The 144,179-nt window shown below is 33.4% G+C and overlaps 12 protein-coding genes and 2 long non-coding RNA genes across 15 annotated transcripts; 6 read left to right on the forward strand and 8 right to left on the reverse strand.

Moving 5' to 3' along the window:
• The first annotated feature begins 12,291 nt into the window (after window positions 1-12,291).
• On the forward strand, window positions 12,292-15,972 carry LOC130896566 (uncharacterized). The gene is made up of 2 exons (XM_057804746.1): window positions 12,292-13,524; window positions 15,628-15,972. The coding sequence occupies exons 1-2, from the start codon at window positions 12,292-12,294 to the stop codon at window positions 15,970-15,972; spliced, it is 1,578 nt and encodes a 525-aa protein (XP_057660729.1).
• A 1,878-nt stretch (window positions 15,973-17,850) lies between these two features.
• Window positions 17,851-23,110, forward strand: LOC130896567 (uncharacterized). Its single transcript, XM_057804747.1, has 7 exons — window positions 17,851-18,167; window positions 20,231-20,389; window positions 20,473-20,735; window positions 21,308-21,698; window positions 21,774-21,984; window positions 22,062-22,287; window positions 22,749-23,110. The coding sequence occupies exons 1-7, from the start codon at window positions 17,851-17,853 to the stop codon at window positions 23,108-23,110; spliced, it is 1,929 nt and encodes a 642-aa protein (XP_057660730.1).
• Window positions 23,111-25,813: 2,703 nt separating this feature from the next.
• Window positions 25,814-28,179, reverse strand: LOC130896460 (uncharacterized). The gene is made up of 2 exons (XM_057804600.1): window positions 26,275-28,179; window positions 25,814-26,191 (listed from the first exon to the last, which is right to left on the reverse strand). The coding sequence occupies exons 1-2, from the start codon at window positions 27,623-27,625 to the stop codon at window positions 26,103-26,105; spliced, it is 1,440 nt and encodes a 479-aa protein (XP_057660583.1). The 5' UTR covers window positions 27,626-28,179; the 3' UTR covers window positions 25,814-26,102.
• A 4,987-nt stretch (window positions 28,180-33,166) lies between these two features.
• LOC130896461 (uncharacterized) lies at window positions 33,167-36,268 on the reverse strand. The gene is made up of 3 exons (XR_009059570.1): window positions 36,064-36,268; window positions 35,707-35,889; window positions 33,167-33,622 (listed from the first exon to the last, which is right to left on the reverse strand). It is a non-coding gene; the product is annotated as an uncharacterized LOC130896461 (long non-coding RNA).
• A 6,967-nt stretch (window positions 36,269-43,235) lies between these two features.
• Window positions 43,236-48,176, forward strand: LOC130896223 (uncharacterized). 2 transcript variants are annotated; one of them, XR_009059546.1, is made up of 5 exons: window positions 43,236-43,345; window positions 44,023-44,209; window positions 44,274-44,389; window positions 45,643-45,792; window positions 48,056-48,176. It is a non-coding gene; the product is annotated as an uncharacterized LOC130896223 (long non-coding RNA). The 2 variants fall into 2 exon arrangements; XR_009059547.1 differs by lacking the exon at window positions 44,274-44,389.
• An 8,940-nt stretch (window positions 48,177-57,116) lies between these two features.
• On the forward strand, window positions 57,117-63,341 carry LOC130896568 (putative nuclease HARBI1). The gene is made up of 3 exons (XM_057804749.1): window positions 57,117-62,008; window positions 62,064-62,276; window positions 62,958-63,341. The coding sequence occupies exons 1-3, from the start codon at window positions 61,766-61,768 to the stop codon at window positions 63,339-63,341; spliced, it is 840 nt and encodes a 279-aa protein (XP_057660732.1). The 5' UTR covers window positions 57,117-61,765.
• On the forward strand, window positions 63,305-65,718 carry LOC130896400 (putative nuclease HARBI1). The gene is made up of 2 exons (XM_057804453.1): window positions 63,305-63,911; window positions 64,662-65,718. Exons 1-2 carry the CDS (start codon window positions 63,498-63,500, stop codon window positions 65,385-65,387), a joined length of 1,140 nt encoding a protein of 379 aa, XP_057660436.1. The 5' UTR covers window positions 63,305-63,497; the 3' UTR covers window positions 65,388-65,718.
• On the reverse strand, window positions 63,935-66,849 carry LOC130896401 (uncharacterized). The gene is made up of 4 exons (XM_057804455.1): window positions 66,412-66,849; window positions 65,738-65,982; window positions 65,482-65,614; window positions 63,935-64,507 (listed from the first exon to the last, which is right to left on the reverse strand). The coding sequence occupies exons 2-4, from the start codon at window positions 65,980-65,982 to the stop codon at window positions 63,992-63,994; spliced, it is 894 nt and encodes a 297-aa protein (XP_057660438.1). The 5' UTR covers window positions 66,412-66,849; the 3' UTR covers window positions 63,935-63,991.
• A 1,687-nt stretch (window positions 66,850-68,536) lies between these two features.
• On the reverse strand, window positions 68,537-69,888 carry LOC130896569 (uncharacterized). Its single transcript, XM_057804750.1, has 4 exons — window positions 69,232-69,888; window positions 68,900-69,174; window positions 68,646-68,827; window positions 68,537-68,595 (listed from the first exon to the last, which is right to left on the reverse strand). Exons 1-4 carry the CDS (start codon window positions 69,886-69,888, stop codon window positions 68,537-68,539), a joined length of 1,173 nt encoding a protein of 390 aa, XP_057660733.1.
• An 11,083-nt stretch (window positions 69,889-80,971) lies between these two features.
• On the forward strand, window positions 80,972-83,137 carry LOC130896570 (uncharacterized). The gene is made up of 5 exons (XM_057804751.1): window positions 80,972-81,295; window positions 81,633-81,765; window positions 81,824-81,982; window positions 82,041-82,668; window positions 82,721-83,137. Exons 2-5 carry the CDS (start codon window positions 81,653-81,655, stop codon window positions 83,135-83,137), a joined length of 1,317 nt encoding a protein of 438 aa, XP_057660734.1. The 5' UTR covers window positions 80,972-81,295; window positions 81,633-81,652.
• Window positions 83,138-84,017: 880 nt separating this feature from the next.
• LOC130896571 (uncharacterized) lies at window positions 84,018-88,249 on the reverse strand. The gene is made up of 3 exons (XM_057804752.1): window positions 87,269-88,249; window positions 84,710-84,853; window positions 84,018-84,647 (listed from the first exon to the last, which is right to left on the reverse strand). Exons 1-3 carry the CDS (start codon window positions 88,247-88,249, stop codon window positions 84,018-84,020), a joined length of 1,755 nt encoding a protein of 584 aa, XP_057660735.1.
• A 21,831-nt stretch (window positions 88,250-110,080) lies between these two features.
• Window positions 110,081-114,223, reverse strand: LOC130896246 (52 kDa repressor of the inhibitor of the protein kinase-like). The gene is made up of 3 exons (XM_057804195.1): window positions 113,979-114,223; window positions 113,517-113,712; window positions 110,081-113,375 (listed from the first exon to the last, which is right to left on the reverse strand). Exons 1-3 carry the CDS (start codon window positions 114,057-114,059, stop codon window positions 113,122-113,124), a joined length of 531 nt encoding a protein of 176 aa, XP_057660178.1. The 5' UTR covers window positions 114,060-114,223; the 3' UTR covers window positions 110,081-113,121.
• A 4,515-nt stretch (window positions 114,224-118,738) lies between these two features.
• LOC130896572 (uncharacterized) lies at window positions 118,739-119,825 on the reverse strand. Its single transcript, XM_057804753.1, has 2 exons — window positions 118,986-119,825; window positions 118,739-118,930 (listed from the first exon to the last, which is right to left on the reverse strand). Exons 1-2 carry the CDS (start codon window positions 119,823-119,825, stop codon window positions 118,739-118,741), a joined length of 1,032 nt encoding a protein of 343 aa, XP_057660736.1.
• Window positions 119,826-129,108: 9,283 nt separating this feature from the next.
• LOC130896573 (uncharacterized) lies at window positions 129,109-136,257 on the reverse strand. The gene is made up of 5 exons (XM_057804754.1): window positions 136,173-136,257; window positions 133,183-134,144; window positions 132,184-133,012; window positions 130,551-132,064; window positions 129,109-130,242 (listed from the first exon to the last, which is right to left on the reverse strand). The coding sequence occupies exons 1-5, from the start codon at window positions 136,255-136,257 to the stop codon at window positions 129,109-129,111; spliced, it is 4,524 nt and encodes a 1,507-aa protein (XP_057660737.1).
• Between the last annotated feature and the right edge of the window lie 7,922 nt (window positions 136,258-144,179).

Below are 144,179 nucleotides of genomic sequence, written 5' to 3' on the forward strand. Positions count from 1 at the left end.
AAAGTATATCTAAGATTATTCTTACAAACGAAGAAGCATGATATGATAGGCATTTACTTTAAATGTATGAGAATGCAACTGTTGTGGCTAGGTTATAAATGCATCTTAATCAGGCAAAATTTGTAAATTATTCATTTTATAATTTTTGGTATTTAATTACGCCCTTTGGCGGTGGACCTACAACTCTAAATAATTTCCAGGTTTTTCTCGAGGTCACTTTTGTTATAAAATTTTTTTCCTATAAACGGATCCCGAGATATGGCCGAGAGCCATTCTTACTGGGACACCCGGTACATAAAAACTCACAGTTACTTTTGTGGTCACTTATGCTCACAACGAACCTTCCAAATTAGATGCTGTTAAAATAAACCGATGACAATGCAAAAAAATATTGGACACCCGACTGTCAATAACAAATATGAAAACAGGTACTCAAACTGCTGAGAGTCTAACCCTAACGCATTGTATGACACTAAAGAATAAATGTGATACGACTAACTGCAAAAGAGAGCCAAAATTACAACTAATTATTAAGACCAATTTAGTCGCAAATTTGCGTAAAGGGATTGAAGAAAAAAATTTAGATTGAAGTGGCGCAAAAGTATCGCAACAACTACATAGACTTCAAATTAATTGAGCATGTAAGTTATTCTTCAAATTTGGCCACTAGCGATTACCAGCTATTTCCAAAACTTAAGGAGCACTTGCGTTGTAATCAATTTTTTTAGATAATGTTATATGTGTCACGGATTAGTGGTTTTAAGAAGATGGAGGTGCATAAATGGAATGTATACGACAATCTTAACAGAGAGAATATTTAAAAACAAAAATTATAGGGAAAATAAAAAATGGAACAATAAAGCAGTGTAGAAAAAGGAATATAATATGACGAAGGATATAAAAAATAAGGAAAGAAATATAATCACAGAGGAAGATGGAGAAGAAGTAGTAATGGAGAGATGGAGGAAATATTTCGAAGAACTTACAAATGGAGATATAGAGGATGAGATGATAGAAATGAGCAGAAATGAAGTTTTTAAAAAAAAGTAAAGAAGGAGTAGGAGTAGTAGAACCAATTAAAACATTCAAACTAGGGAGAGCGCCGGAAAGAGACAATATAACTGTGGAAATTATTGAATATTTGATTGAAAAGGGAATTTATGAATCAACAGGTTTACTAAACGAGATTATGTAGCAGAAATAATATGTGAAGATTGGAATCCAAGAATTATACTACCCATACATAGAAGTGGCTATGAAAGGAATTGTAAAAACTACAGAGGTATGAACAAACATACCAGCAAAATAATGAATAAAGTAATATAGAAATAAATGAGAAATTAGATCGAAGACACTTTAAATTGGAAAAAGCACAAACGACTTTATATTCACAATTAACAAAAAAGAAAAATCTAAATTTAATTTCTTTGTACAGAATAAATAATTTTTTCTGTATTAAATTCACTTAACAGTTTTCTTATGCTCTCTCATGTTTAGTTCTAGGTAGGCTTTATCCAGTCTAAGGGGGAATTTAACCCTTTGAATATGTCTGGTTATATAAAAATTATTGTATGATAATTTTTCAGTAATATTCACATGAAATTTTTGTTAATTATAAAATTTAAATTGCATGAAATTGCGGAGTGTTAGACCCTTCGAATAGGTCTGGCCTTTTGAATAATGACTTAGAATGGTCATTTGAACACTCTGTGTAAATTTCAGCTTTTATAATTTAACATGAGAGAGCTCAGCACCTTGATTACCTGATACCTACCGAAGGCACCGTTACTCAAGGTTTGTAACCCCTAAATATTGTATTGTATTGATATCAAGTAAAATATATTTATGTTATATTCATCCACGTATATAAAGATATGACCTCAAATTACGGCACACATATTCATAAATATTGCATATCATTCATTATAGCTAGATAGGGGGTGAATGGATGAATACTTGATACATTTTTAAATGAAGAGGCTCATTACGTTTATGTAATATCAATAGCCATACTTTAAGGAATGCGTCTGAATGACTTCATTAATTTATCACTATTATATTTTGAAAATAGTTCAAAAGCTTCTTTTCTATTTTCAATATTTCAACTGTTGGGTTTGATTCTATAAAAAAATATTTTTGTTGAACTTTTTTTTCGAAAATAAAACTGAAATATTCAGAAGCTTGAAATTAATGTTTCTCAAAATAAATTCAAAATAATGAATCAAATAAAGACTGGTGTTTTAGAAAACATCTTATGTAACAGATTTATGGCAAAATTTAACTGAATTATGCTCTCTAAACTTGAAAGTTGATCAGGTAAAGAAAGAATCACATCAAGTATCTATAATTCGCATTCAATACAAAAGTTTCTAGACTAAACGGAAAAAACACAGTATCCATATAATCAAATGAGGTACACTCACCACTTCTACTGGTCTCTATAAATAAATAATCATTTGTTGGCACACTTCTTAATGAATGTTGAAGAAAGGCAGACTTTAAGCAAACTTCTTTCTTAGTATTTGCATTTTAATGGAAATAACATCTTATGTGGGGAATTGGTTTTCAGTTAGTACTTCCACCTGAAAATGAGAAATATTTTATCACTTCTTCAGTTAAGTGACACAAAAAGTATCTTTGCTTATTACTGTGTATTGTGATTAATCCAGCTATATGATGTAAAAACCAGACAGAAGTTACTTATGCGGCTTATCAAGAAAACTTAGAAGCGCAGCAGAAACATTGTACATTCTCAGAAATTCGCGCTGCATTTCCTAAACTGAAAAATAAAAACTATCAAATCGATTTTATACTATATGATTTTTAAAATTATTTTGATGAAATTCTCGGTATTAAAGATTTAATAGGTATCAATATAAATATTGATCTAGCTAATCGAGAACTATTAGGACCTCACCTAAGATTACCTTTTAAGTATAGAAAAATAAAGAATATTGAGTTTTCTTTTTCAATAGATCCCGGAGAAAAAAAGATAAAAAATTAGCCGTAAATATAGATAATGGGATTATTATTGTGGACGCTAGAAAAATAGAAAATATAAAAATTCCACAAATTTAATCTACAGCGAAAAACGGTTTCGCACCAATAGAAATTTAAAATCACACCAATAATTCAATAACGATAACATTACGAAAACCAATTCAAGTTACTCCATTTAAATATTCACAACATGAACTTTTTAAATTTTAAAGCTTTGCTAACGATTTTGATGAAAATAATTTTATAAAACCTAATGACAACATTACTAAATTAATTTGTACAAATCATATGAATAAAGAAGAAAAACAAAAAATTATTTCGTTATGTAAAAAATATTCTGATTTATTTTTAAAACCAGTGGATAAATTGACTTTCACTTCAAATGTTAAACATATTATAAGAACCAAAGACGAGGTACCGGTTCACACTAAATCTTACAGATATCCCTACGTCCACAAAGAGGAAATTAAGAGATAAATTCCAGAGATGTTAGATAAAAGCATAATTAGACCGTCCTGTTCCCCGATATGAATTGTTAAAAAGAAAATGGACGCATCAAATAACCAAAAAAGTGGACTAGTAGTTGATTACCGAAAAATTAATAAAAAGACATTTGATGATACCCGCTTCCCAATATATCCGATATGAATTAAGTCCTAAAGATATTCAAAACAAAATATGCATGGTATACATGGATGACATTATCATATTCAGTACTAGCCTTCAAGAGCACATACAAAATTTAAAATTAGTATTTTCAAAATTACGCCACGCAGAGCTTAAGATACTCTTGGGGGATTGTAATGAACTAGTTGGATGAAGTGGACTGTCGTGTTTGTCGTTCACTACAGCACCCAAGTAGATGTGTTGTTTTCTTCGACGAGGTTGTGGAATGAAGGACCAGTCGTAATTTTAAGTAACGTTTAATAAAAACACTTAAATACGACAATATTACACGTAAATCGATGTACAAAATAAGCAACAAGATAAATCAACAAGAATGTCCACAGTGATATATAGTTGGTTACAAAAGATAGCGAAGTTTATATGTATATTTTTCCGGTTATTCTTGAACGAAGTAACAGAAAATTGCACGTTTTATGTTGCGTCGTAACGCGAGAGATATTTTGATTATTCAGGTAAATCGTAATTTTGCCCGTTTGTAAGGTTAAGATTTTTTATGAGTTGATAAGTGAGAGAGAATCGTTAAGTTGATTTAGATATAGTTCGTTAGTTTTAACGCGCACTGTATGTTTAGTTTCTGTTTACTGTGGATTCTTTTTTCTCACTGTTCTGTACTGTGTTACTTTCTGCTCTCTTACTGTCTCGTGCATGAATGTTAAATTTTATTTATATGGGCTAAAATGGGGGTTAAAAGTATCCCAATATCGTGGTAATATTTTGTGTTAATTGCCGTGAAGCAATAAAAAGAATCTATATTTTTCAAACAGATTTTTTTGAAATTTCTCTTTTGTTTGTATAAGGGTTAACCAGATGAACTTGGAATAGTTTGTAAAAGTATAATGAAGGTTTTCAAAAGTTTTCAATAGTAATTGCTTTTGTGTTTATTTGAGAGAAAGTTATTAGTGACACTTTAGAAATTTAACGATTGGTCTCTTGCGGAGAGAGAGTTATTTATTAGGGGTTTAAAGGTACAAAGGACATTCGACATTTGTCATTGTCTGAAAATTCATAAAATTGTGAAAGTCTTACGATTATGGTATTTACAGTATGTTGAATCGCAACATTCTCCCGCCGGAAATGAAGTCTCTGCTTCATTTAAGAAAGAAAGCGCGATAGCGGGAAAAATAGGACAAGAAAGATAGAAACTTTTTAATTATAGATAAGGGTAAAATTAAACTAAAGTTATTTTAACCTATTATTACAACTAACAAAGTCGCAACTGCTAATTGAGGTGGAACGTTTTCTTCCTTCAAAAGGACGAGATCATTTGTTTGTAGATTCTCATAAGTTTTAAGCCATTTTGGTCTATTCTGCAGTCTATTCAAATAGTCCACAGACCACCTTTTCCAAAACAGTTGCTGAGTTTTCGCACATTGCTGCCAAAATTTAAGTCTGTTTTCTGGTGCATGTGTTAAATCCTTCTCTGGGTAGGCTGTTAGACTTGATCCGATCAGGAAATCACCAGGAGTGAGATATTGAAAATCTGAGGGATCGTTAGATAAGGCACTCAACGGCCGCGAGTTTAATATTGCTTCGATTTGACTAAGAATAGTTGAGAATTGTTCGAATGTTAGTTTTGTTAAGCCGATGAGTCTTGCGATGTGATACTTGGCGCTTTTAATAGCAGCCTCCCAAATTCCTCCCCAATGTGGAGATCTTGGTGGAATAAATTTCCATTGTGTCTCGTTTTGAGTCAGATAATTTTATATAGCATCGCTGAATTCGTTCTTCTGAAAGTGTTTATAAAGTTCTCTCAACTGATTTCTAGCTCCAAGAAAGTTTGTTGCGTTGTCTGAGTATATGACAGTGGGGTTGCCCCGTCTTGCTCCGAAGCGTTTTAAAGCGGCTATAAATGCGTCCGTAGTGAGGTTGGATACTAGTTCAATATGCACGGCTTTGGTCGCCATGCATACGAAAATTGCTATGTAACATTTTGTTACGGGAGCTTTGCGTAGGGTAGAAGATTTTATGAAGAAAGGGCCTCCAAAATCGACACCAACCTTTTGAAAAGGACGCGAGTATGTGACCCTATCTTTCGGAAGGTCGGCCATTATCTGTCGAGCTGTCTGCGCATTCAAGCGGTAGCAAACCTTGCAATCTCTAATTATTTGTTTGATTTGCCTTAAACCATTAAGAGGCCAGTAGCGCAATCGCACATTAGATAAGACGTTTTGTCCGCCAGCATGCCCTAAACGAACGTGCTGTTGTTTGAGGATAAGGGAAGTTATATGATTTTTTGAAGGTAATAAGATAGGGTGTTTTTGGTCAAAGGATATTTCAGCGTTTTCCAGTCTACCTCCGACACGGAGATAGCCGGATGTATCTAGAAGTGACACTTTAGAAATTTAACGATTGGTCTCTTGCGGAGAGAGAGTTATTTATTAGGGGTTTAAAGGTACAAAGGACATTCGACATTTGTCATTGTCTGAAAATTCATAAAATTGTGAAAGTCTTAACGATTATGGTATTTACAGTATGTTGAATCGCAACAGATACAACGAGACAAGTGCGTGTTTCTTCGCAAGGAAGCAGATTATCTGGGTCATGTTGTAACTCCTCAAGGGATAAAACCTAATCCGAATAAAATCAAAGCAATTCAATTTTTCCTTATCCCAAAAACCGCTAAAGGTATTAAATCTTTTTTAGGACTAGTAGGTTACTATAGAAAGTACTATAAAAATTTTGCTCAAATTACGAAGCCAATGACGATAGGTCTAAAGAAAGATCACATAATTAAACACACAGAAGAATTTATTAATTGCTTCTATACTTGTAAAAACATTTTAATTTCAGAACCAGTCCTTGCGTATCCCGATTTCAGTAAGCCTTTCGAATTAACAACTGACGCTTCTAAATATGCCATAGGTGCTATTCTATCTCAGAATAATCATCCTATTTGTTATGCTAGTAGAACACTTAATTCCGCAGAAATAAATTATTCTACAATCGAGAAAGAGTTACTTTCGATAGTCTGGTCGTGTAAATATTTTCGACCGTATTTATTTGTTCAAAAATTCACAATTTTTTCAGATTATAAACCATTGCAATGGTTCATGTCATTAAAAGAGCCCAACTCACGCCTCGTACGTTGGCGCCTTAAACTTGAGGAATTTGAGTACGATATAAAATATTTGAAAGGTAAAAGTAACAAAGCAGCTGATGCATTATCTCCATATCCTGATATAAATGCATTAGAAACTGCGTCCATGGATGTCAATTTAAGTGAGATCGATGAAATAATGAATGAAGAATTTGAAAGAATTGATTCCAGTACTCTCCCAAATATAGATAATTTAGATCTTACAAATATCTTAGATTTAAATAAATCTAACCAAAACGATTCAAATATAGGAAATCTCGTAAGCAATGATTTACCAATAATACTTATAATAGAAGAACCCAATCCTAACAATAACGAAGACGTTGAAACAGTACATACATCTGTTGTAAACCCTATTCTATCAATTCCAATTACCGTAAAACCATTAAATATGTATAAAAATCAATTATATCTTACTAATGGTCAAATAAATACTTTTAAGGTAAAAAGAGACAAAGTATTCGAAAATATTCGTCTATACATTACATTACCGGTAATTGACATTGACAAATAATATAATAACCTTCATATTCATCAGAGAATATATTGACCCCAGAAAAAATTATGCACTTAATTTCCAGAACGAACCCTTATCGAGAATATTTATTGTAACTGCACAAAATATGTTTAAGAATTCTGCATTTAAATTTACAATGTGTATCAAATCATTAATAGATATTCAAACAAATGAAGAGCAATTACAAAAAGTTAAAAATTAAATATCATCATATATATATATATATATATATATATATATATATATATATATATATATATATATATATATATATATATCAGGTCATAGGGTCATAAACGAAGTTAAATCATCTCTTAGTTGTAGATATTACTGGCCAAAAATGATCGAAGATATAGAAAATTTTATCAATAACTGTGATACATGCTTAAAACATAAATACGATACATATGAATGTTTTTAAAATTGCAAATAAAATAAAATTTATTTAACAGTAATTAATTCTTTTTCGCGTTATGGACAAGCTTACCTCATAGTAAATGTTACAGGATTTTCCACAGTAGACTCTTTACTAAATTTCATAACTCACCATGGACTACCTCAAAAAATAATAACAGATAGTAGTTCTGAATTTAAGAATTTCGATTTAGAAGACTTTTGCAAATTTCACCATATAGAATTGCATCATACCTCAGCGAAAAATAGCAATTCCAATTCGCCAGTGGAACGATTTCATTAAAGTATTTTAGATTCAGAGGTTCTTAACCTATGGGTCGCGAAGCATATTTCTTGGGTCGCGCTGAGTCGAACCAAAAAAGTTAGTAATACACCAAATAATAAGTAATATCAAAACCGCCTAGAAGAGTTATTCCCTAATACAATGTTTCGGTTTTACCGCTCTTCGCGAATGGCCTTCCGGAAGTGAGGCTTTCTCTCCTAGGAGGTGTTGGTAATACGCACGCCATTGCTTTGCGTGCGCGCAGACTCAGTAAGCTCTCTGTCAAAAACTCGTTTCTGCGTATTGTGCTGTGAATAACACTGAAACTTTTAATAACAGTGAAACGTCAATACAAGTATTTTAGAAACAAATTTTGTCTTATTAATAGTGATCAAGATGTAAGAATTGTAAAATTGTAATCACCCTAATATTGGCAAAACGTCAATACAAGGAAGCATTTTTAGAATTAGGTTTTACAGTGCAGTTGTGCAGTGAAATATTAAGTAATTAATCGATCAAACTGAACAAACAATGAAAAAAAGACATTTTGATGCAAAACATAAAAATTTTTCCTTTGAGGGAAAAGATCGTACTTTCTTCGAAAGAAAAGAAGCCCATTTAAAACGACAGCGTTTGGATGCACCAAGTAGTAATGGTTTTATAAATACTGCCAAACAAGCTACACTTGCTTCTTTTTATATGGCTTGGCATATTGCAAGACAAAAGAAACCCCATAATATTGCTGAATAACTTATAAAACCTGCTGCCATTGACATGGCACGTATCATGTGCGGAGATGAAAGTCAAACAAATTACAAAAGATACCATTATCAAATGATACAATTCGTTTACGAATTAATGATACGTCATTTGAAATTAATAATCTACTTATGTCTGCTATAAAAATTGTTGGTTTATATAGTATTCAACTGAAGGTAACGACAGATGTAAGTAAAGATGGATAGAAAATAAACAGAAGTCGAATTTTTTTTGAGAGAAAAGAAACACCCATTAGCTTCTAAATTCTCCGAGTTGAAGTGGATTACTCAAGTTGCTTATTTGTCGGATATTTTATTTGAAATAAATAATCTAAATACGTCTATGCAAGACTATTATTTTAAAAATAAACTCAAATTATTGAGAAATAAGGTTGAAGTAAAGAAACTTGCTTCATTCCCGAATCTTAATTTACTTGTTGAAGACAATAATATTGATATCACAGATTTTGAAATAAAGAAAATTATTATTAATCATTTAGAAAAATTAATAGCAGACTTTGATCGATATTTCCCTGCAGACGATGTCAAATATAATTCGGTTCGAATGCCATTTAATTTTGATGTGCTTTGCACAATGAATTTGTTAATATTCATCAATTTCAAGAACAATTAATAGAAATACAAAGTGACCAAGTACTTCGATACAATTTCTACAAAAACACTGAATCTTTATGTGCTTTCTGGTTAAAATTTAAAACCGAAAAGCCAATAATTGTTAAAGAAGCCCTAAAAGTATTATTGCCCTTTTCAACAACATATATGTGTGAGGCTGGTTTTGCGGCTCTGTGTGTAATCAAAAACAATTACCGGAACAAGTTATAGATATGCTCCTTGACAAGCATTCAAACGAGTTATAAATATATTTTAATTTGGTCAATAAAAATTATTAAAAACACTTGATTATTAAGTTAAAAAAAATCATCATCATAGAATTGAAGATTTTTGAAAAATACGATCTAAAATAAAACAATGAAAAAATTTTGACTTTTTTTTGGGTCGCGGCATGAACATATTTCTCAAATTTGGGTCACGGCTTAAAAAGATTAAGAACCACTATTGTAGAACATTATCGATGTATACAGGAAGATAATAAAAATTTTATACCGGATCAAATAATGAAACACACGTTCTTAGTTATAACAATTCAATTTATACTGTAACAAAACTCAAGCCTTTCGAAATTATAAAAGGTCATAAAAACAATCATGACCCGTTTGACCTGAATAATCATTTAGTTATATCTCAATACGTTAAGAATCATAAAGAAATCAGTAAACGCTTATACGAAATCGAACTTTTAGTATATTCAAAACAAAAAACCGACTGCGTAAAAACCAGGGCCGCCCACAGGGGGGGACAGATGGGGCACTTTGGCCCGGGCCCCCCATGCTGAGGGGCCCCCGAATCAAAGGAAAAATTATTATTATTTTTTTTTAATCAATTTATTGGATGTTTATAATATAAATTTAAATTCTCTATTGTTTAAAAGCTGATGATGCAAATTTGAAGTTAATATTTAAAATTACAATACTTTATATGTGGAGTGATAGAAAACTAATATTTTGTTGAATAACATTATATTATGTTCTGTTATAACGTATTTGTTGCTTTCACTCATCGTGACAAACTAGAGAAAATTTCGAAGATAAAGTAAAAAGGCTTAGGAGGTAATCATAACTCGGAAAATGAATGAAAACATTCTAGGAAAAATGCCAATTATAGGGAAGGGGCCTAGTTCGATTTATTGAAGGTTCTCTCCCCATCTAATTACGATAATCATATGAAGTTATTGAAAGTATCAAACACGGCATTTTTTCGATTTACCAAAGCTACCAGATGAAGACATTGATTTATCAAAAATTTCAAATTATCGAAGTTTGAGTTATTGAGAGTCGGCTTTAACATAAAGAGCCTTTGGCTTCGGATTTTCACGAAACTTAGTTTCCGGTTTTCTGCATCCAGGTATCGAGCTCTCAGAATTTTATACAAAATAGCCGGTTAATAACATCCCCACTTTAAACACTCAGTAAACATTAAACAAATACTAGTCAGTAGTACCAGGCAGTTTGTGTAGTGTGCAGTGTTTAATCCTCAGCTGACGGGAATTTATTGTGCGAGTACTTACCTATACGTATTATAATTTCAGATGAGTGAATTTCTCTTTCAATTTCAATTAGATTTAATATTTTGTGTATAGTTACCGGAACGTATTTTACTTGCGAAAAGATGGTTTGAGACTAATATTATAAATTATAATTAATCATATTTTACTTGGATCCAGTCAAACTGTCACAGTTTATTCATTTTGCGAAATGATTTTTTTTCTTTCAACCGTTTATTTTTTTGTTTTTTTAAGCCTACAAAAGGTACAGCTTAGTTTCTAAATGTTCGCCCTACAAAGAAAAGTGAATATTGCGTCTTTAAACCGTCTTCTCAACTTGTTTTTTCTAGTCAAATTTCTCAAAGAAAACAAATTTTAATCTAAATTAATTGAATGTTATGTAAATTCAAATAAAAATGTTTAATTCCATTTATTTATAATTGATGTCCTTGTTGGTTAATAGGTCTCTGCATAATGCCGTCCAATTGATCGATTCCTGGATTTTGCGTATTTGTTTCCCATACTATCATAGATTATTTGGATTTTTTTCAATGTCTTTAAGAAACCAATTGTTCATTATTAAAGATCTTGACCAAACCTCTTTTTGAGCATCGTCACACTAGCTTTTTCTTCTCAATCATTTAGAATAAGCGATGTTTTACTGTATTCTGGTTTTGACTAAATTTATTAGAATCGGTATTACTTTCGAAAGGTAATTGATTGAAACTCTGCCTTTTGTTTCCACACTTTTTTTTATTATTAATTTTTTTAATTATTTATAGACTTCTTTAGTAGAGCCTGGCTCCCTGGCTTTCAGTTATATCTTTTATATCCTATTATCAGCACTCACGTATTACTTGGCCACAAGTTGCTCACAAACTGGTGTTATTCATTTTTAGGTGCTAATCTTTAAAATGAAGCGAAATTACCCTTCTGGTGCCGAAAAGAGGAAAAAAATTATTGCGAAGAAAGCTGCAGAAGAACGAGGGAAAAGAACGCTTGACTGTTTTTTACTACCGAATGCAAATCTGTTGACTGACCGACTAGGGGACCCATCTCCATCCACTTCTCAATGTTTAGTGCCGGATCTGTATAATCGTGGAGAAGCTGAGACGATTCTAGTACCCAAAATGAATTGTTGAAAGTCTGTGGGGATAAAGTGAAATCAAGTATTATCCGGGAAGTTCAAGAATCACTATACTTTAGTATAATTGTTGATGGAACACCCGATATTTCCCACAAAGAACAACTAGTTTTCGTGATAAGATACATCAGTCGAAACGACGGTTTATGGGGTGTTTATAGATTTCTCCAGCTGTCTCACTTTGATCAAAAACAGGAGAGGCCATAGCGAACAAGATCAAGATTGTTTTGAAAGATTCTCATTTAGATCTTCAGTTATGCAGAGGCCAAGCCTACGACAATGCCTCGAACATGTCAGGAAAGTTTAAGGGGGTCAAAACGAGAATCCTTAATGATAACCCTCACGCCTACTTTTCTCCATGTGGCGCACACTCCTTAAATCTCTGTGGCGTTCACGCTATGGAAGTGAGCACAGAAGTTAAGTCATATTTCGGCAACGTTCAAAAGTTGTACAAAACTTTTTCAATGAGTCCTAGTAGATGGAAGATTTTGCAAACAACTACCGGAGTGTCCCTCCATTCAGTTTCAACCACAAGGTGGAGTGCTAGAGTTGATGCGATTCGTCCCCTCACTAAAAGGTATCAAGACATTATTCATGCTTTGGTCAGCATATCAGATGAAACGAACTTACCACCAGAAACGCAGGCTGACGTTGATGCCTTGATTACATGGATGAACTCGTTTGAATTTGTTTTATTTACCAAAATTTGGTATAAAACTTTGAAAGTGATTGATGAAAGGAATAAAGTCTTACAAAATTCAAAGATTACCGTAAAGGACTCTGCAAAAATAATGGAAGGCTTAATTTCGGACATTGCAACTATAAGGAGTAGTTGGGATAAGTTTTTGGAAGAGTCCAAGTCAATTGCGTCGACCTTCCTAATATCGCCTGAATTTAAGCCGACAAGAGGGAGAAAAAAGAAAACGTTTTTTGATGATTCGGAGGTACCTGACCATAGCTTCAACGTGACAGATCGGTTCAAAGTGGAAGTTTTTTTGCCGTCCATAGATTTGCTCTCTTTGGAAATAAAATCAATAACTGAGAAGATGAAAGAATTGTCTGATGTATTCACACCGATCATATCTCCTACCGAAAACACGTTACAACTTAATCAACTCTATGTTGATGGTGTAGCAGAAGATCTGGTCAACGGATACCCACGAGATCTTACAAAGGATGAGTTAGCAAATGAATTGACCATTTACTTTAAGCTACTTAAAGATGGCGTGATCAACTCAGGAGAAGGAAACTTGAACTGTGCAGTTGATATTTTGAACAACATTTACCAAAAAGGCCTTGAACACATATTACCGCAAATTTGCACCTGCTTACGATTACTAGCTGTAATACCAGTTTCAGTTTCTGGTGAGAGAGCCTTCAGCAAAATGTCGCTCATAAAAAACAGGCTGAGATCTGCAATGGGAGAAGATAGACTTAACCACTTAATGATATTAAGTATTGAACATGACATAGTAAGAAAAATAAGTTTTGATGAAGTGATAGAGGATTTTGCCAGATTAAAGGCAAGAAAAGTCAAATTATAGATAAATGCAGTGTATATTAATTTGAATTTGTTTTGCTTCTTTTATCATTATTTTTGCTGTAAATAAAATTCTACTTTAAACTTATATGTATTATGTTATTCACCCTTTGAATTTTTAATCAAATCTAAAAATTTATATTTTAATTAAAATATATTTAAATATTATATATTATATTTAATATCGGCAATTCCCGGTTCTGGCACTAACTTTTCCACTAATTTTTTCAATTTATTAATATATTTGTATAGATTTAATCTAGAATAAAAAATAACACCAATAATTAAAAATTTATGTTTTGGTCTGTATATGTTTCTTTGAAAATAAGCAGCTTTTAAATATTTACAGACCTTAAAATTTTGTGGTTGTTCTTCTCTAAGTTGTACTTTGCAATCTTTTAATAATTAAATTAAACATTGTTTTCCGTATATATTTCGAACGCTGATTGTGACCTCATCAGGGGATGTTTTCGATTTCTCATTTAGAAGATATATATATATATATATATATATATATATATATATATATATATATATATATATATATATATATCAATAGAGTTGCTTTCTCAATGAAATGAAATAATTCTAGTCAGCGCTCGAGATATATAGAGACAAAAATGTAAATTTCAATGAAAACCTAGTAACTAATAAAGTACAAAAAAATAGGTGCTTATTAATAGCAACCTTTAAGTTAAAACATTATTTGAAATATGTTCGATTTTGATTATGATTCATTGGAGTAATGAAATTTCGATAATTATGCGACTAAAAAAATAAAAAATCAATTGGCAAAAAAATTTCTTTTTCGCAGAATGATCCCCACCCCCTCCCCAGCACTATCAGACCCAAATGTAAACAGGGCCCACCGAGAGTCTCGGAGAGCCCGGGGCAAAAGCTGTCTCGGTCCGAGACAGCTTTTGCCCCGGGCCCCAGAAATCCTCCGGGCGGGACTGGTAAAAACTAAATTAAGAAATAAGAAACTCCCGAAATTTAAACAAACTAAAATAATCAAAGATAAAGGTATTCTGGTTAAAATCGATAAAGGTAAGTATCATAAAAATATTGTCCGAAAACTAAGAAGTAATGGTCGGAAATTGTTACAGGATGTCGACGAGGACGCGAATCCTGATGCTTTACCTGATTCTTCGCGTCTTTCAAGCGACCTGTGGTGTAGAAGAAATACAGGTTACGAAAATTCAAAACTTTCTTCTTCTTATCCAATTAGGAAACGCTAGATTAGTGCAGAGCTTCTTAAACTGTGGGTCGCGACCCCCAGGGGGGTCGCGAGACTACTGAAAAAGGGTCGCAAAGATTTGATACTTATAAATAAAATTTTAAAATTAGTATACACACTACGTACAAATATAAATACAAATAAAAATCATACAAAATACTTTTGTAGTTTTATTATAACTATTTTTTGAAAAAAGTGGCAATGAAAAACTGTTAGGTAGTGCCTATAAATGAAAATATGGAAGTAGCATTTAAAAGATTTTCAACTGAACGTTCGACATTGATGTCTGGCCGCCGGCGTCAGTGTTTGCAAGATAACTTAGTGATTATAAGTACCCAGACGCCGCGTCGCCTTACAGCTTACACATACAATACGGAAGCATAATCAAGCTAGGCTAGGCGAATCGGCATATTATTTTTATAAAAGAATAATAAAAAAAATTAAATGAAAGCTTCTTTTTCGGCGTCTTTGTGATACGGTGCCTTTGTGCGCTGCACACTTTGAACACGCCATGCGTCGGGGTTGATCTGATCATAATTTGTTGTCATTGCACTGGTAAAGATTCGTGTGTAGTTATTTTTCTGTTTGTACTTCAGTTTGGACTCAGCTTTGTCTTCGTAGTGACATGTGTGTATTTACTGTGTAATTTTCAGTTGGTGTTTTTAATTATTACGTTAAAGTTCAACTACATTTTGTTTAATTATTTGTTATTATTTAACCATCATCGATAAATGGCTAATTAAAATTCCAACTAATAAGTCTGCCACGCCGTCACAACCAAGTTTCAGTGCTTCAAATCCGACTTCTAGCAAAACAAAAAAAAGAAAATATGACGAATCATATTTGCAGTATGGCTTCAATTGCTCTTTTCACACCAATGAAGAACAACCAGTGCGCTTAATTTGCAAAGAAGTTTTGGCTGCAGAAAGCATGAAACCGTCAAAACTGCAACGACATTTGAATACTAAACATGCAACGTTATTAAAAAAGCCAATAGAATATTTTGAGCGTCTTTTGCAAACATCAAATAAAGAAAAGAACACTTTGGAGAAGTATGTTACTTTGAATGATAAATATCTATTGGCAGTTTCGTATTTGATAGCAAAAACGAAAAAGCCTTTTACTACTGGAGAGCAACTTTTACTACCTGCAGCTATAAGAATGTCTGAAATTGTTCATGGAAACCAGTGCTGAAATTAGTAAAATTCCATTATCAAATGACACTGTGTCCAAAAGAATTTCAGACATTAGCAATGATCAATTTCAACAACTTCTTGTGAGGCTTAAAGACAGCTCAAAGTTTGCAATACAACTGGACGAGTCGACAGACATTTCAAAAATGGCACAGTTGTTACTTTTTGTAAGATATATTTATGAGGGAAGCATTCATGAAGATATACTGTTTTGTCGTCCTCTGGAAGGTCATACTCGTGGAAAAGATATATATATATAAAAGTAAATGAGTTTTTTGAAAAAGAAGGATTAAATTGGAAAAATTGTGTTGGTGTGTGCACAGACGGTGCTGCAGCAATGACCGGACAAGATCTTGGTTTTACAGCATTTGTTAAAGCTGGAAATGATCATATTACATTTACACATTGTATGATTCACCGAGAGGCACTTGTTAAAAAAATTGCACCAGAATTAAACACTGTGTTTTTTGATGCAGTCAAAATAATTAACTTTATTAAAAGTCGAGTACTTAATAGTCGATTGTTTAAAAATTTGTGCATTGATATGGATTCGGATTATACAAGTTTATTGCTACATGCTGAAGTTAGGTGGCTATCAAAAGGTCGAAGTTTGAAACGATTATTAACTTTAAAAGATGAAGTTCTTATATTTCTAACAGAGCAAAATTCTAATTTGGCCGATTATTTTCACGATAATTTATGGCTTCTCAAGCTATGCTATTTGGCAGATATTTTTGATAAAATCAATGATATGAATTTATCAATGCAGGGAGTATGCGTTAATATGTTTATGTTAAAAAATAAACTTGAGGCCTTTGTTAAAAAAATTCTTATATGGAAGAACAGAGTGGAAAGTGTATCGCTCGAAATGTTTCCATTTACTGACGAGTATATAATTAGTAACAATATTTCAAAAAAAGATACTCCTATAACAAAAATTATAGTTAATCATTTGAAGGATATGGAAGTTTACATGCATAGGTATTTTCGCAATGATATCGATACACAACAATGGATTTGCAATCCATTTTCAATTGAAATAGAAGAAATTAATTTTTTGAACTTAAAAGCACAAGAAGAATTTGCCGAATTAACAAGAGATACTACCTTGCGACTCAGATTTTCTCAAGTGCCTGTGCATGAATTTTGCATAGAAATCATATCAGAATATCCCCTACTATCGGAAATGGCAATGAAAAAATTACTGCCATTTTGTACAACATATTTATGTGAATCAGCCCTTTCCACATTAACTTACATAAAATCAAAATACCGTTCAACTTTAATAAACGTTGAAAATTTATTACGATCTGCACTAACTCAAATTGAGCCTAGATTTAATTATTTGTGTAAAAATAAACAATCACATCCGTCACATTAATATTGTTTGATGTTAATATGTTTTTATTAAAAAAATTGTTACAAAAGTTTATTTTTTCTTCTCATAAAAAAATTGTTACAAAAGTTTTTTCTATTGAATAAATATATATATAGTTTTATGTCATTCTATTTATTGTGTTTTATTACGACCGATATCCCGTCAACGTTTCCAATTATATATATGTGAAATGAATGGGTACGTATTCTTTAATCCTTATTTTATTTACATTGTAAAATAGTGCGATATTACATCTACATCTACGGTTAATATATATTTCATTATATGCAGGAGGGGGTCGTTTAAAATTTCCTAAGCTTGAAGGGGGTCGTTATATAAAAAAGTTTAAGAAGCCCTGGATTAGTGTATAGTAAACATAGATTTAAGCTAACTTATTAAGAAAATAGATAGTCTAGTTACGCATTTCAATTACATAAAAAATAGTATATTACAACTGTAACCACTACAAACACTATATCCTATCACGCTTTAGCACAAAACATGTTAATAAGAACCGGATATTTGAGCAACATTATAAAGAAAAAATTCGAAAATTTGAATCCTCATATCAGAAATCGAAGAGGCTTACTAAATGGCGTTAGTAAAATATACAAATGGCTATTTGGAAACCTCGATTCAGATGACGAAATAAAATACGATAACGCAATTACTTTATTACAACAAAATCAAAAGAACATTATCCATGAAACTAGCCTTCAAATTTCTCTTTATAAGAAACTCATAAATAAAATAAAAACTTTAAATAAAAATCAAGCAAACTTTAATAATGATTTGCAACTATTATCTAACGTTTCAATGTATGTTGTATCAGATTGATTTAGACTGTAAGTCAACAATAACGTTTATAGATAATATTGAGCATGCAGTTGTATTTTCGAAACTTAATTCTGTACATACGTCTATAATTTCTAGTTACGAGATACTAGACATAATTCAACATTTAGGAAAACTATATTCAGAAAAACAAATTCCTAAATTATCTAACATTTTAACATCTTATCAATTTCTTGGAACTCAAGTATCAATCAATGATTCGAAATTAGTCTTTGCTATCTACGTACCTATCTCTCTCAGAAACATTTGAATTCTACCTCCTTTTTCCCATAATCCAAAATAATAAAATGTACACTCCTAAATTCCCTTACCTGGCACGAACGCAAAATGAAACCCAACCAGAAAAAGAAGAATGTCCACCACTCGAAGATACCTACTATTGACGTCAAAATTTTGTTCAAAAGGGATAATTGCACCCCTAGTCTACTTGAAGGGACAATCTCAATGATTGCCAAATTCTAGAAGTCAATATCGAAGAAACAATCATTCAAAGAGCAAAAGAAGTCTTGATATCGCCGATTCAACAAGAAAAAATACTTTCAAAATGTCAATCCGATCAATACCTTGAAATAGAAGAACCATCACTTGTCAAAATCCCAAAAAATTGTGAACTATGTATCAATAATCAACGATACATCAGTGACGACAAAATCAGTTACGGTAAACCAATTGTCCTGCCTAAATTAGAAACAAACAAATTGTCAACTTCAAAACACTACGAAAAATATAACAAATCTCAATTTCGATTATCTTTTCCAAATCAACGAATTGTCAAGAAAATTGAAGCCGATTCAAGAAATTTCCAATACACAGAGTCATACAACAACAATCGAAAGCCTTTTAGCGATAATATTCATTATTTTAATAGCAGATGTCTTGTTCAAATTCAAATAAAAAATTTTAGTATGTAGAAAACCCACAAAAGAAAAAAGTCGAGGAAACCTGGAAAGGGCCCAAAAATCGAAAAGTCAATCCATACTTTTCGAGACTTAAGGAGGGAGGAGTTACGTACGCGGCTTATCAAGAAAACTTAAAAGCGCAGCAGAAACATTATACTTTCGGAGAAATTGTTACTTAACAATATATGTAGATAAATCTTACTTTCTTGTAAATTCATTTTATATAATTCATTCTCTGTTCAGAACTCTAACAATAAACTTGTAATTGCTTTAATAAATATATTTTTCAAAAACGAATTTTTCGTTAAGAAAAATAAAATTCAGATAAATGGATACTACCTTTTATAACTTGTCTCATTTGTGAATCATTTCAAAACATACTTGAAGATGTGGATTTTTAGAGTTAAAAAATGTTTGAAAATAACGAAATATTTCATGAGGATAATTTGTTTTCTGGAATTGATTAAAAGACATTCTGGGTTTGAGTCGAGTGATTTGGATTCTAATTATTATTTATCTAATCAATGGTTGATTATAAGTATCTACCAGGAAAGAAAAAATTGGTAAAGTCAAGTTCTTAGGTTAAAATGAAAACTTAGTCTAAAACGCAAAAGGTGAATATAATTTCTTGTTCAAAAACTTACTATTAATGACATATTTGATTCTGTTGAAATTTAGCGTCCTCATAATCTCGTTCACCTCTACTTATATCCCCTTTTCAAATATGTTTCTAGGACAGTGGTCGCCAACCTGTCGATCGCGAGCTACCGGTAGCTCGCCTAGGCAATTCTAATAGCTCTCACAACGATTTTAATTCCACAAAAAAATCTAATTGTCATAATATTAAACACAAACAGCGGCAACGTTGCGGTGCAGAGCCGGATTAAGCTAGGGGCTTGAGGGGTTATAGCCCCGGGCCCCAGGTCCAAGAGGGTTCGATACCACAAATCTAACGTATTGATATTATTTTTAAAATTTTGTTTTACAAAAAAAATGGATTCCATCTAACTTTTTAGCCTATGCACCCTAACTCTTGATCGTATCTAATATAATCTTTATCATAAAAAAAAACAAATAAGCAATCATATGCGAAAACTGTATTTGTTTTTGAAACGTGTAATTCGCAGGAGAGCGTGCGCGCCGCCTATGGAAGCACCCGCACGGCGGCGTCGCGCGTGCAGGTCCCGGCATTTGTTCTCGTTTCGCGGAAAAACAAAAGCTTGCACTCACGTGCTCGTGCGTACTCAACACAGCGGAGATGTCAGTTGTGAGTTGTTCATCTCCCTGTAAGCGTTCGACATGCAATATTTTCTTGTGTTGTGTGAAGTTGATAGATAGAATTACCAAAGATAAATAATTATTTTTCAAGCGAATTAGACCAACAAAAAGAAAATAATGAGAATGACGAACAATTGCAAAATGAAAATGCTGGAGCAAGTTATTCTTCAGATAATCTTGAAGAAAATGTGTCAGTGCCAGTGACGACAGATAATGTTTTGTGTGATATAACAAATGACAATACTCTAAATTATGCTCCTCACAGCGGGCACGATAATAAAGATTTAACAGTTGAACATGATGAAAAAAATCAAAGGCTTGAATTACAAGAAGTAAAAAATGAAATATTGTTAGGTACATTGTTAAATTATTCCTTAATAATTATGATTACTATAAATGTCAATCTTCAATATCTATAATTGTACACAAGGTCATGAGGCTTTGAAGATTGTTCCTAATTTTGAATGAGTAAATGTAATGAGAGAAACTATTGCAATTGTTGTTTTTTTTCTAGATGAAGCCGTCGTACACAAGGATCCTGCTTTGTGGCCAATTTTTTTCACTAATAGGGATCGTCAGAATTATATAGACAAAGGATACATTTTTTTTCAAAATAAAAATGAAGAATATCTTGCATCGAAGCGAGATTATGCTCAACAAATTAGATATTTTTCTTCCAAACATTTTTTTATGACTCTCGAAAATGGAGAAAAGGTATAACGAAAGTGGATTATGTACTCCGAATCGACTGGTACAATATTTTATTATGTGTGCAAGTTATTTGCTAATAAGTCTAATCGCACTAATGTGTTTGTGAAGTTTGGATTTTGCAACTGGAAGAAAACTGCGGAAACCATAGAGTCATGAAAACAGCAAAGAGCATAGACATTGCATGAATGAATATCTTCAATATATGCAAAAAAAAGAACACGTCGATAAAAATATGATAAATGCAATGCAACAAGAGGTAAAATATTGGGCAGAAGTTTTGAGAAGAGTCGTAGCAACTATTCGTTTTCTTGGCGAAAGAGGTCTTGGTTTCCGCGGTACGGATGAACATTTTGATTCGCCTCACAACGGAAACTATCTTGGAGCTTTAGAATTGATTGCTCAGTTCGATCTTTTTTTACGCCTGCATATAGAAAATTATGGTAATAAAGGCAAAGGGAATGTTTCTTATCTTTCGAAAACTGTTTGTGATGAGTTTATTACTTTGATGGGTGATGTTTTATTAGAACGCATAAAAAGTGAAATGAAAGATGCTAAATACTGGGGATTGATTGTAGACTCAACACCTGATGTTTCGCATGTAGACCAGTTATCAGTTATATTTCGCTATTATTTAAATTCTCATGTGTTCGAAAGGTTTTTTTGTTTTATTCCTATTCACAGCCATACGGGTATATCTTTGAAACATGAATTACTGAGTTTATTTAGAAAACACGACTTGTTAATAAATGATTGTAGAGCTCAATCATACGATAATGCTCGGAATATGTCAAGAAAATACCAAGGATTACAAGCTCATATAAAAGAATTGAACGCGCTAGCTTTCTACGTTCCGTGTATCGGACATTCTCTCAATTTAGTTGGTGAATGTAGTGTAGAGGAATGTATTCAAGCCATAATTTTTTTGGCTTACTTCAAAGATTTTATACTTTTTTCACTTGTTCTACGCAGCGATGGGAAATTCTAATGGCAGTGTGTAAGGCTCATTTGCAAAGCTTGTCTACGACTCGGTGGTCACGTCGTAGCGACGCTGCAAAAGATTTGAAACAAAACTATAAAGGTATTTATCAAGCACTTGTCACCATAAGTGAAGATGAATCACAAAAGGCTGATGTGCGCCAAGAAGCCCGTTCACTAGCAAAAAAAATCGACGGTGTTGGAAAATGCCTTTATGACTGTATTTTGGAATTCTGTTCTAAATAGATTTGATAGTGTCAGCAAATATATCCAAAAAGTAGAGTTAGACTTGTGCACGGCAAATAATATGCTTCTATCTCTGGCAGATTTTGTAAAAGATTTACGTAATAATTTTTTAAATTTTAAAGAGGAAGCAAAAAACCTTGGTGATTTTGTGATTGCAGAATATGCAGACGCCAAAAAAAGAAAAATAACGAAGGAGCTACCCGATGGATCCACCACAATTGAAACTTTAACAGGGGCTGATAAATTTCGTATTCATACGTATGTTCTCATTGACAAACTCACTGTTGAATTAGAGAAGAGGAATGAAGCTTATTCGCATATAGTAAATACGTTTGAGTTTCTTTTAAAGCTGCATCTGATGAAAGATGATATTATCGATGAGAAGGAAATTTTTAGTGAAAACTTATTCGAGTGACTTGAACGATAATTTTTCAGATGAGCTTAAACAATTTATTCCTCTAGTAAAAAGAAGCAGCGATCCACTTTACACCAAAGAAAACACAAGTCTAAATCCTGTGAAAATTTTAAATTGGATGGTAAAATTCAATATGATTGATGTATTTCCCAATACCTCTATAGCTTATCGTATATATGTTACAATACCTATCGGTAACTGTGAAGCAGAGCGATCATTTTCAACTTTAAAAAGAGTTAAAGATCTTCATCGCGCAAACATGGCAGATGGAATATTGTCAGCACTGGCTAGATTGAAAAAAGAAAGTGAATTGTTTAGAACAATAGATTTTGAAGAACTCATTCAAAATTTCATAGCTCAAAAGTGCAGAAAAAAATTCTAATAACTTTTTCATGCAGTACTCAAAAGAGCATATAAATGTATACTCGAATATTTATATATATATATATATATATATATATATATATATATATATATATATATATATATATATATATATATATATATATATATATATATATATATTTATGGAAATTGATATCCAACTTGTGTTACGCAGAACTTTGGCGAAGACATCGCTGCAACAAAAATGGAAGTAATTGAGTTTCAAAATGATTTAGTCTTAAAATCGTTAGTCTCAAGTACCAAATGTATCTGGCCTTTTGTAAGTAAAGACAAATATTCAGTTCTATGCCGTGTTGCCTCGAAAGTGAAAGCGTTATTCAGTTCAACCTATTTTTGTGAATCTTCTTTTTTCAAGATGAAGTTTATTAAGAACAAATATCGCAATCGACTGACAGATGAACATTTGGATAATGGTATTCGAATGGCTGCATCAAATTATACTGCAAACATTAAAAAAATTATCGATGAGTCTGAGTGTCAGCCTTCTCATTGAACATGCATTTTTATTTTTCAATTAAATAATAAAATAAATACATATAATGATAAATTAACTGTGGATTATTTAATTTACGTTGCGTTACGTGGCTTCCGAGTGGGTAGCTCGCAGTTTATTCCAAAATTATCAAAATAGCTCAACACATTGAGAGGTTGGCGACGACTGTTCTAGGACTTTGGCTAGCAGACTACAACGGACTTTTATAATTTCAAGGAGTTTCAAGAAAACCTTAAAAAACAACATCTTGAATAAGAAATTATATTAATATTACGTCGCTTGAATATATATATATATATATATATATATATATATATATATATATATATATATATATATATATATATATATATATATAATTTGGTCTCAAATGAAGGCATTAGTTTACAAAAAAAAATTAAAAAATTACTTCTCCTCCACAACTGCGATAAGGATTATTTGATATTAGGAGATCTTTACGAAAGCGGATCATAAAGTGCATTGAAGTAAATGGTGGGCATTTTGAGCATTTGCTTTAAGTTTTTTATTTTTGTTTACAAATTTGATATTGTTACATATTTAAGGAATAATAAATTTTTCTTATGAAAAAATTAGAATTTATTGAACTTTTTAGAAGTAAATAACTCGATAACCGATTGAGTTACACGAATCAAAGAAGAGTAAATTTTTTTGTAGAATTGAACGCTTGTAAGTTGTAAGTTTAGCCCAAAAAAAGTTTACTTTGATTTTGTAATGTATCCCACATTAAATATTAAATTTGTTCCAATAAGCATAGGCAACCCTTATTACTTCTTAATACGATATTTCGAATATTTAACGCAGACGTTTAAGAGTTATTTTTTATTGTATGCATGTACGGTTTCCTTATTGTAGTAGGAGTTCGCCTCTCTCTTCTTTTCGAATCGTTGAACTGTTAACATCGAATACACGGTTGTCAGATTGAACACATTGTAATATTAATTTCGAATTGTTTCTTTTTTAATTAATAAAGTTAGTGAGTTTTCACTCGTGGTACTTTTTCTCAACTCTAATAAGACATTACAGTTGGCGACGAGGTAAAACGGAAACGCGTATATTATTTTTTTTTTTTTTTTGGTTGAGAAATTGTCCAGAAGTAAGGCCACTTAGCCAATATTTGCCAGAAAAAACTTAAGAGGGGTAATTATTTTTTAGATAATAATAATTCTGATTTATCATCTGATGGTGAAAACAGTAAGTTTGATCACATTTTTAATTTATCTGCTTCAAATGATAAAATCACAATTGAAATAACAATAAACAAGCAACTGTTTACTTTTCAATTGGACACAGGGGCCTGGGTCTCTGTAATTTCTAAACAATTTAGAGAAAAACATTTGCATAAGTTCATTGTTTATCGAACCAGCAAAACTTTGGCAAGTTATGATGGTTCAAGTATTCATCCTTTGGGATTTATTGAGGTAGAAGTGACTTTTAATTTAAAAACAGAAACAATACGGTTGTATATAATTTCTAATGGGGGCCCTCCGTTATATTACTCTTAATCCTGTATTGTTAATTGATAAATACCCATTGCCCCGTATTGAGGAATTATTTTCTAAACTACAAGGCGGAGTTTTCAAAAATTGATCTTTCTCAAGCATATCAGCAGATTGAGTTAGACAATGAGTCAAAGAAATGAACAAATATTAATACTCCAAAGGGGTTATTTAGTTATAATCGTTTAACTTTTGGTATAGTCTAAGAGCCAGTGAATACATACAGGTAGCCTGTATGTATTTGACCAAACCTGATTTTGGTGTATTGAGGCCCCTATACCTACCCTACATGGAATGGGGACTCACTAAGCCTAAAGTGGTGGACGCGGCTAGTGCGCAGGTAACACAGGTATTAATTTTTAACCAATTTTGAATCCATTTGACCACGTCTGCCGTTTTGAAATTATAAAATATATTATTATTATTATCGGAAAATAACATTGGCAGACTATTATCACGCCGATTTCTTTGTGGCAGACAATTTTGAAATTTCAAAAAAAAGTCAAATTTTGAAAGTATTTGACCAGATCTGCTATTGATGTATTTTATTAATTACAGTCTAAAAAACTTATATATATCACGGCAGACGTCTACATCGCGTATAAATCTCAATAATTAACAAAATCCCAGCGACAGCCCGGTCAGATGTATATGTATTATATTCGTTAATTTACATCAATATAATTAACTTTTGAGTCACTTTATGAGAGTATTTGGAAAAATTAAAATTTTTTTTTATTATATATATTATATTTCATTATTTAAATGATAAAAAGTATATATTTAAGGATGAACAATAAATAATAAGGTAAAATGGTAATAAAAAAAATGATAAAATGTCTCATTTCAATTTTTTCATTTCATTTCGTCAACATAAATACAAAATTGTTAAAAAAGTTTAAAAATAAATCATGCATACTTTAAAATATATATTGATATAAGTATATACATCTTAATCATCATTCATCATCATCGTCGTTATCATCATCGTCATCGGAGTCATGTTGGTCGTTAGGTAGCTCGTCCTCATCATCTAATGCGTCAGACTCTGCAAAAATAAAACGTTAGTCGTAAAATATAAATAAATTGATCGGAAAATATTCTAGAAAGGATATATTTTTATAAACTTACCAGAAACTTTGGTGATTAAGTCACCCACAAAAGATGGAAGTTGGTCACCTTCGAACCATTTGAAGGTATATGCGTTGTCTTGCTCATCCCAACCATACTTCAATGGGTCTAAAGTTGTCGGTTGTAATTTGGAAGCATTTCTCCACAGAGAAGAAATGTAGTGGGCCCTCAAAAATTGTTGGTAAAGCTCAGTCTTACATGGTGGTATTGAGCTTGCGTCAAAATTTTGAATTTTCTTCTGAAAATTTTCATTGATGTCTGAGGCTTTATAGTTTCTAACAAACATCTGAAACCTGGCATCGTCTACATCAGTAGATTTTTTGGCATTGTATAGCTGGCAGGTGAACTCTTGAATAGTGTTAAATAGCTGTTGTAGTTGATTTTCTGTTAAATTATCTTCACCAAGTGTAGCAAATGCTTGTTGAAATCCAGAATTTTTCTTCAGTAAAGTAAAGGGTCTTCTTTTCCCTTTGTTAAAGAATGCTGGATTAAAGTCGCATCCAGTAAATGCATGGAAACCGATTAAACTTTTAGCTAATAGTTCACCAAGTTCTCTATAAATTTTTTTGATGTCAATGTATCTTTCATTATTTCCTGTTCCACTGAGCATCCAAATATTAGAATGAGGGTTCTTTAAATGTGACATATTACCAATCATTAGAATTAAAATGTCGGTATCTGAGGCCCTAATGACAATGTTTGTCTGCTCTGCGATATAAGAAGCATGATAGATAATTTTTGTATCAGCTTCTTCATGTGAAGTACAACATAAATCTTCCACAACACTCGATTCTACTGTATCATCAACAACTTGATACAATTGACAATTCCGAAAATTTAAATAAATCTGTCGGTTACCCAAAAATGATTTTACTTCCTCAGTAGACCAATGCTTTATAAAAAATTCAACAATAGCTTCCTTAAAATTGGTGTTTTTCAATTCTTTTGAAAAATCTGATGGTCGCACCTGATCAGGCCCAGAAATTGTGTAGTCAATCAAAGATGCTTCATGCCGTAGAAATCTTTCACTATCTTTTATTGATGGATAAAAATATTGGTCGAAGATAACATCAATACGTCGGGCAGAATATTTTGTTATCATTTGAAGAAATTTTTTTGAAATACTCCCGAATGTTTTAGGAACTTCTTTCATTGAATGAAGAATGAAAAATCCACCAATTATAAACACATCTGTATTGCGTGGTGGTTCTTGATCAACATTTGGTACAAGACATTTTACAAGTACAGATTTGTCAGTCTTACAAAAACCACCATCTAGATGACATAGAGCAAGAGGTACAGGAGTTATGGGATACGATAAAACTCTTAAAACATCAATTTGATGGTCCATAGAAATTCCCAACAAACGCCCAAATAAATCTCGCTGTAGCTTGATCTCTTGATGCTTACCTCCAATTTTTACCGACTTCTTTCCCAGAACCTATATTAAATAATTGATCGGGTGATAAATCTAAGCTAAACTTATCAAGTTGTTGACAACTTTTCTTGATATTATGTGGCTGCAACTCTACTGAAATATCTTGCTTCTTGGTTATTCCCAACTCTTCTAACACGTGTGTGATTATAGTTGAGCGGATGTCGTGACTTCTCGCCCACCGTTGACGAGCTGAAATGGAATTAGTCAGATGTGAGATACCAGTAAGTGTTCTTGCAGCATCTGCATTGATGGTCTGTTCTAATGTAAGATCAATGGGCTGCCTTGAAAATGGTTTACTGGTACGTTTGATCCCAAAAAATCCTTTTTTAAAGTCCTCCTCTAAACCAGGATGAGTTGTATAAGCTTTCTTTAAGTTGTAATGATACTGAACAGTCCATTTTGCATAATTTTGATGGTTGAAAACAAAAAATAAATTGGTTATTTTTGGTAGAATGTCAAGATACAATTGAAAGTCTCCAGCACGAATGTTTCTGCTTAGTTGTAAATAATGATAAACAAGTTTTATGTAAATCATATAAAATTGCGATGTTTTACCATGATCACCATTTAATGTCTGCTGTTCATAAATAACATAGTCATTACAGATTTCTCTTAAACTTTCATTGTGAATAATAAGTAAAGGTGTCTGACAACTTTGTAATCTTGCAAGTTCTTCTTCGATATCATTAGAAATTTTAATATTTTTAGACTTTAAAAAAGATCTGAAATGCATAATTTGTAGCCCCAAAGCCATCATTGGATGTAATCTTTTACAGCGATTGAAATGCTTGCCCTCAATAAAACTTGAAATAGATCCACTAGCAAGCATTTCGCTGTCAACCATGATGGTTGTCAAACCACAATCATTAATAAACTTTCCAATCGCCTTAAAATATGACATCATAATATGAAAAGCACCCAAGTGTATGAATAGTTTTCTAAAGGTGTTACTTTCCGTAGCTTGGATTTGCAAAGCGATTTTTGCAATAGCTAAATCGTAAGTTACTTGCATGTACTCTTGATTTAGCTCTTGCAATACTGACATGCATTGATGCATAGTAGCCAAAACAACTGCATTACTTGTTGGAGATTCATTAATCGGAGTTAAGTAGGAAATTAATTGCTGAGGACTATCATCGGTTATTATTTTACTGTTGAAACCAGTCCACATAGGGGTATTGGGCAGCCCAAAAGCGTGACTTAACATCCAAATAATGTCAATTTGATCGTAAAGACTCTTATGCACTATTAAATTAATCTCTTCCTCACTTTGAATTTCAATATTAGTCGCTTTTTTTCAGTTTTTTAGCGCACTGTGGCAATTCATGTTGGACTGCTTCAAAAGATCGCCTTCTACGTTTATTTCCTGTCATATCTTCAACTCGTGTTTTTTCTCGTTCTTCTTCTTCGTCTTCTTCTTCTTCTTCTAAATTGTCGTGTACAATATTTTGGTATATTATACCAACTGTATCGTGAAGAGTATCTTTTCCATTCCTAGTCTCAACAAATCTATCATAATTGTCGAATGCCATACCTGTCGAAAGATTCTCCTCTTTATTAATTGCCTCTGGACATATCCCGGTACGTGAAACGGAAGAAAATGTTGCTTCTGTTTCAAGCTCTTCAATTGCGCTGTAACTGATGCAATGGCCGTAACGATTGATGATATCGATAACCTTTCGACTGCTAGTAAGACTTTTTAACGCCATGCCTAAGCAGATGTGTTTCGAAGTCTTAATGTTACCATTGTGACTCATATAAATGATGTCCTGGGACAAAGATTTTACGTGGCGTTGAAAACTATCACAATTCCGATGTTTACGACCATAACCTCCGAGAATTGAAGAAAAAAATTCTGACACCATTGGTGGTGTTGAACATTCCCCATTGATCAGTCGTTGACTTGTTATGTAGTCAGGTAATTTTTTCTTCTTTATTCCCATGATCTCCTGTCGTAAAATGGCGGCGGCTGCTTGCAGTGTGTCTTGATCTTTCAAATGGGCAAATAATGAATCATCGATGGTTGTAATACCTTTAGGGGCAACTACTTTCTTGTTTTTAGAAATGAGAATTTGAATTTTATCATTGAACTTTTTGCGGATTTTTTCTTCTAAAAAGTGTGTGTTAAATATCGATTTTGTTTCCAAGCTTTCACTCAATTCATTAAACATATCTAGATACTCTTTATGTAAGTACGTTAATAAATAACAACGTCCACGTTTTACCACATTTTCTTCTATTAAATTGCATATTTCTTTATAGACCGTTTCATGTAAATCTCTAGAGATATGCCAAGAAGTACGGACAGGACTTTTAACCAAGGATCTTTTCTTGTTTCTAAAATCTTGCCGACAAACATCATGATAATGAACGTTCTGGAATTGATGACTTTGTAATTTTGACAAAGTTTCATTATAAATTTCTGTATCTACTTTGAACTTTGACAAAATACTTTTTTCAAATTGATCCTTATCTGCTGTCCGTAAAGGCTCATTTTTAGACCGGTTTTGTTTCTTTTTTTTGTTACAAAAAAAACACAATTGCGGGTTGGTTGCCGCCACGTTACCAGAAGCCTGAACATCTTCACATGGTACTTCCTCCAGCGCCTGATCTTCTGCAGCTTCTGTAGTTATGTCCATGTCATCGGGTGTTTCGGTCACGTTCACATCTGCATGGGAATCATTTAGCATTGTTACATGATGACTAACAGATGTTGATGGTTCATCAATTGCAGAGATAGAAGTATGACGTCGTGATTCAACCGTTTCTGTGATCTCTGTCGAAACAAACTTTTTTTTTAAAGCTGTAAACGATTTATAACAAGCACTGTGATAAGCGGCATCATAAATTTCATCTGGTAAAATAACGTCATTATATTTCAACTTATGAAATTTTCTTAACCTTAAAATCGTTCGGCATTTTGCCATTGTCTCTACAGAAAGTTATTAATTTTTCATTTTTTATGTTATACAAAAAACACACTTCACTTGGTCTTTATTACTCGACATCATGTCAGATATATTTGATAAATAATTAACAAAAAAATAAAATAATCAGCACTACGTATATTGCAATATTCACGAAACACGAGGTAACTATATGTACGCATAGAATTATACTGAAAACATCTGGCTACGTTGGGACTGTTATCTGACCCTTCCAGGTACACACCCTATATTTTTTGAACGTTATACGTTGAGAAAGAATATACTAGAATAAGATAGAATAAGCTGTACAGATAAGGATGAGTACAACAGTATTACATGAGTGAAAAAAAGAGATCGCTAGGCCTAGGCCAACTATCTAACCGGGCTGTCGCTGGGATTTTGTTAATTATTGAGATTTATACGCGATGTAGACGTCTGCCGTGATATATATAAGTTTTTTAGACTGTAATTAATAAAATACATCAATGGCAGATCTGGTCAAATACTTTCAAAATTTGACTTTTTTTTGAAATTTCAAAATTGTCTGCCACAAAGAAATCGGCGTGATAATAGTCTGCCAATGTTATTTTCCGATAATAATAATAATATATTTTATAATTTCAAAACGGCAGACGTGGTCAAATGGATTCAAAATTCATTCAAAATTAATACCTGTGTTACCTGCGCACTAGCCGCGTCCACCACTTTAGGCTTAGTGAGTCCCCATTCCATGTAGGGTAGGTATAGGGGCCTCAATACACCAAAAATCAGGTCTGGTCAAATACATACAGGTAGCCTTTCACTGGCTCTTAGACTAGTATTGCTAGTGCTCCAGCAATGTTTCAAAGAATAATGGAACAAATCTTAGAAGGTTTAGATGGGGTTTTTTGTTTTTTAAATGACATTTTAATTACTGGAAAAAACAGGGGTTTTCATTTAAGAAAGGTTGAAAAAGTTTTGGATAGGTTACAAAAAAGTGGTCTTACGGTAGCATTAGACAAATGTGAATTTTTCAAAAACTCACAGTACATTATTTGGGTTACACAATTGATAAATACGGATTGCATACAAGTGAAGATAAAGTTAGAGCGATTGTTGAAGCTCCAGTACCTCAAAATATTACTCAACTTAGATCATTTTTGGGGTTTGTGAATTTTTATAATAAATTTATACCTAACGCGGGCTCAGTACTTCAGCCTTTGTACAATTTATTGAAGAAAAATGTTGAGTTTATTTGGTCTGAACAATGTACAAAGGCATATAATAAATTTAAAAACATAATTAGCTCTGCTCCCATTTTGGAGCTTTATGACCCAAATTTACCAGTAAAGTTAACTGTTGATAGTTCTTATTATGGTGTTGGAGCTATGATTTCACATGCCATTAATAATGTAGAAAAACCCATTAGTTTTGCAACTTTAACACTTTCTAGCAGTCAACAAAAATATTCTCAAGTAGAAAAAGAAGCTTTAGCCATTGTTTTTGGCGTGAAGAAGTTTTATCAGTATCTGTATGGTAGGAGATTCACGATAAAAACTGATGCCAAATGTTTAGTAACTTTATTTGGAAATAAGAAAGGCATTCCACCACTTGCCACTAACAGATTGCAACGTTGGGCTCTAATACTTTCTAATTTTGTTTTTGATGTGGAGTATGTGCAATCAAAAGATAATACGGCTGACTATTTTTCTCGTTTACCCTTAGGGGAAGAATTAAAAGAGTTTGACATTGAGAGTGCTTACTTAAACTTTATTGCCTCAAATACTGATTTGCCGATTGTTTGGGAACAGATCAAAACGGAAACTCAACATGATAAAATTTTATCACAAATTTGTAAATATGTTAATATGGGGTGACCTAAAAAGATACCACAGTTATGTAAGCCTTATCTTAATTATAAAAAAAATTTAAGTGTTGTCGATGGTTGTTTGATGCTGGGCCACAAAGTCGTAATTCCTTGTAATTTAAAAGGAAATATATTAAAACAACTACATTCTCCTCATTTCGGAATGGTTAAAACTAAAAGCTTGGCTCGTTCTTATGTATGGTGGCCGCAAATTAGTTATGATATTGAAAATGTAATTAAATCTTGCGAATATTGTTTAAAAACTAAAAGTGATCCTCCCAAAACACCATTAAAAAATTGGAATTTTCCCGATAGACCATGGGAAAGAATTCATATTGATTTTTTAGGTCCAATTCTTGATAACTATATTTTAGTGTTAGTTGATGCTCATACAAAATGGCTAGAAGCAGTTGTCACTTCAAACACTAAATCTAGTGCAACAATAAATATTTCAAGGGATATTTTTTCTAGATTTGGCTTACCTTTTGCATTAGTTTCTGACAACGCTACTACTTTTAAATCTAATGAATTCCAAACATTTTTAAGTAAAAACAACATAGAATTTAAAGTTTTATTTTTGCTAAGATGCTGGACATCAAATAGTCGTTTTGAAAATCCCCTACATCCACAGTATTATAAAACTTACTTACTAATTTCTCTGGAATTTCTATAAACCTAGGAAGTAATGCATTGTTTCCATCAAATTCGGGTATCATATCAAGATACTCTTTTTTTAAAATAGGCAATTGTGGAGTAGCCATTTTATTAAAATTATTCGTAGAAAAAAGTTTTGGTGATGCTAAGTTAAATTTTATTTTAGTATTAACAGAGTTTGATCCTGAATTTGAGTTAATTGAATAAGAATTTGAGTCAGAATCGTCAGATGTGTCAGGTAAATAATTAATATTTCCTCTATATGACATTAAAAACACTTACAGCAATAGAATGAAGATCCTTTCCATTGGCTCGGACTGCACAGGAACAACCAATATCCTCTTGATTCTTCCGGTTTCTGGCACAACACAGATCTTCTAGTTGAGTTACTCAGTTCGCCCAACTAAGAGTTCCAAAAATTTAACTTTACTTGTTCGAACAGTCAACAAATTGTAGAAACGAACCGAATGTTATATGCTTTAACTGGAACAGTGTTTTTAAAAAACAAAGTTTATTTCTGACATAAATTCTATCAACAACTTCAATTACAAGACTCCTATTTTTTATTACAATCGTGAATTAAATAATCTTTTAGTAAACACAAGCTAAGCAATTCTACAATAAAATAAGTTCTTAATCAGCACAATATACTGTCCACCTAAGGGCAATGGCGTAGGTGACACCTCCCCCTTTAGAAAGAAGCTTCTCCTGGAAGCTGGATCCCATCTTCTGTTGCCTGCGGGTGATTCTTACTTGTCCTTCCTGAATGTTTCCTCTTATACAAAATCCACATGAAGGCCAATATCAATGCTATATAAAGAAGAATAGTCCAAATACTGGGAATGTGAAAATTAGTGTTTCCCTTGAATATTGGTGTTACCAGTTGATTTGAAATATCCTTTAATTTTAACACTTTTAAATCAATCTTCGTTGGAGAAATGAGTAATTGATTTATTTTCAAATTTAATTCATTTATTACAAAAGGTCCAAACGTTTTTTGTTGAAATATTAACTCTTGGTTTCTAAATATATTTTACATGATGAATTTTCTATTAAATAAATGGCTTTAAGAGTTCTTATATATATATATATATATATATATATATATATATATATATATATATATATATATATATTCTTCAATTGAAGTTGCAGAGTAGCATCTATTAGCTTTTAAGATAATAATTTAAAGATAATGCACAGAGCAGCGATGATTCTTCCATGTTGATTCATATGAAAAATAAGATGACAAAAATACTGGTGAGGAAGTTGGTAGATTATTTTGGCGAGTCTCTACAGATATCACTTTGTTTTTTTGGAGTGGAGAATCATCTATTAACTTAAATTTCTAGTTAAAGCTTAGAGCAGCGATGATTCTTCAAAAGGAATTAGTTTCAAATTTGATGTTTCTGTACTATTTCGGCTCATCAATACAATACAATACTAGCGCCCTCTATTAGCAATGTTTAACTAGAGTGCAAATTATGATTCTTCACGCCAAAAAACGTAAGAGGACACCAACCAGACGAAACAAATGCTGAGGGTGGCCGAGATGAAAACACTGAGAACAATAGTGGGGAAAACAAGAAGAGACAGAGTAGGAAATACAGATGTCAAAGAGCAATGCGGGATACAAGACATTGTGAGGTGAGGAAGACAACATAAGAGGCAGTGGTATAACCATGTAAGACGGATGGACGAGAACAGACTTCCGAGAATAGTCCTAGAAAACAACCCGCCCGGCTCAAGGCCTCCCGGGAGACCACTAAAAGGTGGAAAGATAGTTGGCAATCCACCTCTCAGGAAAAGATGCAGAGGCAGCTTCAGAATTAACAGATCGACAGATCTCCAAGAAGTAGAAGAAGAGGTATAATAAGAATGATGTAAAAAAGAAGAAGAAGAATATTTTTTGTAACCTTAGCGAGTAGAAAAATAAAAAAATTAAATGTTCTAAAAAAATGCGTGTATTCTGCTCAGAATTAAACAAATACAAACAAAATAACATAACAGAAAAATTAAGACATTTAGAAACATAAACAAATCAAATGGTCTAGGAAATATAAGAATATATAAATATTGAGGCTATTGTAAGAGCCCTTTTCTCCTTACTAAAGTTAAATGTAGACAAATCGGGTTTTGAAAGTTATATCATTTATAATTATAATTTACACAAAATGTGCTATTTATTAATTCAAATTATTAAATTAAATTACTAGTTGAAAGGCACTGAAATGCTGCTTGTAGTTCATGTAGAGAATTAACTGTAAATTTTAATTAAAATTAAACTAAGAATTCACCAACCTTCAACTTTTTTGTTTAATTCCTTAATTTAGTGAGGTTACGAGTTTGTAATTAGTCTGTATTGGTGGTATTGTTTTGTTTACAACATCATTGTTCTTTGGTTATGGAAATATTATTCGCGTTATTGCGCCGATGTTGGTGGTGATTTATTTTTAAACTGATATCAAAACAATAAAAAAATGCTTAGGTTAGTAATTTTTTCCTCTGCATAACTTTCCACTATGATTCATAAGAGCTTTATTGTCTAAGTAAATATGTGTACTTACCAGGTAAATGTAAACTTGGCAGTGAAAGTTTTTTTAACCTGCCATTATGGTTTCTACAAATTGGTTCAAAATGAATATCACATTCTATGTGATGATAATACTGAATCTGCAAGCATTAACTTGGGGTTATTTATTCTTTGCAACCAAATTCTGCAAACGTCTTCATTCGTAGGAATGGAATGTCTATAAAAAAGTAAAATAAGGATAAAATAATTTAACATATTTAACCATTCAATAAAATGATTTCCTAAATACAAATTAATGAAGTTAGGAAGAAAAGAGTTATTTTCGTTTAGATATGAACTTCATTTCAATTTAAATATTTTTATGTTGCTAAATAGTAAATATTACTCTCACCTTTTCGCTTGCTTATTCGTGCATCCTGGTACACGGCAGGCCTTTACTCGTTTACTCATATTGATTACGTAAACACGATAGCACAATTCGCAACAAATAATAACTTTTAAATGCACAAAAATGCAAATAGCTAATAAACAAACAAAATCAAACACCTTTGCAAGATGGACGTTGTTCATTTCAATAATCTTAGGTTGTTGTCTCGATACGTCATTGCAACTTAGTTTCAGAATCCAGATTGACAAACATTCAAAAATGAAACATCAAAAAGTAAGCTTTTAGATGTGAGCCAGTCACAGAGATGGCGTTGAAAATCGTCCTGAACTTCTCCTATTCCAGTGCACAGACCCTGATCTAGGGTTGCCGATAGTTGGATAGTTGAAGCTATCGATAGTTTCGATACTATCGTTGGAAAGCTATCGATAGTTTAGTAACTTGAAGTTTAACTTCTCAAGCTTCGATTGTTAGGGATCAAACCAATGTAAAATGGAAAAATTAAAAAATACCTTTTGAAGAATCATCGCTGATCTAAGCGTTATCTAGAAATTTAAGTTAATAGATGATTCTCCACTCCAAAAAAACAAAGTGAAATCTGTAGAGACTCGCTAAAATAATCTATCAACTTCCTCACCAGTATTTTTGTCATCTTATTTTTCATATGAATCAACATGGAAGAATCATCGCTGCTCTGTGCATTATCTTTAAATTATTATCTTAAAAGCTAATAGATGATTCTCTGCAACTTCAATTGAATTTGTAGTCAAGGCATCTTGCTCAAAATTCTTTGGAAATGCAGAATATATATATATATATATATATATATATATATATATATATATATATATATATATATATATATATATATATATATTCTGCAAAGAACAATGATGTTGTAAACAAAACAATACCACCAATACAGACTAATTACAAACTCGTAACCTCACTAAATTAAGGAATTAAACAATAAAGTTGAAGGTTGGCGAATTCTTAGTTTAATTTTAATTTAAATTTACAGTTAATTCTCTACATGAACTACAAGCAGCATTTCAGTGCCTTTCAACTAGTAATTTAATTTAATAATTTGAATTAATAAATAACACATTTTGTGTAAATTATAATTATAAATGATATAACTTTCAAAACCCGATTTGTCTACATTTAACTTTAGTAAGGAGAAAAGGGCTCTTACAATAGCCTCAATATTTATATATTCTTATATTTCCTAGACCAATTGATTTGTTTATGTTTCTAAATGTCTTAATTTTTCTGTTATGTTATTTTGTTTGTATTTGTTTAATTCTAAGCAGAATACACGCATTTTTTTAGAACATTTAATTTTTTTATTTTTCTACTCGTTAAGGTTACAAAAAATATTCTTCTTCTTCTATTTTACATCATTCTTATTATACCTCTTCTTCTACTTCTTGGAGATCTGTCGATCTGTTAATTCTGAAGTTGCCTCTGCATCTTTTCCTGAGAGGTGGATTGCCAACTATCTTTCCACCTTTTAGTGGTCTCCCGGGAGGCCTTGAGCCGGGCGGGTTGTTTTCTAGGACTATTCTCGGAAGTCTGTTCTCGTCCATCCGTCTTATACGGTTGTACCACTGCCTCTTATGTTGTCTTCCCCACCTCACAATGTCTTGTATCCCGCATTGCTCTTTGACATCTGTATTTCCTACTCTGTCTCTTCTTGTTTTCCCCACTATTGTTCTCAGTGTTTTCATCTCGGCCACCCTCAGCATTTGTTTCGTCTGGTTGGTGTCCTCGCGGACTTCCGTGCCGTACGTCATGATGGGTCTGATACAAGTTTTGTAGATTCTAATTTTGCTATCTTTGCGTATGTACGGTTTGGACCAGATTATATCTCGTAGGCATCCTAATAGTGCGGATGCTTTGTTAATCTGGCTTCTTAGGTCTTTAACTGGGTCGTGGGTAACTTGATATGTTTATGCCCAAATATCTGAATTGCATAACTTGTTCTATGGGATTGTCCTCCACCACCAGCTTACATCTGAGAGGATCCTTCGCGATTGTCATACATTTGGTTTTGCTGATAGAAATGTTCATATTGAGTTGGCGGCTTACCAAGAAAAACTGGAAGATTTGTCTCTGTAGGTCGTTTTCTGATTCGGCGATGATTGCTGCATCATCGGCGTAGCATACCATACCAACCCTTTTGTTGCCCATTCTGTATACGAGGTTGAGACATGTTACTTTGTTTATAATTTTATCCATGAGGAGATTAAACAAGAAGGGACTGTCACCCTGTTTTATTATACTAAACTATTAAGTAAGGTCACTGATAAAATGGGTACATATTAATTTATTTTATAAAGTATTACCTTTCTCAACACCTTGTCCTAATATTTATAAAAAAATAATTATAAGTTATTTTAATAATAAAACTTATAAATCTGACCTAACTCACTCAACTAGCAAATTCTTATGTTTTACAAATTTGACATTATTTAATGGTTTTGTTAAAATATTTGCAACATTATTTTCAGTACACGAGTATTTAACGAAAATTAAGCCATCTCAAATTTTTTCATGTATAAAATGATATCTAACGTCGATGTTTTCAGATCTTATATTGAACTGTGCGTTTTTTATTATGCTTACTGCACTTTGATTGTCAATGTTTAAAATAATTTTTGAATCTTGAAAAATCAAACTTTTAATAATACCTTCAAAAACAATAACTCTTTAACACATTCAGCGGCTGCTATGAATTCAGCCTCAGTCGAGCTCAATGCTACTATGGGTTGCTTCCTGGAACACCAGCTTATTGGTCCACCAGAATAAAAAACATACCCCGTTGTTTTGTCTCCAGCAAAATTTTATCATTTTCTTTCAAAAATTTTGTGAAATACTCATTCCATCTCATAGGTGCTTGTTTAAGCCCATTTAATGATTTCTTTAGTTTACAAACTTTGTCATCTTGCTTCTCGTATCTTTCAGGTATCTGCATATAAATGTCTCCATTCAACATATACAAAAAGCTGTCTTTATGTCCAATTTTCTTATTTCATATTCTATTTGCGCTGAAATTGCTAGCATCAGTTGCAGTGTACTGACTTGTACAACCGGACTAAAGATCTCTTCATAATCTATACCTTTCTGTTGTTGACAACCACTCAGGTATTATTTTTCTTTAAAGATTCTTTTTTTTCTTCTATAGCATGTTTCCAAAAATCAACGTCTTGACCTTCAGTTGCTTCATTGTATGTTAATAAAACGTAATCTTCAAAATGCTTTGATTTATTTATTTTTCTTCCTCTTCTTTACCTTGTCCCAAATTAAAATTTTCTTCATCACTATTTTCAAAAATGTTTTCTGTTTCATTTTCTTGCTGTATATTTTTCCCTATCTAATCTTCTTGTTGTTGTTTAATGTGTTTGATTTTCTTGTTCTTTACTATTATCTATCTCATTTTCTGATTCTACTTCACTTTCATGGTCCAATTTTATTATTAGTTTTATTTCCAATTTGAGGTTCTTTAAATACTAAATCTCTCCTTGTTATTATATCTTGTTTGGTTCCATTCCATAAACGGTATCCAGTTGATGCATATCCCATAAGAAGTGGTTTTCTGATCGGGTGTCTAATTTTTTAAATATTCCAGATTTTTTTAAAATACTTCTGATCCAAGAACTTGTAGCCTTTCTAAGTTTGGCTTTTTGCCTGACTACTGACTATATTTCATATGGTGTCTTGTATACAATTAAAAATTCTGTGATGCTTCTATTTAACACATATACCCCAACTCTCACTGCTTCACCCCAGAATTTTTTATTTGTTTGTTTCGAATAATACAGCTCTCACTTTCTCAATTATTGTCCTGTTGAGCTATTCTGCTTTACCGATTAGCTGGGGAGTGTATGGAATTGTATAGTCCAAAATGATACCACTTTCTCTACAATAGTATTTTAGTTCATCACTTACATATTCACCACTATTGTCGCATCTTATCTTTTCAACTTTCAAATTTTGTTCTCTTCCCATCTCATCTATTATGTTAAGAAGTCTGTTGTTTCATTTTTATTTTCTAGAAGATAAACTACACAGTAGTGTGTGTAATCATCTAATACTGTAAGCATATATTTTTTATTGTCCATGTTGGAGGGTAGATTGTGCCACATAAATCAGTGTGAATAATTTCTAATGGTGCTTTTGCTCTGGTGCTCTCTGTGTTGAATGGAAATCTTGTCTGTTTTCTTCTCATACATATATCACACGGTTATTCAAATAAGTCACAATCTTTTGAGATAATATCCATTCCTGTCACAATTTCTTGTTCAATTGTCTTCTTCATATTTTTGATGTTCAGATGTGCAAGTTTACGGTGCCAATTTATCAATTTTTTACTGTTGTTTCTGTCAACATGCTTCCTTCCTTGCATTCTTCTGTATATTCACTCATTATATCTTCTTTTGTAAGTTCTATTGTATAAAGTCCTTTCTCATTTTTCATTCCTTCTAGAAATTTTTTGTTTTCTTTAATCACATATACTTTATTTTCTTCAAATATCACTTTACCATCATTTTCTATTATAGCTGTCACTTATATTAAGTTCTTGCTAAGTTTGGGTACATATAACACCTGATTCAGTATACATTCTTTTGTATCAATTGTTCGGATTCTTTCTGCGAAGTATATATATATATATATATATATATATATATATATATATATATATATATATATATATATATATATATATATATATATATATATATATATATATGTATGTATGTATGTATGTTTGCATGTGAATATTCTTGATTTTAGGTCTCTTTCGCCTTAAAACTTGTTTTTTTTGATAATTAGATAATTCTCAAAAGACAAATTTTGACATTTGGACTTTTCTATATTATCAAAATATATTTTGAGAATTCTATTATTAGGATTGTTTGAGTACCCTTCAAGTATTTCATTAGATTTTTCTAATTTCAGTGCTAATTTTTGCTTCAAAAATAACTTTAAAATTTGTAGGTAGCGGTATTTTCATTTTAAAGGAAATAACATCTTAGTTGGAAAATTAGTGCCAAGTTACTACTTCTACCTGAAAACAAGAAATATTTAACCTCTTGAAGCTGTATTTATTTAAGTAATACAAAATGTATCTTTCCTTCTGTCACCATTCAATTCATTTTGTTCTGCACATTTCAGAGATTCTTAAAACATTTCTCTCTCTCAGAAAAGTAAAATCAACATATTAGAATTGATGTTAGTTGTTAATGAAACAATGCAATGTTAAATTAGAAATTTTAAGTAATATTGACATGAACTATTCTTATCATCCTCAATTAGACCATATCCTCTTGCCAATACTATATTCATTAATAGAAGAAAGAGAAATTGTAACATTTCTGGCTATATATAAATAGAAAAAGACTATGAGTAAAATGGCATTGACTTGAGGTCATTAAAACATACTATAAAACAAAAAAAGTTGCTATTATTTCTTGTTTAAAAGTCTTACCATTTTTAATGCATTTCATTATACTAAAATCCAACATCACCATAACATCAACGTTAATAGAACGCTAATAAAAATGTCTGCTCGGAGAGGCTGTACTTGTCAAAGGAAAAAGTGATAACGCATGTGGTAGGCAAAATTAGTATATTTTCTTGTATGTTTTGAATTGATACTAGAACACAGCATAGGAAAAAATTATACTGTGGTATTAGCAATGTAAAAAGAGATTTCCATCAAAAATATCGAGTAAGCGATATTGCCACAAAGAATGTGTCAGAATGTTACTAATTATGTGATATATAGACAAAAACGTGTATATAATTGAAATAACGCATAGCGGCAAAATGGGAAATGGCTGAACTAAAATAATTGATGTACATTTATATTCTGAACCATCGATTAGAAAGGTTTTATTAGGATTCTAAATACGGAGGTTAGAAGTAAGGATAACAATCTGGTATAGGGTATTAATTGAAAAAGTGTTCAGCTGTAAACTAGGACTGTTGATAAAATATCGATATTATTATTTCGAAATATCGATATTTATTACTAATATTTTTTTGGACGATATATAGATAGTTCGATATTAAAATTTCGATATCAATGGTCGATATTTTTTTTTAATATAAATTTCTATTTTTATTTTTTTTTCCTAATTTATTTAATCTACAAAATCATCGTAAACTTAATCTACCGTATTTTATTCATCATTATGGGATCGACATGAAGAAATGCTCTTGAAAAATATGGCAGTATTAAAGCAGTATTTAGATCAGCCAAATATTTCAAGGTCATCAAACGACCTGAAATTTTGGATTGATAGTAGGCATTTTATCCCATCTTATCATAAATAGCACTTAAATATTTAATTTCTTCTGCTACATCTGTAGCATCTGAACGAGTAGCTTCTACAATCAATCTTTTAGTGCCTAACAATCGTAGTAGCCAAACAGCTGAACATACAAAACAAAGAGTATTTTTAAAAACTCTTACTGAAAAATATTGGTATACATAATTGTCTTATTTATATTTGAAATATAATTACTAAGAACTATAACCTAATACTTATGTAATTCATAATTTAATTTGTTTAATAAATCTACTGGGCTATAAATTGTGTAATCATTTTTGTGCTGACTTACGATTTTTTTTTAAATAAAACCGATATATCGATACTTTTTTTCAATATATCGAACTTCGATATTGATATATTTAAAAATATCGATATATCGAAAATCCGATATTTTGAAAAATATCAACAGTCCTACTGTAAACAGCAAATTATAATACGAAGACTCGCCAAAATAGCGGTAGTGTAGCAAGTGGAAATGATATGAATTTAGCAGTTATAATATATTTTATGTACAATTTCTGAAAGAAATTGTATATTAATAGTTTCTTTGAAATAGTTATGACTTTCAAACAAGAATTTAATTTACTGACTTAATAGTTTGTGGTGCTTTTTTAAAATTTTTCAACAAGTCAAGCTAATGTCTTTAGACTCAAACAGCGAATTTGGAAATACGTCAGTCTATAAATTCCACCATAGATACGAATCGTGATATTACCACAGAACATACCATAATGGTATGCTCTGTGGATCTCACAACTCAAAGTCGGTATTAATCTATGTTTTGACATCCCAGTATCAATTCGAATGATCGAAGAAGATATACTGACAACTGACATATGCGTATCACTTCGTTCCACAAGTACAGCCAAAGATTATATACTCGAGCATCTCAGACGTTGTGATTATGGTGATGCTGGATTTCAGTAGAATGAAATGCATTAAAAATAGTAAGGCTTTTGAACAAAAAATAATAACAACTTTTTTCATTTTAGAGTATGTTTTAATGACCTCATGTTTTATCAAATTTACTACTGATTTCTTCCAATGTTGATAGAAAATATTGCTGCACTTTTCAATGATTTTATCTCTGAGTTTGGAATGTACACGGAATGTTAATATTCTTTAATCAATAATGCTGTTGTAATTGAATATATATATATATATATTTGAATTATTTGCTGGTTTCTAAATTTTTTTACTCATGCGATTTTACACATAGCCTTTTCCTATTCATAGATAATATACATAGCCAGAGATGTTAAAATTTCTCTTTCTCTTATTAATGAATATAGTATTGACAAGAGGGTATGGTTTAATTAATGATAAGTAAAAATGGTTCATTACAATCTTACTTAAAATTTCTAATTCAACATTGCATTTTTCATTAACAACTAACTTCAATTCTAATATGTTGATTTTACTTTTCTGAGAGAGAGAAATGTTTTAAGAATCTCCGAAATGTGCAGAACAAAATGAATTAAATGTCGAGAGAAGTAGAAATGAAATTAATATGAGAGGAAATTTTTTTTCTTGCTTTCTTGTAATACCCAGTAATAAAGAAATATACATTTTGTATTACTTAATTATATAAAGCTTTGAGTAGTTAAATATTTCTTGTTTTCAGGTAGAATTAGTAACTTGACACTAATTTTCCAACAAAGATGTTATTTCCTTTAAAATGCAAAAAATAAGAAAGAAACTCAATGGCAACAAGTTGTTTGGATAGATCAGTATAACTCAAAAATATTACTCTAACATGATCACAATCTACTTAAATAGTCTCCTTTTATTTAATTGATGCAGTAAAAATGGTGAGTGTAGCATATTTCATTATATTCATCAATAATTTTTCTTGATGACTGTTTTTCTTTGAAGTATTTTATGGAAATACGTGGGGTATAGGAACTTATGTGTTGAATGAAAATTACAGATACTATAGGTGATTTTATCTTTATCCAAAATTTCCTGCCATAGGAACTAATGTCTTCCAGGTAAGACGTTGTTAAGTCAATTTTCCAAGCATATGTCAAAAAACCACTACCTACAAATTTTAAAGTTGGAATCACACCAATTTAGTTGAATTTTACTGTTAATTTGTATAAAATGTTTTCTAAAAGTCGATTCTGTTCTTATATTCAAATTCGCTATCATGCTATATATATATATATTTTTTTTTGAGAAACATCAATTTCAAGTTTTCGACCATTTCAGTTTCATTTTTTGAAAAACATTACTAATATGAAAGTTATTGAATTTTTGGAGCAAAAATTAGCACTTGAAACATTGAGATTAGACAGATCTAATAAGATGCTTGGACTGTATTAAAAAAATTCTAGTAATAGAATGAAATTGATAGACGAGGAGAAAAATTTAAAAAGGAGGGTTCTATGCATGTTGATTAAAAATATCATATTTTCCATAATATATTTTATAAAGGTAACACACTTTTTCATCTTAAAACAACTACACTCGTCTATCTAATTATCATAAATAGTGTACAATATTTATGGATAAAAATTAATTGAATTCAGTTTCATACTTTTACATACAAGTGTGAAATTCTGATGAAGGTATTTTCAATAACCTTAGAGGAAAATTAATTTGTTAGAATTTAATATCTCTCAACTTTGCAGGGAGTAATTCTCAATTTTAAAAGCTAAGAGAAAAATGAAACTTATTTATACACATGTTTCTTATTATAATTTGTATAAAATCAGAGTTTGGGTAATATTAGAGCGTTATCAGCCATTTTTTAGTTAAGAGGGTTGATCCCTTCGCCCTGCCTCTGCCTCACTGAGATATCATTTTTATTTCTTATTATACCCTCCACTGAAGTTAACACTTTCTTCTCATCTCTTACAAACCAATGATCTACTCCACATATGACCACAAGTGAGTGATCGCAAGAAGTCAAATCTGGAGAATGTAGCGAATTCCGAACTAATTTGAAGTCAATTGTGGCTGTTGCAATGGGAGATCTGCAAATAGGTGCATTATTCTGATGCAAGATTACACTGTTGCACCACTTCTCTTAACAGCATCTAATTTGGCAGATTCGTTGGGATCATAAGTAACCACAGAAGCAGCTGAGACTCTTTGTATTTATCTTTTAAACTGTAAAGACATAATATCGTAATTTCTTTATTCCAATAAGAGTGTACTGGAAATTGAGTCCATGAACTCGGCTTGATAACGAATCTCTCGTCTTTTATTATATCATGACACTGTTCATCTAATATTTTAGCAAGATTATCCATAGTAGGGATGGCAAATAAATTGAATAAATTCTGAAGATTGACAAAGACATTTTACTTGAGAGACCGTATTATTCAGTGGCAGAATTTTACCATTTACCATAGCCTCAATAGAATGGCATAATTCAATTTAGTGTGAGGTAAGATATTATAATTACTATATTTAGTCAAATTGTTATTTTATATTTTTATATTATCTAATTTTTGTCGATAAAATTGTAAAATTTTCTAATGACAATAAAATTTATCTCTCTCTCTCTCTCCTAATTCGAATGATAACATGAATTGTCTTCAGTCAAAGCTTTGTATATATCGAATTGGTTTCTATTTAAATATTGAACACTAGAGATCTGCAATTTGTATATATTTGTTAGTTCTACCAGTTATTTTTGCTGTTAACATTATCTTTAATATAAACAACTTCATCTTTCTCAAAATCGAGCACTAGCAATTCTCTTGAGTCTTGTGAAGATGTGATTTTCCTATTTCGAAGTTATAGTTAGTCTCCATTTCAAAAGTTGGTGGAAAGGAATTTAAAATTCCTCTCAACTCTCATCAGTTTTTATTCTGAACAACTGGAAAATTTTCATAATCTTCAAGTTTCTAATTAAAAAAGTGAAAATTGTCTGAATAAAGATATTTAGGCTTTTCAAACGTTACAGAAAGACTCTCTAATTGTAGAAATAAAAAAAAAAAACGATTTCTGAATATTTTGAGGTTTCTCTGTGAAATACCACAAATTTTGTATTGGAAAAAATAAATTTCACGAAATTATAATTCCATGCAATACAACGGCTAATCAATATTTCATTTGAGTCTTTGTTAAATGATGTCTATAGTGCATCTGTAAGAAAAAGTTTGTTGTTAGACTTATAATTCAATAACAATATTACCCTGTTCCAAATGCAACCACAATTTATGAACTTCTAAACGGATATCATTTGATGATTACAGAAAAAAATTTACAAAACCCTTTGTTTACTTTCAACAATCATAGTTTTACCAAAAATATAGAGAGAGCACTTATTTCTATATGCACGTGAAATAGAAAGTTATTCCTTCCATGTTCGAGCTCATACTTTTTGACTAGAAGCGAAATTTTTGCGAATTTATTATCATAAAATCTCGAGATATGAGCTTTTTGTAACATTTACTTTCAAGAAATCATATGTTCATTTTTCATGTAACATAACTGCGATATTGTTTTTTAAATGTAATTAATCATATTCAAAATCATCTATAGGCTTTAGTGCTTCTTCTCTAAGTATTTTACTTCTTTCACACAAAACTGACATTTGTTTAGATTGACCCTAAATTAACAGGTCTTTCTCTCTGAAACGCATCTTTTCAGATTTTTAAATGTTCTTTTGCACTTGAATTATAATATAAAGTAAATTGTCATTTTGTGCAATTGAACACCATGCACAATTCCAAAAAGTTCAGTAAAGATATGTTGAAATACTTCTATAGCTGAACACAATCCAGAATATCCTTATTTATCACTGTATCTTTCATATTCTTTAACATTAAGTATTTATATAGAATACATTGTTAGCATCAAGCGAGAAAATATTTTGGCAAATGGTAAGACTCTATAATAATGGCTTTGATGTTTTTGTTTATGTTTTGTGGTTATAAACAAACTTGTAATGGATCATCAGATTTTTCTCACTAAGACTATTTTGTCATTTTAGTTAATTTTCCAATTAAATTAATTTTTCCATCTTACCTAATTCTGCTCCAAGTTTTTCTTTAAGCCTTATTAGTAGTTTTCTACGAGCTTCTGCAGTAGTACTAGTTTAACGTAGAGTAATATTTTTTATGTCGCTAATAAATTCAAATAAAGTTCTATTTTATATATTATCTGTTTTTTCGCTGTTTACGTTATATTTGTTACTATTTTCACATATATTTTCATACTCTGATCTCTATTAATATTTTTCTACTGTTCAATTTAGTGTATAGTGAAAATTGTTCTCCTTTTAACTATTTCTGTATCCATTTTATTTTAATTCTTCAATACATTTTCATTCATGTTTATTATCATGATTTGTCTCTCTCATTTTTTTATTATTTCTGAAGACCAGATATCCCTTAACTTTTGGTTCCTATTTTTAGAATTCACTATTCATGTATATCGAATAGTCAGCGTTTTTATAAGTTCCTTGTTTCTATATCCAATTGTATCTAGGTGTTTACATTGTTTTTATATGATATTGTCTATACAGCGGAAAAACAGATAAAGAGGGGGTACTCCATTATGCTAGAACTAAAGTAATTTAAATATATAATAACAAATAAATCTGGCCAATTTTCTTATAAAGTTTTGATTTTTAATATTTGATTGAAAGATAATTGTTTCGGAACTACCTAAAATGATTTGAATTTTTGTCTCTTTTCTAGCTCTTTCCAATCCTTTGATGAAAATAATAATGGGAAAGGACATTTATTATTGTTGTATTACTTATTTGACAGAAGAAATATTTTTCTAGACTGTTTAAGAATACATTTGAACTATTGTTGATTTTTTCTTTGTTTTAATCGCTCACGTACCTTTTTCCAATTATTAGCTTGGGTGAAGATTACATGAATAGAAGTATAAATGGTAGACTACAACAAATAAAATAGCAACAGAAGAAATTTGAATAATAGATTTGACCGAAAAAATCTATATAGTATGGAAACAAGAAAGTTGGTGGTGAAGTTCAAAAACCGATTTTTTATAAAAGTTTTCGTAATATTTGATACATGAAATTTCATACTAATCCCTTTAAAATAATCATCTCTGCCCTACGCATTAACTTGAAATTTAAAAGTTAATAGATGATTTTCTACACTTGATTACATCTGTAGTTGATATGCACTCTCATCTTTCTCATAATTCTATCTCGGTAGAAGATTGCAAAATATAGAAGTAGCACAAGAGGTATCTAAGGAATTCATGTATCGTCATCATCATTAATTGTATTAGTACAGAAGTACAAAGCGAAATTAGTAGAGGCGTAATCTGTCAACAACAGTATTTTTGTCATCTAATTTTAAAATGATCCAATATGGAAGAATCATCGTTATTTATTGCATTAACTTCAAATTTAAAAGTTAATAGGTGATTCTCCGTAACTTCAATTTAATCTGTAGTTATCTCTCAACTGATATCCCCCAGTTTTACATTAGAACTATCTATTTTTCATTTTACCAATAAAAAAGACTTAGATCAAAATGCTATCCCAAAAGTTCAGTTTTATTACAAATTTTAATTAATTATATATTTATCTTGAAATAAAATATCAAAAGTGGGTAGAAATATGTTTTTTTAGAACATTAAAAAAATGTTATTCTGTTTCATTGTAGTACATTAGTGTGGTACACCATTATCTAACAATTCGTGAAATGGGATTTTATTTATCACAAAACAAAAAATTCATAAAATGTAATAAAAATACTAAAACAAAACTTGAAAGCTTCAAAAATAAACAATCTCTTAAAAACTATAACGATTAGTTGACAAAAGAAACTACAACCTATTTAAAAAAATAAACAACAAATCGTTAATTGCCAAAAGACACTACAACGTATTTTTTTAAACTAAGGTTTTGAATTAATTCATTTAAATTTTTAAGTTAACAAACTTCAATGCTGCTGAAGATAATTTCAAATGAAATCAAATCCACCTGTCTTTTGCTGATTGAGCTGTAAAATCATTTTAATGTCACTCTCCCACAATTTGTTGGGTATTTTGGTGTGCCTTCTATAAAATTAAATCTCAATATCTTGTGATTTGTCGTTAGGACCTTCAAAGATTACCGCAACATAGTAAACGGGTTTTCAATTTTTCCTGTTATTTTAAACTGCACCAATACAAAATCTCCAGCTTCTGGAGAACGCACTAAATCTTCAACCTCATTTGGATTTACTTCAGTAATCCTGCTCTCCGTTTGTGAGCAAAGAGATATTTTGTCTTCATCTTCGTTCTCTGAAGATTCAACTAGTTTGTGTGTAACATTTCTAACAACGTTAATTTTTTTACTTTGTTCTCCTTCTATAATATTTTTTTCGGGGGTGTAGTCGTTATAATTGGATCACTTGCACAACATCCCCCATATTCTCTTGCAAAGCTTAATGCATGGTGCTGGGCTGTAACCATTGTGCAAAAGAGAGCTGGCTGACAATATTCAATTTTTTTTTTGAATAAAACCCGGTACATAATTGCCTGCCAACTCTTCTATTACAGTGGATAATATTCGTTCTGTTTTTTCTTGAGGATCCTCAACAGTTACAATATTGTTCACATTTTCTAAAAATGTCCCTGAAATAAACAGTTTTGTTGATGAAACAAACATATTGATACATTGGTCATTTTCGCAATTAAAAGTACGTTTACTTACTGATACTGTAGTTTGGAAGAATAATGTTTTAAAAGTTTCTACAAATTGTGTACTTGAAGGGTGTGTATTTAGAGCACCTAAGCTTGTCAATTGTCCAAATGCGTTCTTAAGAGGATCTTGGTTTAAACATTTATGCAATCAATAATCAAACCCGTTTTGCCTTCATATGTTCCAGATTTTTCAACAAATCTCACTTTGCCGAGCAGAGGCAAAGCTTCTCCATTCCAAAAGCAAAGGTGATCTGATGTCTTACTTCAGACACACACTAGAATTTTGCCTTAGGGCTAGCACATACATACAACTGTTGTATCTACTAACTGTTTCGTTGAGTTTTGTACTTTTCGTAATTTCTACTCAACTAAACAGTTTAGTTGATGGAGGTGCGCATACAATCGATTTTTCTATCTTCTCAAATCGACCAGTCTTTATCCAGCAACGCTCGAGTCGAAAATGCTACAAACAATATCAATTAACAAAAAAGTTTTAGTTTTTGCTTCGCTTCATAGACATTTTAATAGAGATAGAAAGAGAAGATACTATGTATATCCTATACTCAGTGATAGATTATCTAATGGAATATTTCATACGTTACATTCTACGCTAAAAGATTACCCAGACAAGTTTTTCAAATATTATATAATGAGTGGAGAAACGTTTAATGAAATAATTTCATTCCTGGGTCCTTACATAAAACGCGATGATACAAGATTGAGATGCGCTATATCAGTAGAAGAGAGATTTAGTGTTACTTTAAGGTAAGTAATAAAGTGAAGCACATTTATAATATAGTAATCAACGTTTTATTTTAATAGTTATTACAGCCAGTAATTTGATTTGTAAAACTTAAAATAAAATTTTAGTTCAAGTCTAGTAGAGAACTGTGTGGAGAAGGTGTGAAATTCGATATGTAGTTTTGCAAACTATTGTCAGAGTGTTGAGAGCTTGCAGATGGGCATTTTTGGATATGTTCCGGTCTAGAAGCGTCAATATGAGGTGTGGTAGATTCAGTGTAATATTCAGGTTGCTTTATTATTTGTTGTAATAAATTGTTTGTTGAAGGCTGTAATAAATTGTTCGTTGAAGGTTCTTGAACTTGTGAAGGCTGTAAAAAATGTTACGTGAAGGAAGTGTTACGGAAGATTGAGTATTTTTCGTCATCTGTCATAGACTGTAATGTAGAAACTAAAAAAGAGCAAAATGTTTGTCATCATCTAAATCATCTTTTAGTATATTCAACAAAGATTCTTCGAACCTCGGACCTGAGTTAACTCTTTTGTTTCTTGTATTTTATCTTATAATTGAGTCCATAGTGTCAAAGGCTTCAGTTTCATCTTAGTCTTCATCCGAAGTGGAATCTAGATTACCATCAGTGGGTCGTTCTACCAATGAAGATTTTAGAACTAGCAACTTGTCGAAATATCGACATTTTCGATGTTTTTTGCCGCTTGTCCGAATGCATTTAGGCAGAATCTACCATTGATTAAATTGATTAGAAACAAGTCAAAGGATCAAGTTTGTTCTAAAGTGAACGTGGACTAGAAACGTAAATTTCATTTGAAGCAGTGGCGTACCACTTTCTCCATCAAAAATATTTAGTCCTAGTCCAGTACAGACACCATTGCTGGAAATAAAAAACCATTTTTAGGCCAAAAAACGCTGTTTAATGTATAAACGCCGTACACAAAATTTCATAAAAATATTTGAAGTGATGTGAAATTGACAATAAGAAATTTATTTTATTCTTAGAAATTTAACACGCTGTATCTCAAAAGTTAAGTTCATATAAAGTTTCTTCTTAAAATAGGTACAAGAATCACCCCCTTAAATATTAGCATGTCATTGAGGAACACCCTGTATATCTATTATTATATATTTTATCGCCTGCGGAGAACCATAGTCCAAAAACATCATACTAGAGAAAATAGCATTCCAAATTTTTACAAAACGTCAAACTGAATCAACACGGCAACAGCTTCCGTTGTATTTTTTTTTGCTTTTTTCCTTCAAGTTTCCCTAGACATAACAAGGGTAATGGTTTAACACTTTCAAGACGAGTTTTTGTTTTAAGGGTTATGGGTTGGATTTTTAGTGGTTTTATGTCAGTAGCGGTCAAATAAAACATTGCATCGCAATTTGAATGAATTTTTATTTAGGAAAAGTACATATATGTACCACCAGTCTTTGAGGGTCTTCGAGAGTGGTACGTATATGTACCAGGCATCTTTCAAAGAATATTTCAATGAATTTTACATAAACGTAAAAAATGGTTAAGTGTGGTATGCAGCAAAACCATTCTGGCATAATGGTAACCTACATTGACTGCACACTGTCTTGGTCCTCTTCTGAATCTTAGATTCAGCACACCGAGCACATCTCCTAAGAGTTTTACCTTCCGTAGGTAAGTGCATCGGAATGTTTTTTAGACTTAGCCTTCTTTTGGAAGGACGACCATTTGTTGATGGACCTTCTACTAAAGTAGTTTTTTTCTGGTCTTCGTTCAGAATTGCTTCTGCTAATGGTACGAGAAAGTCCAGAAATGGCATTTTTTTTCCTGATAATTCTTTGTAAATTATCCAGGCATTTACAGCTGACATCATCAAAAGCCTGAAAAAAACTTTGATCCACCATTTTTTTTGATTTTCTATCAAATTCATACAATCCCGCCATTTGGTCTGCCCGGTCGACTCCTCCCTTGTGATCCCGATAAAAGGCAATCATTTCTGGACATTCTATAGGAGATCTTGTACCATCTTTGTTTTTCTTATTTAGCAATACAATGTTATTCATATGACAATTGCCGAGAACCAGGACATCTTGTATCCTGCCATTTTGTAAAAATTACACCCTTGTTGGTGCATTTGAAAACGGATTGACCCTTTTTCAGTTTTTCAGGTAGTTTCGAAATATTCTTCCTAGTAACTATACAGGTACCTACTGCTGCATAGTTTGTTGAATGAAGTAAGTCAACAGAGGTAAAGAAACGGTCAAAGCAAAGTGTTACATCGATCTCTTGGATAGTATTTGCAAGCGTATTGACTACCCTCTCTCCTAAAGTACCATCTTGGTTGCAGTCTTCTTTCTCCGCATAAATGTTGAAATCGTAAGTATATCCCGTTTCTGAGTCACAACGGAGCCACATTTTTATCCCTCGCTTTGTTGGTTTGAGGTGTGTGTGTGTTTTTTTTATAAGAGGGGGGAATCCTTTTTACGGATTTCAGGCATAGGTGGTACGCCTGGATATGTGAGACTCGACTCTGCGGCGCTAGTGCCCCTACTCACTAAACCCTAAACCTCTCATCTTCTATCCTCTCATCCCCCGCGGACCCGCCTTTTAGGCATTACATCGCAGAGGGAGGAATTAGCTGCTGCTCTTCCTTCTGGTAGTTAAGATTTTATATCTTCTATCTTCTAGTGGACGTCATTCGCTCTTCTTCTTTCAATGGAACGCAGTTCCGTAAGAACTTCCGTGACAAACGAATTGATAGCGTTCCAGGCAGCTTCTGATGACAGCATTTCTTCTACTATTGTCTCTGGCTGGAATCTCTTCTTTCTCCAGCTCATCTCGTTGTGGATAGAATCGTGGGCAGTCAAAGAAAACGTGCTCTGCGTCTTCATTGATTCCTGGGCAGGACGGGCACACCGGTGAATCATCATGCTTGAAGCGGTGAAGATATGTCCGAAAGCATCCATGTCCTGACAACATCTGCGTCAGATAATAGTTGACCTCGCCATAACTCCGATTCGGCCAAACGTCGATCTTTGGTATGAGCCGGTATGTCCATCTTTCTTTTGTTGCGGCATCCCACTGCAATTGCCATCGTGTGATGCTGTTCTGCCGTTCTGCCGTTCTTCAGCTCTGAGTTCCTCGGCTATTAGTGTAGTTGACCTCTTTCGTTGGTAAAGGTTCCTTCTTTCCTCAGCTAGAACTCTGAGTGGCAAAGTTCCGGAAATGACACAGACTGCTTCCTCCGATATTGTGCGGAAGGCGCTGGCTACTCTTACAGCATTTGGACGATATACTGGTCCAGCCTTTCTCCATGACTCTTGCAGCTCCAGCGCATCTGCCCAAATGGATATTCTATAAGTGAGCACCGATGTGACAACTGATGATAATAGTAGTCTTCTGCTTTGCTTTGGGCCGCCGACGTTAGGCATCAGTCTTGCGAGACTAGCTCTTACTACCGATGCTTTGGCACTGACGTGTTCTACCTGCTGCTTGAAGTTGAGTCGGGCATCAAGCATCACTCCCAGATATCGGATATACGGTTGTGATGTGATTTCTTGTGTACCGACTTTCAGCTTGATGGTCTCTACTGCTTTTCTGCTGCTAATAAGCACTGCCTCAGTCTTGTGCTTCGCCAGTTGGAGATTCATATCGTCAATCCATTGGTTGACTTTGTCAAAGGTGATGTCGAACATATGGCTTATCTCATCAAGATGTTTGGCAACGATCACGACCGCTACATCATCTGCGTACGCTATCAGTTTGACGTTACTTGGTAGTTTCAGTCTTAACAGTCCGTCGTACATGCCACAGGAGTGGGCCTAGAACAGAGCCCTGAGGTAAACCTTCTGTAATATCGTACTCCTTAGGACCATTCTTCGTGTCATATTTGATAACTCTATCGGTAAAGTAGCTGGCTACTATCCTACACAGATATTCTGGAACGCTTTTCTCTCGTAGAGCTTGCATGATGCAGTTCCAGTTGGCGGAATTGAAGGCGTTTTTGATGTCTAATGTCGCCACCAGGCAATACTTCTTTGTGCCGCCTATCCATCTGGTTCCTGCGATCGCTTCCTTAGCGATATTAACAACCAGATTAATCGCGTCCAGTGTTGATCGTCCTTTCCGAAATCCATACTGGTTGTCTGCTAGGAGTTGATTGACTACTTCTTCTATTCGTTGATGAATTATACGCTCTAAAATTTTACCTGCTGTATCTAACATGCAGAGTGGACGGTAAGATGACGGTTCATCCGGCGGCTTTTTTCCTTTTGGAAGCAGTACCAGTCGTTGCTGTTTCCACTTCTTTGGGAAGGCAATATTAGGGATTCCTCTTCAGTGACAGATGGTATGTCGTCCAGTTCACTTGGAGCCAACTGGTAATAGAAATTTCTTTGCTGTGGGAACAACGCAGTGACGATTTTTTGAAGGAGATGAGGACACGTAGGTGATGGCATTTGTTGCTTTTTCAAGTGGACCTTATAAGGCCTACCCCACACGTCTTTGTCTCTACCTCGTATATAAGTTATTTCCAGCATCTTCTTTTGCTCTCTTTAATAGCTTTATAAGGCTCATGACGCGCTTTTTTGTACTCTGCGATTAACTCCGTTGAGTTGGGCCGTTAATAGCCGCGCTGAGAGATTCTTCTCTTCCTGTGAGACTCTTTACGAATGCTGCTGATGTGGTCGTTCCACCAATGCACTGAAGATCTTGAGTTCGTGCCACATTTACGAGGCATACTTGCATCACAAGCATGTTACTCTCCTCATCAGGTCCTTAGTCTGCTCTTCCACACATCCAAAGTTGATCGGATCACTGTCGAGAGCTATTAGCAATAATTCTGGGTCAAAAGACTTTACTTTCCAACCAACGTTGTTAGATAGCTTGATATGCCTCCTGAAGTTCTGGTTGCTTGATATTTCCCAGAATATTGCATGATGGTCGCTGGCGGTGTAGATATCCAATACTTCCCATTTGTCGTTACCTTTAGCAAGGCTACTACTGACAAAAGTGAGATCTACAATCGAGATCAGATGAACTCCGTACCCTTTTGTTATTCTTCTTGGGGAAATTTTTATTGTGGTCACCAGCAACTGACTCAGTGTCAGCTTCGGCTCCGGTGTCCATCGCTTCAACAGGTGGTAGTTCCGCTTGTTTTGGCGTCGCCGTCTGCAGTGACTCGCTTGGTTTTTGGGTGACGTGGCCATGCCGCTGTTGCATTTCCTGCCATTGTTGATCCTGATTTCTGAACCTTCTCAGGGTACTGCAGAGGTTCATTGACGTCGTTTTGATTTCCTTGTGGACATTTAGCTTATTTTGAAGGAAATCTTGCAGTCCATTGACTAGCTTTTCCAAGTGTTCTAGCGCATCTGTTCTCTTCTTCTTCACACTGAGTAGTAGAGGGTCTTGCTGAGCATGAGGCCCATTTCCTTCATTCTTTTGTGATTGTTGATTAAGGTTCTCCATAAACTCTGATATGACTCCAAAGCAAAAGGTCGTCTCCGAACGCGATGCCTCCGGAAGTGGGGGTGAGATTCCTTCTACAGCTACCCCCATTGCTGTGAAAGTTTCTGGTTCTGAAGCGGGAAAATTAAACCGCTTCGACCCTGCACCTGTTTGTCCACGGGAGCGTATTTTATTTGACTCCTACCTTCTGCCCTCGTTAACTATGGAAAATAAGCTTCATCCAAGGACATAGGGCATCCTCCCATCCGCTCGGGGAGACGCGCCTGCTAGCAGTTTCTTTTCTGCTGCAGCCATTTTTCAGTTAAGAGGGTTGATCCCTTCGCCCTGCCTCTGACTCACTTAGATATCATTCTTATTTCTTATTACACTGAAGTTAACACTTTCTTCTCATCTCTTACAAACCAGTGATCTACCCCACGTATGACCACAAGTGAGTGATCGCTAGAAGTCAAGTCTGAAGAATATAGCGAATTCCGAACTAATTTGACGTCAATTCTGGCTGTTGTAGTGGTGGGTCTGCAAATAGGTGCATTATTCTTATGCAAGATTACACTTTTGCATCACTTCTTTTATCTTTTTCTTCAATCTCTTTATGTAAATTTGGGACTAAAGTGGCATTAATAATTACTTGTTATTGTGGCCCTCTATCAAAGTTACTTCATAACATTCTAAAATTTATTAAATTACCTTCAAGTGCACCAAATCATGCTGCTCAGCATAATTCATTTGATAATGAAATGTGACTCTTGAAATCGAGTTTCTACTATAGGCACATTTAAATAAGTTCAATATCTGTTTTCATATCTATAGTTCATAATTTCATATATCATAGGTATTCTCTGAACTTACAGGCATATTGGTGCTATGATTATTATGAAGTGCAACAGCATCTAATTTGGCAGATTCGTTGGGATCATAAGTAACCACAGAAGCAGCTGAGACTCTTTGTATTTATCTTTTAAACTGTAAAGACATAATATCGTAATTTCTTTATTCCAATAAGAGTGTACTGGAAATTGAGTCCATGAACTCGGCTTGATAACGAATCTCTCGTCTTTTATTATATCATGACACTGTTCATCTAATATTTTAGCAAGATTATCCATAGTAGGGATGGCAAATAAATTGAATAAATTCTGAAGATTGACAAAGACATTTTACTTGAGAGATCGTATTATTCAGTGGCAGAATTTTACCATTTACCATAGCCTCAATAGAATGGCATAATTCAATTTAGTGTGAAGTAAGATATTATAATTACTATATTTAGTCAAATTGTTATTTTATATTCTGTAATATAAAATTGTGTTGCTTTGTCGATAAAATTGTAAAACTAGTTACTCATGATATTCATTTTAGAAAATAGGATGTTGAGATTTACAACATCGTAGGCTCCTTTTAGGTCAATAAAGAGACGTTCTTAGAAAAGGATAATTGGATGTCTGAGACAAGTTGTGCTAGAGCGTCTACAGTTCCTTGACCTCTACGAAAACCATATTGAATTTTTGGTGCCAAGGAGTTACTTTCTATAAAAATCTCCAGCCGATTCTTAATCAAACGTTCAAAAGTCTTTGTTATGCATGAGAGTAAAGAAATGGGTCGAAAAAATGTCGGTGAATCAGGTTTTTTATTGGGTTTTATAATTAACGTTATAATAATCTCTTTCAATTTATCTGAAGAATCTTGTCCAAGCCACCAACTATCATTTTGTATGTGAAACTATCTATACCGGGAGCAGTATTTCGCGACGTTTTTATTGCAGTATGCAGCTCTTCTAGAATAAATGGTTTTCCTAGGAATTCCGATTTTGACTGTAATGAAAAATTATAATTTTCTGTTGATAAAAATGGGGGGCTTAAAACTGATGGCGGAGCTAAGGAGTTTAATATTTGATCTATTAATTCTGGAGTTAAGTTTGGTGATTATTAATACATTTAACTTTGTGTCATATATTAGACAAAGGAGTACTTTTATTTAAACTATTTAAATATTCAAGCCAGCATTGCTTCTATTTTTTCTTGAATATTAATGTTGCTTTGGCGGAAATATTTTTATAATGTAGATAGTTCTCTAAATTATCCAGATGTTTATATTTATTCAATGCTTTTTTCCGTTCTATAGATGCTGATGAACAGGCAGCATCCCACCAGTATGGTCTAGGATGAAACTGTTTGTGAGATTTTTTTCTGGGCATCGCTTGATTTGCGGAAGTGGACATTAGTTCAAAGAATAATAATAGTTTGTCCTCATTTGGAAACAAATTTTGATCACAAGTCTTGATTCAAGAATATTTTTGAAATGGTGCCAGTCTGCACGAGAGCCTGTCCATTTAGTTGAAGGGTTGATTAGAGTATACAAAGACACGATTTGCAATTCCATAATTATTTGGTAGTGGTCCGATCCCATTGTATCATCAAATACTTCCCAATGTATTTTACTTGCTAGAGAAGGGGTTGTTATGGTTAAATCAACTGTTGATTTATATTGATTTGGCGCGTTACTCTAATGGGAATACCATCATTGAGTACAACTAGATCTAAATTGTCTACCACGTCGGCTAAAATTATTCCTTGTGGTGTATCCGGATGAGGAATCCACATACTAAAATGTGCATTAAAATCTCCACAGAATATTGTAGTCAAAGGGAAATGTTGAAATAATTGTTCCCAATATTTATTATTCTCATAAACATTAGTTTTCATTGAAATTGTTTTCATTGGTTTTCATCAATGCTTTGGAAGTTGCTGTCCTGGTGTGATTTTTGAAACGTGTTTTTAAAGCTCTGAACGATGTCATCAATATAATAAGTTTTGGTCGGCTTTTCTGGAGAGGCAAAATATAATTTTGACTCAATAAGTTTGAACCTATCCCTTGAAATAGCGTTTTTTATAGTTTTATAGTTATATTCCCCATTGATGAATGTTTTGACCAATAATGTATAATTGATGGTAGTCGATTATAGGACATGAGAACTGAGCCGATCACAGTCTGTATTTCACCTACATCAGTATCTGAAATCCGTTTTTTCTTCTTTCCTTTTGGAGGATATTTAGTCGGGCATTGGTGCATTGTGCAATGTACGTATAAAGCGAGCGAAGAAATATCTTATGAAATACATCAATGGGGCTCATGTCTTTGTGAAATTTTGAAGATAAAGAACACTCACGTGGAAGTGGGACACTTTCTTGGAACAAAATCTGTTGTTACATCTGACCATATAATTCTACGATTTTTTGAATCGCCAGAGTCTTTACCATGAGCAGTTTCTCCACCCGATGATTCACTTTCAATAGTTTCAATGATTTCTTCCAAGCTTTCTACCTACTGAGAATCCACATCATTATTGCCGGATAATGATTCATTATCTTGGCCCGAATTTTCTGCAGATGATGGCTCCCATAGATCGCTACTGCCCGCCGAAAAGTCTGATACACAGAAACATCTCACATATGGTTAGCGATGTGATCCATCTCATCTCTACTTAATTTATTTATTATGCACATCGTGTTAAACAAAAAACAAACAAACATGTACCGACATCTAGTGCAGTTACGGACTGCTGGTACTATGTGTACCACTGTAGAAAACAGCTGTTTTTTGTTATTTCCAGCAGTGTTTCGCAACATATTTTGTCGTAATATTGTAAGATTCACCTTAACTAAGTCCACACACAAAATTGGCGCAATTTAGGTCACTTTTTTCCGTGAAAATCAACTAAAAACGTAGCGTAGAACGTGGCTCGGCACAAATAAACAAATACCACATAACTCCAAATAAAATTCCGCGCATCACAGTTTCATAGGGAGGTAGGAGACGCACTGGTACGTATACTAACCATTCAAAATATAAATATTTGCTTATAGTCTCCGCGTGATTCATGCTGGTACATATGTCGACAGGCTCGAAAAGGTTAAAAAAATTCAAAATAAATTTTTTTTAGTAGTTTCGTCATTACTGTGTATGTAGCAAATTATATTTCCGTTGCCGAAAATATGTTTTTTAAAAATTTCATTCGATATAAAATTACAATTGGTGAATGATTATAATTAATCTCTTAAGCGAACTAATTATAATACATTACAAAGGTGTTTACAATCTTTCGTTTATATAATAAAATTATTGCTGACAATGTGTTTACAATATTTGATACTATTACGTTTTAATAAAATGACCTTCTAGAATTTTCTCTCCATAACTAGCAGTGCATTTTTGGATTGAGGTGATGACTTGAATGATAAAGAAAAATACGAATATTGCCAAAACATTTTTATTGTTTTTGTTAAAATACAGTAAAACACGCATTAAGTCTAGTAGTTTCAAGAAACAAAAACAATGCGAACAAAGTAAAATAACAAAGGAATGTAAGAAAAAAATATACAATTGAAGATACGAGTGGATAAAGGTGTCATGTAACATTTTTTAAATAATGAGTAAATGTGGTTTAACTTTTTTTAATTGGAACTTTTTTATCCACTTGACTCTTGAAACTTACTTTGACCAGTGTGCTGAGAATGTTAATAAAAAATTTTTAGCTAATAATGTATTCTAAAAATGTTTTGCATTCCATGAAAAAATTGATTAAAATGCACATGACACCTTTATCCATGAATAAATTGAGAAAAAATAAAACATAAGAAAATGCTAATGGAGTACAATAATTATTGTTGGAATATTTTTATATATATTGAAAAAGTTTACAATGTTGTTGCAATTAATTGGTTTTTCTTTTCTTCTTAGGATTTGCCTCGTTTTCTTCCAAAACATTTTCATAGAACCACCGGTATTCTTCTTTCACAAATTTGATTTGGTCACGCAGATTGCTTAGCTTTTCGGCACTTAGTCCACATCTTTTTTCACGAAATCTGTTTAGTGTAATTTCATCTTCTGTACTAACTGGTCTTCTTCCTTTTGTCACTAAGTCTACCTTCAGAAAAGGCGTAAATTCATCAAGGTTATTTTTGTATAAGTAGGATCCACATTCGTCAACCCGTATCCACTTAATGTGGTCTCTAAAGTTAATTTTTTGGCCTAGTTCATTTGTCTTTTTATTCCAGAGATGTAGTTTTCGAGAAAGTTCCTCAAAATCATAAAAGTAATGTTCCATGTCAACACCACTACAATTTTTTGTACTAGCGGATTTAATAATATCACGATATTGTTCTGGTGTATATATATTTTCAACCTTTCGTAGTTTTTTCTCTATTCTGCCAAAATTTCTATCGGAATCCAGATAACTATGTCCGACTTCCGGAAATTTGTGATCAATAACCTTAAACATTCCTTTTAAAATCAATAGCTGATAAAGACAAATTATGTTAAAATTTTTATTTTGCCCAGCGCAAGAATCCGACCCTATGACCAGATGATTAATGTTTTCATTGCATTCTTTCAGTAGCTGACAGAATCTGTAAACGCAACTGGCTATTAGTCTAACGCGGGATTTACATTTACGAGTACTCGGATCCGAGTTATATTTGCGAGTTGAGTTCAATCGTTTACATTACGTCCGAGTAAATTCAAATCTTTTTGTGTTTAAAAATGGCTCCTTCAAGAAAAAAACGTGCCGCTATAACTTTAGTATTATTTATGGTGTTTAAAAAGAGGAAAGAATATGACAAAGTTAAACGAAATAGAACTATTTGGGTTAAACAACATTTACAAGAGCGCCACAGACTTGGAATTGAAGAAAATCTGCTAAAAGATTTGTTAACCCAAGACGGGAAAGATTTTAAGAATTTCATGCGGATGGACTACGAAACATTTTGTATGTTACATATAAAGGTAAGAGAATGATTGGATATACATGACCTAGCAATTATTATTTATTTAATTTTAGGTTTCCCCCTATATAAAAAAACAGAATACATATTTACGAAGTGCTATAAGTTCTGAATTACGCCTTGCAATAACATTAAGATTTCTTGCAACTGGAGATAGCTATAGGTCATTAGAATATCTGACCAGAGTATCAGCTTCCACAATAAGTTTATTTGTTCCTCAAGTATGTGAATATGTATATGAAGTGTTGCAGCCCCAGTATTATATGAAGGTATGTATTTAATAAAAGGTTGCACTTATTTTATATATTTATTATAACCCAACATTTTTCACAACTTTTTTTTATATTAATTCCTAATTTCTAACATCTTTTAATTTACAAAAATCACTAGATGGATAAATAGTCTTCCGTAATACTGGCACTTTCCATTGCTTCAAAAATTGCGTTACTCCCACGATATGTGACGTTGTCAAGCGATGCTGAATAGGTTGACTGAGAAGAATGACTGGAAGAAGGTGTCGGTATATTATATTCTTCTGGAGAAAAAGGAGATGTCAAGCCTGGGGAAACTGTCCTATTTGAATTATTTTTACTGGATATTTTGCGCTGATTCAATATCTTTAATCTTCTATGTGTGATGAGCTGCTGAATGTCCAATTGTAGTTGCAACGCATCTTCTAAAGGCATTTCTTTAAGCTGTGCCGCGACGCTCTCTCCAAACTTATCAAATTCCGTCGAATCTTCCTTACATATTGCACTTAGACTATTTACGGCATCTTCTAACCCTCTATCTACATTTGTTTCTTGGCGACGAGCTCGTTTACCACACTGTGATTCCGAATTGGTACTTCGGGGAGTTTCTTGTGTGATTGTTGTATTGTGTTCTTTATTTGTTGATTTTTTCACCTAAAATAATTAAATTTGTAAATTAATGTATACATTTATTTCTAGTTTCCTTGCACAAAAGGCGAGTGGGAAAAAATTGCCAAGGAATTTGAAAACAAGTGGAATTTTCCATATACCATTGGTGCTATAGACGGCAAACATATTGTAATAGAAGCACCGCCCAATGCAGGATCCTACTATTTCAATTACAAGGGCACACATAGTATAGTGTTATTCGCTTTAGCAGACGCAAACTATAATTTTTTGTATATTGATGTTGGTTGCAATGGACGTATATCAGATGGAGGTATCTTCAAAAATTGTACATTAAATCAAGCATTGCAAGAAGCCACTTTAAATCTACCACCTGATAAATGCTTACCAAATCGCATTAAGCCAGTACCGTATAGCAGAGCATACACGGTCAATAAAACTGACAGTAGGTATTGATAAAAGTACTGAAGGTGCCCTTCTTCAGTATTTTCTGTGATTACACGATCATTATTACTGAAAGTATTACTGATGTTCGTTTAATTCACACGGTCATTATTACTGTCAATATTATTCGTCAGTTCCCGCTTTCCATCCTTTAGTAGATAACTTAACATGGATAGAGCCTGTTTGGCAATAGTTATAGCTTCTGCTGTTGTAAAAAAAAGAAAAAAAAGAAGAATATGGGTTAAGGATTGGCTGTTGGAAAGAGACAGGTACACCCATTTAAACCTATTGAATGAAATAGTAGTTAAAAATCCTGCAGATTTCAAAAATTATTTTCGAATGAGTGAAACAACGTTTTTAACTTTATTGGACATGGTTTCACCTCATATTAAAAAGCAAGACACTAATATGAGACAAAGTATCAGTCCAAAAGAGCGACTCGCTGTTACTTTGCGATACCTGGCGACAGGAAGAAATTTTGCTGACCTCAAGTTCTCAGCATTGATTTCCCCAGCAGCAATTAGTTCAATGATAATTGAAACATGTGAAACTCTCATCTATGTGCTTCGAGATTATATCAAGGTAAGTTGAACAAAAAAATTCAATTAGTAAAATATTTTATTAGTATGTATAGGCATTTATACACTTTACAAAATTTTATTTTATTCAGAAAATGTATGATAGTAGTCCTTCAAGTTATTTTTTGATGAAATGCCGTTATCATCGATTGGATCATAATTGTTATTATTGTTTAAAATCATAATTTTTTGGGGGGAAGTGGTGGTGGTAGAAGGGACATGGACTGGACTAGGAAGGGTTCCGTTCAGTATTTGGGAAGGATTTGATGAATGGAGGCAGGAAGATTGCGGCTCGTTGATTTTAACGGAGTTGTGATGCAGATTCCCCATTGTAGCCTCAAATAAAATGTCGTTTATGGCCTTTTCGGCAAGTATTTTTTGGGACGCATCCAAATTTTGCAATTTTGTAGCCCAAACTTTCGCTAAGTTAAGATTGTAATCTCCTTCTTTTTCCTTGGTCAGGTACTCACACGCTAAATTCAGCAAATCTGATTGTTTATTACATTTTTTTTGTTTTTTGGATTTTCTGTTGTAATTTATTGAAGTCGAAGGCTGAGTGATAACATCGTCCTCTGGAATTATGTTTGTAGTTTCTTGAGCCTAAAAAATAAAACAAGAGTTAAAAAATTCCTCGATGTTCATATTTCATGCTTTAAAAATGATTGACATTCTTTGTAACTAATTACAGCAAATTTTTATTACTACTAATAATAACAATCTTATTATTATTTAAAAAATATTTTTTTTTTTACAGCTTCCCTTAACAGAAGAGGAATGGTTATTAACTGCAGCAGAATTCAGCAAGAACTGCCACTTTCCTACTTGTCTCGGAGCTCTTGATGGAAAGCATATCGCCATAAAAAAACCGGCTAATACCTCCTCTCTGTATTATAATTATAAAGGACACTTTAGCATTGTTTTAATGGCATTGGTCAATGCAAATAAGGAATTTATAATGGTGGATGTAGGAGCTAATGGTAGGATCTCCGACGGTGGGGTCCTCTTTTATACAAAATTTTGGGATTTGTTTCTAAAAAAGCAATTGCATATTCCACCTCCCACAAAGTTACCAGGTTCAGAGGATTATTTTCCTTACGTTTTTGTGGCAGATGAGGCCTTTGCTTTGCACTGCAACCTTATGAAACCATACCCTCAAAAAAAATGTACAAAGGAGCAAGATACTTTCAATAAACGACTGTCCACAGCTCGATGTGTAGTCGAAAATGCCTTTGGCATTCTCGCATCAAGATTTGGTGTGTTTCAAAAGCCAATAAATCTTGGTCCTGACAAAGCAACAAAAATTACACTAGCATGCTGCTATCTGCATAATTACTTAAAAAAGGAATCTCTAAACTTTAGTGCACAAAACGAAATTGAAAGCATAGATGTAGGGGCTAGTCTTCGTGAAGAACATAGTAGGAATGCAAGCGACGCAAAATCCACAAGGGATAAATATTGTACATATTTTAATCTTACATAATAATTTGTCATAATACTTTTGCAAATGTTAATTTTTTATTTCAAAAAATTTAATACTGAAATTTATGGTAAAAACCAAACAATCAAAATCATACCTGTTCCTCTTCCTCGTTTTCCACATCAATCGACGAGTGGGTTTCGAATGGCTGCTCGATTTTATCAAGAAATTGAAGAGCATAAAATACCCATGACGACGGAGTGTAAATGTCTTCGGTACCACATCCAGACCTTTAATAACATAATAAATTCATTTCATATTTTCTTTTTTATATAATTATTATAAAAACAACTATACCTAATGCCTAAATAAAATTTTACTAAGAAAATCAAAATGTTGGTATATATTCTCACCTTTTCGAAGATTCAATTTTCTTAAGTTCTTTTCGAAAATTTGATCTTAATGTATTTATTTTTTTCCTGACATCGGAAATTTCCGCGTTAGGTTTTATTTTTTTGTACAAAGGCAATAATTTATTTAAGGCTTCCATCCTTTTATTTTTTTTCATGTAATTTGGATCTGTGGAGCTCCACAATTCGGGCATGGATTCAAAAGTATGAATAAATAATTTAAGATCTTCGTCCATATTATCCTCCATCTGCAAATTATTTAACAAAATGTAAATGAAGTTATGATTAATATTTTCGTTATTAACCCTCCGAGTACCATGGGGTCCTTTTGGGACCCAACACTTTTACGAGAATTTAACTTTCTCTGCTGTATGACCTTTGTAAACTCCGTTTTAAAATATTGTTTCTTCAGAAAATACAAGAAAAAACAAGTTGCACCTTTTATTTATTTTTGGGCATAAGTTAAAAGATGAGTAAACTTGAAGGTAAAATTCATTATTAGCATTCAAAAACATGTGAAAGTACCAAGTTTCAACTTCCTATTCAATAACCCAAGATTTAAAATGGAAAAAAATATTTGGGGTCCAAAAAGGACCCCTGTGGTACTTGACTTTCATGAGGACCGTGGTACCCAGAGGGTTAAATTCACAGTATTTTAAAAATAATCTTGTACTTACTTTGGATGCACGAGTTTTTGCACAATTTAATAACTGAGGAAGATAAATTTATCGTAATTAAACTTAATTTAACTTAATTTAAATAACGTAATTTAACTTAAATTCGTAAGAAAATAAGCAGGCTTCACGTTTTCAGAGAAAATAAACGGCAACTCTACAAAAAGCAAACCAACGTCGAACTCCAAGATTTCATCAATTAGATGGCACGTGTTTTCACAACCTAAACCCGCCTCATTACTGAAGAATGAAGCAAACCCGGCCACACGGTCATTATTACTGTCAGTATCCCCACTACTCGGCGACCAGAACTGAGGAATGAATGGATTGAAGCATCAATCTTCAGTACCCTCTTCAGTACTTCAATACCTCGGATTACACGATCAGTATTACTGACAATATTTTTCGATACTGTCAGTATTATTGACCGTGTATGCTCTGCTTATGTTATGCTAGGGGATGAGGCATTTGCTCTTTCAAAGAATCTTCTAAAACCATTTCCAAGGAGCAGGCCTCTTAATGCAAAACAGAAAGTTTTTAATTACCGACTCTGTCGTGCACGTAGAGTAGTAGAAAATGCCTTTGGTATTTTGACATCACGTTTTCGAATATTTAGAAAACCAATTTGTCTAAAAGTAGAAACTATTGATAAAATCGTTTTAATCGCATGTGTCTTACATAACTTCTTAAAAAAACAATGCCAAGAGGTTACCCTAAATTACGAGCTTGAAGATATTCCAACAAGTATGAGAGGAATAGCTCATCAAGGAAGTAACAATGCGAGTGAAGTCGCGCATTCAATACGTAACGAATTTGCAGAATATTTTTATAATGAAGGCCAAATTGATTTTCAGTGGACACATATTTAGAAATTATTTGATTTTGATTTTTCAACATATGAAAATAATTTATTGTTACTTATTAATAAATGACTAAACACTAAATAATGGCTTTCATTTATGAACTCACGCATTTTACAACTGATGGCGTGGAATTTGTCTTTCTCTGCGTAGTGACATCATCCAAAAAAGTCATACTACCAAACCAAGATAAATTTGGTGTATAAATATCCTCCGTACCAGACCCTGTAAATAAAAATGCAAACAAGTTCTATCTTTGCTTTTATTATTATTGTATTAAAGAAAAGAAAATAATGCTTAACTGGTTTTTTTACCTGTAGATTTTGATACATCGACTTTTTTCTTTTCCTGAAGGTACGTGGAACGAATGTTATTTATTTTTTTCTTCACTTGTTCTATGGTAATGTTCATAATATCCGCCATTGCTTCATAGGCGTTATTTCTTTTGTTAATGTCACGGTATTCTTTACACTTCACATCCCATAAACAATCAAAAGATCGATAAATATCAATAAATTGTTCCATCTGTTCCGCCGAAAATTTAGTTTCCGCCATTTTAACTCTCAATAACCACGTTTACTTGGAGACAGGACTCGGTTTGCGCTCTACTTGATACTAACTCGTATCCAAGTGGGAACACTGTACAAGTAAACATTTACATTTCAGAGTTTGTCTCCAAGTAGGGTAACTCGGATCCGAGTACTCGTAAATGTAAATCCCGCTTAAGAGCCAGCTTAAATCTGACAGTACATATTTTACCATAGCTGAACTTTCGTCCAGTGAGAGTCCTATATCCACTAAACAGGGAATGGGTACTAGCTAAGCCCGGCCGCGGTTTGGGGTTTCTCAGGTGAGCCAGGTAAGAAAATTTAAGAGATTTTTAAAGTATTTTACGACGTCTGCCCTTTCCATATATTATAATATACATCTCTAAGAACTGAAAAATAACAATGGCTGCCGATTTTAACGGTTGCAACACCGCGGCAGCCGCTTTTCAAAATTTGAAAAAAAAATTTTTTTTAAACTATTTTACGGCGTCTGCCATTTTTGTATATTATTTGTCCATCTATTTTAAGCTAATATTAAAAATGGCTGCTGTTTTATCCGGTTGTTAGTATCTGGTTTACAGTAAAATCTTACCTGCAATTCGTGTATAGTAATAGGTATTCATAGGTGTGATTTTTACATTGGTAGAATTTATATAATATATAGAAGTGTTTCGGGAGTGTTTTTATCGGTATTTATCAGCTCCGGTTCAGGTTCTGACTCTAAGGCTGAAGTAGAGGGCATTTTGTTTGAGTGGTATTATTAGATTCAGTAGCGTAAACTAAAAGGTAAAAAATTAGTTTAAAGAGAGGTCTCTAAATTTACACTAACCTGCAGAAGTATTGGGATCTAATTTTTCATCTTCAGAATCCAAGTAGGCATACTCTGGTATAGCACCAGGATTAAATGGGCAGATTCCTGTAGATTTAAAAGCCGACACAGCGTTATCAACAGTTGCTGCTTTTGACCACGCCTCCGACAACAATTGACCAAATTGCATACGAGAAATTTTCCTACCAGGATTTGCTTTTACAAATATGTTGCAAGCTTTATTTCAAAAGGCTTTCAGGCTTTTAAAGAAACACCTGTCCAAGGGTTGAAGGAACTGAGTAGTATGACCAGGTAGACAAAACAGAATAACATTATGTTCATCGGCATATTCCAGCATTACTACCAAATTACAATGACTGGCATGACCATCCAGTAAAAGTAGAATTTTTCCGTCTGGTTTACGTGGAACAAAATGTTCTTTTAACCAGGTAAACATCAAATCCGTATTAATATAAGCGGATTTTTCGTTCATGTAAACCACAGAACCCGGAGGCATACCATCCTCAAACTCGGTTTTTTTATTTTTGCCCTAAAAAATGCAAGCTGGTGGTATGTAAAAACCTTCTGCATTACAACATGAGATTACTGTAATTGTTTCTCCCTTTTCTGATGATGTTATTGCGGCAACGTTTTTTGAGCCTTTCTGAGCAATAACATAACCTGGCTTATTATTAAGTTGGAGACCCGTCTCATCCATATTAAATATATGACCAGGCTTGTTTACTAAACCGGCCTCCATTAATGTTGTTTCTAACAGATTAAAGTACGCCGAGACCTTTTCTTTATTCATACCGTTGCATCGAGCTAGTGATACACCCTCAGCTTTTCTAACACTCAAGTCTGGATGTCGTTGTAAAAACATATGTAACCAGTCATAACCAGCAAGTTTACTGTCTCTATTAAAAGGGTGTTTAATTTTAAGCTGATCTGCCAGGTGAAACGCCATTGCTCTGACATTTTCACGAGTTGGCGCAAATCCGTGTTTTTGTAGCTTTTGTATATGAAACCTAATTTTTAATTCATTCTGGATGCCAAGGATACAAGGCGGTCCAAGAGTTCTTTTGATAAAGTCATTATTTTTAAGTCGCCTTCTAAGTGTTGGAGGAGGAATGTTGTTGAAAGTGCGGCATGCTTCTCTCAAGCCCATCACACCGTTTTTAACTGCTTCTGCAGCCCGGAGTAGGTCGGCTTCAGTCCATTTTCCCCTTTGCACTGTCCCTTTTCTAATATATTTTGTTGGCATGATTCTAAAATCTGCAATAAATTATAAGCACTGTAATAAGTACCTACACACTTCGGGATAGATGGCCCGTGAGCCAACTAACCCGAATGTCCATTGGGCCATCTGTCCCAAATGCATGGGAGTGATGGCCCCCTTTATATCTCGCATGTGCTAGGATATAAAGAAACTTTCGTCATCTTAACATAACCTCAAACAATCCCAAACTTAAGATTGGCCATAAATAAGTCCGAAAAAAACTATGTTGGAGTTAACAATTATTCTTAAAACGGACCTTAATTATTTTTAAGGCATGCAAAATAAAATTTTTGTAATAACTTACCCAAAAACTCACTAAATTTATTCAAAAATGGAGCACGGTATGCACGACATGAATATTAGAAGGTGGCTAAAGTAACGCTAAACGTAAAGTTAAAATTTGCGGAAATATTGGAATGGGTCATCTTACACGTTGGGCCATCTATATATATATATATATATATATATATATATATATATATATATATATATATATATATATATATATATATATATAAAAACGATCACATCTACTACTTTTCATGAGCATAATAAGGAAAAAAGGTCTATTATAAGGCTGTAGCAAATATGAAATGATTATTTAGGTGAAAGAAAAAATTTCTAAGGTTGATTGAAAATATTTATTTATTCATATCAGAATGTAGTCATTTTTTGAAATAATTAAAAACAAATAAAAATCCAAATTGTCTCGTAATGATAAATTTTATTATTAATTTTCATCGTCGGAATCGTCAACAGCAACTTTGAAGTAATCTCCATCCACCACATCAGATTCTGTAAAAATGAAATACGAATTTTTAAGTTAGCTTATGATATTAAAAATAAGTGATAATTAAAATAGTGTCACTATGCTGTTATTACCTTCAGAATTTAAAATTAAGTCACCGACAGAGCTAGGAAGTTGGTCACCGTCGAACCACTTGAACACGTAACAGTTTCCTATCTCCATCCAACCATATTCCATAGGACTCAATGATGTGGGCTCTTTCATATGAGCATTTTTCCAAATGCTGGATATATAATGCGTCCTCAAAACTTGTTGAAACAATTCCGATTTACACGGAGGAATCGAGCTTACATCAAAGCTTCGGAGTTTTTTATTAAAATTTTCTTTTGTATCTGCTGCCTTGTAAGAATGAACAAATAATTGAAACCTCCCATCATCAACATCGATAGATTTTTTAGCATTGTACATGAGACAAGTGTACTTCTGGATAACATTAAACAATTCAAGTAAGGTGTCCTCAGTCAGACTAATGTCACCGAAAGCAGCGAATGCTTCTTGAAACACAACGTTATTTTTCAGTAACGTGAAAGGTTTTTTTTTGCCTCGATTAAAAAAAGCTGGATTAAAATCACAACCAGTGAAAGCATGGAAGCCAATTAAGCTTTTAGCTAGAAGTGGACCAAGTTGTGTGTATATTTTACTGACATCTAGGCCAAGCAACGGGGATTTTTTCGTGACACAAATCTTAACAGGTAGCGAGTGGTGCCAATCGATAGAGTAAGTTGCCCCCATCAAAACAGTATACTTTTAAACTCGAGAAAATCGCGCGTTTGTTTGTTATTAACAAAAAACTGTAAATTTTCGGACTTTTTTTGGTTTTTTATTTATAAATCCGAAAGATTTGTAGGAATCGTTATGGTTGTAATACAAAAGTTGTAGAGAATTGGATAACGAAGAAAATGAGCTGTCGCGCGACTTCGTAGCTTGATTAGAAGCTGAGAAAACCCGGAAAAACTGGAAAATTCTCTCTTTTTTTAAAAAATTCATATCTCCGTCAATTTTTGACGTGGAGAGCCGAAACTTCGCAGAATGATAGAAGAACATATGCGCTTTATGCATGCAAACCCTGTAACTGTGCGATTATTAGTTTTGCCGTAACGGTTGTTTAAACAAATTAACGCGAAATTTTCCCGAGTCTCCTAGTGACACACGGATCGTTTAAATTCAATTTTGAAAACGGATTTCGAAAGAATGCGACCTCAGCTACACAATGTATATTCTGATTTTTCGAAAAAAAAAAAAGAAAAACTGTTTCAAATCCGACGTCAAAGATGACCGTTTTTCTTCGCGCGCCGCGAAATAGTCGAAGAGTGGGGGGAGCAGAGGCGGAGGAGAGCAGCGCATATATAGTAATAGCTGCGCGCTGCTCGCGGCACACGTATATTTGTAGTTATCTGAGTTCGCTCATTGATTTTTCGTAATAAAGATGTTGTTATTTTTTTGTTCAATGCATGCAGTTATAATTAACGTGTAAATGCGCAAATTCGATGGGTCATGGAGGTGAATGGGAATAATAAGCACAAACTGTTGTTTTAATGAACTTTACTGTATTTTTACTATTGTACATAGTTATTTATAAATTCGGAATCATACAAAAGATATATAACATTTATTTACATGCAGGTACATATATTATTTCGTCATATTCTAACTTAATAAATAATAACGCTAACATTACGACGCTTTTTTTTTACTGGGCTTACGGATTCGATATCCTCATCACTGCTTTCGTTTTCGTTTTGCATTGGAATAAAATTACTCGCCTCATCATCAAGATTCTGTTCTCGAGCAACCATATTCGCATAGTAATCCCCCATCAATTCGTCATCATCTACATTTTCATTTCGTGAGTTAATCCGCCGGTGCATTTCATCGCGCGCATCAGCAACTGCTCGATCGTCATGTCAGACCATATCCCTGACCAAAATCTATTAGAACGTCTAATAGTGAAAAAGCCCTGCTTACAAAACTTGTCATATTCAACAATATCCATAATATCCTTTAACTGTGACATTTTCTGCACGTACAGCAGACATGCCTTTGCATATAAATGATGTCCAGACGCAAAAAAAATAGGCGTAATTAATTTTACGGTCTCAAGGTGTAACTCGAAATCTCCAGATCGTTCGGCATCGATGAATCGCAATAGTAAGCAGACAAGTTTGAAATAAAGCACCCATAATTTCGCGGTAGGACCTCGTTCTTCAATTTTTGTAATCGCGGAAACGAACTTTTGCTCGATGCCTGTCATAACGAGATCTGATAAATTCAAATGATTATCCTCTCCACCAACTTTTTTCAGATTTTCTTGTAAAAATAATTTTTCATTATCATCAAGCTCAATCGTTCGGAAAATTATAGAAGCCAGAGCTGCTTGAACTAAAAGATGTCCACGCACGCTCCGCGAAAAAGCGTGACCCATCAGCGCTTTGTCAGCCGACAATTCCGCATAGATCGTACAAAATGCTTCTGTAAGACCGCTTCCTTTCATAATCGTATTTATACCACCGAGATACGATAAACCTAAATGAAACCCGCCGAGCCGAAGAATAATCGATAACAGATTGTATGGGTCATTATCGGGATCTATCGAAGCAAGCACTTCATTCCCCTTCATAAACAGCGGCAAATCGAACGTTACAAAGCAGTGTTTTTGATTGTTTTTATTTGCGCGGAGCCTAGCGTCTATTAACGCTGTTAACACAGTAGTATGATCGCTTGGTGGTGCTTTGATAAACGGCAAAGCAATCACTTTTGTTGTACTAAAATCCGAATTGAATGCGTGGTATTTATTCATAAATCCGTGCCAATTCGGAGTATTTTTAGAATCCGTGTGTTTGCCAAAAAAATATAAAATGTCTGTTGGTGTAACTTTCACAGAAAATTCTAATCGTTCGTTTTCCTTCCAATCGTGTACCTTCACGTTATCCAATCGAAAAGGTCGGCTACCTCTAAATTCAGTTAATGGAAGAAATCCCGATGTATTCTCGCTATTTGTTGTCGGTAGAGATCCTTTTATACGTGGAATTTTGCTATTGCACGACACGGAAACTAATGGTGTTACGCACATTACCCCGCCCATATAATGGAAAGTGTTGTTGCCATCTATCGTTGCAATATTATGATCAGCGTTGTCATAAACATATTGAAAATAAGTATCTGCAATAATTTCAAACTTTTCGGGGTCATTAACGATTGATGTTTCGAATCTAACTGTTTCGGAGTATGATGCGCAAAGACCAATATTATGCAAACAGTCGATCAACCCACGCGCAGCGAACTTCGTGTGCATCATACTCGATAAGCCTAACAAGATTGGCGAACAGAACGATCGAGGCCGAACAGATGACATTAAAACGTGCGCGAAAGTACTCACTCGATTATCCCATTTTCGCATGGACCCACTCTTTGGTTTTCGTTTATGCGTTTTTATAAGTAAATCTAGAAACAAATGGAGCGTTTCCGGTATATTATCATTAACGGTATGCAGAAATTCGGACGGCGAGTTATATTTCGTTAAATCGCATTCCATCGCGCGAATATCTTGTAAAATAATGTGAGCCGCCATTTCAACGATACGTTTTTTTTCATCTTTCTCATTTTTTTCCCTGTTCTTGTACCAGCTATCTTCAATGCACTGACCTAACGTTCTTTTAAAACAGATAAAACGACCATTATTCGTTGAATATAAGACGATTTCATCACCAAAATGATCGAATAGCTGACGTTCAATTCGATCTAGTCGAGGAAAATCACTGCTCCCTTGTACTTCCGTATATTTATTTAGGAGGCTTTTCAACGAAAATTGGCATTCGTCGCTGTTTTCGACAATATAATTAATGATAAATGAAACTACGCTCGACATACCTTCGCTAATTGGCGCACCTTTGACGTTACTTGCATTATATGAATAAAATCTACTTTGACAGGTAGCATGATAATACACGTTATTCGTTGAGTAATAGTCATCGTCTTGATTTTTCAAGTGACTCAGCCGCGCGGCAATAATTTTGTTACTTTCCGTATCCGGGTACAATTTTACTTGCTCCAAAATACTATCAACGGTTGATTGTTTCGACAGACGCCGCGTTGCAGATGTACTTTTGAAACCTTTCGAACAGAAAAAGCATTTTGTACGGAAATCAAAACATCGCCCGTCTTCTATGCGCTCTCGAGTTTGTTTCCACGATCGTTTCGAGGCTTCAACAGCTACTTTAATATTAGAATCTCTTGGGTAGATAACTCGACAAACTTGATGAACTTTTATCTCCGAAAGAGTCTTCAACACCTCATCTTTTTTATCTCGTCTTTTCGTACTTGCCTGAACAAGAGTCTCGATGCCACGTTTTTTGACGACACACGTTTTTCCAGGCTCTGTCATTGGGTTGTCGCACAGTAGACAAATATCGTCGTGTGTTTCAGTAGTTGTCTCGGTTTACTCCGATGCATTGGAGCAACTAAATTACAAACAATTTATAAATTCAAGTTAATGACTGATTTGATGATTTGCATTCAAAACTACTGGAAAAATCCTCACCCCTCAACTGCAGGCGTAGCCGCGCCTCTTACTCGCTCACTATCACGTTCGCCACGAGATCGATCGTCATGCCTACGTACGATGAAACGTCAATAAATAAATTAGAAATCGATATGTACATACGTTTGCACAGATACTGGCAATTTCAATTTATTAATTATCACAATTCTGAAAGAATTCTCACCTTGCATCTGTAGGGTGCTTCTTCCACTCGCACGACATTACCCTCACCGACAGATTGAGCGTCTTGGCTAAAAACATCGATAAAAAAAATTAGCAATACTCGTCTGTGCCTATTAATATTACTAATAAGCGTGCCTGAGCAAAAAAAAAGTAATAATAATCACTGAAAAAATTCTAACTTAGCAAGGTTTTGATATTTACAAATTGGAACACGAGTGAAATATTTTTCGTATACGTACTTTTCGTTGTGACACTCTTCTGCAACACTGTTTTGGTCGTATTCTTCATCAAAATCCATTTTCACAATGTTTTTGTAACGGTTTCACTGGAGGACTTTATATTCCACGATTAAAACAATTGCCTGAATGTTAAAGTTTCAAAAATTGTTTCAAAATTTAGCATGAAACACGCTGCGAAGTACTAACAGCTCCGAAATCCCTTCAATACTGAGCAGCTGGGCAGGTCAAACGACCGTTGGCGTCGCTTCGCTTTCACTTTTGTTGTATGGGAACCAAGCTATGACGGTTTAGGGGGAAATAAAAGATGCGAGTGGAAGCGAGAGAGAAAGAGAGAGAGAGAGAGAAAGACAGACAGAGACAAAGAGAGACAGAGAGAGAAGACCCGAAAAAGAGACGCGGAAGATGATCATTGGATGCTCCGAAATGAGAAATAATTCAAATACAATGACGTGTTTCATACCGTAAGGAATTATATTTTACGAAAAAATTTATCAAAAATCCGAACGTCATATATTTTATTTAACAATCGTAAAAAAAATCAGTGAGATTTATGAAATAATAGCAAAGAAATTCTAAGATTAAAAACGAATGAGGCGGCATGCTACAAGCAGCGCGCAGCTATTACTATATATGCGCTGCTCTCCTCCGCCTCTGCTCCCCCCACTCTTCGACTATTTCGCGGCGCGCGAAGAAAAACGGTCATCTTTGACGTCGGATTTGAAACAGTTTTTCTTTTTTTTTCGAAAAATCAGAATATACATTGTGTAGCTGAGGTCGCATTCTTTCGAAATCCGTTTTCAAAATTGAATTTAAACGATCCGTGTGTCACTAGGAGACTCGGGAAAATTTCGCGTTAATTTGTTTAAACAACCGTTACGGCAAAACTAATAATCGCACAGTTACAGGGTTTTGCATGCATAAAGCGCATATGTTCTTCTATCATTCTGCGAAGTTTCGGCTCTCCACGTCAAAAATTGACGGAGATATGAATTTTTAAAAAAAAGAGAGAATTTTCCAGTTTTTCCGGGTTTTCTCAGCTTCTAATCAAGCTACGAAGTCGCGCGACAGCTCATTTTCTTCGTTATCCAATTCTCTACAACTTTTGTATTACAACCATAACGATTCCTACAAATCTTTCGGATTTATAAATAAAAAACCAAAAAAAGTCCGAAAATTTACAGTTTTTTGTTAATAACAAACAAACGCGCGATTTTCTCGAGTTTAAAAGTATACTGTTTTGATGGGGGCAACTTACTCTATCGATTGGCACCACTCGCTACCTGTTAAGATTTGTGTCACGAAACCCTATATACAGGCTGCCCCGTTGCTTGGCCTAATCCATCAATAAACCTTTCGTTGTTACCCGTCCCGATTAGCATCCAAATGTGAGAAAAAGGATTTTTCACGTTAACCATATTTCCCAGCATGATTATTAAAATATCAGTATCTGCACTTCTAATTACAATATTAGACTGATCTATAATGCTACAAGCATGGAAAATAATTCTACTATCTGCTTCTTCATGAGACTTACAACACAAATCTGCTACGATACTTGACTCAACTATACCGTCATTGGATCAGTTTTTAAAACTCAAGTGGATTAGTTTATTTCCAATAAACGGCGCAACATCATCCGTTGCCCAATGCACAATAAAAAATTCAATAAGAGCTTCCTTGAACTTGGTATTTCGCATTTCTTTAATAAAATCATTTGGTCTGATTTGATCAGGTCCAGAAATCGAGTAATCAATTAGTGCTGATTCATGTCGAAGACTCCGCTTTTTGTCTTTGATGGAAGGGTACCAATACTGATCAAAGATTACATCTATTCTGGATGCTGGAAACTTAGTAATCATTTGCAAAAATTTCTTTGAAATATTACCAAATGTCTTAGGTACTTCTTTCATAGCATGTAGAATAAAGAAACCGTCGATCAAATACACATCAGCGTGACATGGTGGATCACCAGGGTCGATTTTTGCCTCGAGACATTTGACAAGCGCTGACTTATCTGTTTTATGAATTCCTCCATCCAAATGGCACAGAGAAAGAGGCACGGGAGTTATTGGATAAGATAAAATTTTGAGGATATCGATTTTATAGTCCATTGACAATCCCAACATGCGTCCGAATAAATCCCGCTGTATTTTGATTTCTTTATTTTTTCCACCCACTTTGACGGTTTTCTTTTTGTCCAACTGACTCGAAAAATTGTGAACTGGATTTTTCTTGATTGTTTTGTCAAATCGGTTAATATCTAATGAACATTCAGAAATGAATGCTTTGCGTAGATCTTCACCAATCTTTTCAACATTCAAAAGAAAGTTATCTACTTGAGATGAAGCAGCTTTACCTGATGCAATGTTGAACAATTGATTTGGAGGTAACTGGGCACTAAATGGATTGATATATTGATTAAAAGATGTAACAAATTTTTCCAGTTGCTCGCAACTTTTTTTGATGTTTGATGGCTGTAATTCTGCTGAAATATCTTGTTTTTTATTAATGCCTATCTCTTCAAAAACGTGAGTGATAGTTGATCGAATATCATGACTACGAGCCCAACGTTGACGAGCTGCGATAGAATCTGTCAAATGAGTGATTCCAGTTAGTCGCCTAGCAGCATCCACATTGATCGTTTGCTCTAGAGTTAAGTCGATTGGCTGCCTCGAAAATGGCTTTCCTACGTTTAATTCCGAAGAACCCTTTTTTAAAATCTTCTTCCAGCCCAGGATGAGTTTCAGCAACTTTCATGAGGTTGTAATGATACGTAACCGTCCATCTCGCATAGTTTTGATGATTAAAAGAAAAAAATAATTTGATAATTCGTGGTAGAATATTTCTGAATAAATCAAAATCTCCCAAACGTATACTTCTGCTAAGAGTTAAGTAATGATGTACAAGCTTAACATACACCATATAAAACTGAGTAGTTTTACCAAATTCACCATGGATAGTTTGTTCTTCAAATTTTGCATACTTTGTACACAATTCTTTGAGCTTTTCGTCGTGTATAATAAATATTGGTGTTTGGCAAGATTGCAATCTTTGCAATTCTTGCAATATATCATCAGTTATATCGATATTTTCCTGTTCCAAAAAAGATCGAAAATGTAAGATTTGCAAACCTAACGCCATCATAGGGTGTAATCTCTTACACCGGTTAAAATGTTTGCCATCTAGAAAACTTGCGACCGACCCACTCGCGAGCAGCTCACTCTCTACCATAATTGTTGACAATCCACAACCATCAATAAATTTCCCAATAGCTTTAAAATAAGACAGCATGATGTGAAAAGATCCCATATGTATAAACAACCTAGAAAATTTTGGACTTTTCTCCGTTGCTTTAATTTGAAAAGCGATTTTTGCTATAGCTAAGTCGTATGTTACTTGCATATAAGGTTGATTAACTTCTTCCAAAATTTTCATGCATTGCTCCATTGTTTCTAAAACTACTGGGTGAGCTGTTGGAGATGCATTAATTGGAGTGAGATAAGATATTAGTTGCTGAGGATTATCATCTTTCGTTACAGCACTATTAAAACCAGCCCACATTGGAATATTAAGTAAACGTGCAGCATGGCTAAGCATCCAAACAGTATCAATACGATTGTACCGATCTTGATGTACGATAATATTTTCTTCTTGATTTTCAGGGATTTCTGGTTGAAAACCACTGCTCATTTTACTTTTCTTCACAAAAAACGGTAATTCTGGATCAATTGCTTGGAAAGATCGTCTTCGACGTCTTTTAGCATTGACTTCTCGCAAATCATCAACATCTTGAACATCTTCCGTACTTTCGAGGTTAGGATCGATGTTTTGATATATTATCCCGACTGTATCATGAAGAGTATCTTTGCCGGTTTTTGTGTCAACAAATCTATCAAAATTGTCATATGCAACACCTACCGACAAATTATTAGTTCTATCGATGACTTCTGGACACAGTCCAGCTCGAGAAGTCGATGTATACGTAGCTTCAGTCTCAAGTTCTTCAATTGCATTGTAACTAATGCAATGTCCGTAGCGGTTAATGATATCAACTACTTTACGGCTGTTAGTGAGGCTTTTTAAACTCATACCTAAACAGATATGTTTGGAAGTTTTCAGGTTTTCATTATGAGTCATGTAAATTAAGTCTTGGCATGCAGAATTGACGTGACGTTTGAAATTGTCACTTTTTTGTCGTTTTCGAAAATAACTTCCAATAACTGAAGCGATAAAATCTGACAGGGTTGACGGAACTGAACATTCTCCTTAGATCAGTTTTTGACTATTTAAATTGTCTGGAAGTTTTGATTTTTCAATGTTCATTATTTCTTTGTGCAAGATCGAGGCTGCAAATGAGCAAATAAGGATTCATCTATAGAAGTAATGCCTGTCGGTGCAATAACTTTTTTATTACCGGATATTAGTATTTGAATATTTCTAGCAAATTTATCACGAATTTTTTCTTCTAAATGTTGTGATGAAATTACTGAACTTAAAGTATGTCCCATATCATTACTTAAGTCGCAGAAATAATCGATGTATTGCCTATGCAGAAATGAAAGAAAATAACAACGTCCTTTGTTAATGACATTTTCTTCAACCATAGTACATATTTCCTGAAAAACAGTTTGGTGATATTCACGAGAAATATGCCACGATGTTTTAACAGGACTTTTTTGAATTTTTTTTTTATTTCGGACATCTGCTCGGCACTTTTCATGGTAGTGTATTTTATTACTCGTAATATTCTTTAGTTTACCCAACATTTCATTGTAATAGTCTGTGTCTTGTTTAAGATTTTTCATAATACTTTCTTGAAACTGATCAGAATTACAACTACGTAAACTTTCCATTTTACCATGAAATTTTTTATTTTTTTTCTCACAAAAAATACAAATGGTGCCTTTTAGAATTGGAGTTTCATTTTCTACAGCTATGTCCGTTTGTAAACTTACCAAGTCAGATTCGTCAACAAATCCTGCTTCCATCGATTTATCCGGTTGAGGATTATTACTCTGTACTGCAACATTTAATGCAGATGATTCGATACATAAATTAATATCTTGAGTCACGGTTTCAGCAATCACAGAATTGTTTGTTGACGTTGACGGCTGCTGAGCAGATTGTGATTCTGTTGATAATGCATTAGATTGAGATGTTGATGACGCAACATCTTTTATTTTTGTACCTTTCGTTTCATAAAACTTCGACTTCAAAGCTGTGAAAACCCGATAACAACTGCGATGATATCCACCGTCATAAAGATCTGCAGGTAAAATTATATCTTTGTATTTTAGGTTATGATGCTTTCGTAAGTCTAAAATATGCCGACACTTTTTTAAAGATTCTTTAGAAAATAAAAGCACTTACTCGTCTTTTTCCGAGGCACAAATCACACACTTTAAATTATCAGTCATACTGATAAAGTATGGAATACGCAGTATTAGTGGTGACGTCACAATTTGTAACTGTATCTAAACAAACATATCGTCCATTTAGATACAATAGCTGTGATTTTAGATCAGTTATTATTTCCTTATATTCGAAAAAAAAATAAATTATTTTAACTTGTATACATTCACTAGGACGTTTACTAAAGTATATATTCGACTCCAATCAAAACAGGTACGTTTTACCATATAATTTGAATAAAAAGATAAAACTAACCTAACCTCACTATTGTAATCTTGTTAAATATAATTGTTTTAGATAAAATGTACAGTTTGAACTTTTATTTTGCGAAATCAAGTCGTTGTGAATGAAATCAACCTTCCTAAATAATTTCACGGTATACTTAAGAAAATTATAAAATTTCTGAAAAATGTGATTTGTTATACCTACTAAAATATCTGATGAGTTTTCATGAATTTCTATTTATAAGTGGAATTATTCAGAAACAGTTAGTTTCGTTTACAAAAATAACAATTCTAATTCTTTTTTCATGTTTTATATCTAATTTTAGCGTTTTTCATCTAAATAATAATGGTGCAGTGTTGGGCACCTAGCTGTAAGCATTACAATGTCAGAGAGCGTTGTAAGTTTTATAGATTTCCAAAGGATCCAAAAGTAAGAAGCAAATGGATAAAGCTAACAAGGTATATAATGATGAATTTTATAACTGTTTAAAATTTTATTTTTTCACAATATTTGTAGAAGAACAACAGAACCAGGTCCCGGAGCTTTTTTGTGTAGTTGTTATTTTGTAGATGGAAAAAAAGAAAATGGGCCAACCATTTTTTTACACAATGAAGGAAAAATGTTTCACGACCAATATCCCCAGAAAAAGAAAAGACCACTTCAAGATGGGTTGGAGTAAGTAGATACCTTTAGTGATTTTTTCATTTCTATTTATTGTTTTATCCATTTGCAGATTGCAAATTGAACCACAAGCATCTACGTCAAAAGAAACAGACGACTTCTCTCAAAGCAATCATGTTATGACAGAAGCAGAAAACTATTTCTTACGACAAAGTCTAGAAAAAGCTACAGGTAGTCTCTCTCACTTATCAGAAACATTCTCCTTTGATCATATTAGGAGTGATAATAATTTGGTCATTTTATATACTGGTTTGCCTACAACAGATGTATTCATGGCTCTGTATCATTTGTTGGAAAAAAATGAAATAAGATATTATTTTAAATGGAAGGTAGAAAAAATGAGAAAAATTGATGAGCTGCTCATGACTTTGATGAAATTGGAACAAAATTTTCCACATCAAGATTTAGCAGTAAGGTTTAATGTTTCACAAGGCACAGTCTCAAATGTTGTAACAACATGGGTGCATGCCTTGCATGAAATTTTATCCAAACAATTCATGTCTGAAATACCAGATAGAAGTAAAAATCAGTTGTGCTTACCAAACTGTTTTAGTAGTTTCACAAATTGTAGAATTATAATAGATTGTACGGAAGTTTATACTTGTATAAATCGCCAAAGTAGGTCTTCCCAGAAGTTGACGTACAGCTCATATAAGCATAGAAATACATGCAAAGGATTAGTAGGTGTTGCACCAAATGGTGTAGCTACATTTTTATCATGTTTATATCCAGGTGCAACATCAGACAAAAAAAATTGTCAAAGATTGTGGAATCTTAAATCAACTTAAACCTGGAGACTTGGTATTGGCAGATAAAGGATTCCTAATTAAAGATTTAATGCCTCCCGGAGTTCATATTAACATTCCCCCATTTCTTACAACTCCTCAATTCACTACAGAACAAGTTCATCAAACTGAATGCATTGCTCGAGCAAGGATTCATGTGGAGCGTGCTATAAGGAGAATGAAGGTGTTCAATATATTAAATTTAATTCCACATTCTTTGTTACCACATGCTGATGCTGTGTTTCAGGTAGTAGGGGCTTTAACAAACTTGCAGTATCCTTTAATTAAAGAAGTTGGACAACTTTATTATAAAGGGATTCAAAAGATTGATCATATCGTTAGATTTTGTATAAATAGTTTTTAAGTGTTATGAACCTATTTAACTTGTAAAACATGTTTATCTTTGCATTGTATCAACTTGTCTGTAATATATACATTGTTATTTTAAATCTGTTGTTTTACTTACAAATAAAGTTATTATAGCTAGTTTTATTAAACAGTTCTTTTTACTGAACCTTAATTTTCCCCTTTTTATCAAATGTAAATCATTGGCTTACGATTACATAATTAAGACAGTTTATATGTGTTTTCATATTAATTGAGAAGAATATATGTAGTCACACTTTTGTAAACAAAATGCCTTAAGGGCAATTAAAATTTGAGAGCCATGGATAGAAACTCTGAAAAGTGACGTAGTGTTTGAAGTTTTCACACTCTAAATAGCTTATTGTTAATCATTTAAATTCAAAACTTTCTCTCAATTTAATTCCCTTTGCAGGAAATGAATAAAAATTCAGAATTCTGTTAATATTTTATTACGATAAAATAAATGGTATGAATTTTGAAATATAAAATGTTTTTAAAATATTTAAATTTTTTGTCCATTGTTCACTCCTACCAATTCGTACAATGATACAGTCACTTGGTACCAATATTACTAAATAGCACATATCCTTTTCAGCAATATGTAACGCACCTTGTATTTGGTGATAATAGTGATGATTCTCGTTAATTATCATCAAGTTTTCTTCAAAGTAAACTATGTAGTTTTGGTCTTTTAACACTGGTCTCAATTTTCCAACATTTCTGTGTTTGAAGGGACACTTTACTTCAATTAAGCATCTTTCGCTAACAAACCCATCAGGACTAGCACCCAAAAATCCACAATAGTCCATGCAAAATCCGGCTGGATCCACTGATAATCCGGTAATTTTTTGAAATACAGCAATTGCTGTCACTGCATGTCACTTTATCGCTTGTATACCATCCAGCTCGTACCCTTCTAGTAGGCTTGAAAATAAAGATTTTGAGAATTTGTTCCTCCTGCAGGCTGACAGTATAGAGCCAAATTTACTACTAGTTATTCTGTACTTTCTAGCAACTAGCCAATTTTCATTAATTGACTGTCCTCTAGTTATTTGTTCAACTTTATTTATAGTATCGATATCTACTGAGCATTTTGATTTTAAAAATGTCTCTTTGTCAGTAGCCTGTGTATACTCTAGTGAATATAAAATATCTTCAATATTCTTTATTATGCTTGTCAATTGTGATTGCTCAGGCATAAACAGCCATGTAAATCCAACTGGATTAGAGTATCCTAATTCATTCCTAAAATCTGCCATTTCTTGGGTTGATGCTGGTCTCGAAAAAGCCTGATAATTAGAAAATTTTGGTTTGTAGAGATCACTAATCCTCACAATTTTTTCTCCATCGCCAGTAGGTTTGCGCTGATTCCACACACAGGTTTTGTCAGTAACACTGATGTTGTTGTGTGCATGAAAACATACAGCTGCCATGGGATGGCATACTGCTTGTCCCCTGGGGCAGGAGCAGGTGACATCCAATATACCATCCTCGTAATCAATGGAAACCTGAAAAATAACATGATTATGCAAAATAACAACGATCTTTTTGATATGACTTCAAAATTCACCTCAACATTATAAGTTCTATTCTTCATACTGGCTGTAACTTCACCTCGAAGTAGGGCAGGGGAAACAGCAGGATCGAAAATCATTTTTTTCACATTGCCACTGCTATAAGAGTTTTCACCTCTTTGTAGTTGGGCGATATTGTCCTTAAAAAAGGTTGCTATTGCAGATAATGTTAAAACATGCGATGATGACACTAGAACAAATAATCAGTATTATTTAATTTGATATATTTCAATATTATTCCAATAGTATACATTAATCCAGTGAGCATAACCTAAAATATAGCTTTTAAAATGAGAAAATACTGTATTTTTGTCAATTTAAATTATTATAACTATTTTTATTTTATCAAGTGAATACGATTACTTACTTTTTAACAATTTTTTTCCTTTAATAACTCCTATAAAACGCTTAAGTAATCAAAAATCTAGACACAAATGGAAAATAGTATGGCTACCAGGTTTGTTTAGATACAAAGAATGTTTGTGACGTCACACTAATGCCGCGTATAGAATTATTATTATTAATTCAAGCTAATCCGCTTCCACCCAAGGTGATTAGCGGGGTGTATAACAATATATAACAATATACAATATTAGATTTTGTTTAGTAGATTAATGTCCTTTAGGAATCCCAACAATTTATCGACTGGGCAGTTTACACCTAAGAGTATATTTAAGTCTGTGGGTAGTCTATATTTTAGCCGGTACGTGTCGAACTTAGTGCAATTGATCAGGAAATGTTTCACTGTTAAGTGTTCTTGACATGAATCACATATAGGAGCATTGTCATTATTGAAAAGATAAGTGTGCGTAAATTTGCAATGCCCTATTCTAAGTCTAGTAATAATCACTTGTGCTCTGCGTGTTATTTTTGGATACTTCCACAGTGTCACTGTTGATTTAAATTCGCGAAGTTTGTCTTGCGATCGCTGCCAGTTTTGTTGCCAGTGGTTGTGAACTTTTTCCCGAATAAGTGTTCTCACGTCACTCACCACGCACTTTGTTATGAGTTCAGCATTAACGTTTACGATTGCGTTACGCGCAATACGCTTCTTCGTTGCCTCTGATACCAATGTGAGCAGGAATCCAAATGAAATCGACAGATTTCTTGTCGTTCTGGATATTGTGAAGCAGTGATTTGATTGATTGTAATATTGGATGCTTGGGATAGAGATGTTTCAAGGAATGAATGCTACTTAAGGAATCAGTTAAAATTAGGGTTTTGGGATTTGGGAAGGAGGTAGTTACTTTGAGGGCATGAAAGATAGCATAGAGTTCTGCCGTAAATATGCTAGTGTGAGGGGAGAGTTTTATGCTGTAAGATTCAGTTGCGGTCGCTACTGCAGCACCCACTCCTGCCTCCGATTTCGAAGCATCCGTGTAGACTATGTTGAAGTCAATGTAGTTATGCAGTATCCTGTTGAGTTCTGTAAAGATTTCATGGCGATTTGTATCCCTATCAAACCCGGTCAAGTTAGTATGGCAGCGAGGGGTAGAGATTGTCCACGGAGCTGGATGTTCGACAGTGGATGGAAACATAGTTGGGAGCTCTAAGTTAAATTTCTGAAGAAGATCTCTAATTCTGGCATAGAATGGCTTAGATAGATGCGGTTTTTTATCAAAAAGATCTCTATATATGTTGTTGAATGTCTTATTGTAAACTGGTTTTCTAGCATTAGTGGATATAGCAGCCGCGTAATTCAAGCTCAATATAGAGCGTCTGTAGCTTAATGATGGTTCGCCAAGAAGACTTCGAATGCTGGTATTAGGGGATGTTGTAAACGAGCCTGAAGCTGTTTTTAATACTGTATTGTGGATAACATCGAGTTTGCGAAGTACAGTTTTTCTGGCAGATGCATAAGCTATGGAGCCGTAGTCTATTTTAGACCTAATCAGCGTTTTATATATAAGTAGTAGCGTTGTTTGGTCCGATCCCCAATTTATATTTCCTAGACTTTTCATTATATTAAGCCGCTTCATACATGTTTGGACTAACTTCTCTATGTGATCTTTCCAGGTAAGCTTATGGTCAAAGATCATTCCTAGAAATTTTGCTGATGATTTAAAGTTGATATTTTGGTTATAAAGTTTCAATTTTGGGATAGTATATGAACGATTTCTGCTAAATACCACACCTGTTGTTTTGGTAACAGAAAACCTGAAACCGGATTGACGTGACCATAATTCCAAATTTGTGATGAATTGTTGAATAAATAGAGATATTGTATTTATATTTTTTCCTTTTATGTAAACTACTAGGTCATCTGCGAAGACTCTTGCTTTCAGTGGTTTTTTCAGATTATTGAGTATGTTGTTGATGGCAATCAGAAATAAAGTAGGGCTGATAACTGAGCCTTGTGGGGTTCCATTTGCTTGGCGGTAAGCATCAGATAGTACGTCGTCAACCCGAACCTTGAATGTTCTGTTGGCAAGGAAGTTGTTGATGAAAGCTAGGCAATTTCCTGTGATATTCCATCTTCGTAGTTGCATCAGAATGTTTGGAGTACAGCAGGTATCAAATGCTTTTGAGATATCGAAGAAAATGGCTACACATACCTGTTTGGTGGCAAAAGCCTCGTTGATCTCACTTTCCAAATCCACAATATTGTCAAGAGTTGAGCAGTTTGGTCTAAAACCAGTTTGTTCCTTGATTAAGAGGTTAGAAGTTTCGAGATGCCACATGAGTCTTTGGTTGACAATTTTCTCTAGCAGTTTTGCCATTGAGCAAGTTAGTGATATAGGTCTGTACGAGTTGGCTTCTTGTTTGGGCTTTTTAGATTTTAAAAATGGTAGAATAATAGCTTCAGACCATAAAGAAGGGAATACTTTATCTTCCCATATCTTGTTGAAAAGCTTCAGTAGATGCCGTTTTGCTGAAGGTGGTAGATATTTGAGAAATATGACTGGAATATTGTCTGGACCTGGGCTCGAGTTTTTCATTTTTTCTAAGGAGCTGTCAAGTTCTTCTATAGTAATAGGAAGGTTTAAAGGGTTATCCAGTGTATCTTCAAAACTGATGGGAGTTTGTTCGATTTGAGCCTTGTAATTGAGAAAGTCGCGTGTGAAATTTGAAGTTGACGATTGTTCTTGGTAGGATTGGCCCAAAATATTGGCTATATCTATTGTGGATGAGTAGTAACGATCATTGTGTTTAATGCTACGGATAGTGCTTTTTGAACTATGTCCATTCATTTTTCTTATTTTGGTCCAGACTTGATTTATTGGAGTGGAGGAGTTTATTCCAGAAACATATTCCTGCCAAGATTTTTTCTTGGATTGTTTGATCACAAGTTGTGCCTTTGCTTTGTATTTTTTCAACTCTACGCGATTTTGGAGAGTTTTGTGTTTCCTGTACTTGTTCAACGCTGCTTTTGCTTCCCTGATAGCTTTTTCGCAATCTTGATTCCACCAGGGGACTGGAGTATGGCCTTTTATATCTTTTGTTTGGCCAATGTGCTGGCTGGCACTATCCAAGATGATTTTATTGAAGTTCAATACACATTTCTGGACATCGTTGGTATTATCGCAGCTATCCATGTTTAGCTCAATCTGGTTACTGAAGGATGTCCAATCTGCAGAATTTATTCTCCATTTAGGTGAGAATTTTGGTGAACATTTTCCTGGAGAGGTGCGATTTTCGATAATAATTGGAAAGTGATCGCTTCCATAGGAGTACGAGAGAGCCTCCCATGATAGATTGGCAGAAAGTGCTGGGTCGCAGAGACTTAAATCGATAGCAGAAGTTTCTCCGGTGGATATGTTGAACCTAGTATGGCTTCCATCATTCAGAAAATTCAGTGGAATGTCGGCAATGAGTTTCTCTAGTATGTGACCTCTTGAGTTTGTCGATTTACTGCCCCAGGTTATGTTATGTGCATTAAAATCTCCAATAATGATTCTTGGACTTGGTATCTGATTTAGTAAGTTTTCTAAGTCTTTGTATTCTATTGTTGAGTCGGGAGCAATGTATATATTACAGATGTAAGAGGTTTTATGGCTGGTGAGTTTTACTACAAGGGCTTCGATATCTGAGTTTACATGGAAGTGATCTGCTTGTAAAGATTTTCTTATTAAAGTTACCACTCCTCCACTAGCACGTTTGGTATTATTACGAGTTTTGGAGAAGAAATTGAAATTGAAATACCAAGTCGATGGTAGAAACCATCTATGCTCCATTGAAGAATTGAGTTGAATTTTGGACTAATTTGAGAGGGTTATGTGCGACAAATCAGTTGTTAGTAGATGAATCAGATTCAGGGTCAATTAAGTCTTGGCCAAGATGAGTAAATATCTTTTTTTTAAGTTTGGTGATTCTCATTTTTGTTGCCTTGTCATTTATGTAGGGATATACTTCGGTTAACATAGTAGTAAGCGCAAGGAGGTCAGAAGTGAAATCTAGAGCTATATTTACAGGTTGGAGTGAGCCGGTTACATTATCTAGTAGAACAATTAATTGGTCGTAGTCCAGAATGAAAGGTGGCGAATGATTTTCGATGAACTCTTTGCAGGATATTGTTGATTGTTTCTTGCTCGATTTATTCTTTTTTAGTATTGGTTTTGGCTTAGGGAATAATTTTTCGGGCGTTATGTTATTATCGCTATCGGGTGTGGGGGTGTCTTCCATATGCCTTTTGTTTGTGATTTTGGGAATGTCTGTTGTATCCGGTTCTGCTTCCATATTCGTTGAAGTTGCGGGCGTCTCTTGACTAAGTGAAGAGTCTTCTGTTGTTGGATAAGAAGTCAATTTTTGTGTATTGATGTTATTTGTTGACGAAGATGGTGGAAGAGTTTGGATTGGGGTTGTAAGAAGAGTTTGGGAAGTCGAAAGCGGTTGAATATTTGATGTTGAACTATATGTATTAGGTTCTGATTGGCTGGAGCTATTGATACATTGTGAGGCTATATGACCATCAGCTTTGCATTTGTAGCATGTTAGTCCATCTTTTTGGAGGAATACTCGGTAGCTGGTTTGTTCGAATTCAATCAGTATGGAGTCTGGAAGCTGTTGCGTATAAGGGCTTACGTAAATCTGTCTTCTGAAGCTTAGGATGTGACTATACTCAGGTAATGTTGCACCGATTCTTAGAAACGTCATGGGAGAAACTGGATTTAGACCTAATTTTAATATTTCATCTGTTAGCAGTTGATGAGGGATGGTTGGACTTACATTGGAAAGTATGATTCTATCAGCCGGAGTTATGAGTCGAAGAGCTACTAGTTTTTCGCCGTTGACGGTTATGGAGCCATAATTGTTCATGAAGTTGTCAACAACTGATTTGTTTGCCAAGTACATACAGACACGATTGTTCGAAAGCCTTGATGAAAAAATAATATTTTTTGGTTGAATGATTGATCCTAATGGGATAAGGTAATCTTGTAATTTGGCATTTTTGATAGCGGAAAAAACGATTGCTTGTTGTTTGCTTGGAAAAACAGCTTGGTTAACTGCTGATGAATAGCTTTTGATGACTGTTGTGGGAGTGTCTGACTGTGTATTATTGATTGAAGACATCATTAAAATTTGATTTGATTTGGCCGGAATTTGGAATACGTCCCTGGCCGCTATTTGTAAATAGTAGCATGCGAAATTGGTTTGCTGCTTTTATAGGTGAAGTACTAATCGAATTGACTGTGTTTATGATGTGTAATTCACTAAGTTTAGATAACTTGGAGAACAATATATGTAAGGTGAACGGTTTCTGAAACTACTTTTCACTGGACAAAACTGTGTTAATGGTCCGCCACTGGTGAAAACCAGATTTTTTTACTATTCACAACACCGTAAAAATTGGTATATTATTAATTGCCCATCTAAACGAACGGTAAACAATCGATGTTTACTCGTTGGTAGCCCAAATAGGAATCCCCGTATAGAATTAATAATCAATAAATAAAATGAAAACTTTAATTTATTCACGGTAGTGTGTTTTAATATTTTCAACGTGTAACTTTGCAGCGAAATAGATACGAACTAAAAATATTCGGTTGGGAACGGTTGGGCCAGATGTGCCTTTGTATTAGTACAAGGAACTATATCCCTACCACTCAGCCCTAGGAAAGAAGAAGAGAATATTAGACTAAAAAGAGTACGAAAATACTATATCATAAGTTAAAAGAGAGAGAGAGAGAAGAAAGAGAGTGAGAACTGCTATTCTTACTGTACTACATGTTTTCTAAGGACGGATTGCAGGTAAGATTTTACTGTAAACCAGATACTAACAACCGGATAAAACAGCAGCCATTTTTAATATTAGCTTAAAATAGATGGACAAATAATATACAAAAATGGCAGACGCCGTAAAATAGTTTAAAAAAAATTTTTTTTTCAAATTTTGAAAAGCGGCTGCCGCGGTGTTGCAACCGTTAAAATCGGCAGCCATTGTTATTTTTCAATTCTTAGAGATGTATATTATAATATATTAAAAGGGCAGACGTCGTAAAATACTTTAAAAATCTCTTAAATTTTCTTACCTGGCTCACCTGAGAGACCCCAAACCCACCGCGGCCGGACTTAGCTAGTACCCATTCCCTGTTTAGTGGGTATAGGACTCTCACTGGACGAAAGTTCAGATATGGTAAAATATGTACTGTCAGATTTAAGCTGGCTCTTAGACTATATCTCAGTACTTCCTCTATTAGCTACATCTTGTGTCCAATTGAAAAAATATGGTTCCGATTCTGTTGATGTAATGCAGTGGATACCAAAATTATACAGCCACATTTGGCGTAAATAAAAAGCTTTACTGTTTGACAGTTTAGGCAGTGGCATGGTTTGTTGTAAATCCATTGTAATATAGCATGTCTGTTTGTTAACGGAAGGTTTTTCTCGGTCTCGTTTCTGCGCTGCAAAGGCTGATTTATAGTTTTCTGTATGATCTTCGGAATTCTGCCCCGAATCACAAACGCTGCATGTATCGCTCTTCGGTTGGCCAAAAGATAACTTAAATTTAGTAGAGAAAATGTTATAGTAAGAAGAAAGTTTAACGAAAAACCTTTCTTCAAGATTTCGATTTTTGCATTCTTCAATGTACATATTATACATTCGAGTAAAGTTAAGTTGGGGCGATAAATATATTTTATACTGATTTTTGTTTCGTGAATAATGGGATTCCTCCGAGGGAAATTTCTGTATATGGTTAATAATGCATTCTGTAACATCATTAGCTATTTTGTGTGGACGGTTCGAATGATGTCCTCTCTTATCAGGAGTCGGGGCACACTGTCCTTTTTTCAATTTCCTCTGAATAACTTCAACCTTTTTTCGACTAAACTGATACAATGAGCATAATGCATCCCGGCATACCATTTCATTTTTTTTTTTGTTGAATGTGACAGAGTAGGTAAATGAATACGTTTTCGGAGCTTTTACATTGCTTCTGTGTCGCGCAACTGGTTTGATACCTATGCTCTTAAATAATAATGAATTTTTGGCATTAATGTCTAAAGAATAATATTTTTTTAAAATCAACTTTCTGTCTTCTAGACTAAACTTGCATTTGTTTCTGCATAATGATCCCATAGCTATTTCCTTCTGTGGCATCACTTTTCCAGTTTGAGAGTAATATTCTTGCCCTTTTTATCTTGCTATAGCTGCCTTTTTTCGTTTCCACTGATCGAAATTCCTAAGACGTTTTTTGGAAGTTTTCTCTTTTAATTCAAACAATTTCTTTTTGGCATTTTCTCTGTTTAGTAGAAAAATTGAGTCGCTATTTACATCATTGTTAACTTCATTGTCAGCGGTAACATGGAACTTAGCACTTTCGTGTAAAATTTTATGGTTTAAAATTTCTTCATCCTCTTCACTAGAACTCTTCTCATTTTCAGGTACTATATACTCACTACCGGATGTTACATCTTCCTCAAAAGACGCAGGCGATGAAGATCTGTCATCACCTTAAATGATATTATGTGTTATTAATAGTAACAAAATAATGTATTATCTCAATGTGAAAAATAACCTACCATGATCTACGCTGGAAACATTGAGATTCACAGGAACATTCGCTGTTTCTTCGAAATGTTTGATTTCATAATTTGTGGAAGGTTTGTCATCTGAAAGAGTTCATTAATGTTAACAATAATTTATTATTTCGTTTATTGTAAATGGTTTACTTAAATAAACATGCACATATACATAGGTTGCAAAAGTCTTTCTTACTCTCGTTAGAGGTATTTTCTCCATCTTCATGCCTTACAAGTGAAACGATGTATTTTCCCCTTGACATAATCTTGAAATTGCAAATTTTTCACTTAAAAAACTACACTTTCACAGAATTAATTTAAATCAAGATCCGTGCAGTCGGTGAAGTAGTATCCAACATAACCTCAAATTAGTGTGTCATGTGAAAATATTAGGTAGCAAACTTACTCACTTTTACTGGATAAAGGTGTTAAGTGATCATGACACCTTTATCCACTTTGCTGTTATAGAAAAATTGAACATAACACCTTCATCATCTCGAAATCAAAAGAAATAATGGCTATATAGAATTAAAAACGTGCCAAAATAAAAAAACACACCATGTAATAACCGTATGATCAAAAAACGCGTTTTTTCAAAAATTGTTACATGACACCTTTATCTACTCGTGTCTTCAATTGTTTGAGACCTAGTCAAGCAAAAAAGAATTATACTTTCTTCAGTCTTCTTCATCAATTTCAGGCTTCAAATTTTGGTAAAACTCATGATGTACCAGAGGTATTGATTTATTTTTGAGCAGACAGTAAAGCATCGTGTTTTTTATTTGAGATGGGCATGGCTTCCGTGTACGCGGATTCAAGTGAAACTTCATTGAGATTGTTGAATTGTTTTCTTGTCGTCCTTTTGCGGATTTCAACTGAACTAAAGTGTTCATCTTTGTAAGACGATTTGAAAAAAAAGTGATCTAGATCATTATTGTCAACTTTAATGACACAAATTTCATTGAAATTGAATTTCTCACCATTATCAAAATTAGTGTTAAAATCGGAGTTTGAGATTGATTTATTAAGATGTTTAAGACCTTTAAAATCCCCGTGACACATTTCATGGACGCAGAACTTGAATCCTTTTTTCCGTGCATCACCTATAATTGCAGAATAAAGGGCTGGGACGTAAATAGGTTCATTTTACAGAGATTTTTTCATTGCTTTTTCTATAACTGCATGGCTCGAGTCTCCCTCGTTCTGTCCATGACCTACAACCAAAAACTTATATGTAATGCTCTTAATTTTATAGTTCGCTACAGCATATAAATACATTGTAGGGGAGCAAGGGGCTTGTTGTAACAGTTTTCATTAAAACTAATATGTCTTGAAATCTATTGATTAAATTTCAACTAAATAAAGATGGATGAATACTGTCACTCTTCCTCTACCAAATCAAGTAAAAATAATACCATAACTATTGGTCATTATTTTACAAATACATTTTTTTAGTAATCAACACTTAAAAATTAAGTAATTAACAGTTTTATTTAGTTAAACACTACTTATAATCATCATGGCACTTTTAAATCACAGTAAGTAATTGAATTATTTAAGGTATGCTCGTAATTATCTCTTCTTAATAGCTATCTAACAAAGTATTATACTTATGTAAGAATCAACATTTGGTTGGTTTCATTATAATTAAATTCAGTCTTCATCTGAGTTACAATTAATACAAATAAAAGATATAATGTCACCTGTAACACATCCTACATGTGCCCACATCTTACAAATGATACACTCTATCCAATCTTCTTTATTTGTATCTGTGTAAGCTTCACCACATACCAAACAATACCATTCTTTTGCTTCAGATTCTGAATCTGAACATAAAATCTTTTTTTTTAGCTCTGTCCACTCCGGTTTTATTATTTGTTGATTTAACTTTGCCTTTTCCCTTCCCCTTTCCTTTTCCTTTAATTTTGTTATCTTTTTTCTGTTTTTTCTTCATCTTTTCCTCATATTCTTTTTATAGAGCTTCCTTTTCAGGAGTGTCCGTCAATACTGTAGATTTTCTTTTGCGTATGCTATTTGTATTAGTTTATCTTGGTGGCGCCTTTGGTAAAGGTCTAATCTTCGATGGCGAGAAAGTTTTTTGTAGACCAGAGCAACTCGGAGTTGGTTCGTTTGCAGTTTCGATTGGGCTTATAATTTCCGTGGTGCTTATATCTAATTCAGGGACAGAATCTAATAGTTCTGGATTTTCAAGATTCAAAGATATATTATCTGTGACATTTACGTCATCTGGCTCTTGTGTAGGATCTGGACGATCAGTAACATAAGGTGGCGCAAAGTCGGAGTCTTGGAAAATATTAGCATTCAAAGGCTATAAACCAGAAGCTTTAAATCCATTCATAATATTAGTAGGGTTCAGGGCAAGTGGTAACGACTCTTTCACAATACCTGGGATGTCATATATTGTCATCGTTTTCCCCGGATTGTTGTGCATCCATGCTGTCTGTGCCCTATTTGTGTAATTTTTAAAAGGACCGTACATCCTACGTCTAAAGGTTGCAAATTGTGAGAGCAGTGCGGGGGAAACGATAACATGATGACATTATTTTCTTTGGCTTTTTCAACTACTCCAATATTCACGTGTGAGCTATGGTTATCAAGTAGCAACAGAACTGGCTCTTCCTTGGTGGGTTTTGGTGTTTGATAAAATGATCCACAAAAATTATAAATTCTTTTTCGGTCATCCATCCAGAGGAATTACCAGCACCAATGCAATCTGGAGGTCCACCACGAATAAACATTTCAGAATATTTAAGCCTGGGAAAAACGAACATCGGTGGAATAAAATTACCCGCAGCGTTAGAGGCACAAGCAAGTGTTACAAGAGTTCCCCTCTCAGCCGATGTGATAACTCCAATTTGCTTTTGGCCACGAGCAGCTACTATTTTCTTAGGCTTTTGAACCGTTGTGACCCCTGTTTCATCAATGTTGCATATTCGAGAAGCATTAAACTGATATATTTCAAAGATTGAATTAACATTAGTCTTTTTGAAAGAGGTCGCTTCTGGTGTCCTTAGAGATAAATGGGAATTTCTGCGCATAAAATTTTTGAACCAGTCAGTACCAGCCATGTTATTTTGATGCCAAGAAGGAGGAATGTTTTTAGCACTAAGCTGCACACCGCATTGGTGAGCTAGTTTCCTTACTTCTATAGGAAGTAGTCCAAAATATATATCGGCGCACTTGAGTAGGTACGAAGCTATCTTATCTTCCTTTTCTGCAGTAAATACTTTTCTAGGCTTAACATAACCAACTCTTAATCTTTCATTATTCTTCTTTTTCTTCATGTATCTATAAAGAGAGACGTGACATAATCCGAAAGTCTGACTAGCTTTCCGAATACTGCATTTGTTTTCTAAAACTTCAGCTGCCACTAACTCGTACACTTCTTGGCTTTGTGTTGCCCGCTCTGACTTTCTTTTATACACTCTCATTCTAAAACAAACGAAAAACGTAGGTATCTACATCATAACTTGGGGCATGTTGTAACACGTTACAACAAACCCCGGGATTTTGTTACAACTAACCCTATGGTATGATTTTCAACATTTATCAAGACATTTAATCATTTAAACAATTTAGCAATCATAAAAACTGTTACACATTATCAGAGATAGATAAATTTGAATGGAAATAAGATATAGAAAATTTGAAATTAGTAAATATTAAATACGCAAACCGAAATTTTACGACAGTACAATTTTATATTACCTGGCAGAAATGAAGCACGTGCACTCCGCTCACTGCGCCGGCCGGCGGGACATTGGCTATGGCAACATGATGCGGCGCGGTTTATAGGTTAAATCGAGTCAAAGAAATACATTAATAGCGTTTAAGATCCTAGTGAAAAGGGCCTGTTACTACTTACCCCTGTTACAACAAGCCCCTCGCTCCCCTAATGATGAACTTGTTTTTTCCTTGACCCCCACAATTATCCGAGTAGAAGACTAATTCTTAGTCCTTATGCTTGTATCAAACTTGCCCGACAGGTTTAAACGACATCCAAACAACTTATGGCCGACGCCGACACGGAAGTTGGACCTTTTTACGTTTAACCGACTGCCGAGGAGTGATGGATCGAAATAATCTACTAGCATTAATGATCCTGTACAGGCGTTTGAAGAAGAGGAGAAAACATAGGATGCACTGGGTTCATCCAATCAATCAATAAAAATTACAACGAAAAATTTAGCAACTAGAAAAGGAAATTAACATTAAACATTTATTGATCCAATTGAACTTTCAGAGAAATCTGATTCTAATGGGGATGCTGACCCCAAAAATCCTTGCCCTTTACGGTGATACAACTCGGTGGCACTAGATGGTGGTTGTAGAGTATGATATGGTTTATTACTAGACGGTGGTTGTAGAGTATGGTTTGGTTTATTACTAAACACATATGCTAGAATATACTCTAGACATTTTGTAATAGGTAAGGTTAAATAATATAATTCAAGTTTATTATTTTAATATGGAATCCATAAAAGTATTATTTAATGCACTAAAATAAAGTAACAGAATTTTGTGTATTTTGGGTGAGCCGGCACAGCTTATAGATAAAATGAACCCTGCCTGGATCCCCACTCAAAACATGGGATACAAATCAGCAGGGACTCCAACAAGACAGGCAGTTGATAGATATAAGCAAAACGTATGAGACAGGTACAGTTATTATAATTATTGCTGTTAAAAAAAATAAAAACATCAAAGTAATATGTTTTTTATAGGATGATGCAGTACCTGGAACTTCTCAAACAAAAGAGGATATACAGCCTTTGCATGAGCCGGAAAGGGAAGAAAGACCTGGAATTGAAGTTCAGACGGAAATTGACATGAGTGAAATGAACCGTTTAATTGAGCAGTTAACCTTTTGCAATGAGAGAATATATTCTCTCGAAAGTAGATTTTTGACTGAAAATTGTGGCTTTTTAAAGTTAATTCTACCAGATGATGTTATCTTGGCTGATCGTGGATTTTTAATTAGAGATGCGGTAGAAATTTTGGGAGGCCAATAACAAATACCAGCATTCGCTAAAAATAAAAATCAATTGGATCCTGTAGACCTTGAAAGCACTAGAAATATCGCAACAGTAAGAATACATGTTGAACGTGTAATAGGACTTCTCAAGAAGAAATACAAGATTTGCCAAGGTCCAATAAGTATTACTATGCTTTCAACATCAGGTGGAAATTTGGGAGCAATTGATAAAATAATAAGGGTATGCAGTACATTGATAAATTTTTGCAATTCTCATATACCAATGAATTAAATATTATCTTTATTCTTTTGTAATATTTTTGGCATTTTTAGATAGTTTTATTATATTTTAAGTTTAAGAATTACTTTCAACATTTATAAATGTGTGTCATTAGTTTCATATAATCTTTCAGATATACAGAGTGGCCCAAAAGTCGCGCAACCAATTGAAAAAAAATGACATTGCGTAGCAAAAGTACAAAATTTATTCGAAAAAAAAACGAAATACACAAAATTAGTTTGAAGCAAGGCAAAAGCTGACTCTTTGGCGTCATAACAGATGTTCGAAATGACCTCCTTCTTGTTCTGTGCACTTCAGACATCGCTTCTTAACATCTTTACAGATGTGCGCAAGTGTAGGTTTATCTGCATTCAGCGTATCGACTTCGTTGGTGATTGTGTTTTTCATGGTCTCCACATCTGGTAAAGCATTTTTGAACACCCTATCCTTTAAAATTCCCCACACTGCAAAATCTAAAGGAATCAGGTCAGGAGATCTTGGTGGCCATTCCACTTGACCTCGTCTACCAATCCAAAATTTTGATTTAGGAATTCGCGAACAATTACAGCGTAATGGGCTGGCGCGCCATCTTGTTGAAGAGTTAACACACGACCAGAAAAATCCGGGTTATTATTCAGTTCTTCGCGCAGTTCCATCAACAAATCAAGGTATGCAGCACCTGTTACTGTTGTGTCGAAAAAGTAAGGGCCAATGATTCCGAAGGAGCAAACACCAAGCCATACCGTTACACCTGGAACATTTAATTCTTCTTGGATGGTGATATGCGGATTGTCTGTAGACCAGTATACGCAATTGTGTCTGTTGATTCGGCCATTTAATTTAAATTGTGCTTCATCTGACCACAAAATGATTTTAAAGAAGTCTTTGAACGCTTCACATCGAATTACGTACCACTCAGCAAACTGAAGTCTGCGGTCCGGATCGTCTTCTGTTAATGCTTGTAAAAGACGTGGTCTGTAAACATGCATACCTACTTCCTTCCTTATTCGCTGCAAGCTGGAACGAGAAATTTCCAATTCATGGCAAGCTTTACGGACTGATCGCGCCGGTGTTTCAACAAAACTCTCAGCGACGATGTGTAGGTTTTCTGCAGTTCGCACGCTGCGTGGCCGCCCCGAACGCTTCGTATCATTCACAGTACCATTTTTTCGAACCTTTTTATCAAGCGATACACAGTTTCACGCCTCGGAACTTGACTGTTAGGAAATTTTTCGGCAAAATCGGAGAAAATGTTTTGATAATCGGCATGATAACGGTAGTACGAGGTCACTAAAAACACGCGTTCCGCAATTGTGAACCGATAACTCGATCCCGTTGCCATGGTTACAAATTCGTTACACATTTAAATACCCGCTCCTTTACACACGAACAACTGTAAGATATTCGGTAGAAACGCGTAACCTTGTACTAGTAGGGTGAAACCAACTCATGCACATTTTGTGTTAGCGTTGCGCGACTTTTGGGCCACTCGTTATATTTTTAATTTATTGAACTTCCCATTTATGCATTTGAATTCAACTAGCATATCTAATATTTTACAGGTTCTTTGATTTTTATATATATTTTTACTTGTTTTTTATTTGATAAAGATACTGTACTATGTTGTTTCTTAGTTAATTTTAGCATATTATTTAAGGAGCAAGTTGTTTTCATTTATTATTAACACAGAATGTTGTTGTGCAGATTATATTGAAATCAAGAAATTTTGTTACTCTTTTTGTGTATATGTTCACTTGTTATTTGTTTAATAAAGATACTGTTCAAGAATTTCTGGTTAATTTTATCATATTATTTAAGGAGTAATCAAATTTAAATGTGACTCATTCTGTCATTTCAATTAAACTGTATTACTTTTGCTAAATGCTTTTACATTTGTGGAGGAATGTGTCCATTTTTGATTATAAAATTAAATAACACAGGCTAGGCTGTATTTAAATTGTTTATTTACTATGAAAAAAAAAATATTCATTTTAATAATATACAACTATAGCATTAAGTTGCACAAAAAGCCACTAACTCAAGCTTAATGACAAGATTAAAGAAATCTAAGGTTTTTCTCATATTTTCCATGCAGAACTGATTGTTAAATGTAATCCTTTCAACAAATAGTATGTCTTTTGACCACAGTACAAAATTAGTATATTTAACGTTTAACATATACATCTGTAGTTGCACTTGAAAATAGTAACAGTGTTTTTTATCTAGAGTAAAACTATCTGCTGTTTTTACAAGGCAAGATGATTTTAGTTCGACAAAATTTTCAAGGCTCAGGTCTTGGAGAATATAAGGACACTTTACTTCTACTGTGCCACTGTGCAGCAATCACACTCCACAACCACATCAGGTGAAACACCAAACTCTGGCTGCTTCAATGAAATGCAAAATCCTACATGTTTTCCCTTTAAATTTTTATGAAGAGATTTCATTTCCTCCATATAGTTGTTCAAAGCAGACTTTTCATTTTTTTAGACCATATGATGTCTGCTTTGAAGTAAAAGCCATTCTCTGGGGGTTACATATGGCTTTGAGGAGTCATAGGCTTGGTATTTCAATTTTAGTTTTACATAGGGGAAGGTCGGGCAAAGTGGATACCTTAAGGTATTTAAGGTTATAGCAGAAAAGGTATACAATACAAAAACAAAATAATTATCACAAATCAGTCTTTATTTATTGCTCTTGCAAATACGTACACCAGTTAACATTAATATTTAAACAATAATCAACCGCAATTAAAATTAAAAAAAGTACGAAAGTATTCGCTTTGCCCGGTACCCCAGGTAACAGTATTTACCACACCAAGCATGAGATGCAGTTCTGGAGGTGGAATTATTTCCAGGAATGTTTTATCTCCAGATGCTGTGATTAGAGGGGGGTGGATGCAATTAAAATAATTTTTTGCCAGGCTCTTCAATCCTTTTCCTTCAGCTAACCACTTTTCATAATTATTTAAAACATTTTCCCCAGTTCTTAAATCACCACAGGTGTGAAGCTCATTACTTTTTGCGTAACAGTACGTACATGGGTATGTGCTACTGTGTGCCATAATACCTACCAAAATGTTTGCCAATTTTAGATCAGTCGCTATGGTGCCATTGAAAGGACTAATATTCAATTCTGAAAAAAGTTGCTGCACATTTTCATAATTTTCTTGAGCTTGTGAAACGGCTGCTAAGATAAATGCAATTCCTGTTTAAAAATAGACTACATCGTCATATAAAGTACTTTAAATCGAGTTGAATTTCGCACCGTATAAAAGTAAATAATACCTTCAATGTATTTTGTTCGCTTCTTATTTGCACTTTCAAATTCCATATTTGATTTTGATTGTACTGAAAGGCATATTTCTAAAAATCCACCTCCTCCATCAATACCTAACTTCAAGTGGTCTTCTGATAAATTGCGCTCTTGTCTCACATACTCAACAAACCCTGGCACATCATTGCAATAAACTACAACTAAAGGAGTATTCGAAACTTCATCACCTTTCACTTTAACAAGAGGAAATTCTTTGTAAGAAAAATATTCTATTGAATGAGCTTTGGTAGTGAGCTTCTTTTTCAATCCTGGTTCAACAGGATTCTTTGTACCGGCTCGAATGGAAGCAGCCAATTTCAATTTGTCTCGGTCACTCAAATTCATATCTGTTTTCATAGCTAACAAATTATCAGAGGACAATTATTCATTTTTTGAAAGTGAAGTGTTTGTTTTGCCAATAGTGATTGGAAGCGGGCGTCCATGCATTTGTGATAATTTTAACACTGGCGAAGACTCTTCACTACCCTTCAAATTTTCCTTAACTTTAATTTTTAATACTTTTGAAAGAACTTGAGTTTGTGGTTTTTCTGGAATCTCTAACATCAAATTAGAATCAAGAGTCTGCGAGCCACACTTATGTGATTTGCCTTTACCAATGACAGCGTAACATGAACTACATAACTTTGTAGATTTCGATTTTGAAGTATTCTCTAAAATGATGAATATGAACGAAAATAATCAACCTAATTCGTTGTACAATATTTACCTGTAGTTCCAGTTCCATTTTTGCCAAGAAAACTTTCAGGTTTACTACGAGCTATTTCACAAATCTTGCATTCACATTTTGACCTTGTACTCTTCAGTAATGGGAATTGTGTCAAATCTGGATTTTTTATTTTATTTCCTCCAGCTTTTGCCGCAAACACATATCTTTTACAAGTACAACATAAAGCTGCAGGTAAATTATCCTCATCACTGTAATTGTCAACTAAGTCTTGCATATCAACTTTCAACTGGTTTTTTATAACAAACATTTGCTTATGTTTTTTAAAACATAAAAAGCACACTTTATTACGATTTTCACTATGACTCAAAGCGTTTTTAGGCATTCTTTATTTTCACGATTAAACAAACGTTGAAGGAAATATTTCTAATCACTAAATGACTAGAGCTCAAGCTTTACTGCTTGAATCGAATAAACAAGCGAGTTCGAGTCACAAAGTCAAATCGATAACGCCGGCGGCATATTTTCCGATCATTGTTTACATCGGAAGGATTGGGTGCAAAGCGACATTGAAGCATCGCGATCATGTCAATATACATTTCATGCTCTATTAACAATTGTTACGTACAGTATGTGGTTTATATTTAAAACGTGATTATTTATGCTTATATGTTTCTGTAAAATAATTCTACTTATATTTAAAAATTTTTTATTTGTTTGTGCTCAATAAAACGAAAAAAAAATTTTTTTCTTTAAATCAGTTTTTTTTGAAAAGGGCTATACAGATTATTTTGGAAATAGATTTTTTATGACCTATAAGTAATCTACTTTCGATATCTGAAGCAAGTTCCAAAGTGTTGAGCCATTTCATTTAACTTTGGTTCAGACACACCGTGCTCCAGTGATGCTCACATTAATAGCACTTGAAAACTTAATTATTTTGTCATAGTCTTTTTCAACAAGCGAAGAATTAAACAAATCTGATAAACATTGTGGTAATTCCGATGGTAATTATTTTGACCTTCTTTCGAATATGGTGGCATTAATCTTGAAAATGCAGGTGAAATGTCAATATTTTGAAGCTTTATCAATACGGTCTGCAGTTCTTCGTTTGTTATGGGAGCTAAGGGATTTCTTTCTTTTTTGATTTTACCTTTTCCAGGCCAATCAATATCTGACACTCTAATCATATCAGCATTTTTTATGGCAGGTATGAGCCAAAGTGCAAGTGTCTCAGTACATGCTTACTCTTCTTGAGGTATAATAGGGCGGGAGTGTAAAAAAAATAGTATGGCTGCAGACTGCCATACACAAACAATGGGCGCTTGCTATTGAGCCATCTTTTAAAAAAGTTGCTCATAAACTATTACAACATAGATATAACTTACTTTCCCCACGACAACAAACGCATTTTCCTTCACTTGTTTCATCATAACTTCTTGGACAATCCTGCCTCATAATATTTATAAGCCTTTAAAGATTTATAAGCCTTAAGCTGCTGACCAGTATAAAAGCTATGAGAAAGCACTAAGTAACTCAATAAGACAATTACTCCAATAAATGGTAAAGGTTGTAAGTTGAGAGACAGCTCTTTATTATCGATGGAATAGGGGTCCGAATAATTCCAAAGAGGGAATTAATCCATTGAAAAACGAAGAATGTCGATCGGGTTTTCCCTTGATGACACTAAGAAGTTCTAGCTCAACCTAGTCTGGTTTCCTTTTTTTTTCTTATTGTGCTGGGCTTTTTGAAGGAACCTCCTTCTTCTACCAGCTCCACATGAAGTAACTTGTCACCAAGACAAAAAAAATGTTACACACTTTTTCATATACTAACATTACTAAATAATGTGTCTTCGATGTATTGTATTTTATTTAATAAATAAAGCATTGCACTCACCATATTCAGTTCTGTCTTGTTGACTCAACTCTTCAAATCATTCTTCAGTTCATAGATAATCTCCAACCAAGCATTTCTTGTTTTTATTCTGTGTTTGTAGTAATCTTGAATTGTCTTGTCCCACAAAATCGGGCGAACATGGACTAATTGTATCAGGAGCTCGAGATCAATTTCCATGTTGAAAAACTTTATAAACTTAAAAAAAATCTTTTGAAATAAACAATAACAACAATTCTGCGTAATCTCTCATATACTCTTCGTCCCTAGTGTCGTGTACACGACATCGTTTAGACGACAGTCGGGTATGTGTGAAACAAGCCTTAGAGTTGGCAACCTCCGATTGATGCTTGATGAGTTCTAATAGACAAGTTCCAATTTCTGTTGCTCCCCTCTTCCCCTCTCCTTCGTGCCAAAAAAACAGTCAACCTGACCCAGCCCTTGTTGCTGAAACTTGCACACATTAAAGTTGTAGCAATCTAGTCTCGATTTATGATAAAATGATGAGACATCACCTTAGGGGACTTGTAGAGCTGCTTGCAAATCGAAGCAAGCTACTTGATAGAGATCGGTAATTTCATTTTTGTCTTGTTCCTTCTCAACTCGTGATAACTCTTTTTCTTCAATATGGTTACGATAGGTCGGTTCTAGTTGTTTTTCTTCAGTGTTTGAATTTTTGAAGGTAGTACATGTTGAATTCATAATTAAAAAGGTGGCGGTCAGATGTATTTTGCTATATGGCTTTCCATTTTCAATGCAAGCTTCTACGTAGTCGTTGAATAAATCTGCCAGACATTTTCCCCCTTCTATGTACTTTTTTTGTGTGTTTACCCTGGTATAGTGGCTGTCCACAGCTGGGATTGATAGCAGATGACTTCTCATTCCCTCTTTTATGTCTTCCGAAACATTTTTAGAGCCACCTCGGCACTCTTTTTTCAAAACTACATTGTCATTTTTCAATTTGACAGTCTTGATAAACCTCTCTGAACTCCCTAGGGTATTTTTGAAAAACAAGAAGCACACTTGTTTGCGGAGACCATCTTGAGTAAAATGATTGAGCTGCGATCTTTTTTTCGATTTAGCACAATTCTTTTGTACTTTGGTTGAACTGATTGCATTTGATTAAGTACGTAATATCTCAGGCGTTCTAAATCTCCAAAATTTTACGAAAAGGCTTTGCCTTTCTTCTTCAGTAAACTTCGTAGAACAATTCAATCTGCACCTGCAATCTTCGATCTGCGCTCGATTTGAAAACGATGTAGACTCCTTTAACCGATTTGCCACTACAGGCATACGTACAGACGTAACCCCCAAACAAAAAGTTTCCGTATTGAGACCGGTGGAATTGGATTGATAGATGGATGAGATAACTTTCCAAACATCGTCAACAGCGATATCTCATTGATGGCTCTTTTACCAACAAGAAATTCAATTTTTTCATGTTATCGGTTCGAGAACTTTTCTTTGAATGATTTTTTGAATTATGATATTTTGTTTTTAATTCGTTATTGAGTTATGACTAAGAGTGTTACATCTTACTTCATAATAGAAAAGTACTACTCAGAATTTAACAAATTACATTCTTTTTGCAGCGTTATTATTAAACTTGATTACTCTGTGGTTAAAATTATTTTTATCTCTTAGTTGCTTTTAAAATGTCACACAGTGTATATCTGATGAAAATTACTCTGGTATATTTCAATAGGACTTGTTACTTCCCCATAGAGGAAAGTACCACGGGCCCAGGCCTGGCACAGCCTTGGCCCTACTATGTGTAACTCTGGGCCAGGCTTGGCCCAGCCTGAGCAGAAGTCTGGGATGATAATGATGGCCCAGGCCTAACTTACAAGCCTGGCCCAGGCCTGGCTTACAAGCTTGGCCCAGCCCTGGGCCAGGCTTGTTTGCCAGGACTGGGCCATCCTTGGTTGCCAGGGCTGAAACCTGGCTTAAAATTAAAGCTTAAAATTAATTGATAATTAATTAATTTAAATTAAATTAATAATTAATTAATTTATATTAAATTAAATTAATAACCAATTAATTTATATTAAATTAATAATTAATTGAAAACTAGGATTAATAATGGTTTACATATATTGACAATAACACTTTTTTTAATATGCTTATACATACTTATAACTTATACATTAAATAATTTTAAATTAAGAAATAAATAAACATTAATTTTCTTTGTTGCGCTGAGCGCGTCCTCCTTCTCTGTCTCTAGCTCCGGATAAATAAGCACTAACAGCGGTTAACACTGCTATTTTCTCATTTGAAACCCTGTACTTTGCCAGCAAAAATTCTGAAACGATATAAATAATAACATTTAATTTATATTTAATATTTTAATTAAATATTAACTTACTTTCCATTATTTTGTAAGTTTCAGTTTCCTTAAAACTTATTTTCCCTACACCTTTAATTTTCTTTCCAGATCCACTGTATTCCAGTTGAACTTCTCTTTTCATTAGTTTTTCCATTATTTTCGTAACATCCTTATCGTATTTTGTACATCCGGCTGACACCATTTGAAATATTTCGATCTAGAAATAATGATTACTTTCTATATTCTAATTCATGAAAATGAAGTTAGCCGACATCTAGAAATTTAAAAAATTTTTTTCATTGATAAATTATTATAAAAATAAAAAAAATATGTATAGAAAACATGAAACACTACAGGTGAAATTTTTTATGAATATTTTTTTAGCTTTAATTTTATTAATTAAAGAAATAAACAATTTATAGACATCTGCTAACTTCTGGATAATTCTAATTCATTAATAAACAATATTTAAAATAATTTTTAAAAATTTATAGCTGAAAATTTAATGATTGATAAATAATTAATCTATATTTTTTTAACAGTTAAATGGAAGTATCTCTATCATACTTTTATATCAAATGGGATTTTTAGAAGTATTTTATCCATAAATAAAAAAAAAGGTTTTGAAAACCGCTCAGTACTTTGATAGATAAATTAATTCTTTATACAAGTACAGGGCGCTTTTTTTTAATTTTTTTTATTTATAACCTAAATATTTTTAAAATTATCTATCAACGTCCTTAAAATATTTTAAAAATTTATATGTACCAGTGCATCGGATTTTCCTTCATCAACTTTTAAAGACTCATCGAAGGCTACAAAATCTTCCAAGTTTCCGTACGGCAAGTCATTACCAATAGTATTCCAAGCTTCATATTGTTTTGGTGCACCTTCTGACTGATGGACGACTTCAAGAATTTTTTTAAATTGTTGTCCAATGGTATAATTGATGCTTTTTTTTTTACTTTTGACATTTCCAATCGAATGACATTTTCTAAATATTTTGCCAGGTCATCATAGTTTGTGATACCTAGAAATGGAACGATAAATAATTATAGTAATATTATATTTTAAAATTAAAAATCAAAAATACTATGGGATCCCTTATTGGGGTTTACTTATTGTTTGGACGCATTATCTTTGAGAAGAAGAACAGTAATAATAATAATAATGATAAAAATAATAATTAATACCTATAGAGTTATTTAAAAAACGTGTACCATTTTTCGAGTACTACGTGATAGATATTTCTAGAAATAAAAAAAATACCTTTTGGTTCCGATGTACTTTCAACCGCATTGTGATGACGCTTCTGAGTTTCTAAATTATTGTTGGAAAGAATTTCTTCAACTTCCTCGTATTCCGATATGTCATTTACAAAATCTCTCAATTCATTTTGGTTTTAGGTTTTTTTACCTTTGTTTAAAGGCTGTTTTTCAGACAACAATCGAGACATTTTGGGAACTCAATAGTATAGGTTCATTATTTTGATCATTTTGTGATTCATTCTCAGTGGTGTCAACATTATTTGTCTTAAATGATTTTTTCAATCTGCGTAATCCTTGAGAATAATCATCTGAAATGATAATAAATTATGTTACACAATTACTACTATACTGAGCACCATTCTTATTATTTTTAGACAAATTTGATAACATCGGTGAAAAAAAATGAAGTTAAATTAACCTCGGGAGAGGTTAATTACAAGATATTAATATAACCTCGAATAATAGTAATAATATAAATAAAGAGATTGATGTACGAAATACTCACTAGCTTTGCTAATAATCTTAATTGGATACTTTATCCATGTGTCGTTAGGTCCGACTTCAAGTTCAACCAACTTATTGATTTTATCTTCGTCTTTTTTTGGTGGCCACAAGCAATACTATCGTTCTCAATAACCCAATTGATTGGTACCAGTTCTACCACCTTTTTATTGTTCATCACCTCATCAAATTCAACAACCGCGTATTTTTTCTCAGTTTCTGCCATTTCATTGACAAAATTACAGACAAAAAAAAATTAATTTAATAATCCGCCAGAAATTAAAAATGTTGACTGCAGCACGTTACCCTTACAACTGATTCACTCACAACTTAACCCTTAACCACAGACATGAATTTGATTGACATTACAACAGACAGGAGTCAAATTGACTCTTTGTATTTTAAATGGGTTTTTTTAGAATTAATATGAAACACTTGAAGATTTATCTAATTAAAAATTATTTTCAAGTTTAAAACGGTTTATTATAAAAATCATAATTATAAAAAACACATTCTAAGAAAATGAGTAAATAATTATTTTAAAATTTAAAAACGTTTAAAACAAAACAAATTTATTCTAAAAAAAGATTAAAAAAATATATTTAAATGCATGTTGAACATATAGGAGATGAACATTGTAGGCATACTGGACGCCTGCATCTAGAGCATAATGTAGAAGTTTTCCTTTTTAGTTTCTTGGGGCAAATTGAACAGTATTTTCTAATGTCGAGTTTACCTACTGGTTCTATTGGTTGCTCTTCTTTTCTTCGCAAAATGTTTCTAATAGCTACTTTTATTTCCTGTCTTACACGTGAATTACTCTGTCTTCTCTCTAATTCTTCAGTGATAAGCTGCTTTCCAAGATTTTTCATAAACTCCAGTCTTGTATCTTTTCTTTCAATTTTGGTACTTTTAAAAAGAATATATGCATTTGCTGCACATATATCTAATATTCTAAAGAAAAATGCCATAGGCCATCTTTGCGTTCTACGACCAGTAGAATATAAAGCACATTTTTGATCTAGACTGTCAACGCCAGACTTCGTAGTATTATAGAAGTGAATCATTTCTGGTTTGTCGACATCAGGATCTTGAGCTGCGGAGGAATGCTTGATGACTCGAGTAATACAGCCTTCTGTTTTTTTGGTACATGTGATAACAAAGTGATATTTTTCGAAAAACCATAAAGGGAACTTCCAAGTTGTCTCGTCCTATTAGACTGAAACTCGAGAGGTATTTCCGATTTATTTTTTTTTCAAAGTACCGACGTATGTCAAGTTTTTGGTCTTCAAAACATTAACCAATTCGATGGATGAAAACCAGTTATCAGCCGTTATGTTTCTATTGCTTCCTTGAATAGGTATTGATAAACGTAGTACTGCTTGTGATGGAATCAACAATTTTTTTTCAGTTTCAGTAAGCGTATTCCCATCAGCTTTTTTCCCACAATACAGATATCCGTTATAAAAATAATTATTTCTTGAATCAGTTAGTGCCATTAGTTTCAGGCCATATTTGCATGGTTTCTGAGGTATAAACATTTTAAATTTGGATCTTCCTCTAAAACTTATAAGCATTTCATCCACACAAGCCAAATGTCCTATAGTGTAAGCAGTTTGACAATTTGCAACAAATTTCTCAAATATTGCAGAAATAGGTGCTAGCGGATCATTCTCCTTTCGTTGTTGTCTGGTTTCTGAATCATCAAATCTAAGGCATTGTAATAAAATAGCAAATCGATTTCTGTTCATAACACAGCGAAAAATATCTCTGCCTGTCCCATCCGTTGAAAACAACGAAGTGATATTCTCGTCATTTGATTTGAAAGCCGCAGTATATATAAGTAACCCTAAAAAGGCATTTAGTTCAATCATGTCCAAGTCACGTAAATCCGATTTTGTGGGATCCTTATATAAATCTCTCATTTTTGATAGCTTTTGATTAGAACATTTAATAATTTCTTCTAAACATATTTACATCTAGAAGGCACGTTCACGATTCTTTTTCGGATATTTTGTCTCGCTGGCGCAGAGGATGGCGCAATCCAGGAAGTTGCCTTATTATATTATGTTTTGGTGTTCTCACATATGAACTTACTAATGGCTTCTTAGACCAACGAAATTTAGATTCTCCTTTTTTTCCTTTACCATAAAAATATTTATTTTTGTCTTCCGTTTCTAAATTTTCATCACATTGTTCATCTTCCTCCAAATATTCACTTTCTTCTTGATCAGTATCACTGTTATGATCACTAAGAATGTATTCAGAATCACTGACATCACTATCATTGTTGTGATCCTTCTCAACTTCATCACACCACCTTGTTAGGGTTTCCTCAAAATCTCTGTCAGTTACTCGAACCCTTTTTCTGGATGGTCCCGAACAAGAATCCATATTTCTATAAAAAATGATAGAATATAGAATCCTTATACAATAAATTCTTTAAAAATATTAAAAATATTTTATTATTTACCTTGTAAACTCACCGGTTTATATATTAAATATTTATCACGTAACAACAGACGGGAGTCAATTAGACTCCAAAGATGCGCGCAAAACTGTAAAACCAAATAACGTAAACAAAACAATGTTGTTGATCACTTCAAGCTTTCAAGCATACTCATAGATAAAGGATAGTGGGATAGATAGGAAACTGTTCACATTATATTTGAACATTGCGACTAGCGCCACCTTGCGGGTTTAGGAAACAGCAATGACTAAAGATTTGGCGGAATGTTTAAAATTTTCAGTTCAAATCAATGTTCAGGTTATTTGGATTACGAAAAGCAAAAATAAAATACTTTCCCTACAATATATTTTTATTAACACTAAGTATATAACTAGATAGGTACTTAAATTATATTCAAACATTTGAGATTTTTCATTTTTTTTTGAATATTTTAATTGCTTTTCAAATTTTTGTGCAACATATATTTTCATCTTATCTGATTATTTTTCAACTTTTTATTTCCCTTCCACAATCTTATTAATGTTTTTCAACCATACAAATAAATGAAATTTGGAAACATAATAAAGAAACGATTTGAACGTATCATGATCTTCACAACGAAAAACATCCTCATTTTTCAATAATGATCTCAACACTGAGGTAATGTTTGCCAAGTGACATAATTGAGGGAAAATGTTACTTAATAAAAATATACATTTATTGAAACTTTTATTGAAATTGGTAGAAGGTGCCAGCAAAGCATTTGCAGAATATGCTCTAGCATCTATAACAAAATAATCTGATTCTTTTCGGTCACCTCCTACCAAATCCTGTCGGCACTGCGGGCACATTTTTATCGATTTTAAGAGCTTTTTTGCCACAAATTGCCATTTTCACAATTGGACGAATAAGAATGATTCGATAAAAAATTATTCACAATTAGAGATTTAAATGAATTTACAAAGGAAGCAGCGTTGGGATTTATATTCCTAACACCATGACTTCTAATGGAGCCAAAAAAATTTTCTAAAGGATCCTGATTCATGTGTTTTGTACATAAAAAGGCGACACCATCTTTTTGGAATTGATCCCATAGATATAGAAATCCTTTCAAAGTATGGATCCAATTTTTTATAGGAGGAACAATTCTGGCTCTCTTCGTACAAAAGAACTCCATTGTTTGGAAAACTTTAATAGCTTCCATCCAAAACTTTTTATGTATTGATTTTGATGAAACAGCACATTAAATCTTGTGGGTGTTTTATTTTAATGCACGTCCCATTGACACTATCAAACACCTTATTCATGAAGAGTAAAAATTCGGCAGTTTCTTCTGCCTCTCTTGGCATTCCCTCTGAATTATTTGTAGTATTGCCCATAGCCATTCTCTTCATTACAGCTGCCACATTGTTGCTGAAAACTTGTGCTGCCACAGACACTTTCATTTTTTTGGTATTTTCTATGTGATGCGCTGTTATTTTTTTACAGAGCTTATAGTCATCATCCTCAGAGTTCTCAATTTCAAATAATTTGTTGAGGTGTTCCCATTTTGCATTTTCATTAGAATTTTTTCACCACTTGAAACGAAGAGAATACTTAAATAAATTATTTCTTATACCTTTAAGTAGGTGTGGAGGATCATAGAGAGGGACGACCTCTTTACCTCCAATGAGGACACCAAACAACCTGTTATCATCCCCTTTTCGTAGAAAATACTCTTTTGTCTGGGCATACAACTTGTTTATGGCTGCAGCATTAGCAGTTCCCTGATCACAAATAATTGATTTCACATGTAAACCAGCATCTTGACATGATTGGACCACCTCTTTTATTGTTTTTACAAGCATGTCCGTTTTCATTCCAGCTTCATTGAAAAAATATGCTAATGGTTGTTTCCACTTCTTGCATACTCCCCGTGCCATAAAAACCATGACTTTGTCAGCTATAACTGGTTTTCTTCCTTCTTCACCACCATTGTCTTGAAAGCCATCAATAATATCTTTTTTTTTTGTTATATTGGAGAGTAGGATCTAGGGCCATTTCATCAAACATAACGCTGCAATATTTATCCATTTCTGACATGTTTTTTGTCTGAACTGCGAGTGAGTCCATGATAGCTGGATTTATTCCTGTGTTAAAAGGAATTTTTCCCAGCAGGTTTGTAAGTGTTTTTCTCGATGGTGCAGCAAATATTTTTCTTATTAGCTTGTACCCCTTAGGACTTTGCTTAAGAAGTGACAAAAAAAATATTTTTTCATCAAGGGAATACCTCCTTCCCTTAGGTTTTACTCCTTGGCACCTCACTTGGGACATAATAAAATCATAAGTAGTTTTATTTACTTTGGTTTTTAAAACTTCAGCAGTATAAGACACTTTTTCCAGTACCCTTATCTTTTTTTTAAGGGATGTATGACCAAAGTTTAATTTCCTTGAAATTTTTCGAAGACTGGAAGCTACCCTATAGAGCTTTTTTGCTTTTGGTGTTAGTTCCGAAGCTTTTCTTACACCGATGCTAGAAAACAATCTTGTGGATTTGTTTAAACCTGAAAATAAAAAAATATTAAACTCACATATTACAAACACAGTATATAATGGACTAAAAATTACATACTGAAACATAAAAAAACTAACCATTTTTAAAATCTGATTATGCCAAAAGTAAGGTATTTTATGAAGCATTATTTATTAAAAATCAAATTTCGTAAAAATTAAAAATGGTTTTTGTTTAATCTATATATCTTTTATCATTTATTTTACAAAAAAACTTACTTGAAATTTTTGTTGGAGTACACATCATGACCTGGGATTGCATATTTTGTTCTGGTGTAATAAGTTTAGATGAAGAAACTGGTAAAACTTCTTCACAAATCAATTTTGAAGTTGATGGTATGGAGATGTTAACTGTTTCTACTTCAGGTGAACCTATTTGCTCTGATAAACTATGCTTTGAGCGTAGTTTAACCATTTTGGCAGAAGAAACTGTAAAAAGACATATTTCTTTCATTTATCGTAAATACTTATAGTTATTATTAGTATTACTGCTTCACTGATATCCATGAGAAAGAGAAAAGAAAAGAGAAAAATTTATAATTAATAGATTTGGAAGTTGATTAAACTCACCTTCTTTCCTGTTAGAAGCATTAAGAAATAGAGAAGGAATTGCATCCTGTTTTAAGGTCGATTTATTTCTGGTTCCAACATAGCGGGCTTCTGCACTAAAGTGAATAGTACAAATACGGTACGACTTTCGGACTCTTTCCATAGGCTTCACCTTTAAGTCTTCTCGGCCAATTGCATTAATCCAAATATCATACAGCTACAACAAAATTTTATTTGTTAGTTTTCCTGTCTTCTGTGAACTATTATTACTATATATACCTATATAACATTATGTTGACTTAATTTTTCACACCTTTAAATATAAGCAAAAATAGGCATGCCAGATGTTATGCCGTTTTTGTTAACCATTGTTATTGTTAACTTCAGGCCACATAAAATTTCTCCAAAATATAAACCCTGGCATGGGCAAGAATGTATGACATGCACGTTAGGATAAAGTTAATGGCATATTTTTTTACTTACTATTTGATCTTTTGGAAAAATATGCATTTGGGCATCCTTGTTATAATTGTTACAGCCATTAACGCAACAGTTAAAAACCATGTTGAAAAAGTTCTTAATCAATAAGCTTAAAATCACAAAAAAATGGCGGAATCCGAATAATGAGAGAATAACACAAAACTATAAACGCACAAATCAAACTATCCAATTTACTAAACACCAATAATAACCACAATAGTAATAACGAAATAATAAACTTGTTGCTGTAACTCTCAGCTGATAGATCGATAAATAATTGTATACCATGCGCAATCGCGGAGCTGTGTTGCGCCCTCTGATGAGTTTAGGAAATAAGAATATGTAGTGAACTTTCACGCTCATTAAAGTTACCAGAGCATGAGCGTACTGAAGAATATTAGATTCGAGGGTACCTCGAAGCTTGAGCGCTGATGCGCGCGCAAACAAAAAATATTTTGATTATAAATTGCACATGGAGTCAATTGGACTCCTGACTGTGGTTAAGGGTTAAGATTACAAATCACTAAACTGACTGCGCACAGGAACAAAAGAAAAGTCCAGATAACTGCTATAGATATATTGACAGTAGCGTTCGACGCGACACGTAAATAATTGCTACACTTTCTGTTGTCTCAGTATATGTTATATATATATATATATATATATATATATATATATATATATATATATATATATATATATATATATATATATATTAGCATTTACACATTTACACATAATACACTGCGTGTATCAATACTTTTCACAGCTTCTAGGAATTTTACAATGATGAAAAAAATTAATAATTTAAGTATTTTACAATAATAAAAAATAAAACAGAATTATTTTATTGATTACTTTACCAATAAACTTAAATATGTAATAATGTTATTGCAAATTTAGAATTATTCATATTTAAAAATATACATTTATGTTTAACATAAGAAAGTTTTAACAACAGTTTTTTTTGCCAAGAAATAATTTCAATTAAACCTACATCAATTGATGATGTTGGGTAGTCAAATACTTCTTTTCTTTCACTTTCCACTTTGCCACATATTATAAATTATCAATATTTTCTTGACTTGGATAATTTTCTTGCTCATTTATTAATATTTTATTAATGACAAATATTTTATCATTTTTCAATTGAATTATATTATCAGGATGTTTACAAGTAAGAGTAATACCACATAATTCAACCCTGTTAACTATTACAAATTGCTTTTCACTACAATTAATAGTTTCGATGACAGTTCCATAAGTGCAGTTACACATAGTGTTTTTTTTTCTATTATTTTAACTTGGTCAGCTGATTCTAATTCATCCAGGCGATTTGCAATCTGAGTCAGTGGTTCATAAGGTGATTTTACCAAATGTTTAAACAAACCAATGTAATTTTCACCCCAGAACGCTGATATCTCGCTTAGAGGAACTTGGAAGTGTTGAACATCGTCTGGTATGTGTAATAAATTGTGCATATTTAAAACTTGAGCATCTTCTCCATATTCAGATGGTAACAAAGTGAAAAATAGTCTAAGTTGATCTCGAGCGTAATCACAGTATTTAACAGCATTCAAATCATCATTTAAAATTCTGCAAGCGATATATTATAATAATGAAAAATGTCTAAATTTATTTACAGATAATACATATTTGAAAACGATTGGTCAAATGTATAGCAAGATAAATCGAAACTGAGTAGCTTTCCATTTTGATACTTGGTCAAGGTCATACAGTTTTCTCTCGAACTCAGCCGGAATATCTGATGCAATAGATTGTAGTATCTTCTTCAAAATTTCGACTTTAGGTTTTTTTAGCCGAGCTTTATGTTTTTTCACAACTAAGAATTTTTCAAGTAAACTTTTCATTACTCCGAGGTAAAGTAGATGCATTGAATCAAGGACAACGTCATTGACAGGATTAAACTCTTTCAATTTTGACAACTTTGTCTTGAATTTCGTTAGATGATGTTCTGGCTGATGCTTATTTATAAATGACTCTTTAGTTCGTAAGTCACAATTAGTATTAGGATAAACACGCTTATGACATTTGGTTATTCCTTCGACAGTACACCTTTCACATGCAAAAAAGCCACCTGGATTTTTAATTGCTTTAATAAAAGATCTTGCCGAAGAGTCAGCAATAACACAAAATATTTTGAAAGAGTATTTTTTTTCATTTAAAACGATTCCGTTTGAAATTTATTGATTTGCTTCTTTCACCAGATCCTTGAGGTAATTTTTAGCAGAGTAAGGTTTGGAATCACCACAATACAGTGCGACCGTTAAAGGCTTGGTTTCATAATTGCAATGGTAAACTTTTAAAAGAATTGGCCACACTTGAATCAAAGAATTGTGATAAATGGAAATCCCATCAATGTGAAGCTGAACTGCTATAGTATTTTCCGTATATGTATCAGGAAATATTATTTTTTGCAGTACATTTTTTATCCCAATATAAATATAACTCCCATTGGTTTCACGTTTGCTTAAAAATGAGTTCATTGGACGACAATGTTTCGTTTTCAGCAACTGCTGAGAAGTTTTAGGCAACTCCTCATGCCCTTCTTCTCGCAGTATTGTCAATAATTCAGTCACTACATTTAATGTCAATATATTCAGATTATTTAATGTCCACAACGAAGTTTTTGACTTAATGTCTGTTTTGTTATCCCTTTTTCACTATTATACTGGGAAGAATCATGTGTAGCATCACCTGGAGGTTGGTCATCATTATCATTTTCCAAACTATCACTACTACTACTTATGGAGTCACTATCACTGCTCTGAATAGAATCTCTGTTATTATTATCCTCTAAATAATTAATTTCTTGCAGATTATTCGAATCTGTTCCAGTAACATTGTTAACCTCACTTTCACAGCTAGTATTTACACTTGGATTTATACCTTGTTCATCAACGACTAAATTAATTTTTTTATTTAAAACTTTTTCTGTTTTATTTAATGCACGCCACCTTTGAACTCTAAGGTAATTATCAGACATGATCACTAATTATAAATAATAAAAAAATGTTACTTGGAAACGAAAATATTCACTGAATTTCTTAATAACTTGTTGAATGCTTAATAACTGAAGTTCAGATTAACCTGAAATGTGATGTAAACAAATATGGCTGGCGACTGACGGTTAAACAAAAATACTCTATAATCACGCCATGTCGCCGTGAAATCTTTTATACACTGCTCGATTGATCAAGTAGATTTCATACCATCTATATCAGCTCTCCATAATTTTATTAGTAAAAAAATTAATTTCAAAACTTAAATAAGTTAAAAGAATCCTTTAGTGGCACTTTTTCCTTCTTTGAAAACATATTCCTTCGGAATCAAAATTATAAATTTTTATGATCTATATATCTACAAATCTATAAAGTTAGAAATTAGATAATTATAATAGAGATTAATAATTTAATTCATGAAATAAATACCAAAATCAATTAAAGTATCACTAATGAAATGAGGTTCTTGCTACTATTTGGGTCATTTACTTTACTCAAAAATGGTACACAGAATAGAATTAATAGCCCATAAGTTCCCATTGACTGGCCATGGCCAGGCTGCCAAGTCTTGGTCCAAGCCTGGGTCTCCCTTGACTGGCCAAGGCTGGGTTGCCCAGAGAGAGAGAGAGAGAGAGAGAGAGAGAGAGAGAGAGAGAGAGAGAGAGAGAGAGAGAGAGCGTTTCTATATTCTATATGCTCACCTGGACCTTTTAAGAGCTATTATATATATAAATAAAATATTTAAATTTAAAAAGGTGTATCATTTCAATATTACTTTAGATTATAACAATGGAATATATTATTTTCACCATTACAATTCATCTTATGGTTTCATAAAACTATATATTAATACTTGATAACATTAACGTTATCATAATTTAATTCATTATATTATTATATTATATTATTATATAATTAATAACAACGGAATATATATTATTTTTACCATTACAATTCTTTGAATTTCAAGAGTGTTATTTTCAATTTTTTACCATTATAATTCGTTCGTTCGATTCTACATCTATAATAATTTACCATTTCATTTCGTTCTGACACACTCTGTATAATGCCAGTACCGGATGAACAATACCGTAAAAAAAAGGAATCCGCGAAGAACGGTGCTATAAGTAAAAAACATACGGCTCGCCGAAAAAGCCTCATTCTTTCATAATATTTATCGTTGTAAAGGTACCTAACGGGACGATGAACGCCATTTTCACCACCTCCCGATACCATATGCCAATAGCGCCATCTTACCATATTTTACTGGTACCATATAAGGTGCCAACTCATTTTACAGATACCATACAAGGAACCAATAGCGCCATCTTACCATATCTTACCAAAACTTCATTTTACAGATACCTAGCGAGAAGGTGGTCACACATACCATATAAGGAGCTAAATCACCTAGGGCGAGGCCACGTCCATATCACCAGCCAATCATATGCCAGAGGGCGTGGCCACTACCATATCACCAGCCAATCGCGTGGTCACGTGGCTTATCAAAAGTCGAGTGGAGGGGCTGGTCTCAAATGGCCCAATACCTACTCCTGGCTTTGGCGATAAAGATCGACAGGTTAGGGATACGAAAATATCGATAGTTGGGCCCATCGATAGTTATCGATAGTCTGTTCATTAACCATCGATAGTTATCGGTAGTTCCGATAGTTTAATATTTTAAATAAATGCTGGATTTTGGATTTACAAAAAAAAACGAAAAACTATCTTTTATTTTAGTTAGCTTAATAACCACGCATTTTTAGTGACAAATATTAATTGATCAACATATTTTTCTTTGATTCTTGATCTTCTTTCATTTATAATAAGGCCTGCGGAGCTGAAGTTTCTTTCAGACTCAACCGAGGATCCCGGCGTGCATAAATACCTAACCACTAACTCTTGCAAAGGATTTAGTTCACCATTATTGAGCTATAAACAAAGCAAAATCAATTTCTAGACCATTTTAATGAAATAGATAAGTTACCTTCCAATAGAGTAACGGATCACCATCTTCAGGCAGATTTTGTCTTTCCAAGTATTGCCTTTTGATAATTATTGCATCAGCAATGTGATTTCTTGATTTTTGCTGATTTTTTTCATGCATAAATCCGAAAAGACAACTTTTTGGGGAGTTGGTTGAACCGTTGGCTTCATTTCCTTCATTGTTTTTCAAATTTCTCATTAAAGGACTCATTTCTTGATCCAGGAAACAGGAGGCCTGATTAGCATTCTCTGCACTTCGGAACCCATCTTTTTTCCATCTCGGATCTAAAATAGTGCTAATTCTGGTAATTGTTCTGGATTCGTAGGTAAACAGTCGATTTCTTGTTGATTCAATCAACCCTTGACAAAACAATTTGCCAAGGTCTGTAGAAATATTAGCAGTATTCAAAAAATTATAAATACCAAATGATATAGGTATAATTAATGATACAGTCACATATTTACTACCGCTAATTTTTTCCGTGGCATCATCAAATATAGAAAGGCATTTTTCTAAGTCTTTTAATATTTCAATGTCATCTGCAGTCAATGGAGTAGGTGCATTTTTTAGTTTTAGTAGTGTGGAGTTAAGAGCATTGGAAGTTAATAAGATTCTTTTTATCATTTGAAAACAGCTGTTCCATCGTGTTGTCACTTCTTGGATTAATTTGTAAGGAGTTTTATTTTCGTTAACAGTACCTCTCCATAAAATTCTTTGTTCCTCTTTAAATTTAGTTGTGGCCAGATTGCTACTTTTAAAAAATGTAACAATTTCTTTACACTTCTTTAAAATTGGTTGTATTTCTGTGTTTTTAAAGTTTTCCTGCACTGCTAAGTTCATTGTATGTGCGAAACAAGGTAAGTGTCTTTTTTTTAATAAATCACAGGCTTTTGTCATATTTGCTGCATTATCTGTAACTATGCATGTAACTTTGTCGAATAAATCTCATTTATCACAAATTTCTTTGATAGTTTTTGCAATATTTTCTGATGTGTGGGATTCATCCATTTTTTTAGTAGCTAATATATATACTATACTCTCCTAAGGGTAAAATTTGAATCAATGTAATGGCAAGATAAACAAATGTAAGCTTCATTTGCTGTAGATGTCCAGATATCAGTAGTCAATGAAACATATTTTATATTTTCTAAATGGTTTTTTAGCACTTGAGAAGTTTTCACATATAATTGTAATAAAAGCTTATTCTTAATTGTATCTGGATTTGGAAGTATATATTTTAGGTCCAGTAACTGTACAAATTTGATAAAACCTTCATCTTTTACAATTGTGAACGGTTGATAGTCTTCAGCAATCATCATCACAAGAGCTTGATCTAAGATCTTTTTTCTTTGAAAGTTATTATCATATTGCAGTGTTCTCCGGAAATAAGGACTGATTGATCGACCACTGGATCGAGTTGAAGAACCTTCAGATATTGAGCTTCTTTCTTCATCACCTAAAATTTATTTTTAAATACATGAATAATTATGTTGATGTAGATACTTACTTTGCTCGAATGATTTGGATATCAAAAGTGTCGGATGAAACCTTTTTAAATGATCAGAGAGATTACTGGTGTTTCCACTAGTCTTATATTCTTTGCCACATTCACAACATTTAGCCAGTTTCTTGTCAGTGCATGCTTTAAAATATCTCCACACAGTAGATATTTTATTTCTCTTTCTGCTCCTGTCGACTTCAGTTAATTTAGTTTGAATATTATTAAGGCTAACACTAGTAAAACTACTAGAACTTGTGGGAACAAGAATTGGCTCTCCAGGATTGACTTTTGAAGAATTTTCATCCTCATCGGAACCACTATTGTTCTCTAAAATAGAAAAATATATACAGGGTGACAATAAGACTTGGGCCATGTAAATATCTCCCATATTTATGAAACAATTCGAATAAAATCTGGGAGACACATTCTAGACATAATTTTGAATTATCCTTGATACATGAATCAAAATGGCCGACTTCCGGTATCAACGGAAATGCGGTCAAGTTTAATTCACCCTATGTATTTCAGATTTTTTGGAATCTACGGTTAAAATTACTAAAGCAAAATTTTAATTTTTCTAAACAAAATATTTTTTCAATTGATTGGCTCAAACTTGAAAAATATGTTTAAGTAACCTCTAATGCTCAATTAAAAAATAATTTACAAATTAAAGTTAAAAATAAATTCTCCAGATAAAAAATAAATTTGTAAAACCTGGTTTTCGCCGAAATGTCACTTTTTTCTAAATGGCACCTATCGAGGGCCATTTTACTATTAGATGGCAAATTTTATGATCAATCGGACCATATGCATCATGACCTCTTAATTTTTTTTTATTACACCAAAATTAATTCTTATTGTCATATATATTTTTTTTATTAAAACAACCAAAGTATATATTGTTTGCCGATTTTTTAATACCAAAGAATATCGACTTACCTCTGGTTCGCTTCTTGTTGAAACTGGCCGAAATATTCATATTCAAGAATTTTTTCATTTTTTTAATATTACAAAGTAAAAAATTACACAAAACACTATACGAGTAATATAACCTTTAATTATCCATCTACACTTATTGCACAGCACAACTAATAGGTATATGATCAAAGATCAAAGTTGAAATAAAACCAAAACCAAAAACCAAGCCTCACGCCACAGGTTGGAACCTTAACCTTTACATTTAACGTCTCCTTTAACCGCCTTTCGCGGCTATTCTTCTTTTTTTGTTTCTTCTTGCTTCTCTACCTGTGCATACAGACAGCAAAATGTATCATTTAGCAAATTCAGCCGGACTTTGCAGTGAAGATAGATTTTAAAAAATGTATTCTTTTGAAATAAGTGTCTGTATGCTTAACTTGAACTTATCATGTTCCAACTTCTCGTTTCTTGATTACTACCGATAGTATTCGATAGTCCCAATAGTTTATCGATAGTATCGATAGTCAAAAACTATCGATACTATCGATAGTTTCGTATCCCTACGACAGGTTTTTATTTTACCAGAAGATCCTGGTTGAGGAGAAAGAGTGCCTACGGAAAGAATAAAAGAGTTTTTAATAAAAAACAATTGTGTATATGTAGATATGTATATGAATGAAATGCTCACCAGACGATCTCTCTCGTGTTTTTATTTTATCACGGCGTACATTTTTCTGACTCTCCATTATTTAGTAAGAAATCTAAACAAAATATAAAATAAAATAAATATTCTTATTGATGCGATACTGTACAATGAAAAAAGGAAACAAGAAGTTACTATTTTCTAATACTTTCTGCACATTTCAAGTATGTTCATGATGTTATTACGTTATTTGTAATAAATATGTTGGTTTTAATATTATGTAACATAAATACGAGATAATACAAAAGAAAATTCAATTTTGAAAACTTACTTTTAGAAATTCGTATCTCGGGAACAAACTAGTCTATTTCCAAACAGTTTGTACCTGTTAAAAGCTTAGGACATTGTGACGGTTGTAGTAAAGATTTGAAACATAAGCAGTGTTCTTAGCTTTTGTTAAGGTTATTAATAATGCTAAAGTACTATAAAATTTTTCATAAGCGCGATGCGTGATTCGGTGGTCATTTTGAACAACAGCGACGTGCGTACACACTGATATTTTACGCGGCACTACCGAGATCGCCTGATCAGACAAAACAATAACCTCCCCTCGCTCCGCTATCCCCGCATACCCATTGATATCTTAAAAATTTACATTTCCGATTGCTATTTAGTATACATTTCCTAGGGAATGTGTCTTAATTATTTTACACATTTTCGTGCGGTTTTAGGAATTACATATATATATATATATATATATATATATATATATATATATATATATATATATATATATATCTGTGGCTTGGTTCTAAAAGGGCCAAAGTCAAAAATGCTAGTCGTGAGAAAAAGGCGTTGAAAGATATTTGAGATTTTTTAGAATGATTTAACTTTCTTATACTAAGATTCCCACTATTATTTTTTTTATTTGCTTATTGTTAATGTAAAGAAACAATATTTTATCATATGAAATTTTTTAACAAGTTACTATTTTATGTAAATATTATGACATTGGCCCTTTTTGGATTTAAAGCTACTGCATCTTAAATTGACATTGGTTCACTTAATGAGGATCCATAAGGCAGTTAGAAGGGGAAAAAACATCTGATTTCAACAATTTTATTCACATAAAGAACATTTACACAAAGTACAGTTCAAAGTACATTTTTGGGATTATTAAAGATATTTTTTTTATATAATTTTCTTATTCATCTTCATCATAATCTGAAAATGTATCTACAACATCTGATGAACTCGTCAATTTATCCAGTAATGCATTATAAAATATGCCACTATTTGGCTGAATGTACTGCATTAAGTCTTTCAAGTCTTTAAGTTTTTCATTACTCAATGGTAATGGCTTGTTTGATATGGGTCGTAAGTTGAAATAATAATCGGTGTTGGTAGAATGTCTCGTATCTTTTTTCACTAAGCTTATTGTTTTGAATTGCTCGTCATTTTCAAAAGAAATTTTGTACTGGATTTCATTTGGTTTATTCCATCGATATTGCATCCATTTGATTTTGGTCCACTTAACTGGCTCCCCGGCAGTATTAACTTTTTTTTGTACAAATACAGTTCCGAGAAGTTCTTTAAAGTTTAGAAATCTATCTTGTTGCATTTCTTGTACGATGATTGGTGGTTTTCTTGGAATCATTCTAATTAAATTTGCCCAGTCACGAGGAAGTTCAATGAGAGCATTTGTTCTTTTCCTTGTCTTCTCTATCAATGCATGCACTGAGTCTGCCTCCATGTGGGTGTGCCCTGCTTCGAGAAACTTGTGATTGATTACTATTTTCCTACCTTTGCTAGATAATTCTTTAGTTAAGAATAAAAACATCAAAGCAACAAAAATATTTCGATTTTGTCCTGGACACGAATCACTGAAAATATTGACTTCTTCAATGTCGACTGGGATTTGCTTTAAAAACGCGTATAGACATGATGCAATTTCTCGACCTCCTCTAGCTGCGATTGTCTCATCCCATAGATAGCAAATTGCTGCTGGGTTTTGGTTCCTACTAGTGATGTATAAAGTGAGATTCAGTGTCCACAGTTGCCTTTTATAAAACGATATTCCGCTTGATAAAAGTGGGGTTGGGAGACATTTTTGCAGGTCAAAACTTATGGTCATAATCTTTTCATTTGTTTTACTTTTTTCGACATCATTTTTTTTCTCATCATAGGAAGATTTTGCCAAAAGCATATGACTATCTCTTTCAATAATTATTATATTTTTGTTACTCTCATTTGCCTCTGTTTTAATCAACATTTCGAATTTGTCACATTTTCCACATGTATCGTTTTTTGGTTTATGAAATGAAAGATTAAATTCTTCGACAAAAATTTTACGATACATAGATTCCTTTTGCGGGCTGACGTTGTTTATGACACACTCTTCCTTGTATAACCTGTACATTTGTGAAATTGATAAATGAGATGGCAAATATTTTTTCTGAGAATGAGACCTTGAATAATGACTTTCATAGGATGGGAATTGGTTTATATGTCTTCTAATAAAATCTTTCTCTTTTTCTGGGATTACGGGCTGTTTTCCATGTTTTCCCCATTTATCTGAAGCACACATACCTGCTTCACTAGCTCTTTTTTTCTCAATACACACTCTAATTCTTTCAATTGTTATATCTAAAGTGTTGCTAAACATTTCTTGGCATACTTCTAGCCTAATATTACCTTTATTTAAAAAATATCTCCGAGAATATTGACGCCTACTTTCTTTTTTGTCATTCCTTCGTAGCCTTTGTGTAGCTTTTTCTTTTTCTTCAACAAAATCCGAAATAAATTGTGATTGTCCATCGTAAGATAATTGATAAAAATGTTTAAAAATAATTTCTCTCTCCTCATTACTCATAAGATCAAAGCATTTCTTTCTACAATTACATGGGGGCTTCATGCGTTTAGCTCTTATTAATTTTCCTTTCAAGGTAACATACTCCTTACCTTGCAATTTTCGTTGTTTGCTCACATTTTTTTTCCAGTTACTAGGATTTATTTTACGCTTCCTGGATGCTTCCACTTCATCCCTTCGTTTTCTTCCCCTATTCTTAAAAATTTTAGCAGGCGTTTGTTGTTCACCTTCACTACTACTCTCAGAAGAAGGCACATAATCATTTGAACTCTCAGCAAGTAAATCAGCGATATCTGAACTTTCAGAAGGTAACTCTTCATTTGTATATTGAAAACTTCTAGGGAAGTTTGAATTTAATTCATCTAAAAAAATATGATTTGTGAGTAATTGCTGGGAACATTAATTTACATGCTTTCAGTTTTGTTAAAATCTGAAAAGATAACTGTTGAAATTTACCTTGTACAATGATAGTGATATTATCATTATTATTGTGGGTTTCAGCAGGTACCTCTTCAATCATAGGTTGAAAACTATTATTATAATCCAAATCTCTTTCTTCTAAACAAAAGAAAAAAAAAAGATGTTTTCGTGAACAGTTCTTGAGAACATAATGCTTCAAAAAACATAATGTTTAAAACAAGTGACATAGAAAACTCGAAAAATTTACCTTGTTCACATGCAATGATGTTGTTATTGTGATTCGCTTCATTGCTTTCGATCTGACTTTTGCTAGTACTAGCAACAGGATCTAGAAAATTGATAATTTATCATGTTTGGTAGTGTCAATTGTATACTTTTAAGGAATTAAAGGAGTATTCTGTTTGACTTTAAAAGCATTTTTTCTATTTATTATAACATTATAGCATTAATAATATTACTTACCTTTTGAAACACTTGATTTGCGACACAGTTCTAATATTTTGTAAACTCGAGAATGAGACATATTGAACTAAATGCCTTGAAAACCGCGTGTTAAGATAAAAAGTAAATAAATGAGGGAGAGTGTCAGATAAAGTTCATTGTTGGTATGAAGAGGGGATAGACATGTTCAAGCTCGAAAAAGTAACATCTGTATGAATGCTAAAAGGGCCAATGTCAACATAGGCCCTTTTAGAAATAACTAGCAATGACTTTGGCTGACATTATAATGGAAATACAACTAATTTTAGTTTGTTATTAGACATTGGCCTTTGTAGAATTAAAGCTTTACTAAATTGGAAACTTTTGATAAAATAACACAAAATTTGAAAAAATTGACATTGGCCCTTTTAGAACCAAGCCACAGATATATATATAAAGATATTGCTCCTTAGATTGTCCCTTAACCCACCTTTGAATTTCCCTATCTCCAAAATTACAAGCACAAGCGAATGATATGTAATTCTTGTCCTGGAACAATCAATGAAGTTTCAATCGGAACCTCGCTGACAATATTAACTCCTATTTCTGAGATGTCCTGGATATATTTCTTTAGGAAAGGGGGTATCGAATCGTGTATGTATTGCGTTAATTCCTTCTTTTGGTTAGGGGAGAGTTGTGACCAGAAGATCGATTTAGATCTATCCAACTGATAAAGACCGGGAAGATAGAAGTAGCCCAAATCAAGATTTGCTCCATAAATCAAGTCACCTGCTTTGGGCAACCTGTCTGATGTAATTTGTCTTATTACATTGCTCCCTTGAAGGTAGAAGGCTGTAATATTGAATACCTGCAAGTTCATTATGTGAACCGAACCTAATCCTTTTGATACTTAGGACATTCGAACGGTTTTTCCAAAGCTCTTACCTACCAACGCTCTCCATTACTCGATTATGACGTACGTCTTCCTCCAACTTTTTTTAAGCGTGTTTAGCGTCAAATACAGTCTTCGCTATCCCAGCAGCTCCACTTGACAACGCTCCAAGTGCTGATAGTCCAGTAAACTGGGGTATGATTGGTAAGAAGCCTCCAGACTTTGCTACCAGTATTCCTCGAAGAACATCAACTTTCTTGGATCCTCGAAATTCTTTAATAAGTTCTTTAGCTGCTCCTAAAACAATTATATCAGTATCTTTTAGGGATGATCCTCTCTTCATGGACTTTTTCACTTTCAAAACAATATCCCTATTGAAGGAACAACGCTTCTTCGATCCTATTTCGCCGGATATGTATGTAATCTGTATTGTAACCATTCCTAGGAAAAGTATATAATTTCTAAAATAATTTTCCATTTCCCATGACTATGACGTTCTCCGCAATGGCTGCAGCTGTTTTCAGTCTTTGGACAGTGTTTGCTATCACATCCAAGCACCTTGATACAACCAAATAGTCCTTTATATTATTAATTAAAAGTTTCTTTTTAAAGATGTAGTAACCTCCACTACAGATGCACTGTCTGCTTACCCCTCGGGCCGGGCCTATTTCAAATCTTATGTTTAGCGATATTTTATACCGATTTTCATCTGTATCTTCAATCAGATTTTGAATAAATATTGATTCTTTGACTTCCTCTTCCTTCATGTTTGACGGAACGTCACACAGAATCATGAGGATTTCGTCTTTGATAGCGATGAATAATTATTTTCACTTTTCTTATTATTAAAATGTTTGCTTGTTTGTGAATGTTTGGAAATTTTTCTGGTCGCAAACATTCATTCTAGAGCGCACTTAATATGTCTGTAATTTCACCGTCTAGTGCTTGCAGCGTCTCAACGTGAATGTTATCGGGCTGGGCCCTTCTTTCTCTTACTCTGCTGGATGCACACACTTACTTCATTCTCAGTTAATCTCCTCATGTGAGATTCCGGAATTTCATATCTGTCTGTCTTTTGTGTATTCTCCGTTTGGTTTTTTGAGTGTGTAGCATTGTAGGACATTATATCTTCACCACTTCATGGTGTTCCACAAATCTGTCCCAGCTTTTATATTTTTTTAATTGAATTTCTTTTATATATTCTTTTTTGATTACTCTATATTCACTTGACAGAATTTGTATGTGTATGAAATCATGTATGATTTCCGCCCGAAGGTGTACTTAAATGGATTTTCTTGGGGGATTGTAATGAACTAGTTGGATGAAGTGGACTGTCGTGTTTGTCGTTCACTACAGCACCCAAGTAGATGTGTTGTTTTCTCCGACGAGGTTGTGGAATGAAGGACCAGTCGTAATTTTAAGTAACGTTTAATAAAAACACTTAAATACGACAATATTACACGTAAATCGATGTACAAAATAAGCAACAAGATAAATCAACAAGAATGTCCACAGTGATATATAGTTGGTTACAAAAGATAGCGAAGTTTATATGTATATTTTTCCGGTTATTCTTGAACGAAGTAACAGAAAATTGCGCGTTTTATGTTGCGTCGTAACGCGAGAGATATTTTGATTATTCAGGTAAATCGTAATTTTGCCCGTTTGTAAGGTTAAGATTTTTTATGAGTTGATAAGTGAGAGAGAATCGTTAAGTTGATTTAGATATAGTTCGTTAGTTTTAACGCGCACTGTATGTTTAGTTTCTGTTTACTGTGGATTCTTTTTTCTCACTGTTCTGTACTGTGTTACTTTCTGCTCTCTTACTGTCTCGTGCATGAATGTTAAATTTTATTTATATGGGCTAAAATGGGGGTTAAAAGTATCCCAATATCGTGGTAATATTTTGTGTTAATTGCCGTGAAGCAATAAAAAGAATCTATATTTTTCAAACAGATTTTTTTGAAATTTCTCTTTTGTTTGTATAAGGGTTAACCAGATGAACTTGGAATAGTTTGTAAAAGTATAATGAAGGTTTTCAAAAGTTTTCAATAGTAATTGCTTTTGTGTTTATTTGAGAGAAAGTTATTAGTGACACTTTAGAAATTTAACGATTGGTCTCTTGCGGAGAGAGAGTTATTTATTAGGGGTTTAAAGGTACAAAGGACATTCGACATTTGTCATTGTCTGAAAATTCATAAAATTGTGAAAGTCTTACGATTATGGTATTTACAGTATGTTGAATCGCAACATTCTCCCGCCGGAAATGAAGTCTCTGCTTCATTTAAGAAAGAAAGCGCGATAGCGGGAAAAATAGGACAAGAAAGATAGAAACTTTTTAATTATAGATAAGGGTAAAATTAAACTAAAGTTATTTTAACCTATTATTACAACTAACAAAGTCGCAACTGCTAATTGAGGTGGATTAGCAAGTTGCTAATGATTAACATGTTTCCATGGTTAATTATGACCCTCGCAAGACACGGTGTCTTGTTTGGGGAGTGGGCACAGCTTAGTTATAGCCCTAGTAGTTTCGCCTGTTTTAGTTTTTAGGCGTACGACCCTGACTTTTCCGTCAGGTCCGCTTATGGCCTCAATGATTCTTGCCATAGGCCAATTAAGAGGTGGAACGTTTTCTTCCTTCAAAAGGACGAGATCATTTGTTTGTAGATTCTCATAAGTTTTAAGCCATTTTGGTCTATTCTGCAGTCTATTCAAATAGTCCACAGACCACCTTTTCCAAAACAGTTGCTGAGTTTTCGCACATTGCTGCCAAAATTTAAGTCTGTTTTCTGGTGCATGTGTTAAATCCTTCTCTGGGTAGGCTGTTAGACTTGATCCGATCAGGAAATCACCAGAAGTGAGATATTGAAAATCTGACGGATCGTTACATAAGGCACTCAACGGCCGTGAGTTTAATATTGCTTCGATTTGACTAAGAATAGTTGAGAATTGTTCGAATGTTAGTTTTGTTAAGCCGATGAGTCTTGCGATGTGATACTTGGCGCTTTTAATAGCAGCCTCCCAAATTCCTCCCCAATGTGGAGATCTTGGTGGAATAAATTTCCATTGTGTCTCGTTTTGAGTCAGATAATTTTGTATAGCATCGCTGAATTCGTTCTTCTGAAAATGTTTATAAAGTTCTCTCAACTGATTTCTAGCTCCAAGAAAGTTTGTTGCGTTGTCTGAGTATATGACAGTGGGGTTGCCCCGTCTTGCTCCGAAGCGTTTTAAAGCGGCTATAAATGCGTCCGTAGTGAGGTTGGATACTAGTTCAATATGCACGGCTTTGGTCGCCATGCATACGAAAATTGCTATGTAACATTTTGTTACGGGAGCTTTGCGTAGGGTAGAAGATTTTATGAAGAAAGGGCCTCCAAAATCGACACCAACCTTTTGAAAAGGACGCGAGTATGTGACCCTATCTTTCGGAAGGTCGGCCATTATCTGTCGAGCTGTCTGCGCATTCAAGCGGTAGCAAACCTTGCAATCTCTAATTATTTGTTTGATTTGCCTTAAACCATTAAGAGGCCAGTAGCGCAATCGCACATTAGATAAGACGTTTTGTCCGCCAGCATGCCCTAAACGAACGTGCTGTGGTTTGAGGATAAGGGAAGTTATATGATTTTTTGAAGGTAATAAGATAGGGTGTTTTTATTTTTTGAAAGTTCCGCTATTTCTGTTGAAAAGGACTGATTTTGAACTTGTTTGATAATGAAGTTTAATGATGAATTTAGTTCCCTGACTGACAGAGGTCCTTTGAATTGATTTTCTTTGTTTATCGAATTGTGTGTAAATCGTAGGACGTACGCCACAGTGCGATGTAATTTGGAAAATGAAGAGAAGCTTGAAAAGATGTTTTGCCAAAAGTTACATTGTTCGGAAATGGTTGTCAGGGATACCTTTCTTTCCTCAGGTACGTTGACGAGATTCTTATTAATCTCGTATTGGGGGAAACCTGAACTGAACTCATTGAGTAATTTGGGTCCATTAAACCACATGGAGTAGATTTCAGGTGTGAATTTTCCACGCGACAGCAGGTCAGCGGGATTATCGCTTGATCCTACGTGCCGCCACTGGAAATTTGTTGTTAGCGCTTGTATTTTCGCTACTCTGTTTGATACGAATGTCGACCATCGACTTGGGTGGCTTTTGCACCAACACAGTGCAATTTGAGAGTCCGTCCATAAGTTAACTGAGTTTATGTCGACTTTAGGTTCCAAAATGTTTTTGACTCCTTGAGTCAGGTTCGCGGATAATAGCATTCCACAGAGTTCAAGTCTGGGAATTGTGATAGTTTTCAGAGGTGCGACGCGTGATTTTGCTGATATCAGCACACATGAAACTGTTTTATCAGTGTAGATAGTTCTAATGTAGACACATGCGCCGTACGCTTCAGTACTCGCATCTGAAAAGGAGTGAAGTTCGATTTTGCTTATTTCTTTGTTATTGAAGATAAGACGAGGAATTCTTAAGTCCTTGATTTGGCAGATGGTGCTTAGAAATTCTTGCCATTTCCTATTTATTTCTTTGTCGGTGATCTTATCATCCCAGTTGCACTTTAATTTCCAGATTTTCTGCATTAGCATTTTTCCCTTAACGATAGCGGGGTTTACAAACCCCAGAGGATCGTAGCACTGTGAAATGTGTGATAAGATATTTCTCTTGGTGATATTGTCCTCACTGACGAGTTCAGTGGGTACCGATATTTGGAACTCATCACTTATGGGATTCCATTTTACGCCTAAGACTTTAGACGGAGATTGATCTAAATTTATGTCAAATTCAGTTATTCGAGTCTGCGATATCTTTTTTAGAAAGGTTTGAGAGTTAGATCCCCACTTGTGCAAGTGGAAACCAGCTGGTTCAAGCATTGATTTAAGTTCCAAATAGAGTTTTTCAAGGGATTCGGTTAAATCACACCCTGTTAAAATGTCGTCTACATACGTCTGCGTAAGAACAGCGTCGGAGGCTAGAGGAAGATTTTTATTGGTACTTGCAATCTCATTCAGAATTCTCGTTGAGAGGAATGGACTACAATTCATACCGTAAGTTATTGTTTGTAATTCAATGCATTTTAATGGTTCTTTTGCTGAGTCTCTCCACAAAATATTTTGGAGGAATAGGTCTTTGGGATTTATTCGAATTTGTCTGAACATTTTCTCCAAATCAACTATCAACGCGTATTTGAAGGTTCTGAACCTACACAATATGTCGTATAGGTTGGGTTGAGTTTGATAACCTTTGAGACAAATTTCGTTTAATGCATAACCAGAGCTGGTTTTACAAGAAGCATCAAATACGACTCGCAGCTTAGTCGTAACTCGGTCTTGTCGATAAACTGGCAAGTGAGGGATAAAATATTTGTTTTCGCAACGTGAATTTTGCGACGATAGTGGTACATATTTTGCATGTCCTAGAGATAAGTATTCATGAATAAATTTCTTATATTCCGAATAGAGGTCGGGATTTTGGTGTAAGCGTTTTTCTAAAGAGAAAAATCTCCTTTTGGCAACTGCGAGGGAGTCACCTAACTTTTTGTGTTCTGTGATGGAATATCCACTTGGAAATGTCCGTTCGGGAGAATTTTAGTTGTGGTTTTGAAGATGAATTCTGACAGTTCATCTTCGGTTGATAGAGATTTTAGGTTTGGGAGTTCTTCGATCTCCCAGAATTTGCAGAGAGTGTTTTGTAATTCAGTGTCCGGGTTAGGGTCTTCGGTTTCACTGGCTACATGATACGAGATAGTGTGTGAGTTTTTTGATTCTTGTTGGGAGTTCAGTCTTCCCGAGATAACGTAACCCAAATGGGTATTAAAGAGAGTAGGTAGGCCGTCACCTAGTTTGATGAGACCATAAGTTAACAATTCATAATAAACATCTGCTCCTATTAACAGATCTATTTTACCGGGTGTGGCAAAAGTTTTGTCAGCTAATTTGTTCACAATCCGCGAAGGAATTGTTATGTGATCTACATTCACTTTCACTTGCGGAATAGTCGTGGTAATTTTTTCGAGTACAGCACAAGAGATTTCGAAGTTCTTCGAGGGGTCAACATTTGAGTGTAGCACTATGTCCAACATTTCGTTAGACAAAGTACTAGTTTCAGATATACCTGAAATGTTTAAGATTTTCTTGTACGGGGTGTAGTTGAGTTTTTGTACAAGTTTTTTACTGATAAAGGAATTCTGACTTCCATTATCCAGAAGAATTCTTACCCTAACAGGTTGATTCTGTCGATTATAAATTGTTGCTTGTGCAGTTGCTAACAACACTAAGTTGTTTTTTATCGAGAGAGCTGATAGACTAGACGAATTTGGACGTGCTTGATTTTCTTGGATGCTTTGAGATGTGGACGGCCTGTCCTGAATTTAGAGTTACTATGTGGATTGAAATTGTTATTGCACGAATGTCTTTGTTCTACATTGATTGAGTTTTGAAAATGTAAAAGAGAATGATGTCTTTTATGACAATGGGAGCATGACTTCTGTGACAGACAGGTTTCAGCACTGTGTCTAGTGCCTAAGCAGTTTACACACAATGTTTTGGTTTTGGCAAATTCATTACGCTTAGTAATGGGCAACGATAGGAATGTTTCACAGGTATAAATTTTATGTGCAGTGTCTGAACACATAACGCATCCGTCCATGTTTTGATTTTGTTTAATCGAATTATTCTTAAGATGAGATGATTGATTGTTTGAGTTTTTATTGAACTTTGGTTGTGATTGCGAATGAAACGCTACTTTACTTTGTGACCTCTTGTGCGAAAATGAGTTTTGCGAAGTTTGCGATTGGCTAGTTTTACAAGTGGCATTGTCGAGTATTTCAATTTCCTCTTTAAGAAATTGTAAAAATTCATCTACTGTTGGTAAGGTATCCCTGTTCCTGCATTTTTCAAACTCTTTTTTGAAACCATGATCTAATTTTTGTTGATAAAGATAAGTTATTAATGCCTCTAATAAAACTTTGTGATCAAGCTCAAGATTCTGTAGGAGTGTCCAGTTACGCCTACAGATAGTAGCAAATTTTGAAAGTTCGGTAGGATTGTGCTTACTTAATTGCGGTATGTTCAATAATTCGGAGAAATATACATGTACAATTTTTGTTTTGTTTTCATAAGTTTCTCTTAACAAGTTTATAGCTACTTGCAAGTTTCTATCGTTCACTTGTAAAACGTCTACAATATGTAGTGCATCACTTTCTAAATAGCTTTTTAAATAATATAATTTCTCAGCATCTGATTTTAGTTGCGGATTTTCGAGAACACTAGTTTTGAACAAGTTGTAAAAACTTTCCCATTCAGTGTGATTTCCTGAAAACTTTTTTATTTTTATTTCAGGTAATCTAGTACCTGAGTTGTGGTTTGAATCTAATCTTTTTTCCCTAACTGACTCATTACAGCTACTTTCAGATATAGTTAATTTTTTGATTGCTCTAGCTAATTGACTCCTAGTTTTACGATAATAAATTTCTACTTTGTTCCTATCTTCTTGATCTGGAATTTCTTTTTCATTTTTTTTTGGGTGTATAACTTTCTATTTTATTTTGTGTGATTTTATACTGTTCAAAGTTTTTGATAATTTCCTCTTGTAGAATTTCCAGATCAAAGACATCTAAACTATTTAATTCTGATTCTAATTGTTCAGTTATTCTGGTGATTTCACCTTTAATAGATTCACGTTCGCTGATTAAATGTTTTAAATCCATTGTTGTTTGTTTATTTTAAGTTTAAGAGCGAAAAAGTTAACGATATTTTTATCGGATATAATCAGATGCTGGGAATGCTTTATATATTATATAAATCAGTGTTTTTACAATTAAATATAAAATTGAATAATATTGCAAGCAATTTTTCAACAGAGTTTAAAGATAAATGTCTTTTTCTTAAGTTTTCTTGAGCGAAACGTTGATGCGTAATAAAATTGGAATAAACTGACCTTTTCCAATCCAGCGATGAGAGATACCTGCGGTTTCTTGCCTACAGGTGTGAGTTTATAGATGATTCGATCGGTTGTATGTTTCTGATGGCACACTTGATGACTTGTTCTTTTCACTTTCTTGCACTTTGCTTGGCGATAGAGTTTACTTTGCTTAGCGAGAGAGATCACTTTGATTTACGTGTATGAGATTTTGTTTAGTTTAGAGTTGCACTGGTTTAGATCCGGCTCGAAGGACCAATCTTGGGGGATTGTAATGAACTAGTTGGATGAAGTGGACTGTCGTGTTTGTCATTCACTACAGCACCCAAGTAGATGTGTTGTTTTCTTCGACGAGGTTGTGGAATGAAGGACCAGTCGTAATTTTAAGTAACGTTTATAAAAACACTTAAATACGACAATATTACACGTAAATCGATGTACAAAATAAGCAACAAGATAAATCAAGAAGAATGTCCACAGTGATATATAGTTGGTTACAAAAGATAGCGAAGTTTATATGTATATTTTTCCGGTTATTCTTGAACGAAGTAACAGAAAATTGCACGTTTTATGTTGCGTCGTAACGCGAGAGATGATTTGATTATTCAGGTAAATCGTAATTTTGCCCGTTTGTAAGGTTAAGATTTTTTATGAGTTGATAAGTGAGAGAGAATCGTTAAGTTGATTTAGATATAGCTCGTTAGTTTTAACGCGCACAGTATGTTTAGTTTCTGTTTACTGTGGATTCTTTTTTCTCACTGTTCTTTACTGTGTTACTTTCTGCTCTCTTACTCTCTCGTGCATGAATGTTAAATTTTATTTATATGGGCTAAAATGGGGGTTAAAAGTATCCCAATATCGTGGTAATATTTTGTGTTAATTATCGTGAAGCAATAAAAAGAATCTATATTTTTCAAACAGATTTTTTGAAATTTCTCTTTTGTTTGTATAAGGGTTAACCAGATGAACTTGGAATAGTTTGTAAAAGTATAATGAAGGTTTTCAAAAGTTTTCAATAGTAATTGCTTTTGTGTTTATTTGAGAGAAAGTTATTAGTGACACTTTAGAAATTTAACGATTGGTCTCTTGCGGAGAGAGAGTTATTTATTAGGGGTTTAAAGGTACAAAGGACATTCGACATTTGTCATTGTCTGAAAATTCATAAAATTGTGAAAGTCTTAACGATTATGGTATTTACAGTATGTTGAATCGCAACAGATTTGTTGTTTCATTAGACTATTTAATATTAAGCCATAAAATAACAATGAATGGATAGGCTGCCAATAATAGTTTTGGTAAGATCTGATGTCTTTCTTAAAAAAGCCGAAAATACTGGAAATGATATTAGTTTTTTGACACCAGATTCCGCGTGCTCCCACGACTAGAGGGGCCTGTTTCACAGGTTATCGGGATTTCATGGCATTTAGGAAGCGTGGTTCGCTATAAATATCGCTCTTATTCAGAGCAGCTAGGGATAGGAAGCTAGGTCCCTCCCAGCTGACGGCAATGTCGCACACTATAGTTCTGGAACCCCTCTGGAGTACCAGAGTAAGTTTCTTCAATGCGCCGTCGATGCATCTAATGTGAGGTTCAACTTCTATTACCCATCCTTTCTTCTCGGTAATCTTTCGCGTATGCGTGAAGAGCTGGTTGTGCCGCCTTATTCTCTGCCAATGTGACGCAGGACATTTTAGTAATACATGGCTAAGTGACTCGTTACGATCACATCCCATCCTACATTTTCTCTCTTGTAGTGGATTGAATGGGATTCCCTTAGTAGGTAGAAGACCATTGCCAGAATATCCGCTTTTCAACTTCTCGATAATCTGCCGAGCGATGATGCTACTGCTGCCACCGCTGTTATTTGTCCACATCAATAGTTTTTCATAAAGTTTGACGCTATATGGCATGGAAAGAACAGCTGCCGTTGTTGGTGTAGCACTATTTATTAAGTTACTGAAGCGTCTTCTTATTATCGCGGGCACTTATTACTACACATAAGCATCAGCGCATGATCGGTTCAGACCAAGAAACTTTCTTACGGATACTCTAATGATCATATCAGCAGCTTTCAGAGTCTTATTGGTGACTATGGCGCTTTGTAATTGATCTTGAATGCGCGGCAACAAGAAGTGTTTAATGATGTCAAGATTCTGTGCTGGTTGAAGTCCTGCTTTCTTAATTCTCTCGAGTTGGATTTTGAGGCCGGAAATGGTGGATCGAGTCTGTCCCATGACTCCATAACGCCTGCCCAGGTATTTAAACATATCCTGAGGTGTTAATTGGCGGATGAACTGACCCTCTGCCGCGAATAGAGGCCGAGTAACCACATACGAGTGTTTGTTTCGGATGACGATAACCAATATGGCAACACTCTTTATCGGGTTAATCGACATCCCTCGCTTCGCAAAGACAGTAACAGTTCTTAGCTGCTTTGTGGCACCCTTGACAGACTCTGCCAACAGCACTAGGTTATCCACATACGCAAATTCTGATAACTTCATGTCTTGTTTTCTTGTTGCCTGCAGAAACTATAGTATAAGATTTTTGATACGAGTCCATTATATACTTTTTTGTTATTTCGTCTATGCCGAACCTGTTCATAGCTCGCAGGATGGATCATTGCGATACTGTGTCGAAGGCTTTAGAAAGGTCCAGCGACAAGATATTGTATCGCTTGTACGTCTTCTTTCCTCGATAAGCGTTTGGAGTGATATGTTATTCAACAAGACACCATCGATCTTCATAAAGCCTCTTTGATTCGCGTGTATCAGTAACGTCGAAAGAGCTTACCAAAAACACGACGAAACATCCGACAATGACCGATAATATCGTGATCGGTCTCCAGTTATTAATCAAACGTCGGTCCCCTCCTTTAGGGATAAGTGTTGTTCTATTCCCTCGGAGCACCTCAGCCTACCTTGGCTGGCCCAGGTAATATTCCTCTTTCTGATTCATGATTGGTTCTTTGTCTAGGAGGAAGGGATATGCCCCTATACTCGGATTCATTTGACGCAATGTCAGGTAGTACATCGTCTCCCCAGAGCGGTTTTCCGTCTAGGTTATCACGCGCCAAAGCGGCTCGATCAGATCGATATAGTCGTTGGACGACTTTGTATTTATACCTGTAATTAAAGACTGGGGTCCTGCGGTTTCCGTTTGCCTTCGTTTTGGGCTTCCCATTCTCTGCTTTATTGAAAAGAGCAGTAATATAGTAATTCATCTCTTTTCTCACTCCCTCTCTATGGCGGTCTTGGTTGATGAATTGAGAGTAACGGAATAAAGTGCTATCATCTTGTGTTCCATCTATCAATAGTGTGCCAGTGATTATACAAAAACGTAGAAATAGTATTATGCTTTCAAAGCTTGAGTCTTTGCCTCGGTCTCTAGGACTATATGAGTGAACTCCACTACAGTAGAGCGTTGATTATCCGAACTAATTGGGGGACATGGGTGTTCGGAAAACCGGTATTTTCGGATAATCGAACTAATGTACATATGTATGTATGTATATTGATTCAGCCATACAAATTTACGTACAGGTAAATGAAAACCATATTATTTACATTTATGAATATCTTTAATGACAAAGTTTAGTCTTTACTAATTACAATTATCACTTAAAAAATCTTGAATCTTCGTCTGCCGAAGCAAGCCTACCCGCTTACGAGTGGCTAGATCACGTACTTTTTTGAGAACAGATATTTGATACTGGTCGCTCTCGGCCTGTGTTTCAAACCAGCGCAAGGCAATATCTAAGCAAGTAAACGCTGCAGAAGCACTAACTATGTTTTCATCTTCATTATCTGAACTTGCAGTTGATGTGTTGCTAGTGGTGGCGTCAGCCTTATTAGTCATGATATTCTTTTCTTAGAAATTCTATCTATCCTGTTTTCGTCTATATTTGATTTGGCGCTTCCACATTAGGCGACACGGCAACAACAGGATAACGACACGACAACAATGCCGACACGATACCCGACAGTTGATTTACACATTTAACGACACGGTACATGCAGTTATTGTTTGTCGTTCATAATGGCAGGACTCAACAAATTGTATTTACTATATTTATTATATTTGAGGCGCAAAAAAACGATGCAAGCAAAGGTATTTATGGGTACATCCAATTATTAATGTGCGATATTTAGAGGGTGCTTATTATACTCTGTTTGAGAAGTTGGCTGAAGACCTAAATAAGTTTTTTAATTATTTTCGTATGAGCAAAAATACCTTTGATTACATATTAGAGAAAATAATGAAGTTGATCAAAAAGCAAGATACTGGATTTAGATTGAGCATACCAACCGAAGAAATGCTGGCAGTGACAATAAGGTAAGACATATTATTTTGTTTTAAGTTTTATTAATAACTCAGTGTTTTATATAAAAGAAAACTTAAGAATACGTTCTTATAAGAAATAAAGAAACTAATAAACCGTAAAGAAAAACTATTCCGCAGTGTCAAATGAAGCAGTTTCATTAAATAGTAGCTGATACTTGTTTGTCTCTTTGTAGTTTGTAAAAAATCTTCTTGTTGCTGTTCCATGTTAATCGAAGGAGGAGGCGATTGATAATCAAAACCTTGGAGCGAACTTTGGTAGGAGTCTGAGTCGCTCATCGCAGGCGAAGTCTGTGGAAGATTACACAATTGTTGTGTCAGATTAACAGGTTGCTGTTGGGAAAGCCGTTGATTTTGAATACGTCGTCGTTTAATATTTTTTATTGTCGTTAAAATGTCCATTTGAAAATCCATTAATTCTGTTTCAGTCCATATCTCGAATATATGGAATAAAGGACATGAGTAATATTTTTTGATCGGACCGAGAATCTTGTAAATGTGAAGCATTTTCTGGCCTATTTCATCCACTTGCCTTTTTGATCTTGTCCGATGTTCACCGGAAGTTGATCGAGAGGTTGATGGAGTAGGCTGTGTTTGCGAATTTGAATGCGAGTCTGATGTTAACTCCTCATCTGCTTCAGTTGTGGTCTTCTGTTTGAACCTGACTGAAATTGCAATACTTAGCTACGGGTTGCACGCTGACAGAGCTGCATTATACTCATAGAATTGGAATTTCTACATTAAGCAAAAATATAAACTTTGTGTGCAGTATTCGGTATTCCAATACATTCCGACCCCTTTACCTCAAAGAGATGGAACAAAAATACTGGATAGAAATAGCCACTGAATTCCAGAAAAAAACCAATTTTGCTCAGTACCTTGGTGCTATTAATAGGAAACATATTCAGGTCGAAAACTTTCCACGTGCAGGGTCGATGAATTTTAATTACAAAAAATATTACTCTGTAATTGTTTTGCCAATCGCCGATGTAGATTACTGCTTTTTATTCGTGGATCCCATACAAAGAATGAGGATCGGCCCATTAATGGGCCAAGCCAGGCAGCCGATTTAAAAGTATCGGCCAAGTATCCGAATATGTCGTCGGCCGAAGACTGGGTGAGTATCGGGTTGTAACGCCATCCCGATATCGGATCCTGTGATCGGCCGAGCATAGGATTCAAGCAGCGGCCGAGCGTAACATTAGAATGTCGGCCAAGCATTGCATACAAAGCTCTGCCGAACATATTATTATTATTATTAATTATTTTTAATTTAGAAATAAAAAAATTTTTTATTTAGAAACATTTATATTTATTTGATAAATATATTAATTTATAATGTTAAATTATTTTTATTTTAAATATTTTAAAAGAATATTGCACCGCAATAATAAGTTTAAATAATGCAAAAGTAATTAAGTTTTTAAAAAAGAAAATAAGTAATTTTAAAATAATAATTAATTATTGGCTGTTATTATTGTTTTCGTTATTATTATTATTATTATTGTTAATATTGTTATCGCGGTTAATAGCTCGTTGACGGCGACCTCCATCTCTGTCCCCTGCATTGGCAAGAAAACTGCCAAGCTTCACTCTTAATGATTTAGACTGATCAGAGTCTCCAAACTTTTCTTCAACAACCTCTGAAATTAAAAATATTTTTAATTAAAACATAAATTTATTCAAATGTAGATTTTAAACATATACATCATACCTTTTAAGCAATTGTAAGTATGAGTAGCACTAAAATTTTCTTTGCCAATGTTATGTACTCTTCTCCCAGTGCCAGAATAATTTAATTGCACCGTAGGTGTAATTACCTCAGATATAGTTTTTCTTATAATTACTGTAATATCTGATTCACCGTACATTATGACTCTAAATAAGTTTTTCAATTTATTTTTTTCATCATCTTTTTCCAGGTTCTAATCAAAAATCAAAAATTGCGCCTTGTCATTGATGGGAAACATATTTTTAAAAGGCTCCATAACAGTTACTTTGGTCATTTTAGGGACGTTTTCACCATTTTGCATTAAAACTTGAGTTTTAACTTTTTTCGCTTCATTTTTGACGACATACTCAGTGCTTATTTTGAAGGCATCCAATTTTTCATACAATTCTTTAAATTTTCCATCAACATAAGCCTAACAGTGAATAAACAACAGTGAATAATAAAACATATAAAAATATTTTGAGTAATTAATAATAAAAATTATAAAATTTATTAAGAAGAAAATTAGCTAGAAAAATCAAGACTTGTACATATAAAATAATCAATATTTCTTACAACAAAAAAACTTGGAAATAAAGTAAGCAAATTCGATGCATATGCAAATACAAATAAAATATTAATTAGTTGTTTTCACATCATAATTAGAGAATAATTGGTTCAATCAAATCCGTAAAAATTAATTCATGTAAAAAGTTGGAATGGTAAATAATAATTAATGAAAATAAATTTTTTTTTCCGAAAAATACGAGAAATCAATATTTCAAAGAAAATAATCAACAAGTATTCAATTTATTGTTCTTTAAATAAAAACCATAAACACTTACCAAACAGTATATCATCATAATTGATATCAGTTACAATGGCTTGCTGATTTTTTGGCTGGTCCTGAATGGGAGAATCAACGTCTAAAACGAAAAAAATCGAAAAAATAAATTATATAGTTATTCAACTTTAATTAATATACAATAGTTTAGCAATAATAATTATAAACATACCATTCTTCTTCAATGATTTGTCAAGTTTTTATTTTTTTCGAGCGTGAACCTGTGCTCTGATAAGTAACAGAACCCATAGATTCCACCTGCCCCAATTCATTTATAATGTCGTCTCTTTCAAACACAACAATATTGTTGAGATTGGAATCTTGTCGATTTATAGCACTTGAATCACTGGCGGTTTCTGTCTCAACCTTACGGGTAGTTTCTGCTCGTTTTAAACGTCGTTGTCCTCTCTCTAAGGTATCTAAAACCACATCATTCATTTTCTAAATATGATAATTTTCTCAAAAATATTTATAATAAAATAATAGGTAGTAAACAATTGTTTAATTGAATAATTTAAGTTTAAATAAAATATTGTAAATATCTATCAATTAACGTATTGATGCATCGTCAATCTTCGATGGCTAAAAAAGAGAACAAAAATAAATTTGCTACTTACCAGAGCAGGCAATAATTTCAATTTCACACCGTGGCCATTTGTCTTTTGGTGGTGATAAATTCTTCAAGTATTCATCCCGTTTTTTAAGATCTTTTTTTGTATTCGGGTACGCGCATAAGAGTTTATCACCATCATGATCAAGCCAAGAATACGGAACCAAATCAATCTCTAAAGGACCATCGTCTTTTTTTGGTAAAAAACAAATAATTGCGTACAGAGTAGCTTGCTCTACATCATCAAGTTCATTATCATCAACAATTTCGGTCATCTAAAAAAAAAATCAATTTTGATAATTATAATTTTAAAATAATTAATTCGAAATCAATCATAAAAGTATACTTACATTGTAAATTATATCCGTTTTAATGTTCAAACTAAACTAAATATCAAAAATATCAATTAGATTTTACAGACGATAATTTTAATTAACAATATTATTCCAAAATTTTAATTTTTATTAATAATAAGTATGTTTTTACATGAAAATAATAATAGGATTTTAGGTTATAATCACGAGGCAAGATGGTTCACCCGCGAAAATGTACGTTGAATGTCGCAAAGCTTTAACAAATGCGAGGGAAAGCAAGTCTCGATAGCTACTTATAGTTTCACGTATTTACACACACTACTATACATTTACTGAGTTTTTACCACCGCACACACCTACATACTAACATCTCTTTATACACACTGTTTAGTTTCATCTATAGCTTATCGATGCGTGTATATTTGTGTTCGTGTGGTTGTTATTTACCTACACTCGTAGTACGTACACTGCTACTTTATTTTAGTTAAAAAACTCAGTATATTTTAATTATACACATAATTATGAGTATATAAACTTTTTTTATACTGTTCACGAAAATGTTTACAGGTTATACACAACAATATTTTTAATATTATTAATTTGAATACATAAATATATTTATCGTGACATATACACCGCATGTATACAGATGTCGACACTTGAGTTTTAAACTTTATTTGTTTTCTGTAAAATAATTTTATTTTTTTTAATACGCAAAATATAATACTGAAGTTAGTGGTCAGCTGTCAAATTAAAAAATTTTAATGACAAATTAATTACAATAAGGAAATGCTTCGAAAAATTTTCACTTTTAATTTTTATTAATTTTCACATGTGGAATTTTTTAATTAAATTTTTTTTTATTATAATTTAATTATTATAAAATTCTAAAAAAAATTTTAATGTCTGACAACTTCAGTGTCACCACAAACTACGTTTATTTTACAATGAACATTATTTATACTTTTATATTTATCCATTTAGTAATTTTACGTGATTATTCGTGTAATAAAGACACAGCACACTTCATGTCATCACAATCAAACAGTATGCATTTATTTTTTATTAAGTCTGTCGAGTATATCTCACAAGATTCTGAAAATTCTTCTCCCATGAAAATTCCGACGTCTGATGAAGCACTAGGGTAATTAAAAAAATCAGTCGTGTTCAACATTTTATGACCAAGAATGTAAATCTCACTTTTTTTAGGTAATTTTGTTTTTGTTGTCAATATTTTATCAATCAAAATCACATGATTGTTTTTTAATAAAATAATGTTGTTTGGATGTTTGTCACATAAATAATTTTGATTAATAATCACACTTGAAACACTGAAGTACGTTATTCCTTCAAAGTTAAAAAAAGATGAACTATCTATCAAACACTTTTCAACATTATTTTTTTTCTTTATTTTAATTACCGCCTCATTTTCCAGCTCAGATAATCTATTGAGTACTTGAGTCAGAGGTTTGTATGGCGATTTTATTAGTTTTTTCATTTTGCCAATATAATTTTCACCCCAAAACGCCGCTGATTCACTTAGAGATAAATTTAAATTTAATACATCATCGGGTACATGTATTACATTATGCATATTCAATGTTTGAGACTGTTCGCCGTAGAATGACGGTAATAAATAAAAAAATTTCCGTAACAAATTTCTAGCGTAACTATTAAAATTTATCATGAGTTCTTTTGAGTGTAAAATTCGAACAGCGACAAACAGGAGCAAAAAGTGTTGGTACATTTCTTCATCTAAGATTTCTTTCAGCACTATTGGTCCACAATACA

Source organism: Diorhabda carinulata, chromosome 7, assembly GCF_026250575.1.
Source record: "Diorhabda carinulata isolate Delta chromosome 7, icDioCari1.1, whole genome shotgun sequence".
Classification (NCBI taxonomy): domain Eukaryota; kingdom Metazoa; phylum Arthropoda; class Insecta; order Coleoptera; family Chrysomelidae; genus Diorhabda; species Diorhabda carinulata.

Bases quoted from the DNA above. Each gene is read 5' to 3' on its own strand.
- LOC130896570 (XM_057804751.1), top strand. From the start codon at position 81,653: ATGGTGCAGTGTTGGGCACCTAGCTGTAAGCATTACAATGTCAGAGAG. The intron at 81,766-81,823 runs GTATATAATGAT...CAATATTTGTAG, and splicing joins AAATGGATAAAGCTAACAAG to AAGAACAACAGAACCAGGTC. The intron at 81,983-82,040 runs GTAAGTAGATAC...ATCCATTTGCAG, and splicing joins CCACTTCAAGATGGGTTGGA to ATTGCAAATTGAACCACAAG.
- LOC130896567 (XM_057804747.1), top strand. From the start codon at position 17,851: ATGTTAATAAGAACCGGATATTTGAGCAACATTATAAAGAAAAAATTC. The intron at 20,736-21,307 runs GTACATTGTTAA...TGCAAAAAAAAG, and splicing joins AAAAAATGAAATATTGTTAG to AACACGTCGATAAAAATATG. The intron at 21,985-22,061 runs GTAGAGGAATGT...TGTTCTACGCAG, and splicing joins ATTTAGTTGGTGAATGTAGT to CGATGGGAAATTCTAATGGC.
- LOC130896566 (XM_057804746.1), top strand. From the start codon at position 12,292: ATGTCAGGAAAGTTTAAGGGGGTCAAAACGAGAATCCTTAATGATAAC. The intron at 13,525-15,627 runs GCAAGAAAAGTC...TCATATTTGCAG, and splicing joins AGGATTTTGCCAGATTAAAG to TATGGCTTCAATTGCTCTTT.
- LOC130896400 (XM_057804453.1), top strand. From the start codon at position 63,498: ATGGATAGAGCCTGTTTGGCAATAGTTATAGCTTCTGCTGTTGTAAAA. The intron at 63,912-64,661 runs GTAAGTTGAACA...TTTTTTTTACAG, and splicing joins TGCTTCGAGATTATATCAAG to CTTCCCTTAACAGAAGAGGA.
- LOC130896401 (XM_057804455.1), bottom strand. From the start codon at position 65,982: ATGGAGGATAATATGGACGAAGATCTTAAATTATTTATTCATACTTTT. The intron at 65,615-65,737 runs GTGAGAATATAT...ATGTTATTAAAG, and splicing joins AAAATTGAATCTTCGAAAAG to GTCTGGATGTGGTACCGAAG. The intron at 64,508-65,481 runs GTATGATTTTGA...TTTATTTTTTAG, and splicing joins AAAACGAGGAAGAGGAACAG to GCTCAAGAAACTACAAACAT.
- LOC130896568 (XM_057804749.1), top strand. From the start codon at position 61,766: ATGGCTCCTTCAAGAAAAAAACGTGCCGCTATAACTTTAGTATTATTT. The intron at 62,009-62,063 runs GTAAGAGAATGA...ATTTAATTTTAG, and splicing joins TTTGTATGTTACATATAAAG to GTTTCCCCCTATATAAAAAA. The intron at 62,277-62,957 runs GTATGTATTTAA...ATTTATTTCTAG, and splicing joins AGCCCCAGTATTATATGAAG to TTTCCTTGCACAAAAGGCGA.
- LOC130896573 (XM_057804754.1), bottom strand. From the start codon at position 136,257: ATGTCCTGCGTCACATTGGCAGAGAATAAGGCGGCACAACCAGCTCTT. The intron at 133,013-133,182 runs GTAAACTGCTTA...CTCTAAATTCAG, and splicing joins CCAAAACCAAAACATTGTGT to GACAGGCCGTCCACATCTCA. The intron at 130,243-130,550 runs GTATCCCTGACA...CTCAAACCACAG, and splicing joins ACGTACCTGAGGAAAGAAAG to CACGTTCGTTTAGGGCATGC.
- LOC130896246 (XM_057804195.1), bottom strand. From the start codon at position 114,059: ATGGTTTTTAACTGTTGCGTTAATGGCTGTAACAATTATAACAAGGAT. The intron at 113,713-113,978 runs GTAAGTAAAAAA...ATTTTGTTGTAG, and splicing joins TTTTTCCAAAAGATCAAATA to CTGTATGATATTTGGATTAA. The intron at 113,376-113,516 runs GTGAGTTTAATC...GTCTTTTTACAG, and splicing joins TGCTTCTAACAGGAAAGAAG to TTTCTTCTGCCAAAATGGTT.
- LOC130896569 (XM_057804750.1), bottom strand. From the start codon at position 69,888: ATGCCAACAAAATATATTAGAAAAGGGACAGTGCAAAGGGGAAAATGG. The intron at 69,175-69,231 runs GTAATCTCATGT...TGCATTTTTTAG, and splicing joins AAAAGGGAGAAACAATTACA to GGCAAAAATAAAAAAACCGA. The intron at 68,596-68,645 runs GTTAGTGTAAAT...TTTACCTTTTAG, and splicing joins AGATCCCAATACTTCTGCAG to TTTACGCTACTGAATCTAAT.
- LOC130896571 (XM_057804752.1), bottom strand. From the start codon at position 88,249: ATGGATAGCTGCGATAATACCAACGATGTCCAGAAATGTGTATTGAAC. The intron at 84,854-87,268 runs GTATGTGTAGCC...ACCTTTTTTAAG, and splicing joins AGGCTTTTGCCACCAAACAG to GACAATATCGCCCAACTACA. The intron at 84,648-84,709 runs GTGAATTTTGAA...GTTATTTTTCAG, and splicing joins ATAGAACTTATAATGTTGAG to GTTTCCATTGATTACGAGGA.
- LOC130896572 (XM_057804753.1), bottom strand. From the start codon at position 119,825: ATGAACTTAGCAGTGCAGGAAAACTTTAAAAACACAGAAATACAACCA. The intron at 118,931-118,985 runs GTAACTTATCTA...CTTTGTTTATAG, and splicing joins ATCCGTTACTCTATTGGAAG to CTCAATAATGGTGAACTAAA.
- LOC130896460 (XM_057804600.1), bottom strand. From the start codon at position 27,625: ATGGACCATCAAATTGATGTTTTAAGAGTTTTATCGTATCCCATAACT. The intron at 26,192-26,274 runs GTAAGTTTATAA...TTATTTTTGCAG, and splicing joins CTTAATCACCAAAGTTTCTG to AGTCTGACGCATTAGATGAT.